The following is a 129406-nucleotide window of genomic DNA, read 5'->3' as shown; positions in this document are numbered from 1 at the left end:
TCCTGTCGCTGTTATCTTCCCATTCCCACCCTCCCTCCTTCTTCTGCCATATTCCCCTCCTCTAGACCCTGACAGATGAAGTCCTCTTCCCCTACCTTCTGACCACAGTCTATCAGATCTCTTCTGGACAGCCTGTACACCCTTCCTCGGTGTTGCCACAGAGTCTCTCCGCAAAGGGGCAGTGATCACATGGAGGGCACCAGAGCTGTTGTCAGAGGCAGTCCCCGCTCTTCTCCCACCTTCCCCACTTGGAGAATGAGCTGCTCCTTGCCTATATCTAAATGGGGGGGGGGGGGTCTAAGCTCTCTGCTTGCAATATCCTTGGTTGGTGCATCACACTCCACCTTTGCTGGTGGGAGTTCAAACTTGTACAACCACTTTGGAAATCAATCTGGTGTTTTCTCAGAAAACTGGGAATAGTGCCACCTCAAGACCCAGCTTTATCACTCCTGGGTGTATACCTGAAAGATGTTCCACCACACAACAAAGACATTAGCTCAACTATGTTCATAGCAGCCTAGAAACAACCTAGATGTTCCTCAAATGAACAACAGATAAAGAAACTGTGGTACGTTAACACAATGTTTTGATAGCTATTCAGCTATCAAAAACAAGGAAAACTTGAAATTTGCAGGTGAATGGACGGAACTAGAAAAGATCATCCTGAGTGAGTTTACCCAGACCAAGAAAGGCACACATGGTATATACTCGCTTATAAGTGGATATTAAACCAACATAGATGTCCACTGAGAGACTCTATCCAGAGGCTAAACGGGACAGATACTGGGACTCACAGCCTGACTCTGGGCGAAGCGCTGTATGGAAGAGTTTGGGGGGTGGAAGGACAGAGTTGGAGGGGTGCAGGGGGGGTGTCAGGAGCTCCACAAGAAAACTTTCAAAGCTGGTGGATCTAGACCGGGGGGGGGGGGGCTGCACAAACTGATGTATTAACATGAATTTTTTAAAGTTTGTGTCTTTCTTTTTAAAAATCAAGTATAAATATTCCAAAAAAAAACACCTGCAGGCCAAAGAAGACACAGTAGCCAATACAGAGTGGAATTCACTAATAGGCAATGAAAAATATCCCTCAGAATGATCATGTATAGTAAAATTGATCAAACTATAATGACAAAAAAAAGGATGGGCTATATTTGCTCCAAATGGAATAGTAATTTGGTATGCCTGGTCGTCAATCTCTGTGATGTTCCAAGTCCATGCTATTTCTAGCCTGTGGCTCCTCCAACCCTGATGACTTTGTCCTAGTGCTCATGACTGAAGCTCCCATTTCAGTTTATGGAAAAGGAAATCTGAACATGGAAGAGAGAGCTGATTAGCCTTGCCTGGTAAGTGACTTAGCTCTAACACTGGACACATTCAGAGAAGGTAGACCAACCCTGATTCTGTGATCCAGAGATCTGAAATTTTAAAAAAAAAAATATCTCTAATATCTCAGTACCTGGCAATACAGCCATCTTTTCCAGTACTCTTCTTATACCCACGTCATTTACTTACATGAGACATGAAAGCCTGTAAGCAACCTTCATCCTCTGTTCATAGAGGCCACAGGCAGTCTGGTACCCACTGCTTCCCACCTAGCAGTTCATCCCATCTTTCCTTCTTGTTACCCTTGTTACCATGGAGTTGCTCAGAATGTTATACTTAGTTCTGGTCAGTGGCCAGGGTAGTTGTCATAGCACATGCTCATAACGAAGACACCTTTTAAAGACTTGCCTGGAGAGGAAGAGGAGGAGGAGGAGAAGGAGGAGGAGTAAGTGGTGCTGCATCAGTGGTGTCTACCCAACACCCTACCAAGCAGAACCATCAGCATGCTAAGCCTGGCCCATATATGCTCCATGGGATGTGAAAAGAGAGGTGATAGGCTTCTCGCCTCTCTGCTCTTCCATCTGCCTCTCAGATTGTCACACCTCATCTCAGGACACTGCTGGGTTTCATTAGTTATGGGGAAAGCAAGCCAGAGGTTTGTTTAGGATTGTCCCTTTTCAATGTCACTCTCACAGGGTAATAGCCTGGAGTCAGCTCCCCGGTGAAATGCTAGAAAAGAGAAACCATAGTCTACTTTATGGCTTGTTTAACCATCTGCATCTTCCAGGCACACGTTCCGAGAGCCCCCTGCTCCTGGGTTATGACCTTTCGGAGTTTTGCAGCTGGTTCAAAGCTACTCTTCAGTGACAGTTTAAGAGCTGGGAGACATAGACACTAAAAAATAATAGCACACACAAAAATGTGTTCCTGCCCCCATCCCCGTGAAACACCTTACTGTTTTAACCATCTAGCCTTCAGCATGAATGTATGCGGTTGATGTGACGATAGAATTTATGTATGTTAGGCCCTCACCTCGTAGAAGTAAGAATATATAGTTGGATGCTTTCATGATGTTTCTGCTCATCATAATCCTTTGGGCATGTTCAGGTATTTTAGATTTACACGTGCAAAGTGTATGATGAAACAGATGTTCTATAAAGGGTTAAAGCTTAAAATGAGAGAGAAAGAAGTTAAGTTAAGAAATTATTGAAAAGTTATCTCACGTTCATTATTATGTTCCTGACTTACAAGACACTGCAAAGAACACAAACCTCTCAGAATTCTATATTATTTACCATTTTAATGTATAAGATAGATTAAGAGTGTACCTCTCACGTGTACAATCCAACTTCTGAACCTATGTTTTAAATAGAAGGAGCGATATACGTTTATATTTGAATCAAAGGGGTCATTGTGGGAAAAGAAGTGGAAAGATTGTAAAAAGCCAGGCAAACAGGAAGATTGTGGTGAAGTTGTCTCTCCTAGGAATGTTAGAAACTCTACCCAAAAGCCAACATGGCTGCCGAAACATGACCTTAACAAGAAGGACACCAATAGACATATTACTATAAATGGCAGGAAGCTAGGAGACCTCAACCTTAGACAAAGAACTATAGGCTCCTAAGAAATGCTGAGCATGGGAGAAACAATCTTCCCCAGAGATGAGCACACCAATTGGCTATCCAATACTGAAGGATCAGCCCAAAAAATGTACACACAAGTAATAGTATATGTCCAGTTTTTTTTTAAAGGTGTCATGGATGTGAAGAAGAGAAAGGACGGATACATGGGAGGGCTTGAAGGGAGGAAAGGAAGTGGGAAATGGTGTCAAAACATAACTTCAAAACCTTTAAAAAATATTTTTAAAAGTACATTATACTTATATGTAGTAATGAAAGCCACAATTTTGTACAATTAATATAAGCTATTAAAAAAAGAAATATTTAAGAGCCTTAGCTACTTAAAGCCTACTTTCTGTTAGTAGTATGGTTTAAATAATCAGAAGCACTCCCATTACAAAAGAGTAGTACTAGATCAATGTGGCATTATTTTAAATGTGGGGCCTGTAGGACACTTAGAAAGTCAGCGGTAATGAGAAATGAAGAAAGTAAAAACTCTAACTGTGACAGAGGACCTGAACCTCCACCCTCCGCTCTCCAGAACATGGAGTTTTGTTTTTGTTAAAAAAAAAAAACAATATTTATAATTTTATATGTAATTATAGAAAAATGTTTAAAGCATTACAAGGGGACAGAAAAAGTAAAACAAATAAAAAGCAAGCAAACAAATGTTTCATCATACATTTATAACACTGGTTAACAAATCCACTACATTTCTTTTGCTCTCTTATCTCCATCTTTTGTAAATCTTTAGCTCCTAGTCTTCTTGTCATTTTTCTACACCAGTGCTTTAGGCAGCTCAACGCAGAGCCAGATACTGTTAACCATATTACCTATATGCTACTCTTTCTTTTTACAATTTTTTGGTATTGCAAGAATGTGGGTTTCCAAGGAACTTCTTTTTTTATTAAATTTTTTATTTTTACATATACTTTTATATTATTACATGTATATACAATAAACTACCTATAGCAAGAAGAACCATGACACAATCAGGAAGTATATAAATGTTACATTCTTAGTGTTTTGGCTATTTGTATTTGGCAACCTTGAAGAAAACATCTTTCCTATCTTGAAGCATCTAAAATTCTGAATGTAAATCATTCTCCATCATATCCTGTCATTATCAACTTAAAACATCTATCTAGACCTAAAAACACCTTAACCCCTAAACAACCAAGCTTAATTGTAAAACTAGCTACCTGGTCTCCAACCCCATCAGAGACTTGAGAAGGAATAAACTTGATAACTTCCCAAATGAGATGACAAAGACAGTTGGCTAACTGAATAGTCACCTAAAACTCTCTAAACGTTGGAGCATCATCTTCAGCCTTCTATCTAATATATCTGACAGACATATTTGTGAGGCAGGAATTATTGAGGACTTACTTATCCTGTCTTGGCAGACAGAACATGGAATTTTAATGCCTATATAATGAAAACCAATAAGGACTTGAGCCAATAAAAAGCGAAAAGGTAGACTCCAATAATTAACTAATTAAACATACTATAGCAGTAAAATGAAGGTTTTTTTTTCTGCCTAGATTTTAGATAGAGAAAGACTGATGCTTCAGAAACCAGATATTTATCGGAATTTTGATGAAAATAAGTTAATATATAACGTGTCCTATGCTGAAATGCCATTGGAAGAGGCCAAAACTCAGTGGGGAAATAACCCATAATGAGCAAGAGGAGCAGAAACAGACTTGACAGATTATCCAGACATCTTGCTATAGACAGGACAGAAAAGTTCTGTTTAAATGACTGAAGATGCAAAAAGAAAGAGAACAGGTGTATGAATGAAAGCTTCATAATGTAAAGAGATGCTTGAAGGCATAATCTTCTTTTAAATTTATTTTTAATTAATTTATTCAGATTACATCTCAGTTGTTGTCCCCTTGCTTGTCTCCTCCCCTTCCTCCCCCCTCCCTCTTACACCCTATTCCCCTCCCCTAGGTCAGTGACAGAGGGGACCTCCTCCCCCACCATATGGTCCCAGCCTATCAAGTCTCACCTCGGTAGCCTTCTTATTCTTTATCTGAGTGCTACCAGGCCTCCCCACCAAGAGGAAGTGGTCAAATATGGGGCACCAGAGCTCATGTCCTGACATGAAGGCATAATCTTCATAGGTGGCTGAAACAGGTTAGGCATAGATTAGTAAAGACTGAGTTCTAGTGGCTGTGTGCAGCAGCCCACATCTGTAATCCCAGTACTCAGGGATGGAAGGGCAGGCGGAGTACTCTGAGTTCGAGGCCAGCCTGGTCTACAATCCAAGCCAAGGACAGCCAAGGCTACACAGAGTAGAAAAAAAAATTAGTGCAAAGAACAAATCCATTCAGATTTTAACTCAGAGGGCTACATAAATAAATAAATTTTTGTTTCTCATTTTCCCTGCGTAAGTAGAAAGTGTGTGTGTGTGTGTATGTGTGTGTGTGTGTGTGTGTGTTTGCATGCACACACATGTATGTGTACAAGTGTGTATGCAATTATCTACAATTAGAAAGCAAAATAAGTTCATCTTTCCGGAAAACAACTCAAAACACTGTTTTCAGATTTGCAGCTCTTTCTTGATCCAATGGCTGGGTGCTGAGCGCTGAGGAGTGTAGGTTTGTGCTGCTTACAGTTTATGGCTTTGCATTCAGCAACAAAAGTGCAGAAACCCTAGGAAGGCTTTGGAGCCATGGACAGTGAACCATGGATCTCAGGAATAGAGTCTCACCAAGACCTATCGTCTGGTTTCTATGGGACCCCTAGCTAGTTTGTCCCTCCTCCTTAGAACCATCTACTCTGGAGGGGTTCCTGTAAGTTTTACATGATGCCTAGCTTCTGTGGGGACACTCAAGGTACCCCATGGTATTTTATAGACCGAGTTTGATTTCCCCAGTGCACTAACTTCCCCCCCTCCTAGAATGTATGTCGTAGGGGGTCACTGGTGGCCATTCTCAGTGTTCCAAGTAGGAAGCCCTCCTGGTAGTCACCACTCATCTTTGCTTTGGCCAGGTTCTCACACTCATTCTGAATTTTTTTTTAAGATTTATTTATTTGTATATATAAACATTCTATTCCATGTATGCTTGCATGACAGAAAAGGGAGTCAGATTCCCAGATGGTTGTGAGCCACCATGTGGTTGCTGGGAATTGAACTCGCGACCTTTGGATGAGCAGCCAGTGCTCTTAACTGCTGAGCCATCTCTCCAGCCCCCTGAATTCTTATTCCAGGGCATGAGAGTCATGCATGAGCAGCCAGATACTTGCAAGAAAGAAGCTTACTGGGGGAAATGGGCTTTAGGCATAAATTCTGCCTGGACTAAGAAGCTCCAAACCCTGCCCTGGGTACCTAAGTGCCATATCTGCAGTACCAATGGTTGTCATGGGAGTTTCTTTGCTGTGCCCACTAGCCCTTCTCCAGCCTTAACTTTTAAAAATCTTCAACCAAGTAAAAACCAATCCTTGGTTTTTTTTCTTCAAGTTAAGCTGATGTCATCTCTAAACTTTCCCAATATTTAAATTTTTAAGCTGGCAGTGACTGTTTGTTAACTCATTCATTTCCCTGTAGTTTTATGGAGTTTGTACTGTTTTCTTTATCCATCTGTCTTCTATGCCTGCTATGATATTGATGTCACCCTGAGGTCACCTTGCTTCGTGCTCACATGCAGGCACCCCAAAAAAACTACACAGCTAAATATTTTCTCATGGATGTGTAAAACTTAAAATAGAAACAATAAGACACCTTGCTTGCTGTCATCTGTTTTACTTTGATGCTTCACTGGCCATGTGCTTATTAGAACACAAAGATTTCACTGGTGTCAACCAACCAAAGCCCATCCCTGAAAACCAGAGCCATTCCACACAGAGAGCAAACCGCACAGCTGTGCAGAGGAGAGGGCCGGGCTGTGGGGAAGGCAGCCAGGGTTTTCTATACAACCAGATCCTCATTGCCTCACCACCTGTGAGCACAGTAGGATTCCTCCTTTATAACATATGACCAGCAATCCCTACTCAGCCACGCCCCCCAAGGGCCTCATAAAAATAAACTAAGACAGCAGTACCTGACAAACTGTAAGGCACTCAGCAGTAAAGCGAGCTCCTGCGTGAATTTGCAGCGTGAGCACTACACAGCTGCTGGGAGTGACCTGTGCAGATGCACCAGGTCTTTCTCACCGCTGTATGCAGCAGACAGCTGCCAAGAGCAGGCCCCCACACCCCTATGCCTGGAGGTTTTCTCTGGCTGTTAGCTGATTGGGATCCTGCTCATGCACATGAAAGGATGGCAGTCATTTCTCCCTAGCCCGGGAGCAGCAAGGCTGTGACAGGGATAACGTGGCAGTGGGTGTCTCTCCAGAGCTGAGATACTCCTGAGACATGAACTGTGCTTTCGCAGACCTGCAGTGGCACAGCATGATGAGGTTCCCATGATCCTTTGTATGCCTTTTTTTTTTTTTAATCATTCCCTTCTGATATGGTTCCTACCCCTGCTTCCAGCAATCACTTCCCAAATCAACTTCTACTCTAATATTCTCATCCTGGAGTTGATTTCTGAAGAATCAAAATAAAGACACACATAAAAATAGTCTTTGTAGACGATAGAAGGCCGATTGCGCATGAAAGTTGTGTACTGGACAATTACTTCAGAATATATCCAATGCTTCTTTTTAAGTTATTTCTGAGTGAGTTTTTATTGTCTATGTATAGAGTACCTTTGTTTCTAATTAATTCATTATGTTGCTGGGCTGAGGGTCAGACTTGGCCTGCCTCCAGAGAAAGATAAAACACAAGCAATGGTACCCAGATGTATTTTTCTCAAAGCCTGTCCTGAAGATAGATAATGCTATTAGAAAGTAGAACCTACAATTAGTATATTTATCAGTAAAATACCCACTAGACTGTGATAAATTTGTGTGTTTGAAGGAAAAAGAGAAAATATGTTCAAGATGCATTTACTTAGCTGCCATTTTTTAAAAATGCTCTATTTTTCACTGAGCTCATTTCTATTGTAACAAGATATTAAAGCATGCTGAACTAGCCTTTTAGTTGAGGTTCATAAGAAACAATGACTTCTCATGTTTTGTGAATGCTTTAAATATGCAGTTTAATTTCCAGTAAAAATGAATATAAATATTATAAAGTGGATTATAAAGCTGCATTTATTGTTGCGTTTTACAATTGAATACAATTTGGTTTAAGCCTTTACCCATCCTCAGCCTCAAGACCTTCCTTCCTGCTACTCCCTCTACCTGGAGTATGTATCTCTGGCTATCTCATTTTCATTAGTAATAGAAAGATCTTCTATTACCTAAAATTGTGACTTCCACCATAGTAGCTACTTGGCATATGTGGCTGGTGAGCATGTCTGAAATGCAATATATGCCTTTGTCTGTATGTACAGAATATACTGTAGATTGGATTTTGAAGACAATGTGGCAAAGAACTAGTAAGATGCGGTTAGGTGTGTGTGTGTGTGTGTGTGTGTGTGTGTGTGTGTGTGTGTGTGTATGCATGTTTGTACATGGAGGACACAAATGTGTGGGTGTGGCTGTATACAGAACCAAGAAGTTGACACCTTCTTCTACGGCTCTCCACCCTATCTCTTGAAGTAAACCTTCCCCCTGAGCCCAGAGCTCACAGTTTCAGGCTAGCCCAGATAGCCAACTTGCTCACAGCAGAGCAAAAAAACACAGTTCACAAAGTAAATAGTCGACAGAATAAAGGTCTGAGTGGCCAAGGGCTGGTGTGACTCGACCTCTTTGGTGTGCTCAATGGGTTAATGAGCTTCCTTGCATGCTCCTGGAAAGACAGGGGACAGTCACACAAAAGAAGTTCAACTTGTTTCCTGGCCACTGGTGAGTTACAATTCATTATTGTCTTTATAATATCACATTAAAAGTGTAAAACTCTTGGTTACACCTGGTAAAGAGGCACACACCCACCCAACACATTTGCAGCTTGGCAGATTGTCCTGAGGAAGCTAATGGCTCAAAATCAAATCCAAAGGTGATCAAGCGGGATCAAAACCTCTCTCTAACTGACCTACCTAACCAGCAATGGTTACAACCATAAAGAAAGGAATGCTACTGCTTCAGGCGAAAAGAAGTCACCGCTACCTGCTGTCTTCTGTGTCCCATAATAGCCCTGAATAGTCAGCTTTGTCTTATGTAAGTGACATAATTTAGCTTCAAAGTTGACAACCCTCTTGAGTTGAATGGGAAAGTTCACACTCTGTTCCCTACTAGTACTATTAGATTTTCCAGTCTGAAGACAAAGACTTTGTCCAGACTAGCTCAAATCCTGCTTATGCTTTGCTCTAGGATTAGCTCTGCAGAATGAAAACAGTGTGGGCTGGCCATGGGCAGGGCTCTGTATGCTGTGTGATGAAGCCTACTTTCCCTGCTTGCTCTCTGCAAATCAAGATTTCTATCTTCAAAGAAGAGGAAAGCCATGTAGTTTCCAGTTTGTTTCTAAATATCTGAGGATCAAATTCTACCCTGGCCAATGACTTATCAAAAGGCTTTTAAATAATCTTAACCCCTTTGTGGTCTTAGTTCCTGACTTGGCTATTACTACTGAAAAATACCATGATTACAATTAAGAAAACAAAACAGGGTTTTACTTGTATGTATCGGCTATTGTAATTTTGGTTTCCCTAAAATGGAAATTACTTCAAAAGAAAATTTGTAAGCTTACTACCTATCATGGCTATAAAGAACAAGTCCTCTTTAGAGTGTTGATCAATTGATATTATACACCTGTAAATTATCATCCTGTCATTTTACTATTAGTGTCTGCATAATAAACATTCAGCTGCTTGGGAATGTCTACATGTTTTGGGTGTGAGAAGAGCATCATCAGTCAAAGCTGCTGTAAGCACGTACCACAGGCTAGGAGGTTTACAAATACAGGATTTTATTTCTCCAGCTCTGAAAGCTGGAAACTCAAGACCAGAGCAGCACTGCCGCCTAGATTGTCATAAAGACCCTGTTCCAGAGTGCAGACTGCCAACTTCTCATTATATTTTAAAGCGTAAAATGAAAGAAAGACAAAAATAAAGGATAATAAGGAAGAGGGAGAAGAATAGATAAAATAATAAGTTCTCTGTGCACCTCCTGTTCCCTATTTTTCAATGCTGGAAATGAACCCAGGGCACTGCAAGTGCGAGGTAAGCAAACTAAATCCTTATTCCTAGGTATCCCTTCTCCAAAGACACGAATCTTCAGAGATCTTCTCTCATGAGCTAATTGACACCAAAGTCCCTAGTTACCAATGGCATCACATGGAAGCGGGCACATAGAATGCCATATGAATGGAGAAGAGGGTACGTGCATATAGCTCACTCCTACATTGCAAACATTTGATAGGATAGATGCCTGCTTGACCAATTATAAATAAATACTTATTTACAAATTCCACATTATTGTTTTCCTATTTTTTATAGATGATTACTAGCTAAGAAACAGCAAGATCTACTGTACTTCAAACCTCCTTCCTTGGACCCTAATGAATCCATAACCACAAACCTAAACCTATCCTAATTTTAACCCCAATGCTACCCTAACACAAACCTAACCCTAACATTCATCCAACCCCAGCCCTAACCCGAATGCTAACCCTAACCGCAACAGTACACAATGTTTTGCACTTTCATGCATCCGGCCCCCCCAGCGAGTATAAAAGCCCTGGATCCCGCACTCATAAAACTGCTCTAGCGAGAGAGAAAAACAAACCTGTTTGTTTTGTCTCTTTACTTAACTCGAATGCCCCTTGGTGGGAAGGATCACTTTCCATCCTGTATGACAAGATGTCTCAGAAATGCCTCAGAAGGGGTGAATAGACGGCTCAGTGGTTACAAGTACTTGGTCCTCTAGCAGAGCCCCTTGGTAGTTCACTAGTCTGGAATCCCAGTTCTAGGGGATCCAATATTCTCATCTGGTCTCTGAGGGCACCAGGAATGCATATGTTACACATATTTACATGTGGGCAAAAACACTTATACATAAAAATAAAATAAAGCAAAATAAATCTTTAAAAATAATTTTTGAAGTAATGCTTCTGAAAATGACCAATGACTAATAAATGGGTTTTACAACTATATTCAAAACTGACCATGCATATATACCACTAGGACTCCAAACAGATTCTCAGGGAAGATGCTGTCTATTGGCGCTGGAGTCACCATGATCTCTGCGTTGTGTTCAGTTGTGGTTTTCTGTGACAATCTTCATTTGTTGTAATGAAAAGCGTCTTTGATGGTGGGTGATAGCTGCACTTATCTGTGGATATAAGGATAAGGTTTAGAGTGTAGCTAAGAATTACACTGGCCTAGCAGAGTGGTGCTAGCAGATTCTAAAATCCACAAACTCACTACCACTGGGGAGTTGGCTAGGTTTCCAGGACAAAGTATGATTTTCCTTCTGTTGAGTGAACTTTAAGCCGAACAGGCAGCTGTTGGCTACCCCCGACTGCCTCTTACTGCGCCTTTATGGATATCTTGGCATGCTGGTTAGAGTTGTGGGTCGTAAGTGTCCCAGATGTGTAGGACCGCTTCCCTCCCTTGGCAGATTGCTAGTGCTCTGTGATACTGTGGAAGCTAGGCTGAAGAAGGAGGCTTTCAGATTAGATCCAGCGCAAATCATCCAAGTCCCTTGTCTCTCATGTCATAGTACCCACTGTCTTCAGCAATAGGGACTTTCCTTCAGCTTCTGAGAGGAAACCAAGGACAACAGCAATATCTTATTTGGAGCAATATTATTTGGAGCACTTGGACTGCCCTGACTAACCACTCAAAAGGAGGTTCCCGTGCCTGGAACTAGGAGTTTTGTTAAGTGTATAGAGTTCCTGTCAGCCCCAGTAGCAACATAACTTCATTTAAAATATATAGATAGAAATAGATGTGCTATACATAATTTTATGCAAATATAAAATAATTTGATACTGTAAGGCTTTATCAAACAACCTTGGTGTTATTTGTCTGTCCTCCCTCCTTCCTCCCTCCCTTCCCAGGTGGTGCTCACTTCCTGTCTTTAGATACATCCCTGCCTCTATGGCTCAGGGAATATTATAGAAGAGTGGATAGAAAGACTGTAAAAGCTAGACTACCAGGAAGTCCGCTGTGAGACTCTATCCTAGAAACGGCTGCATAAATAACACCTGAACAATGACAATACCAATTGACATGCTAATTAAAGCAAATGGGGAGGAGTCTCACAGAGTCCCGCCCCTAGACAGAAGACTGCAGACAACTAAGGAGCATGGAAGGAGAGACAACCTCTCCCAGGAATGAGCTTCACTGTTGGTTAGCCAATACAAAGTGGTTAGCACTGGAACCATAACAAAGAAGGACTCTGTAGGTTGTATTTATCTTTTTGAGCATACAAATAGTATACAAAGAATACATATGTAAAAATAATCAAAGGAAAAGGCTATCAATTTGAGAGAGAGGTGGAAGGCTGGAGAGCATTGGCTAGAAGGAGCGTGGGAGGAGTTTGGAGGTGGGCAGGGAAAGGCAGAAGTAATGTAATTACATTTTAATTAGAAATATATTAAAAATAAGACCAGAAGACACACACAAATTATTGCTTGACATAAAATAAACTATTTTTTCAGTGAAGAACTGAACTGTAAGCCTTGGGGATTGGAGAGAGGAATACAGCAAATGTCTAACAGGCAGAGCCTACACTCAAGCAGTTGCTAGGCCTGGGCCAGGAGTCTGGGGTCTTAGACTTAATCTATCGTTGTACCTTAGTGTCAGGGATTCCGGCTCAACAAAGGTAGCCCGCGCTGGGGAGTCCCTGATTTGATATCATCGTTTCTGCGCTTTAATGGAAGCCCCATCCAATAGCGCTTAGAGTGACTCAGATTCCCCTAAGTCACAGCAATGAGGCTCAGTAAGCAGGTGGATATATATTGCTACAAGCTCAGTTCGTCTGAACTTTCCTTCTTAGAAAAGACTCTAAGTAAATGAACCGGCAAGATTCCTCTCAGGACACATTAATATGAGTTTATTTTCCCCAAACTTAAAAAAAATCTATTTTTTTAAATTATGGTTTTCCTTTTTTTTTTTTTTTTTTTTTTTTTTTTTAGTGCTAGGGAGAAAAGCCCAGGGTCTTGTGCATCCTAAGTAAGTACTTTATCGCTTAGCTATAGCCCAACCATGGCTTTTTGAGACATGTATGTAGCCTGGGCTGCCTCAAAGTTGGGGGTCATTCTGCCTCCACACCCTGTCATGTGAAGCTGTTTGTCTCTTAAGCCAGTAGTACCACTATACAGAATGCCTCTTCTACCACAATTAACCTTAAAGTCCTCCCTGGACTTGGTCGGTCTCAAGGCCACGTTAACAATCCTCCGCAACTCAAGAATTATTGCTGTCAACCTCTCGACCTCACTTTGAAACGATACTCTCTGAGGCTGCCTGGCTCTCACTGCACCTCTAAGGAAGCTGTGATGTGCCATATTTGAAGCTGGAGAAAAGCACCACTCATAACTAATTTAGGTTACTTTGAAACTATCATAACTTCATAGAGTAAAAAAAAAATAAATTAATTAAAGGAATAAAACTAAAAAACACCAATAAAGTGATCAAAGAAGGAAGGAAACATTTGAGGTGAATTTGTCCTAACGTAGATTCTGTTACTCAGGGCAGCTTTGTGCCCCAGTGAGGAGGAGGAGGAGCTAGGCTGAGGCTTCATTAGCCATAATGATAATTACATCCACTTTCAAAGAGGCTATTATCCCCAAGGCTTGAAGTGTGCTATAAACATTAATTAATGTAAGCTCTGGGTAGCCCAGTACCATTATGCCTTTTGTAAAGAAAGAGTAAACAGAAGTGAGCAGTGATCAAAAGTTAAGTGGTTTCCTAGGGCTCCTGCCCTGAGCCAGCATAGCTGAAAACAAAATCCAACCTGAATGACAACTCCAGTGGCCCTTGGTGGCACAGAAGGCCAGTGGCAGAGGCTGAGGAAGTGGAGGAATAGCTACATTTTTAACCAGACTTGGAAGTCATTTTACTTATTATATTTTACAGTAAGCAAACACTGCGACAGGACCGATAAGGTGGACCTCCTCTCACAGCAGACAACTAGTTTATCTTCCAGGATTTCTTTTTTAAAGCAAGACTTCTCAAACTTGAATATGCGCGTCCGTGTCACCTGGGAGTCTTGTTCACCTGTGGATTCTGAATTAGCACATTGGTGGTAAGGCGAGGGGCTTCACAGAACCCTGCTCCTGGCCAGACTGATGTTGCTGGTGAATGCCTTGTGTGACGGAGTCCGTGTTGCTTTTCTTTCTTGATGTGTTTTCTCTACCCAACCCTGTTCTATCTGACTTTTTCCAGTACCCTTGTGCTATACTTCCATTCCTCCTGGCCCTTCAAAATTTGTGTATCATATTTATAGAGGGGAGCAGGTCTTCAGAGCTCAGTTCTAAGAGTTTTGACCTTATTTGGACTTTAGAGACAGAGCGGCAAGCATACTGTGCCGCTACTATCAGGCTAGGATCTGGCTTACCTGCCCTTTGATCCCAGCATGGAGACTGCCAGTCCTTTGAGCAGCTCTGCCTTGGCTCTTCCTGCAAAACGCACAAGGGGAATTTCACTTCGTGATATTTATTATACAATATAAGTATTTTTAGTATTTCTCAGCCTTTCCTTAAAGAGGAAGGACTCAATTAAAAAGGGGAAGCATCAGAGTACACAAATGTGTATACTGTTGGAGCAATGAAAGAATATGATTAAGAAACAAGGCATAAGTTGCTTTTAAGCAATCTGAAGGCACAAAGATGGGAAAACATTTAATCAGTCAGTCATGGCTCTCTTTTTTTTCCTCCATGAAGATCAGCATCTGGACATTTCAAAACATTTGAGTAAAAGTTTCCAGTTTTTCACCATAAACAAATTAATTTACTGAGGGCAGGGTTATCTATAGCAAGTGCAGCAAGCTGTCCAAGATACAGAGTTGAATGGGGCTCAGAAAAACTAACGGTCTAGTTTATAATCACATACCTAGAGGGAAGAGCCTTCAGGTAAGACCCCAGTGAGGAGTGGGGAGAATCTTCATAAGACACACTGAGCCAAGAATTTCCCAAGCGAGGGGAAAATGGAGCCACAGGAGGTGGAGCCTGCTCTCACATGCCAGAACGATCCTTGGTTAGCCTGGCATTCTTACAAAGCATTCTTTGTACACTACACAAGAGAAGAGAAGAGGACCAGAGTGCTGAGGGAACCCTGGTCAGAGATGGCAACAACCTGGCTTGAAAGTCTGGCTCATGGGAACAGAACAGGGTGAATTCCAGTTCTGTCTGGAAGCAAAGAATGAACAGGGCTTGCTAGTGGATGGGGTTGTGTCAGGTGTAGCATTGCCACTTAAGTTTTACAAGGCATACTGTTAGCACAAATCTTTAAACATTGTCAATCCAATTTTTTTAAAAGACCAATAGAGCCCGATTAGTATAAAAATTTGTCAAATGCTGCTCATGTTACAAAAAGTAAAATGCACTAATGTTTATGTGCAAAAAATACAATAAGAAGAAGAAATACAACCAGACTTTTCACTGCGGATATTTGGAACTATCTCATCAATATGAGTTTAACATACTCTGAAAAACTTAAACATAAAAAAAAGGAATGAAGCAGTACAAAATTGTAGGTTGTCAATAAATTCTGAAGATATTTTCGCTTCCTGACCATAGCCTACCTACAGGTCTAATTCAGTCAGAGATTTGCCAACTAATATCTAGTAAGTGGCTTTATAAGGTCTGCAGAGAGAACACGCTGGTGAGCCATGGTTGGTGACATTATTGATGCCTGTGGTATCTGAGGTTGTCAATAAATTCTGAATATGTTCTCTCTTCCTGACCACAGCCTACCTATAGGTCTAATTCAGTCAGAGATGTGCCAACTAATATCCAGTAAGTGGCTTTATAAGGTCTGCAGAGAGAACACTCTGGTGAGACATGGTTGGTGACACTATTGATGTCTGTGGTATCTGAATGGCAACAGGTATCCTTTTTTAAAATTTTATTAATTGTTTTATTCATTTTACATCATGGTTGTAGCCCCCTCTCTCATATCGTCCCAGTTACACCCTCCCTCCTCCTCCCCTATTCCTCAGAAAAGGAGAGCTCCCCCTACCCACCCACTCCAGCTCATCAAGTTGCATCAGGACTGAGTTTGTCCTCTTCTCCTGTGGCCTGGCAAGGCAGTCCAGTCAAGGAGAAGTGATTGAAAAGCAGGCAACAGAGTCCATGTCAGAGATAGGTCCACTCCCCTTACTAGTGGACCCACATGAAGCCTGAGCTGCCCATCAGCTACATCTATGTAGAGGACCTAGATCCAATCCATGCATGGTCCTTGGTTGATGCTTCTGACTCCACAGGCCGCTCTGCGACCTGGTTAGTTGCCTCTGTTGGTCTTCTTGTGGAGCTCTTGTCACCTCTAGGTCCTTTTATCCTCCCCCCCTCTGATAGCCTCCTGTCTGCAAGCATAGCAGAGTATCATTAATAGTGTCCAATACTGACTCTCTTCCATTGGGTGGGGTGTGGGTTGGGCCAGGCATTGGTTGGACATTCCCTCAATCTCTGCTCTATCTGTTCTATCTTTATCCTTGCACATCTTGTCGGCAGGGTAAGTTTTGGATCTCTGGGTTGGTGTTCTCTTTTCTCCACTAGGAATCTTTTCTAGTTAGAGGGCGTCCTCTTCAATCCCCATTGTCCCTGCTAGTAGGAGTCCCAGCTATAGTCCCATTCATTTCCTCCCAGAGGCCTACTCTGACTTAGATTTTCAACTTGTCACAGAGATGTTCCTATGCACAGTTTCTCTTTTCTCTGGAGGCCTTCTGTCCTCCCACCCCCGCTCTCCCTAGGTCTGATCCCCACCATTATAGCTCTCTCTGCCCCCCTCCTATCTTGTTCCTTCTCTTCAACCACAGCCTCTGTCTATTCTATTTCTCCTTCTGAGTGAGATTAAAGCATCCTCCCTTGTGTCCTCCTTGTTACTTAGCTCCTTTCGGTCTGTGTACTGTAGTATGTTTATCCTACACTAAATGGCTAAAATCCACTTATAAGTGAACACATTCTACATGTGTCTTTCTGGGTCTGGGCTACCTCACTCAGGATGATCTTTTCTAGTTCCATCCATTTGCCTTTAAATTTCCTTGCTTTTAATAACTCAGTAGTATTCCATTGTGTAAATGTACCAGTTTCTTTATCCATTCTTCAGATGAGGGACATCTAGGTTGTTTCCAGATTCTGGCAATTGCAAATAAATCTGCCATGAACATAGTTGAACAGATGTCTTTCTTCCATGATGGAACATCTTTTGAGTATATGACCAGAAGTGGTATAGCTGGGTCCTAAGATAGAACTATTCCCAACTTACTGATTGATTTCCAAAATAGTTGTACAAATTTGCACTCCCACCAGCAATGAAGGAGTGCTTCCCTTTCTCCACATCCTTGCCAGTATGTGCTGTCACTTGAGTTTTTGATCTTAGCCATTCTGACTGATATAAAATGGAATCTCAGAGTACTTTTGATTTGCTTTTCCCTGATGACTAAGGATGTTGAGCATTTTTTAAGTGTTTCTCAGCCATGTGATATTCCTATGTTGAGAATTTTGTTTACCAGGGTGCCCTATTTTTTTTAATTAGGTTATTTTGTTTGTTGATGTTTAACATTTTTAGTTCTTTTTCTATTTTGAATATTAACCCTTTATTGGATGTAGGATTGGTGAAGATATTTTCCCAATCTGTAGACTGCCCTTTCATTCTACTGACCATGCCCTTTGCCTTACAGAAGCTTTTCAGTTTCAAGAGGTCCCATTTATTAATTACGTATCTTAGGGCCTGAGCACTTGGCATTCTGTTCAGGAAGTTGTCTCCTGTGCCAAGGAGTTCAAAGCTTTTCCCCACTTTCTCTTCTAATAGATTTAGTATATCTGGTGTTATGTTGAGGTCTTTGATCCACTTGGACTTGAGTTTTGTTAAGGATGATAATAAGTACATATCTATCTGCATTTTTCTACATGTTCAGTTAGATCAGCACCGTTCGTTGATGACGCTTTCTTTTTTCCATTGTATGGCTTTGTGTCCTTTGTCAAAAATCAAGTGTCCATAGGTGTTTGAGTTATTTCTGGGTCTTTGATTCAATTCTATTGATAAATCAGTCTATTTCTGTGCCAGTACCATGCAGTTTTTTATTACTATTGCTCTGTAGTATAGTTTGAAGTCAGGGTACCGCTATTCACAGACGATATAGTCTACATAAGTGACCCCCAAACTCCCACCAGAGAACTCCTACTGCCAATAAACACCTTCAGCAAAGTGGCTGTGTACAAAATCAACTCAAAAAAAATCAGTAGCCCTCCTGAATGCAAAAGACAAATGGGCTGAGAAAGAAACTAGGGAAACAACACCCTTCACAAGAGCATAAATAAATAAATAAATAAATAAATAAATAAATAAATAAAATATCTTGGTTTAACTCTATCCAAGCAAGTGAAAAACCTGTATGGAAAAAAAAACCTTCAAGTCTCTGAAGAAATTGAAGAAGATATCAGAAGATGGAAAGATCTTCCAAGTTTATGGATTGGTAGGATTAACACAGTAAAAATGGCCATTTTACCAAAAGTAATCTACAGATTCAAGTCAACAGGTATCCATAAACACAGTGTCAGGAGGCAGTGTGGAGCACTGCAACACTGTCTAGTGTCTACCTTACGTATACAACAGCTACCAAAATGTTCAAGGGCGCAGGCAAACGTAAAGGTAAAGCAATTAGGAACCATGAGTATTACCTTTGCCATTTGTGCAATTGCATAATTTTGTAATTCAATTCTGAATGATGAATGTGCAAACTTCCGGGGAATTTAACAGCTGGCTCTGAAAAGTCAGGACACCACTGCTATTTTACTGTAACACAGGACTGTGTTGACTAGAGTTCACTGGACTCCCTCAGTAAATGAAAAATTCAAGGACTTACCGTTGAATTCTGGAAAAGGTCTAGCTTCTCAGAATTTTCACTGAAATTGTATACACAGTAGCTAGGGGTGATACACTGGACATATGTATTGAATGTTACTTCCTTGGTTGGTTTCTGATTAGCATCTGAGTTAATGCACACAACACCCAAAAGAAACCACTATCACCCCCAACATGTTAGGTTACCAAGGTTGTCTGGATATTGATAATGCCAATTTGAACCCCCTCTCTAAAGTTGACAGATAAATTAAATTGTAGTAAAATCTCTTCTTTCATGTGCAACACAAATACCCATCTCACAGCTCATGGATGAAACTTTAGGATCATGCACAGATACTCGAAGAATTTACATTTTCAGCTGCCCCAGAGCACTTAAAGTAATCATCCACTTTAATCACATGTATCTTTATTGATAAAATGATTGCAATATGACAATGCAGTTATTTGATTCAGTTAATGTGGAAAATGGCTATAGTTTTAATTAGGAGCAATTTAGCATACATTTTTATGACTAGTGCCTATTTCTTTTTATGCCACAAGTTGAAGGGAATTAAGTTATAAAAATAGTTTATTTGCCTATAAAAGCCACAAGCTCTGCTAAATTGAAAACAAAGAAGGTAATTTGTGCTGTCAAAGCATCTTTTTAAACTCTGGATGAGGAATGGGGGTAGGGCTGGGTGATTCAGAGTAAGATATACAAAATCTATAAGGATAAGCTCACCTTTTGAAAAAAAATTTGACCCAATTCCTTAAACTCAATCAGAAGCTAGAAGTCTCCACAGGCTCAAAAGTGTGAAAGAAGCTGTCCCAGAGGCTCTCAGCAAACAGCATCTCAAACCTCTTCCTGAGAGACTTAAGAACACTTCAAGTCCTCTCCAAGTCCTCACCAATATAAGAACTTGATATTACTCAAAGTGCTCAAAGACAGACCTACGTGGTCCTCTGGGTGCTGCTTGCAGTTGGAGTTCCCTAGCTTTGTTTCAGGTGCTTTAACTCCAAGTCTAAAACCGCCTGATTGCTTTCACAACAGCATCCCCCAAGCTTTGATGGAAGGCACAAGGCTCTTGAGTTTAGTCTCAAAACATACTGAATTCTGCGGTCTACGGCAGCAGTTACAAAACTAGGCCAGATTCAAAGTAAGAGAAGTAGCCCAGGTGCCTTATGGGAAATGCTGCTGAAGGTACATTACAGACGTATAGAAGATGAGAAGGGAAAAAGTGATTGCTTTTACAGTCTACCATACTGGAGAACTGATAGTGTAAGTGTCAGTTAAGGGCTAAGCCTTTGAAAAGGATTTGGAGGTGTGGCCTTGTTGGAGGGGGCCAAGTCTTGTAAGAGGTAGCTAGGCCTTGTTGGAGGGGATGTGTCATCAAGGGTGAGCTTTGAGATTTCAAAAGCCCAACTGAGTCTCTCTCTCTCTCTCTCTCTCTCTCTCTCTCTCTCTCTCTCTCTCTCTCTCTCTCTTTCTTGCCTGTGGGTCAGAACACAGCTCTCAGCTATTTGCCTGCCTGCTGCCATGCTTCCCTCCGTGCCATGATGATAATGACTAAGCCACTACAACTACAGGCAAGCCCACAATTAAATGCTTTCTTTTATAACAGTTGCCCTGGTTGTGGTGTCTTTCATAGCATAAAACATTAAGATAGTAGTAATACAGAGTATTTACCACAGGATACATTTGTGATGATCCACAAACTGCCACCATCTTTGAAAACATAATGCAATTACTTGATTTTTAAATTCTTCCAAATGCTCCTGAAGATCAAATCCAGGATTTCAAACATACTAGCATTCTACCGCTAAGCTATATCTCAGCTCCACACTTATTTATTCATTATGTCATAAAATTTATTATTCTAAGAAATTTTACAAGATGAAGAATCCTACTGAGAATAATTTTTTAACCATAGTTCCTGGAACGTCTTTGGTTGTACTGGTGTTCGATTTTATATCTCATACAGCCAATGATACATTTGCTGCTTTGGTGTCCAAACAAGGAATAGTGTTCTAGTCATGACTCACCACGTGTTTATCATCCTTTGGAAGATCGATCATCACTCCACAGCATCAGACAGATTCTGTCCTTCATCTGGTTTACTAGACTGTTGAGACAGAGTTAATACAGTTTCAGGGGAGAAAATTCCATGTAATTCAAATTAGCATTTCATTTTGAAATGCATGAGCTCGTTGTATCATAAAGAGCTACAGGAGACTGACCAAACTCCATCTTCAACCATGCATCACAAGAGTATTTTTACCTTTATTTCTGCGGACTGAAGTCAAACTTGTTTGACTGATCTGGTGGACAACTCAACTGATTTTCACATATAGGTGCATCTGCACTCAGATCAACACATGAAATACACTGGGTACCCAGAAAATGTCATGTAGCCCACGCTAGTTATAGCCTTCTAATGAACTATTCTGATCTATCATTTCCCAATGTGCTATATCTTTTCTTGATTTCCCATAAACAGAATATACCAAATGTATTCTGATATATGATTTTTCCATTAAACACTATGTCTGTGAAAATTACACATACTGTTCCATGTAGCAGCCAACTGCTCATTCATTTACACTGACAATTGGTATTACACTGTGTGGATATATTGAAGTGTGTTTACCCATTCTAAAATTGATATATACATCTGGATTGCTCCCAGCTGTGCACTATTATGAAAAAAAATCTGCTATGGATATTCTGACATGTGTCTTTTTGTTCTTATAAGCACTCGTTTAGTTGGGCAAATTCTTCTTAATAGTATTTTAATGAAGTCAATTTTATGCATTAGTGTCCAAACATAGCAATTAACCAAAGTAATCTATTATAATCATATAAAAGAATATGCTGCCACCTTTAAAAACTTCTTTTATAAGGTTTTAATAACCATGTTTAACATTAATTCAGTCATGTCTTTAGACTTTAAAATATGGGCTCTGTACATTTCATGCATACACATAAATGTATGTGTTTAAGGTACAATATGCCCAACATACACATTGTCTTTCTGTAAGAGATCAGTATCGGTTAAGGACCTCCAAGACCAAGTTCTCAGCACAAAGGAGATGTATTTGCTCCAGAGGGAAAGAGGGCATGGCATGGAATGAGAGACAAAGACAGGAAATAGAGGACTAGGGAGGAGGGGAAAGGGGCATTCGTGTGGAGGACAAAGGCCTGCCTCTGGATAGAGAGGAGAAAGCATGGCTCATAGGCAAATGGCGGTTAATAAAGGTAAAATGGGAAACCTCATGTTAGAATGAGGTGTGTGTTTGATTTTAACTGAGCGTGCTAATTAGGTAAACCAAAGGGCCTTCTGATTACTAGACTTCAATACTTTGGTAGCTGGACCTTGGTAGTCAGCCTCAGGAGGAGGGATTGGCCAAATAGGGGAATAGATGCTGGTGGCTGGCTTTAGGAATGCAATCTAACAGTTTTTACCTAGACAGAGGGAATGAGGCAGAAGGGCAAGACCTGCCGGAGCCACATGCTCATCAAGTGAGCTAGTGTTCCTTCAGTTATCCTCCTAGGTATGGCGGTCCTATGTATGCAGAAAGTCTGTATCTCCTAAGTGTTCTTGTGGCTGAGCACTGCCTCTGAGGTCCAGTTTGAGCATCTTTCCATCTATTTTTGAAGCAAGCTCTTGGTTAATTAAGGCTTTGAGTTTGGAGGGTTGTTTGTTACAACTAATCTCTTCTTTGAGTACTACACATACATTTTTTCTTAAAATGTCTATGCTTTATATTATCATCATATACTGCACAGACAGAGACACACACACACATTCACACTCATAAATACGCAACACACATAAACACCGACATACATATACAAACACATACATACACACAAATGTATACCACCTACACACATACAAGTATGCACATATGTAATATGAAACTAGCTTATCTTTCAGTTTTTGTGAACAACTGAAACATCCCTTTAAAGTAGTTTAATAAAATATGTATTAGAAAGCCTCACTTTTTGGTTTGTCGCTAATTGCAGGTTTATAAAAACAAAAGCCAGCAAGTATTCATTGAGCTACACTTTCAGAACCAAGTTAGACAGTGGTAAATAAAGGGTAAAGTCTTAACCTTTAGGAACCACAACCACTCCACATTTCAAAGGTTTATTAACAACACTGATGGGAGTATTCCACCACAAGGCTATTTCTCATCTAACATTCCTCACCCTGCTTAGAGTTTACGAGAGCAAGAGTCTTCCGATTTCAGTTTAGACACATCTGGTCCACAAATGAGGCAGGCACCACAACCCTCCATCATTGTGAAATCCTCACCACAGCCTGGATGATGAGATCTTGTGTTTATTAGTAAAGATGTTAGAGCCAGTTGACTGCAATGCTCTTTTGAGTGGAGACATCTCATATGCGGCATCTTGGAGGTGTTACACCCTTCTTTCTTTGCAAAGGGACTGCTGGATTAAACCCAGTTCTAGCCAGGAGTAGCTTTGCTGCAGAGCTAGTCTGTCTTACCTGCAGCCTTTGAAAAGATTATTTCAACTGACTTGACTGTTAAAAAATTAGCATTCCCAGCTTGAGTTTTTTTTTTTACTTTATTTTTTCCTTCTTCTTATTTGACAGAGTCCTTCTTAATTTCCAAAAGGAATATTGAGATCTCTTCCTTTTAAAAAGAAATCACAAATGATTTTAAAATCCTTGAAGATAATCGGAATTAATAGCAACTTTCTCTTTTGTCTAAAATAAGTCTCACTTGCTTCCAAAAATAAACAAAGAGTTTAAGGCCGCTTTATTATTACTATTGATAATGACCTTTGATTAGAACCACCAAAATAACTGATTCATAGAGTTCATGCTGAGGACATTCAGCTTCTCCTATGGTCCAAGCCACTGCCCTGAAGGAGCCAGGACAAGGCTGACAAGCATCTTGGAAGAAAATGAAGCATATTCCCAGAAAAGTAGATGAACTGTGCTTCTTCTCTTTCCACATTCAAAAAAAATCAAAGTACCAATATATTCCTCGTCAACAGCTCTTCCCAATTTAGCCTCACAAAAATGACTCTGGTCCTCTGTAACTTGAGTCATATTCCCCGCAACAACTGGTCAAGTCAATGCCACAGAACCCACGTGATGTCTTCAGAGGAACACAGAATTAACTGAGTAGAAGTCCTCCCCCCCCCCCCAAAAAAAAAAAACCTGCACGATCTGAAATTGGTCCTGGAGAAGCAACCATGCAAGTGTGAAAACTGAAGGTCATGCTGCAAAATCAGCCACCCAGACTTCACGTTAACGGCACGAGCGGGAACTGTTCAAGACTAAAGCTGTGCAGAAATAAAACGGTGACAATGTAATGCAATCAGCACCTCTCACGTGACTTCTAAATGGAAAACTGTGACGGACGTGACACAAACTGCTAGAGAGCAAGTTTGTATTTGAAATTAAATGATAAAGTACTGAACTGAAAAGTCTTGAGTATGAGGATTGCGTTATGATGACGTAGATAGTCCCCTTGTTCTTGGAGGATACACACTGAAGAATCTGGAGGAAAACACTGGGATCGGTTCTCCATGTTAAACTAGCCCTGATACAACCAATATTTATTGAGCTTGATGTCTATTTAGGCTAGGCTCATCTGGGTGGTCGTCTGAGCTGGCTGGGCTTCCTTCTGTGTTTCTGATCAGATACAATGGCTCTGTTTCAGGAGATGGACTGTGTTTGTTCAGTAACAGGGGTGCAGAGGAGGCTGAGTCCTTGGTCACCCTAGCCATTGGTTATTCACATGGAAGAAGCAAACCACAGGAGAGGAGGGGCTAAGGTGTGAGGGAGATGGGGGAGAGGGAGGGAGGGAAGTAGGGAGGGAGGGAGGAACAGGGACAGGGACAGGGAGGGAGAGACAGAGAATTCCTGAAACCTAAGTGCAGAACTCACTCCTCATGCCACTAGTCATAATAAATCCCAAGGTCAGTGTGTGGTTAAGGATGATGCTCCCTGCCAAGCTGCTTCATAAAACACCTTGGTACAATGCGGGTAGGGGAGCTACAGGCAGAATGCAAGGGTACTCAGTCATGATTTTGCCATAGGTTTGAAATTCTCCAACCCCCCCCCCAAAATGTGATGGAGAATGGATGATAGGGAAAGAAGCCAGACACTGCAGACGAGACAAAATCACCTAGAAACATAAAAAGAGCATTAGCCTTCGTGATCCTGTTCAGATGCTGCCTCTGAGTCCCAGGACAATGCTGAGAGTATCTACTTATTCTCTAGGCCTCGTGTGTAAACTGGCATCTCCACTCTGAGATTAAATCCTCACTCAGTTGTTCGCTCTCTTCTGGGCATAGGCTTTTTCAGAAGTTTGAAAATGACTTGGCTGATGCATAACATTAGACCTAGTTATGCCATGTAATAAAGCAAAGGCAGTGAAATCACATAAGATGTTCAAGGGATAGCTACACCAAGAAGACAGTGGAGGAACAGGACCTGGTATATTTTAACGTTACACCAGAAATGTGACAAAAAAAGGAGACTCCCACTCAAGAAAGAATCATCTCAGACTTTGCAAGAACGCAGTCATGTTTGTCACCACTCTGCTCTGGCTTCCCAGAGTCCTGGCTTCTTCAGAGAAAAGCACCCATGATCTCTTGGGGTCCTGTATACTAAGGCCTTTGTGGGTGAAGCAGAGAGAGCCACGGGTGTGCCCCTGCTCCTTCCCCCTGGCCGCATCTTCACACACTGCATGTGTGGTGGAGTGCTGGGAACAGTGTCACCAGCGGTCCAGGTGTCCAGCAAACCCAGCAGCTGCCTTCATGGGAGGAGCCCCTGGGAGCGCCTCAGATGGCGTGATTTTCTCACTTCGGAGCACTTTGACCCCTTCTTGTTGGAGTTCAAAGGAGAGATGCCATGGAGCAATATTTCAGCTGTTTTGTTTGCGTTTCCCTGAGGGCTCTTGAGTTTACCCCTCAGGCTCATTTGAACTATGATTTCCAGGAGTTGTGTGGAAAGTGGCGTTCTTTGCTTAGATATTTTAAATACCCTCTACTGTGTGTATTTGGGAGAGAAGGAGGCAAGCAAGGCAGTGCCCTCGTGGGCAGAGCATGGCCTACTTTATCTAATAGAGCCACAGGACCACTACCTTTCTCACATGTGGGCATGGAAACTTCACAGCAGTCCTAGAGGGGACATCCTTAGCCTCGAGACTCTGAAAAAGTGTGGCCAGCAGATAGAGTCCATCTGAACTCCACTGTGAGGCAATGCCTTCAAGGCAACTAAGCCAACAGGCTGACACGCTAGTCTCCCAGAACAGCAGCAGTCAAACTAAGTCACGGGCCCCACGACCTGTGTGTTTTATTAAAACAGCCTCACCTGTTTGTTTGTGCACTTTTTATGGCTGCTTTCTCACTGAAATGGTGACGTTGTGTAGGTGGCACGGACCTTATGGGGGAGGGACAACCAAAGTGCTTGCAATGGAGTCCTCTAAAGAAAAAGTAAGCCATCTTCCTCCTTGAGGACCTTGACTTCTGCATCTATAAAAAAAACTCCAAAATATCAATGACTTAACACATCCAAAAGAATTTCCTTTTAAAGCACACAAGAGTTCCAGGGCATCCTTTAGCAAATGTGGGGTTGGGCAAAGTATCTGCTGCAGGACTCAGTCTGATGGGCAGAGCCATGCAACCAAGGACAAACGAAAAGAAGACGCCCCCCCCCCATCTGCAGGCCTTTAGAGCCTAGGTCTAAAAGGGGGACTCATGTCATTTCCAGGCATGGTCTATGGCCAGACCACAGTCACCCCAGTGTACCTAACTGCCAAGGACGTTAGGGAATGAAGTCAGTGCATGCTAAAGAAGAAGGGAAAGAGGTTGCAGAGAACAGATAACAACCTCCACTTATCACCCATCTACTCACGGGAAGACTAGTTTTAACTTCTCTGACCTGCTTTAAAGCCCATGTAAAATACGCACATTTGTAATTTTTGCTCAAGTAAGCACTTATGTTTCTAACTCGCGTTAAATATACGTGTGCACGTGAAATGCTATGGCGTCACAAGTTTGCCTTAAAAAGAATCTTAAGAAGTTTGTGAGAACTCAGTAGTACCTTCTTGTCCCCCAGTGGGTGCCTGGAACTGCAGACACTGCCAAAGAACACCTCCTATACTCTTTCCTATACACATGAAAGTTCAAATTCATAAAATTATAATTGAACAAGTATAACAATGTAGCATAATAACATTATATGAGTGAGTATAGTGTCTCAAAATATCTTGTTTTACCTTACTCGCCCTCTATAGTGAGCCATATGATACGGTGTCTATCCAGGATAATGAAAGCAGTTCAGAGGCAAAACTATTGTGACATAGTGTGAGGCTCCTTCTAGTATAACTCAACACAAACACTGGAATGCCCCGAGAGATGATCTGACAACCAAGAAGCCATCATGCTAGGGCAAGCTCAGCATCCCAAGTGGGCACATTGGACAAAAATATGATCTATCCCAATGAGTATGTGGTCAAACATTCAGAGATTTCATCATGCTGCTCAGAATCACCCACAATGACCATTCTTAAATATTTATTCCTGGAATTTACTGAATTTTACTAATTTTTAGACTACAGTTAACCTGGGGATTACTAAAACTACAGAAAATAAAGAATAAACAAGAGGAGCACTGTTGAGGTGACAGAAGTAGCTGTAACTTTTTTTGAAGTTTGATGAGGTTGTATAGGAATTTCTTATATTTTCTCTTTGTTTTGCATAGATTTATTAAATATACCTATTATACCAGTCTTAAAATTTAACATAAAAACATTACACTTTCTACCACAAAAGATCACAATGAAACCATGGTGTTGTCAGTGGTAACTATAGGCACTGTGGCTTAATTTCTTTCACTTTCTTCCAGTATTCTAGTCGATATGCATAGCTGCCATGTAAATGCAATTGATAATAAGTGCAAAAATCTATACAGTAAAGAGACAGAAGAGTTAACAGTATTAAGGCTCCGACAGCAACAGAAGAGAGTCCAATGAGAGATGATTTATTAAGTAGAGCCAAAATAGATACCAAACTTAGAATGTTCAACATCCTTAGACATCAAGGAAATGCAAACCAAAACTGCACTGAAACTTCAACTCACAATCGACCAGATTGGCTCTCAATAAGAAAACAAAGAAAAGCATATATTGATAAGGACATAGGAAAATATAAACTAGTCAAAAACTATAGAAATCAGTATGGAGGCTCTGCAAAAAATTAAATGAGAATTATCATATGATCCAATTATGACACTCCTGGGCATATATACCTAATGTGTGTATATACAGCTAAGTCAGCATACCATAAAGATAAGTGCATAGCCATGTTTATTGCTGCACTGTTAACAACAGCCAAAATATAGAACCCACCCAGCTACTCGTCAACAGGTGAATAGATTTAAAATGGAAATATATGTATGTTGCAATACATATGCATATATATCATATATAACAAATTTTATTCAACCACAAAGAATGAAGCCATACTATTGGTAGAAAACTAGATAAAACCCAGAGATTGTCATGTTAGGTCAAACAAGGCAGTTCTACAAAGATGCCTATTCCATTAAAGTAAGAGGAGTCCCATTAGGGATGTGGACAGATGTGCTGGTTAGCTTTTATCAAGGAGATGGAAACCAGGGTCATCTGGGAAGAGGGAACTTAGGTTGAGAAATAGCATTCATCAGATTGGCCTGTAGGCGAGCCTTTGGGGAATTTTCTTGATTAATGATTGCTATGAGATGGGACTGGTAGTGTGATGTGAGATGGGCCCAGCCCCCGGTGCAAGGTGCCATCCCTAGACAGGTAGGTTGCATAAGAAAGTAGGCTTCAGGAGTCATGGAGGGTAAGCCAGTAAGCAGCATGCCTCCATGGCCTCTGGTTCAATTGCCACACTGCGTTCCCATCCTGACAGAACGTGAGCTAGAAGGTGACATAAACCCTTCCCCTTCTTAAGATGATTTTGGTCATGTTGTTTATGTCAGCAATACGAACCCTGCCTGGGAGAGATACTGACCCCGGGAGTGAGGCCCTCCTCAAATGATCTCATTAAGAAAATTCCTCACAGCCACTTAGATCTCAGTAGGTTCTAGATGTAGTCAAGGTTGACGACCAAAATTTTCCATCAGAAGTTACAAATTCCCACTTGTTATCAGGCAGTGCCCATGCTTTTAACTGTTCACACCCTCCAAGCCTGGGGCTTGAGTTTTCATCCTACCATGAGGGCTTGGGTTTGATTCTTGATAACTTGAGCTTTATGGCTGGCTGTTGGGGAGAAGATCCTCCTCCAGGGCACACTTAGAAACTTTTAGACTGTTCATGTGCATCTGAAGATAGTTAATTTTTTATCGCAAGCTCGTTCTTTTCCTTTGTCACTTCATCCCTGGATGCTAGAAGCAACCAGCTAGCATCATTGTGTTCCTTGTTTTTTGGTTTTTTGTTTGTTTGTTTGTTTTACAAATTATCTAAAGCTTAACTCCTTGCTCTTTATAAGGGATTGAATTCATATCAAGTATGTTTATCTTGATAACTTCTTTAAATATGTGAGATCTTGTAGATTAAAAAAAAATAGAAAGGCTATTGTTTGATAATGATGCATTTGTGGCCATGTTAACAACGGCTCAGTTTACTGCCTAGTTTGTTGTTGTTGTTTGTTTGTTTTGTTTGTTTGTTTGTTTTGCCAACTTGACCCAAGTCAAGATCATCTGAGAAAAGGATCTTGTCATTTCAATTGAGAAAATGTCTCTATCAGATGAGCCTGTGGGTATGTCTCTGTGGACTTAATTGCCAATTGATATAGGAAGGGCCCAGGGACTGTGAGCAGTATCATCTCTGTGCAGGTGATCACATGATATGTAAGAAAGTAGCTGAGCAAACCAGAGGAAGCAAGCCAGCAAGGACCAGTCCTCCATGACTTCTGCCTCAGTTCCTGCCTTGAGTTCCTGTCCTGCCTGCCCTTCATTATATGCCATGAGCTGTAAGATGAAATAAACACTTTCTTCCCTAAGTTTCTTAAGTCATGGCGTTTATCACAGCAATACTAACCTAACTATGATAAAGGGGAAAGGTGGGAAGGAGGACAAAGGATAAGAAAGGGTCATAAACGGATTGAATATGATTAAAGTATATTATAAGCAGTGTGCATATGTCTCAGTGAAGTCCCTTACCTTGTGCAACTAATATACACTAATAAATAGCCATGAATATTACTCTGTATATGTGCTGTACTCAATCCTAGAAATATTAATGATGATCAGGCAGCTGTTCCTGTGAAGACTGTACATGTTTTGAGACATAATGATGGTTGTGAACATAATAAGATCATGTGTATTTGAATAAAAGGGTCTATTTCTCACTTGAAGAAAGGGCAGATAATTCTCATTCAATGGCTTGCTTCCGAACAACAATCTAAGTAAGGTCCCCTATCTCTTAGACCTGCCATAGTGAAAGGCAAGGCAGAGTACATGTTGATAATCACTCACGAGTCTTAGAACTGATACCACACTCCTACTTAGCTCCAAATGTAGCTGGAAATGTCTTCTAGCTGTGTGTTTAGGGGGAAAGAAATGTAGTGGGCTTGAGTGGGTTTCTAAAATGTCCTACCACAGGGAAGGCCTAAACCAGGTCTGCTGGGAATACAGACAGGGTAACAGACACATTCCACAGGAATATAGTAAGGTGAGTGACAGGGATATGAATACAGGGCCTCGGAGATTTTGAAGGATGTAGGATTGTTCCCAAACTTCCATCAGCTACTGGTACAATTTCAGAAATGTGCTTGAAACACAATTTGGTGATGCCTTATACACATGGCTCCCTTTTCATATAATGGATAAGACAGTGTTCGCTAAGCCTTCAAAAGCAGGCTGTTGCTGGTGGCTTTGCTCTGAGAATGTGACTGGTATGTGCTTACCAGAGTATAAATTCATCTGGAATTCGGATTGCCCAGATTGAAGAAACTTCAGTAGCATTCATTCATGCATTTGTTCAACATTTAATAAAGACATCTGACCCCAAACTCATTTTACAATTTTTACATTTTTACAAAGTCTTTGATCTTTAACTCTCCATTTATAATTTTATAAGAATGTACATTCCTTGCAAAAGTTTCTTTCCAGGTTTTTTTTTCTTTAGTCATTTTTCCTGAGGAGAAAAAAGTATATAACTTTTGGATGAGAGAAAATGCAGTTGAAGCTCACATGTGGAGAATGGGAGGGGGGGGTTGAAAAACGACAGAATACAGCATCCCCTCAGCCCTAATCTAGAACAGCCTGTCTTTGGCAATCGGAGTCATTTGTCGCCTGTCCACATCACCACCTGGAAAGTCCACACTACCTATGGCTACAGGATTTTAGTTTGCCATCTTAATTTATATATTCCACCTGTGTTGCTGCTGCTGCTGCCTGTGGCCCTTAAGTGATTCTAATTAGAAAACACACAGGGGAATCCTTATGGGATTCCAAAGCTGCTAGGATCCCCTTTGATCTCCCATCTGAAGCACCAAGGTTTATTGTTTCAATTTCTTCCCTCAGCGCTCCAGTTGACAATTATTGGTATTTCAGCGCCTGGAGACAGCAATGGGAAGCCAGGCAGCCTAACAGTTGAACGCAAGCCCTCTCTGCCCAGGAGGGGAAACCCACGTCTAAGGAAAAGGAAAAGATACCAGCCTGCACTTCATAAATAGCTGTCAATTTATTAATGAGCTGCTGGGTTTGGCTAGGTTTTTAAAGATATTTCCAGCGTTTCCAAAGCGGCAGGCAGTTAAGCGGATACAAACAGATGCAAACAGCATGCTGAACCACAGCTAGTTAGATTCTGTAACTTGCTATGGCGACCCAAAGAACGTTTGGAGTGGCGAAGGAATTCGTCTTGAAGTTCCCAAAGAAAAGATTTGAGATTTAAGACATGTCCTGTTTTTAGTGGTCGTAAAAAGAGGTAGGAAAAAAAGAAAGAAAAGAGTGGAGTGTCGGCAAGAAAGTTGTATTTATTTAAATTCATACACCTAAGGAGAATCTAAAGGATTTATCCAATAGAGTCCTGGGATCCAAATAAATGGAAATGTGTGACAAGAGCTGTGGGAACGCGTGCTCATGCTTGACTTGGGCTGGACTCACCAGGAGGGAAGGGCTGAGCTGGCGTTTGGGAGGTGGGGGGTGGAGGGGGGGAGGCGGAGGGAACACAGTATAAAAGTCTCCAGCCTAACAGAACGCCCGCCACTCAAGCCGCTTCAGGAAAGGAAGGCGGGAGCCAGAGCCACGCCAGGCCAGACGCAGTTCACTCTAGCGTCGGAGGCAAGGAACCCTCGCTCTCCTGGTCCATTGCCCAGCGGTTCTGCTTACTAGCAGCACCCACTGCAAGGCATGAGTCGCTCGCCCGGGCCAGAGGCTGCAACGCGGTCATGAGGCGGTGGCGCAGTTGCAGCGGCTGCGTTTCGGCAGCCCCCAAGTCCCCTCCAGGCGCAGCGCCCCCAGGATGAGCCCCCGGACTCGAACCTGCCAAGCTGAGAATCACCCAACACCCAGCTAACGTCCGAGCGCCTCCGCCGCGCACAACGCGTCCCTTGCAGCCTCCAACGAGACACCTGCGCGCGTTTAAGTAGAGCTGAATCCAACTCACACACCTTTCCGACACTCCGGGGGCGCCGTAGGTGCATGATCTGCCTTATTCGGTGATCAGCTATCTCAGAGCCCAGCAGCTAGTGTCAAGACACTTCCGGACTGACAGACACCGTGTCACTCCCCCCAAACTCGCCTGCTCAAGACCAGGGCACATAGTGGCGTCGTAGACACCTGGTTTGTCTGACCCCTCGTTCTCCAGCTCTGTTTTGCCCATAAACTTTTCTCAGGTGGCCTAGGCGCCCGGCTCACGCCCGCAGCCCCCAAGCATTAGTGGGAACAGAGCGCTAACCCTCCGCCACAGCGACTTCGGCAGCGCGCACTTAGCACAAGCGAGGAGGCGGACGCAGGCGCCGGCGGGGCGCCCCTAGTTATCCTCAAACGGTGACAACCTCGGTGACCCGGAGCCAGCCCATCCGGAGACTGGACCTGTAGGGCGACGAGGCTGAGGACCCTAAGGAGCTCGGAGCGAAGAAGGTGGTGGCCCTTAGGGTGAGTGGCCCGGGGCAGCGGGAGCCGGGTAGCCGAGAGTGGAGCTAACTCCCGGCGGCTGCTGAAGTTCTCCTCCTTCTCCTCCCCCGCCTCTTCCGCGCGCTCCTCTGGCGGCGGCTCCCGTTCCAGCTGCGGCACCGCGGCCACATCTGGGGCGCCCATGTGCGCTCGGGGGCTCGGCTGCGCCTGCCCCGCCGCCGCCCCCGCAGCTCCCTGCCCGCAGGGTGGACCCTGGCCGGGCCTGGGTCGCGGACCGTCCCGAGTCCCCATCGCCGCCTCGGGACAGCGCCTGGGATTGCTCGGCCACCGGCTTGGACGTCCCCAGCCCCGCGGTGGCTCCGCTGTGGTGTGGCGGCGGCGGTGGTGGCGGCTGCTCCTGTTCCCCCGGCCCCGCGCGTTCAGCCGAGCCCAGAACCAGCCCTGCGGGCCCGGGGAACGGGGCCCCGGCGGGGGCCGAGGCGGGAGCCGCGCAGACGAGCTCTGGGGCTCCGACTCCTCCTCCCCCGGCGCCGGCGCCGCCCGCCGCGCGGGGTCCTAAAGCCGTGCGACTCAAGAGGATGGTGCGCCTGGCAGCGGAACTGCTTCTGCTGCTGGGGCTGCTGCTGCTTACTCTGCACATCACGGTTCTGCGAGGATCCGGAGCCGCGGAGACGCCGGACGCAGCCGCGGGAAATGTCAGCGGGTCCCAGCTGCAGGTGAGTGCGCCGCCAGAGGGGGCGTGCGAGGTTGCGCGAAGCTGGGTAGCAGACAAGGTACTAAGCGTGCCTGGTACGTGCCAGGAGGCGGGTCCTCCGTTCCACCAAAGAGCGCTTTTGCCTAGGCAACCCTGCTTAGGCAGAAGTGCCTGTGGTTAGAGAGTGGATGGGTGGAAAGGTTTACAAGCAGGCCTGCTACCTGTGCTACCTAAAGCACTCCTCAGATCTGTCACAGTTTTGGCACCAGGAAGGGGTGTTAGGCTTGTTAGGGGATGTGCAGGCGGCTGCAGGATGCTTTTGCTTCTGGGTGCTGCCAGAGACTTAGAAAGGTGTCTGGAGGCAAGGAAGGATAGAGGTCTTCTAAATCTCCGAACTGTGTTTAGAAGAAAGAACTCTACTGGGTGTGCAAGCGGTGTCAGAGGTCAAGACATAATTTCTGGAGAATAGCCAAACACCCCACCCTTGCCTGAATAATTCCTCCCCCTTCTGGGCGGCTTTGCACCATGCAAAGAGCATAGTCAAGACACCTGTGGGGATCTGGTCTGAAGTTACTTTTAGGACTTTTAAACTTGTAGTAGAGACACTTTCCCAGTGACCACTCCCTTCAAAGGTCCCCTTAGGACCTTAGAATTATGTTGATCCATTTCAACTCCAAAACGGGGGAGAACTGAGGCCAAGGGACATATACTAGGCATTGAGATGCCAGATGAATTTTGCTGTCTGAGTAAAGGTTGCCTACATGGGCTTTTCTGCTACGACTTTGGAACACCCTTCTCATGGTTCTAGAGATTTGACCGGTATAAACCGGGAGAAATGAGCCGGGATTTTCTTCAGGACACAACCAGGATTCTCCGATCTGCAAAGAAATCAAGCCAGACCTACTAAAACTACTAAATTTGCAATATTGAGATTTTTTTACCTGCTAATGAAAAGAGCATTTATTTAAACACTTCTATATCAGATATTTACTATTCGTCTGTTTTAAACTGTGTGGCAGGGTTTAACCCATTTAATCTCATCATAAGCCTCATTACAAGACTATTAATCTCTCTGCCCTACAGATGGTCATACTGAGGCACAGAGAGATAAGAGACATGTTAAAATTTACATATTCCCACCTGTTGGTTAATTCTATCAAGGTTGCTCTCCGCCAGACTAAAGCAGTGTGACCATTACAAATGCAAACCAGGCCTGTAAGAATACATGCCTCAAACTTAAACATTCTTGGACCCTTCTAAAAACACTCCAACTTTGTAGGAGCCTCACATTACCCTTTGGGTAAACCTGTACAGCAACAGATATCTCCTCCCCCCCCCACCCCCCCCACCCCCGTGCCTAACTCTAAAGGAATAATCCTTAGTTTCTTCAAGACTTCTGGAAATCTTACTTTATATGTGATGCTTTCTTTCCTCGTGGACTCATGAAACGCTGTAAAAAGTGATGTTCTGTGGAAAAGTAAACTTGGCAGATTTCTTTACGAGGTGCTTGCTATCATTAGAATGATCTCTGGTTGGCCTTTTCCACCCTACGTTAATGAGAGAAGCAGCTGGTGGTGTTGGGTGAGGTTCTAGGAGGTCTTTCACTGAAGAACAGACCCCAAAAGGCAGAAGAAATGTGGGGTTTAGAAAGAGTTCTGCTGCTAGGACTATCTGGGGTCCTGAGTAGCTGCTAATCCAGTAGCTTTCCGTTTGTCTTGTTAGAGTGCTCAGTTATGGAGCATCCAAAGCCCTCACTGAACCAAGCCCAGTGATGACGTTAGCAGCTTAGTTTGTAATTCTACTCTTTTTGTAATTTCTTCTTATAAAAGTTTTATATTCTTCCTGACCAAAGTTATTTCTTGGGCTCAAAGCAGTATGCCTCAAATGGACAGAGCCAACAAAACCTGCAAAAGACATTTATCTGCCATCTGCCGGATGCAAAAGAATGCATTCGCTAGCAGCAGGTGTATTCGAAGGCAAAATTCTGACCACTGAATTCTTTCTGTTTTCTGGACAACTTTGAGCCCAACCTTAAATCCCGTCTAAGTTGTTTGGTTCTGTGACGTCCACGCTGCCACATTCCTTCTTAGTCCTCAGAAGCTCAGTGGACCCTCTTACAGCAGGAAGCAGGCACTGGTGAGTTTGCCTCAGCTGCACTGTGTTTGGAATCATTTAAAAAGAGCTGCCACACCTTTATTTAAGATCTAATGGCATGAATGGATCAAAGACATCCAATAAAAGTACTCCAAACAGCAACAACAAGAGCTAACGATTTGATTAAGTGCCTTTTGGTATGGCAAGCAACACTCCTACCACACCTTAACTTCTGTAGCCTCAAAGAAAAGTACGTCAGGAACTAGCTCTGTCGTCATCCCACTTTCAAGTGGAGAAACTGAGGTTAAGGAACACTCTAAAGCTGAAGAGCTAGGAGCTCCTTAACTTTTTAAATTTTCTTTTACAGTGTACAAAATGTATACCTTATATTTTGTATACTGTATTTCAAATGATAAATCCAAATTCCAAGTTCTTGGTAAACTCATAATACTGGCTGGAAAAGAAGAACAACTTAAAAAAAATTTTTTTATTATTAATTTATTCTTGTTACATCTCAGTGGTTATCCCATCCCTTGTATCCTCCCATTCTTCCCTCCCTCCCATTTTCCCCTTACTCCCCTCCCCTATGACTGTGCCTGAGGGGGACTTCCTCCCCCTGTATATGCTCATAGGATATCAAGTCTCTTCTTGGTAACCTGCTATCCTTCCTCTGAGTGCCACCAGGTCTCCCCCTCCAGGGGACATGGTCAAATATGAGGCACCAGAATACGTGTGAAAGTAATATCCCACTCTCCACTCAACTGTGAAGAATGAGAAGAACAACTTTTAAACGCTACCTTTTCAAATGCACGTGTATAGTCTTGCTATGCCAATACCAATACATACATGTCTATATAGGCATCTGTACTCGTATCTATATGCAAATTCACTTAGAATCATCAACAAGATTTCTTTGGTAGTTCCCAGGAATTTGTTTTGTTGTTTAGGAAATTGTTTTGTTGTTATTGTCGTTGTTTTGTTTTGTGACTGTTTCATTGCTGCAGGTATGCTGATATGAGGTGGCAATAAAGTGTTCTGAGCACATAACATCTCTCTGTTGGCTAGTGGATCAAAAAATAGCCAGTAATCCAGTAAGAAATTTTCTGTTGTTAACACTAGCTGTATAAAAATTCATGGAACTGTCAAGTTTATTGCTTTTTGGATGATATTTTATTTTATTTTATTTTATTGCGTAACTTTATCTTGTATTGTCAGATACTCTGATTAATTTTTTCATACGTCTTTAATTAAATGATAATGAGAAAACAATTACATATAATAAAAGCATCCTGGAAGACAGAACATTTCAAAATACATGCTCCATAGGCAATAACATTATGCTCAAAATAATGCTAGCTCCTTATAAAATGGAATTCTCATGTATCATCTGATAAATCTCATTCAAATTTAGAATTGCAATTTTATAATAAAACTTGACTTCATTAAAGCAGTGAGATTTAAACAAGCTTAATAACCTGCCAAATTGGTTATTTTTACAATAGCATAAAGGGAAGCCGAACTCTGAACTTCAGTGAAAAGATTTTGTTCTTGATCTGTCATCTTTACGAGCAAGCATTCTGTCTCTTTATTTGTCTGTTACCATCAATAAAACAGTGTAGCTTCGCGTACTCCCTGCTTTATCTGAGCCATATAGCACCAGAAGAAAAGCCACCATTGAGTGAGGCTCCTCACAGTGACTCCAAGGAATTGACAGTCATCTCCTTATCCTAGGTGAGTTCATTCTGAGACCTTGATGAAGGCCCGAAACCTCAGGTAGCACCGAACCCTGCAAACACTGTTTCTCCTCTGCCCACACACCTATGATAAAGAAAGCACAAAAGTTTTAAATAAAATAAAACAAGTATAATGATGTGCTATGAAAGATTTCATCACTTTGGCTGGTACAGCACGCCATTTAAAGCTTACAAGTTAGCTATTTCTCATACTTTCCAATAAGTATTTTTAGACTACATTTGATGGCTAATAACTAAAACCGAGGAACTGAACACATGCACGAGGAAGGACCAGTGTCCATTCAACAAATGAGGATGTGGGGAAGTGAGGAGGTTGAAGTAACTTGCCCAACGCTACACTGCTGGGGCGGGGGAAGGGCAGGGCAGGCTAGAAGGGTTCAAGCTCCCATTTCCATCTGTCAACAAGATTCCTCCAGCTTTGATTCAAGTTAGTAGGCATTGATGATTCTTGTTTCCCCACTCTCCAGTCAGGCAATTGCTCTTATCATTGGAACCTTTGTAAGTGATGGATAATAGTCCCACTTCCCTACTGCTGGATGGCAAACCACTCTGCAATTTAGTGGCTAAATGCAGCCACAGTTTTATTTGCTCACGACGTTGTAGGGCAGCCTTTAGCTCTGGGCTCAACTGAGTGGTTCTTCTGTTCAACTTTCCCTAAATTATGTATGTATTTAAGCCCTCTGTTGGTTTAATGTGGATGAGGTAGTGTAGTTACCTCATTCCTAAGTCTGGTGGTTGTTGCTAGTGGCTGTCCACCTGCTCTCTCCAGGTATCTTCTCACCTTCATCTCCACACGGTGAGCTCAGAGCAGCAAGCAAATGAAAGCAGGTGTAAGAGCCCCCCGTACCAAAGTTCACATCATGGGGTCGGCTTTAATGCTCAGGGATGGGAAGCAGGTTCTGGTTCTGCTCGGGGAGAGCCCCCCCCCCCAGTTATGTTACAAAGGCCTGGGTGAGGCTGAAGGAATTCTTGCAAAATACAATATTCATGTCTTGTTTCATGTGCTTTGTAATTGCCTTGGCCAGCTTGCTTCATTTCTGCTATGTAGCGGCTTCGTTTGGCTTTCTTAAATGTATTTAATTCCCAATCTCTGCCCTGATGACTTTTTGTTAAAGATTATAAAAAATCTTTAAAATAAGTTTTGTTCAACAGCAATACACTTTGACATTATTTATGAGTTTTAAATATGTAACATTTTTTGCCCAAGGGGATAACCAGTTAGTTGCCTTGTCAAACTTGCTAAATGTTCTGCTTTGTCATATACTGAGTTTTGCACATATAAAGCTGCTTCTTCACATATCTATTCATGTACAAACATTACCTTATTTTCTACAATATAGTTATGTAATATGTTTTAGTAGGGTAAATATCCTCTTTTAAGTTTGGGCCAGTGACATAACTCAGCAGGTACCAGCTCTAGCTACCAACTTGAGGATCTAAGGATATGAGTCAGCCTCAAGAACTCACATTTTAGAAGCAGAGAACCAACTCCCCATAAGTTCTCCTCTGACCTCCACAAGCACACTATGGTGTGGGAGTACACACACACTATACAGTCACATATTCACACACATACTACATGCACACATTACACACACACACACACACTATACATATTACACACACATACACACTTACACATTACACACACACATACACACTTACACATTACACACACACACATACACACTTACACATTACACACACACATACACACTATACACATTATACACACACACATACACACTATGCACATTACACACACACATACACACTATACACATTATACACACACACATGCACACACACACATACACACTATACACATTACACACACACACATACACACTGTACACATTACACACTATACACATTATACACACACACATACACACACACACATACACACTTACACATTACACACACATACACACTTACACATTACACACACACATACACACTTACACATTACACACACATACACACTATAGACATTACACACACACATACACACTATACACATTACACACACATACACACTATACACATTACACACACACACACACTATATACATTACACACACACATACACACTTACACATTACACACACACACATACACACTTACACATTACACACACACATACACACTTACACATTACACACACATACACACTTACACATTACACACACACATACACACTTACACATTACACACACATACACACTATAGACATTACACACACACATACACACTATACACATTACACACACATACACACTATACACATTACACACACACACACACTATATACATTACACACACACATACACACTTACACATTACACACACACATACACACTATACACATTATACACACATACACACTATACACATTACACACACACATACACACTATACACATTACACACACACACATACACACTATACACATTACACACACACACACACACACACACCACCGATCAACCAATCAGTATTAAAAACAATTCTTGAAATTTTATACTAAGTATAGCCCAGTGAACTTTAAGAGTTCTTTTGCTTTAAATTACTAAAACTTTACTGAGAATTATTTTAAATGTCTTACTACTTTAATTCTCCCAACTAGGACAGAAAAAAAATGGAGGTGAAAAAAATAGAAGTGTTTATTTCCTGAGAAAGGTTTTATGTTTCTTTGTTTTTCAAATTTAATTTTTAATTGAAGCTAATGTTTCCATACAATATATTCTGATCATGGTCTCTCCTCCCTCAACGACTCCAAGATCCCCAACCCCCCACCTACCCACGCAACTTTATGACTTCTTTCTCTCTCTGTCTAGAAAATGGGACATTTTTTCACATTTTTGTCTTATGGATTATTTTCTAGGTTTGAATGCTTTGGAGAATAGAATATTAGTTTTTGTTATGTTTGTGAATTTTGTTCTGGAATCTAGAAGAGCTACACTTAGCAATACTTGCTTACAAATGTGAGTTTTCCCTTAGTGTATATATGGAAGCTGGTATTACACTTTGGTAGTGGTATCTTCTTACACACTTATGGTAAGGATTCAATTTTCTTTCACTAGCACTTTAAGTAATAAAAACTGAATGTCAATTAAAATAATGTCAGAATGCTCTTAAAGTCCTCCTAAGTTTGCTATCTCTTTGATTAGATTATGAGACTGATGCTCTACCTACTGTGCTAACGAGTCTCCTTTCTCTTTCATTAGAATATCAATCTATTCTAATTATATAATATTTCTTTAGCTGGTTGTAGTAACTTACATGTCTGAGAAACTCATACATTCCCTCCTGAACTTTAGTTTTAATAGTATGAGGCTTATGCATAAGTATTTGTAACTGTTCCATGTTTGCTGTAGTGCATACTTGCATATATATATATATATATATATATATATATATATATATATATATATATATCAAAAAATGTTGTACATAAGACCTATGGTAGCAAGGTTATTAATTTAATATATAAGCCCTCTATACCTTGGCCTATCTGATGATTCCAGAAGCAAAATCACTATGGTCTTACACTGCCATTGTTCCTTTTTCTCTTCTTGTTACCGTAATTCTGTTCATTTTTAAGTTTACAATTCTATAATTCATAGTGTTAGGACATAAATGTCTTTGGGGAGCTATAGTCTTATTGAGGTGAAATTTCTCATTAATCTCTTTTATTGTCTGTACATTCAAAATTTTTTGTTTTTAATGTTGTTACTCTGCCTCCATTCTGGGTTTTTTTTTTTTTTTGGGTAGGGGGACATTCATTTGGGTATAGTTTTTAGGGGGAGCATTTATTTGGGTATAGTTTTCAGCCCTTAGATTCCTGCTTTTTCTGCTTTTACAATTTTAATATCTAACATTGGTGAGCTTTGCCTCAATTTTCTTTATTTATGAAATCAATGGATTGGCCACTCATAATTACTTCATGTTTGTTCTTCTCAGTTTTCTAATCATTTCTTTTAACCCCTGCCCCCACCACCAGCTTGACTGTATGACTTTTCACCCACCCCTCTACCCACACCCTGTGATCTTGACTGTATGACTTTTCGCCCAGCCACCACCCCCGCCATCTTGACTGTATGACTATGGCAAGAGAGCCAACCTCTCCTAATTAGTTCCTAGTCTTTTCAAGGACTCACAAAATGCTTTACAAGAGGTTGGAGCTTAACACAGCATTTAAATTTGTTTATTTTGCTCACTTGCCCTCAAATTAAGGAAGTTCTGTGTCCTATTTCTATTACTTTGAAAATCTCACTAACACGTTTTTGCTCATACCTTCCTATCAATGCTGAAAATCAGCCCATAATTGTAACCTACATTTCCCTGGGAAACAGGATTCTGACTCTCTTCCTACCTTGTCATCAGGTTGTCTCTAAATTTGTTTTTATTATATTTTCTGAACTTTTAGTGTTAGAATTTTCTTTTTATCCTTTTTCTCCTGCTTGTTGTACCTGGTGATCAGTTGTTACCAGTTTGTGTTCTCAAGAATTATTTGGATTTAACTGGGAGAGGTCTTTACTTCTTTATCTGCTGCTTCAGAGATCTCGTATTTTCATCTTTTATGTTGCTAAATACATTCTTAAAAATGTTTTTTAAAATAGCTCATCTGCTACAAAAATCTCCAAGAACTTACATTTCAGATGCCTTTATTTGATTCTTATATGGAATGCCAACTTGGCAGCTGGCTGAGTTATATGTTTACTCTCAGAATGTTGGAGATATTATTCACATTATTACACTATTTCATGTGTCCCAGAAAAAAATTAATAGGACTTAGCATTGGGCTTTTGAAATGTGCTCGGCAAGGGTTCTGCTCCTGTAATGAACCATGGTCCCCCTCAAGGATGAAACTGAAGCCTTTAAGGTTTTTCTTTAGTCATGATGTTCAAAAGTTTTACCAGATTTGCTTAGATTTGGGGATCATCTCTGAGTGCTTTTCAGCAAAAGGTGTGTACACCCTTTCCATGTGACGTCCCAAGCTTGAGCGTTCCTTCGAACATTTCTTTATTTATTCCCAGCACCCATGTGCTTCTGGGACTTGTATCCAAGTGCAAAGCTAAGACTGAGACTGCAAATCCCATCCTCAATGGCCCCCTTTCCTCCCGTGCTCGTGCAGCTGTTCTGAAAACTCGCTTTACATCCTGGCTGCATCTTCAGTGACTTCTCTAGCAGCTGCTCATACTTGAAGTGGCACAGGTGCCACATGGAAATGTCACATCCAGGCACTCTGAACCTCAGGACAAAAGGAAACAGTATTCACTTGGTCCTCCGGCTCACCCCAAACTCTGCAGCCTCCCCCCTTCATCTTAGTTCATCCACTCCACTTCCTTCCTCTTCTTTTTCCTCCCCCCCCTTTCTAACCTTTCCTTTCTGTCCAATTTGAAAAGACTTTTAAAATAATGTATGACTTACATAAGATAAAGTGGGCGAATCTCAAGAGTTCAGTTGCCTTGTTGATAGTTGTACGTGGCCATACAGCTGCCACCAGTGTTAGGATGCAGAGAATTCTCCATCACCCTAGAAGGCTTTCACATGACTGTAACTTTGTAGGCAATCACCCTTCTCCTGACGCCCACCACTGCAGATTAGCCTTGCCTCTCCAGTCCTCACGTGCACAGCATCATTCGTTTCTCTGTGTATCTGTTATCTTTTACTCAGTGTACTATTTTTGAGATTCTTTGAAAAATTATGTGTATTGCTAGACTTCCTTTCTTTAGTGTTGAGTGATAATCCAGTTACATGATTTTGTCTGTCCACTCCCCATCAAGGGGTGTTTGGAGAGTTTCCACATCTTTGTATAATGTAGGTAAGATCATGTTACCACCTTGTACAGTTCCTTTTGTGGACAAATGTGTTCATTTCTTGTGAGTAGACTTCTAGTAATTAAAGCTAAACTGTTCTTAATACTATTTAAAAAAATTTTTTTTTCTCAGGGACTAAGTTTTTTTAGAGACCGTTCCTGAAGTACCTCACTTTTGGCTGTTTATAAAACACTATAGTTTTATTTCTTTTAATTTTTTTAGAACAAAAAGCCCTATTGTTTATGCATGCTCTAAGTCATTTCCTTCAAGCCATGGTCTAAAAAAGTATATTGATCTTTGGGACTTGACATATATCCTGAAAATTGCTGTTAAAGAAGATTATATCTGGGGTATCAAACTTCCAAGTGAACCCCAAAACATCTTCTTCATGTCATTCAGATATTTTAATCCTCATCTTCTGAATACTCTTATTTTGTCATACCCTTAGGTTCCTAAGGCTATAATTTAATTCTATGTTCACTTTTTATCTCCCAAGTGTTTATAGGTGGGTGCCTGTGTCTCTTTTTTGATGATTATTATATAACAATCCTCTCTCTGCTCCAGTTTCGGTTGTCGGTTTCTCTAGCTTGTTTTCTTTGGGTTTGTTTTACAATATTTTAGTGCTTTCTTTGGTTCCTTTTCCCTCTCAGCTCCTAAGAGCATTCTTCTTCTGCGACCAACTCCTGGTCCAGCATTTTTTAACTTGCATTGGTGGTAATGAAGCCCCTTTCTTTAATGACAGTAAAGAATGTTTCTCTCTGGGTCTTAATCAAGATTCTCTAGAGAAGCAGAACTGATATAATGAGATATATATATAAGTATATCATTTTGATATATATATTTTATACTATCAGCTTTGTTAGATATCATTTGAGATAGGATTTATTATATATTTATATTCTATTATATTATGTAAAAATTATATATAATTATGTTAGATATTATAGATATGATAGATTAATAGATAGATAGATAGATAGTTCTACCTCAAATGATCCAAGTAACTACTCAGAGGTGTGCCCAGAAGCTTGGGTTTTTAGTCAGTCCCAGATGTAGTTGAGTTGACAACCAAGAACAGCCACCACAGTACCCTGCTCTTTTCCCCCATAACAGAGTATTCAGGGCTTAGGACAGTAGCATCTGATTAATCTTTTATTACATGCATGATCTTAAATAAATGATAAAGGAGTTTCTTGTTGGGGGAAAGAGTCTCATTTTGCATCGTCTAAATCCTTATATAAGAAGGTCAAACAAAGCTGTGGGCATGAAATATATAAAATTGTCTTGTGGGATGAAAATATGTCTCAGAAGTTAAGACCATTTGCAGCTCTTGCAGAGGACCTGAGTTTGCCTCCCAGCACCGACATAGTAGCTCACAGACATTTGTCAATTCAGTTTCAAGGGATCTGACACTCTTTTCTGGCCTCTATGGGCACCAGACCACCCACATAGTACACATGCATACATGCAGGCATAACACTCAGGTGCATGAAAGAAAACAAACAACTTATTGTCTTCTGTGCCTATCAGTCAAGAAGCAAGATCAAGTACTGTGGCAATCAGGCCAAAACATTAATGTCCAGGCTTCCTCTTAGTGCTGAGAACCACTGTCCATACTAGCTGCTTTCCTAATAATATGCTCTAATGCTCCATCTCTTCCCTTCGCTTCCCTTCCCTTCCCTTCCCTTCTAAGAATTCCTTGAGTCTTGTCTGGGAGGTATCTCAGGTTTGCTTTGGGAAGAATCAAAACATACTACACATCAAAATATTAGTCACTGGGGCAACTTCTTGTCAAGGTAGCAGTGGAGTAGAACTGAAAAGACAGAACACAGTTCCACAAGACACTTCTCTGTTGTCAGTAACAAAAATAAAGTTTTAAGCCTCAGAAAGGTCTGTGTTATGGGCATTGAAACTACTCAATTTCTCATATCTTCCCGCAGCTAGGAAAATTCAGAATAACAAAGATCACAATTAGGTAAAAACTACAACAAATTCCTGGTGCTTAGGGATATGGCTGGGCTCATTTTCCCTTGAGAAATTAACCCCTGTGGTCATTTACTGTTTTAAATGAGAGAATGAATGCCTATGAATGAAAACTCCTCAAAGCTCTGTGTCGTTATCATCTAATGCCTGCAAAGGCAGGGCAAGGTGCCCTGATAAAGAGCATCAACTCCCCAGAATAGACCAGCAGATGTCACTGAAAAGTTATTTCTATAAATTGAGCAGAAGTGAAAACAGTAAGTTAACAACTCCTTCTTCCTGTTGGCCTTGACCTTTGTCCATCTTAGTAAAGCAAATCATCGTGCATAAAGTGCTGTCTGTAACTAAAATCACTCTGTGCTTCCTGGCAGACACACTGAAGCAGGGCCCGTGAAACTGAACTTATGACTTCAAATTTGAGTTCTTGAGCTGCTGGGCTCATGATCTGTACCAATAAATCTCCAGATATTCAATGACAGACCTGGAAAAAAATAACATAGACATAGAAGGCAATAGACCAGGCCAGACACTATGTATCCATTTTCAAACAACAAGATATGACTAGGATGTACACAAACAATGCAGGAATCTGAAAACAATGCCATGCTCACTCCAAGCATTAACTTACTTCTACAGCATCCAAACAAAATACTCATGTCAATGAGAATAATTCATACACACACACACACACACACACACACACACACACACACACACACACACACGTAAATGGTTTTATTTACTCTGATGAGGGCATGAGATGAAAGCTGTACCCAAGATGTACAAGAGTTTCTTTCTCTATTCTAACTATTCCTAGTCCTAGGCCTGGAAGTTTCTAGCCTCCATACAATCTAATCTTTTGCAAACCTGAAGCTTGAAGGTTTCGGCTTCCAACATGCATCTGCTAACCTAGGTCTAGAATGTTTTAGGCCCTACGACTTACTGCTGAGTAAATTACTCTCTCCGGCTGGGTCAACTCAGCTGTTCTGGCCCAAATTCCTCTCCAAGCTGACTGATTCAATCTGGCTTCCCTATGCTTCTGACTGAATTGTTCTGCTTGGCCTCAAACTATCTCTGGCAATGCTCTAATCTTCTGGCTCCTTCTCATTCTTTGGCTCATTCTCTCTGCAGTCTGTCTCTGTAAAACTGTCCCAATAAAATGGCCTCACACACTACACAGTACTCCACTAATACTACTCTCCCTGCGCTGTTCTCTTGAATGGCTTCTCTTTCCTGTCCTATTCTCATCAGAGTTGGCATATCCTATCTCTGACTTACTCTGTCATATCTTTCTTTGATTCTTCACTTTGTGCCCCCAAGTAGACATCAGTTTCAAACATAGCTACTTCCTTTTATAAACTAATCTTACTTTCATTGAAATCAAAGGTATGTACCAAGGGTGTGTCTTTATTCCAGCCAGGTCATACTGTAAGCCAGGGCATGTCTGTCTTCCAGCCAGATCACATAGACCTAGAAGGTCTTTAGATGTGATCCCTTGCCAGAGCAGCCATGTTGCTGGATTAAAATTCCTCTATATATTCCCCCTTTCTGTTTAAACTAAAAACTGTATACAGTTAAACTATTACAACAGAAACAATTATCAATCTCACAAAAACGCAACAGCCTGGATGTCCTTACGATGGTCTGTTGATGTGATGATCCTTCATAACTGAAGTCCTGATCATCTTTCCATGAGCACCAAGGTTTTCCAGTCTGCTGGTCTGAACAATCTGTCCTTTTCACCCAGTTTGTTGAGCTGTCCCCATGTAGGGGGAACAGTTTTCTGCATTGCCTGTGTTGCTGTCTTTATGCAGCTCTTCCTTCCTTCAGTTGTGCCTTTCATGGGGATGTTTCTCTTTTCAGATCAGATCTTTCAATTTTTATGGAACCCATAGTCTTCCATCACCTGTGGAATTAATAGGCAAAATCTCTTCTCTAACATTCTCTGACTTATAGTCTGATGTTAAAACATCTTTAAAGTATACAGATTGATCTAATTCAGTAGTTTTTCTACAATCCAGTGTCTTTCCTGTTTCATTGGTATTCAAACGTTTGAAGTTAAGTCATTATTCCGTCTATTTCCGGGAAATTTTATTCCAGCATTTCATTTATCAATGTATAGTTATATCCTTATGAGTCCACACATTATCAAAGCTAGAATTTTTTTCTCTTTTAAACTAGATACTTAGGCACTCTCATTTAAACATATAAATAATCAAGTCACATTACATAAGATGTCAATATACTGTGTCAGTTAAAATAAGTATGCATCGTCTGAAATTAAAGGAATATTAATCTGAGTTCCTCGTTGCTGTAGTAGATCTCTTTCCCATAGGTTTATGGCTATATCTGCCACATAAAGCTTTAATCTTCCTATTTGGCCTTCTGGTCTCTCTCACACATTTAATTTGTCTTCCACTTTATTTTACTTGGAATAATGTTCCAATGCCTGCAAACTGTGTAGCTACCTTCTGAAGGGGCCAATGTGGAGTCCAAGAGTCTCTTGAGATTATAGTTATATCAGATCCTCTGTCCACCAAACTTTCAATTTCAATACCATTGAATATTAATATTGGTCTCCAGTTGTAGATAACAGTTTGCCAAAAAAAAAAAACAAACAAACAAACAAAAAAAAAACCCTGTCTTCCAGGATGTCTAAATCCTCCTGTTCTTTCTATTGGAGCTTCTTTGCCTTTGACATATGGAAGCAGTAATAGCTAAGCAATCCTACCTCCCACTTTAAGGCATATTATATATATATATATATATATATATATATATGCCATAATCTCAATCTCTCCCTTAAAGTCTTCATGTATAATTCTTGGATACACAATGAATTCTTGAGATGTTTGGCTACTTCTTCCTAAAACCATTCCTACTGTATTTGGGGGTACAAGTCCATGAACTGCAGTGGGTATTTTACAGCACTGAATCTTTGGTGAGATTTTTACTTATGGCTAAGTTTAGGGCAGTGCTTCCTTCTGTAGCCTGCAATACCTGCTTTAGTTTTCTTTAGTTGCACTGTGGATTGCTGACAGGATATACCTGGCTCCTGTCACTAGCTGCTTGGGTACGAGCAAACCCCCCTAGGGAGTTTCCCATATTTAAAGGATTATCTCATATTTTCCATATTTAAAGTATTATAGTTAAAGAAATTTCTCATCAGTTAGGTATTACCTAATATAGTTCTTGCTGATCTGCATTCATTACTCCAATGCCTGCCTTTACCACACCTACAAATCCCAGAAGCTGAGATCTTCTAGAGAAGTCTCTAGGAACACCTTGCCTTCAATCCTTTCCAAATGACCTCATCTCTCACAGCTAAAACAGCATACATTTTGATATGTAGGATTATTGACCATTGCTTGTCCAATTACATAGTCATTAGGGTCAATATCAGCCATAGTTCATCCATGGGTACTGATAGAGCTTCTAAAGGTCTAAGAACTTTTTTTTATTTAGCATTTGTATTTTTAAAGCTAAAATTTCAATTAATACCAATCTTGCATCTTGATCTGATATTGCCTTGCCTATAGCAGACATCAATCTATGTAAGAAATCAATAAAAATCTCTTTGAGGATTTGCATAATGCTTGCAAATGACATAGATCTTTTCTTTTGTTCCTCCATCTTATCCCAGACTCTTAAAGCTACTAATGTACATTGTGTAATAATAGAGTCATCAAATTTCACCTGATTTTTTAAATCAGCATATTGACCTTCACCTAAAATTCATCTCTCACTATATTAATGCCTTTAGACTTATTATGATTTTTGATAATTACAGCTTCTCATCATCACATTAACCACTGTAATTGAGAACCAGCTTCTAGTACAGCTGCTGTTAAACCTTTCTAGTCATGGGGCATAATCCTGTATTGGGTAACCCAGGTCTTTAACATCTGTCTCACATAGGGTGAGTATATTCTATAAGTTATTATTGATACCTTAAAGAGTTTAGAATCTTGTGTTTTAGCAGGATTCCAGACTAGTTGTTTATTTTATGCATCTTCACCGTTTTCTGATATCTGTTCCCAGGTAAATGGAAAAGCTACTGGTAGGCTCTTAAGGTATTTGAAATGGAGTTCAGGAAAAGTCTGAGTATATAATTAATATTGCCTTTTTGAGTGGCTTACTGTGATTCACTGTCACAGAGTCTCCTGTGGCTCTGGAATCTCCAAAATCTCTTTGAGTGTCCAGCCAAACTCAAAGAACTGATACTTCCTTCCCTCCATTTCATTAAGAGGTGTTGCTCTATGTTGGATGGGGTGTCTATCTTGATCTTCAATTTTATTAGGTGCCATAGGTTCACTATGAAGCACTTCCTGTCCTCTTCCTCTTGCTTGCTTTTTGTGTCTCAAGTCTTTGTAATACTATAACTAGTTTTTCTTGTTTTACAGTCATTTTTCAATCTTTTTTGAGAGGAAATATATAAAGATTGTAATTGAAAGTAGGAAAGTGTTTGTTTCAATGGTCACAATTGCAGTAAGTACTGTGATAGCTTTTTCAAAATAATGTTACTGTCCCAAGTCCTTCTCTTGCTCTTAATGGACCTGAAATTAAGTTTCCCATTTCCCATTTTAATGCTTTAAAAGTCTGTATATATAATTAAAATTGTCATTTCAGGTTGCTTATTGTGATTCACTATCTCAGAGGCTCCTGCAGCTCCAGTCTCTTGGGTCTCTTTGAGCATCCAGCTGAACACAAAGAATTGATGCTTTCTGTCATATTTCTTCTGTCCTCTGCTTTCTACAACATTGGTAGACTTTCACTGTCTCCAACCATGTTGGGTTTTCCTTCCATCCACATTGAGAGCTACATGTAAAAGTTGTTTTTATTTCCTCTGCCTTCTAGCTCTTTCAACTCAGCTGTTCTGTCTCAAAACTCCTCTCCAAGCTGACTGATTCAAACTGGCTTCTCTCTGCTTCTCACTGAATTGCTCTGCTTGGAAAAGACTGCCACTGAATGCCACGAGCTGAATTGTATAAACTCAATTCCATTCAAATAAACTTCACTAAACTGTACTGTACTCCCAAACTCTACTGTGCTGTCTCTACCAACTTCCCCTCTTCTCTCTCCCTGAACTGCACTTAAGCAGCCTTTCTTTCCTGTCTGCTCTTGTGAAAGTTGGGCATATTCTCTCTCTGACTCATTCTGCCAAATCTTTGTGTGATTCCTCATTTTGTTTGCCTTTCAATTAGACATCACTTCCAAAGATAGCTGCTTCTTTTTATAAGCTAACCTTACTTTAGTTGTTTTGGATAAAGGTGTGTACTAAGGATGTGTCCGTATTCCAGCCAGATCATACTGTTCTCTAGGGCATGTCTGCATTCCATGCAGGTCACACAGACCTAGAACGTCTTTAGATGTGACTCCTCACAAGAACATTCATGTTGCCGGATTAAACTTCCTACACACACACACACACACACACACACACACACACACACACACACTCCATGCTTTAGCACGAAGCTACCTTTTGGAGATGCTAATGAAAAGAAGGGAAGTAGTCATTTTATTGCTTTCTAAAATACAGCATTTGAGACATAACTGGTAAATGATAAACTGTATATATTTAACATCACCATTTTAACAATAGACACCTGTGATGACATCACCATCACGAAGGTAATAAACTTCCAGACATTTCTTTGTGCCCTTTTGTGATTGTCTTACCATCTGTAGGCACCCACTGACCTACCTTTTGTCACTGTAGATTCATTTCTTACTTCCTGAATTTTTAAAAGTATATTTATACATATGATATGGTTTCTTTGCTCTCAGAATGAATTTGACAATTACCCTTGTTTTGTTCATAAGAATTTTGTTCCTTTTATTGTCAATTAGTATTCCATTGAACGGCTCTGTCTAGAGTATGTTAATCCATTGGCTAACTGAGAAACATTTAAGTTGTTTCCTATTTGGGAATTATTAAAATGGAAATGTTATGAATATTTGTGTAGACATATGCTTTTGTTTCTGTTGGGTATATATTTAGGGAAAATTGTTGGATCATATGGATGTTGCATGTTTAACTTATTAAATCATGGCAATATTTTTAATGCACTTACATAATGTGCTTAGGATCCAAAGCATCCCTGTGGCACTATTTTAGAAACTCACAGAATTTGGAATTTGAATTCCAGGAAGATATTTTCTTCAATTAAAATATCAATATTTGATCACCAGTGTGTTGTGAGAATCTGAAGAAGAGGAGAAAACTCCTGTATTCATGGAAAGAGTTTTCCTTTCCTTTGAGAACAACCAAAGTACAAAATTCCATACAGCTCAGTTATCTGGGTGACATAGTGACAGGGGTGTGGTGGTCACTGTGGCATAAGAATGGGGAACAAACAGTGAGTGCTTGACTAGAAAACAGGTTAGAAATGGGGACAAGCTTCCTCTGTGCTACTGCTGTCCAATGCACCACCCTCATCGGCCTCTCAATTCCCAGCCTGACAGAAAATTAAAAAAAAAAAAAAAAAACCAGGGGAAAACTTTCTATCTCAATTGCATTGACCTAAAGTCCAGTATGGGCTGTGAGCTCAAAATGATTGGTTCCCATGAAGTTTTAAATGCCAAGAAACAGAAAGTGTAAGAATGGTGGAAAGACAGACAGTCCCAAAGACAGACTGAGAAAATATTAACGCAGGCTCATCGTCCGGCCAAGATGCATGTTAGAGCAGGATAGAGTGTGCCAGACTCATGCACGGTTCTTAGTGAAAGCAAGAAATCCCCTTTTACCCAGAAGGCGACCCGTCTATTGCCCAATTGTCCACAAAATGCAGTGACAGCCCAGAAGCAGCCCAGGATGACTTTGCAGCCCTTATGCCTAGAATGCTGTGGGCCAGCAGCACTAACATCCCTTTGTGTCCACCACAGAACTACTGAATCAGAACCTGCACTTTGACAAGGTCCCCAGCTTAATCACAGGCCAATCACAATTCGAGAAGCACTAGTCCAGGGGTGTGCTTCTGAACACCCAGAAAATACATAATATAGACTCTATATTATTCAACTACCCCTTAATAATATCACAGCTAGAGTTCAAACCTGGGCAACTTCCTCAACAAGTCCTGGCTCAGGTTCACATTTGGAGTCATCCACTTCTCCAGGCCTGAAGGCTTCCTCCTAAACCATTATCTTACAATGATAAATATGTACAGAAAGGGGCCAGAGAGAAGGCTCAGTGGTTAAGAGCACTGGCTGCTCTTCCAAAGGACCTAGGTTCCGTTCCCAGTACCCACATGGCAGCTCACAACTGTCTGTAACTCCAGTTCCAGGGGATCTGACACCCTCACACAGACACACATGCAGGCAGAACATCAATGTAAGTAAAAAATAATAAATCGTGTTTTTATATACAGAAAGGCAAAAATGGGCAGGTGTGTGCAACACAGTTTAGCCCTTTGCTTTAATTACACCTGTTAATACCACATCAACTAAATCAAGTCACAGGGTCCCACAGGATGGCCAAAGAGTGGCCAGTGCCTGTTCTGTTTCTCATTTAAGAGAACGCGCTAAGCAAAAGCATTTGCCTCTACTCCCATTCAGTAAACCTGAACAAAAACGGCTACACCGCTGGGAAGTTATAATGCTGTAATGCCTTTCATGTCACAGAGTAAAGTTTTAGCATATAGCTGTTAGTACTGAGAATTCTGTGACCTTGGGAAAATCACATCAAGACTCTGGACTTCATTTCTTCATCTAGAAACAGACTTTTGGTGGCGAGGTAGAGTTCTATCAATCTGTGAACTTCACTTTCAAAACCAGTGGAAGGATGGTGGTGCAAAAGCTATCCCTGTGGCACGCCCTGCTTCTAGGACTTGATGTGTGTTTCCTCCTGCGTTCCTCTGGTTTGCCAGTGAAAACTGTCCCCACTTTGCAGTTGAAGAAACTGATAATGGGCAATGCTACATCATCAAGATTTACCAGTCTGTCCTTATGAGCTCTTCCTGTGGAGGGAAATGCTCTGCAGACCTGATATCGTCCAGGCTGCCCCATGAGCTGCCTGCTGTCACACCAGGGCTGGCACTTCTGTTGTCTCCTCGGGGACAGGAAAGGAAGGAACAAGGAAGCTTCCCTTTCTGCCATGTGGAAATGAGGAATATAATTTCCAGTGAGCCCAGCCATCTTCCAAGGCTGTATAGTAAGACTCGGTGTAGATTTGGGGACAGAGTAAAAGGGAAGAGGAGTGTAAGGGTCAAAGGGCCCTTTTCCTGAGAAATTAAACATGAGGTAGACTGGAGTGGATCTGGAGCAGGTATTTCTTCTCACAGGTTGCTCTGTCAGCACAGAATTCTGCCCAGTGAGTGACATTTCTGAGTCAAGGTATACATGTCCATCTCTCCCTATCTCCCTTCATAGTAACTGCCCTTTCTGTGCTTAAAATGCTGTACTGCATGATGGGAATGGAGTCATGCCCGCAGATAGGTTATTCATCAGTCGTGGAGCTTTATAACTTCAGACTGAAACCACCTTCCCTGATCAAGAAGAGGCAACCCTTTCCTACCTTCCCTTCCTTCCTCCAACATAAAGCAAGAACCAGGGCGTGCCCGGAGATAGGCAGGTTATGAGCTCTGCGCACTTCTGGTCTACTTCTTAATGACTGTTACTACCCAGGAGGATTTCTTCTTGCGATGAGTCAGGTTTTATTTGTCTTCGGTGTACCACGAGTTCCTCTACTCAGCATCTTTTCGGGAGCAGGGGATCAGGAGGTTAGAATGCCTTCTCTACCCAACAGTGTTATGCTCCCTCTTGTAGTTTCAGTCTTACCTTCTTGATGTCCAATCAGTATGTGGGCCACTCTAAGTCCGGATCCTCTCTGCTGTGTCTTCTCTGTCTTTGACTTCCCTGTACCCCCCCCCAAAGAAGTTTGTCTTAATTTCGTTCTGTTTTCTTCTCAATGGGCAACGTCCTCTCATTTATTTGAGCACAAACTTTTGAATTCCATTACACATTAGCTGTTCTTCCTTAGTGACTCAGTTGTGAACTTGGAACCAATCTCATTCAAGTTTCCTACATAATTTATTCCCTTGGTGGTCGTCACAGCATTGAGCCCTGACTAACGTACAGTGGAAACATGACTTCTATTTTGCATTGCTGGAAATTAAGCCTAAGGCCATGCACACACTAGCAAGCACTCTACCAGAAATGGCACTCCCCCAAAACCCCTCCACCCTCTGAAAAATAAACAAAAAACGAAACAACTTCTAAGGGAATGTGTGACCACTGAAAACAACGTAAAACTACAACACTATCCCCCTGGAATAGTAAAAATAACCCTTGTAGGTACCAAATGTTGGTCATAATGTTGAGCAACCCAGTGGTCTAGTGGGAGTGTGGATTGACATAAACACTGTGGGAAATGGTTTATCCAAAGTAACTAACTGAAAATGAAATCGACATATACCACTGTGCCATCAGTTCCACCCTGGTGAAATACCCATAGTCAGTGCATGTAAAGACTGTGGAAAGACTAGTCATAACATTATTAAACTCACCCCAACCTCCAGCCACCCCAAATGTCATGAATAGTAGGATGGATAAGAAAGCAATAGAGTATATGCTTGGAATGAGCAAATAGCTACACCCAGGGTGTAGGTTTATTGGTATAGTGCCATGTGAAAGAAGCTAGTCACAAAACACTACCAGCTATCAGTTCTGTCCATATCAAGATCAGAACCATGGCAAATGAGTATATGGAGGTGGAAGGGAGGACAGAGGTTACCCTTGTGAAGAAAGCACCTAGAATAGCTGCTCCCTGTGGGTGCTGATTGTATTCTGTTGATCTGAATGAGGCAACACGGATGGCCTCTGTTCATGAATTTTACTGAACTGTGTATGCACAATATCACATGAATATCATACTCAGTTAAAAAAATACAACCAAGAAAAAAGCAAGCAGGGCAAACAGTGTAGAGCCTAGAGTCTCTGCACTCCTTGTTGCCTTTTGCCCTGCAAGCCGGCCTCCATATTTTAATGAATGTAGACTAGGTTGTGTGTTATAGGGGTGCTCCTCAGCCTTCGAGGCCCAGTGCTATTGTTAGGACATCAAAGACCAACTGCTGACTGAGATACTGTTCTTATGAAAAGAGTGACCAGCAAATTTACTGCTTAACTTCATACCCTTTAAATGAAGCTGGCCCCATGGTCCTCTTTGAAAGACCAATTGTGGATATATATCTTCTTTATAGGACATCGTGTACAATAAGAGAAGCAGTAACTTCAGATAATAAAAAAAAATACCTTTGAGGACGCTGTGAGATGGGCATTCCGTGTAATAAACATCACTGTGGTTACATACTCCCAAACCTCCTGAAGTTTGGCCATTGGCTCAAGAGACTTCCATCTGACATAGGGGCTCTTTTGAACTAATTGACTTGTTATATTTATGCCCCTACCCTTTCCCTAGGCTGTGCAAGACCTTGGGAATAAAACAGGCTTATCTACTCCAGAGGGCCAATACAGAAATTGGACAAAATGGCAAGTTTCTACCTGGTTACACATTAGCTTAATAGGAGCTGCCTTTTGGTAGATGGAACACGTATTGAGGATAGACCTCGGGGAGGGGAATAGGGTGAAAGTGGGAGGGAGGAACAGGAGGATATACAGTGATGGGATAACAATCTAAATGTAATCCGAATAAATTAATTTTAAAGATAAATTTAAATTTATAAAAAGGGTTGAGACAAAACTAAACTCCGGTGTCCATTATGTCATGTCTCCTGATAGGCATCTAGACATCACTCAGCCCTCATAACCCCAGTGGGAGAACTCTTGGTGTTACTTAGCAGTATTTTCAGATACTGGGACAGGATTAGAAAAGAATGGATTGGTTTTCACCTATTAAAAAGGAAAGATCGTTACAACTGTTTATGAAAGAAACGGACATACTATTTATAAAGGATGTACTTGGTTTACCGTGAGGTGTGAACCAAGTGATGGAGAAAGAGACATCTATAATCATAATCACCAGCCTGCTCCAAATTAAATAAAGCCAGAACGATCCTTTCAAGAGTGCTTACTTACTGCAGGAGCTTCCAGACCACAGCATGTGAAGCATTCTCTGTAGTAACCAAGTCTCTGAGAATGGTGGTGCCCTTGAGAAGTGGAAACTGAAGGATCCGTAGTGCCAGGACAGTTTTGGCTACGTGTATCCGAAGACAACCTGGGCTACAGGAGAATATATCTTAAAAGGGAAATAAATAAATAAATAAATAAATAAATAAATAAATAACCAATTAAATCACCAACTTCTGAACTCATCACTCCTGGAAAGGCTCTGTGCCCCATAACTGGCTCACTTGGTTGGAAACAGGCTGCTGTTTCTTCTCTCTTGGGTCGATTCAGGAAGATGCACACACCACTTGAAGTGATTGAGAGCCCCCTGCTGAGATGTTTGATGGAGACAAAGAACTCAGTTAAAAACATCTATGAAGTAAATATGCATAATAAGCATTTTTTTTTTCAAATCTCACGATCTTTGTTGAGCAGTAGGACCTCAAGGAAACATTATTCCAAACAGTGGGTGGCTCTGCCGAGGGTACCTGTGGAGGGTGGCTTTTCTGCTCCAGCTTCCTCCACACAAGCCCCCCCATCCCTGAAACTCATCCATTGCTTCTCTAGAGTCTGGGATAATCCAAAAATGAACATCAATTTTCTCGTCTCTAATTTTGCTCATGAGTAATGAGACAGGAAGACAAGAAGGAGAATGGGTTGGACCAGAGCCAGCTGATTTGATTCCATAATGATACTGGCCCCCAATAAGGATGTACTCGTGTGCTCTGGAGCTAAAAAAAGAACAGGGTTCCCACCTTCCTGATATGAGCAGAGGACAAACAAAGAGGATGGAGTCACAACTTCTAAAAGGTACCCTCTAATTACAAGGCCGCATCTTTTCTCTGGGCCTCTGTATGGTTGCTCCAAGATTGCTCAAACCATTAACTCAATTTACTTTACTTTAAGGGCTCCTGTATGTGTCTGTTGTTCCTTTGGGTTGGCGTTTTTCATGCCACTTAAAATGTGGTGTAAATAGAAATGCCATGGCAACCTGCCAGTATGGCGGAGCCTGCCCAGATGGGAAAAGTGTCTGTTGGCTACACAGGCTCCTTTAAAAGAAAAACTCAATACTCACAAAACCATAGGCATTCAGGCTAGAGTGACATCAGGAGGCCATCTGTAGCCCACCCCACATGAGATCTAAAGCAAAATTTTTCCTTGGTTATTTCATCATAAGGTGGATGCTGGTAGAAGAATTGCAGTGGATGTGTGGCCCTAGAAAGGTCTGATTTCTGGGCCTGTGTCTAAGTGAAATGCCTTTAAGTATATGTGGGTATGTGACAGGTACTTCTAGGCACTTGTGGCAGATGTGATAACAATTCTGCTCACTGGGTTGAATCAGGCCCGCATCTGGACCTACTACCACTCCCATAAGGCACCCTGCTTGGAAGACATATTGCAGATACTCACCCAATCTATGGATTTTTATCATTGCCAAGAAAGCCTAAAGTTGAAAATGAAGGGATTTTTTTCCAAACCTTAACACTTATGATGGCTCATCTTGGCTGTCAGCTTGACTGGATTAAGAAATACCTAGGTGGTCAAGTGGACCAGGAATTGAGACTAAACTGCTGTAGTGGGCAGATTCAAAGAGTTGTGAGATCATAGGAACCAGGAGATGAGAATGTCCTAAGGAGACAGACAGGTCTCGTAACCTTCCAATGCTGCTGTGACAATGAAGAGGAAGAGAGAAAAATGTGTGTGCAACTTGGTAACACCCTGGTTGCTACTGAGGGGGCGGGGTTGAGGGACATTAAAAAAAAGGACTTGTAGTGTTTTACTAGATAAAGAAATTGTAGGGCGAAGGTGGAGATTAAAAACATAGGTTAGACTTGGAAAAATTTTACCCTGAAGGAAGGATATGAATATGGGGTCATATGAGATTAATAATTCACTTAAGATGAGAAATGCCAGGCCATTTGGATGCTGGTGAGAAAGATCCATCAGAATGCAAGCTTTGCATTGTAATGACAACAGAGCAGGGGATGCATTCTCCATGAACGTGAAAGTTTGAGTATGAGAAATGGCTTCTACTTTTACTTTTAGAGCTGGTCATCGATATGAGCAGGAAATTCTATTCTACGTAGCTGTTGAAAAGGTGAGTTGTACAGGTGGCAGTGCGAGAGCTGCAAACCAATGGCTCCTATGTCATCTGGAAAACTGTAGGTGAAAGCAAGCAGCTCAAGAAAGAGGTGTGGAGAATGATGTGAAATGGCTTATCTGTGACCCTTCTAGGGTGAGTTTGTGGCAGGGGGGACATTTTGGGGTGGTAATAAGCACGCCTTTGTTTGAGGTTTGAAGATATGGATCAAAATTAAAGTACATTTGCCAAGTTGGATGGGTTTTCTTTTATTTCATTTATTCTCTCATCTGCGTGGCTCATGACACAAAAAAAGTTAGATTTTTAAGTTTATCCAAAATGTGGGGTGTTTCCCCTAGTCTCGTGAATCAGAGGGAGAGAGGGGGTGAAAAGGAGAGCTAAAAGGAGTCAGCATAAATGTTTATTGTAGAGGGCTTGTACTGAACACAAAGGAAATTGGGAGTGAGAAAGCGCTGAAAGGTAGTGAGTTGCTGGCAGTTTCCTTGAAAGGGTAAGACCTTGGAAGGGAAGGTGGACTCCCTTCTCAGATTTTCATAGAATGCATTTTCTATGCTCTTGGCGGATGGACAAGGGAGTGTTCGTCTTCATCTCCCCCCCACCCCCCACCCCCCTACCCCCGTGAGAGCTTCTGACTCATCTGCCACCTAGAGAGACAATGCAAACAATGGGCCTTGCTATGGTCTCATACATCACTGCAAACAAGAACATGACAGAAGCAACTTGAAGAGTGAAAACGTTATTTTGGCCCATGGTTTTAGGAGCTACACACGATAGCTAAGAGGCTGGGTCAGCTGTGTGAGGCACAGCAGCAGCAGAAGCAGCAGCAACTCTGTCTGCTAGTTGAGACAATGACTCATATCTTGGTGAATCAGGAAGCCGAAAGCTGGAAGTAGAACCAAAAGTAGATAGTTCTCAGTGATCACATGTGTGGGCTCCACCCCAAGTGCTGAAGCTTCCTCGACCTCTCAAAACAGCACCACCTGCTGGAGAACAAGTGTTCAAGCACATCATCCTGTGAGGGACATTTGAGATTCAAATGACAACATTCTCTTTCCCCCAAGACAAGATAAACCCAGAAAAACAAACACTTTGCCTCAATCATGGATAAATACAAAGGCACTTTCAGAGACTAAATTAAAAGTCTTGAATAACAGGAGACTTGATTCAGAACACCTTGTTTCTCACCAATTTGCTGTAGGCAGAGGAACTCTTGGCCACTATGGTGAGCACCATTCTCCATGGGTGTCAGGCTGCAGTGTGACTGTTGTGTGTAACATCGTCATGAAGATGCCTGATGGTTACTTGCTTGGACATTGTCTGAAGGTCCTGCAGGTTACATGGCAATACTGTTCTGCAGCTGTGCTTTGTTTTGTTCTATTTCTCACAGTAAGACCATTGAAAAGAACTTAATTATAAGCAGCACAGTGAACACAAAAACATGCTAAATACATTTAGCATGGGGACTTATTATAATTCACAGACATGGTATTGACTTTGCTGCTCATTTCCATAGCTCAAACATAAATAAGGAGATAATGTGACTTTGTTTTTTTGTTTTCTCAAAATCTTTCATCTTGGTTTTTTTGTTAGCTATCATTCATGCATTTTGGTACTGCTAATGCATTTGTAGTATGACCTATTTTGTATAAAAATGTTATTTCCACTTCCTCAGTACTGAAGAAACTTAAGTTATTTATGCAAAGTTATACTTGAGGAAGATGTGTCAAAAGAAAAGAGGTATATTTCTCTTTTTTTTTTTTTTTTTTTTTTTTTTTGGATTAAGAAGCCTCTGCCTTGCCTTGTATATGTGGTGATAATTTTCCTGCCATTATCCACTGAACTGTGGCCCTGAACAATTTGATACTGAAGACCAAATCTTTCTTTAATCAGTTCCAGGAAACTGTGAGATAAAGAAATGGCAAAGAGATCACTTTGTGTGAAAAGTCACTGAAAACAATAACACCTACAACAATGGTTCTCAACTATAGGTTGTAACCTCTTTGGCAAACCCATATCTCAAAAAATTTTTATATTATTATTCATAACAGTAACAACAAAATCATTTATGGTTGGAGGTCATTACAACATGAGGAATTGTATTAAAGGGTCGGAGCATTAGACAGACTGAGAACCGCTGGCCTGGAAGAAAGAGAGCGTGCAGCTTTGGGCCTTGGATCTCAAAGAGCATTTGTCCCATGCTCTCCCCCTCATCTCCTACATTAAATATCTTATGCAGGTTACAGACTCCTACTGCTGTGTAACAAATTGCCCCAAATTTAGAAGATTAAGAGGATCCACATTTATTATCCCAGCATTTCCTCGTGTCAGGAAGTCATTCCTCACGAGCTACAATTAAGGCATCAGACGGGACTATAATCTTCTTGGACAAGCTTCAGACCTGTTTAACGGGGACACTGACAGAATTCTGTTTCCCACAGGTCTTTTTTACTAGAGAGCGAGCCCTCACTTCCTTTACCACGTGGCCCCCCTAGAGTGAGGTTCACAAGAAGAGAGCGGGTTTGTTTCACTTTCAGAGCGAGGACATGAAGAGCCCAAAAGATAATGTGAGACAAAAACCATGTGTTTTGTAATTTCATCTAAGTGATGCCCCTATTACTTGTGTCTGTGTCACATTCTGCTTCTTAAAAGCAGGTTATTTGCTTCATCCCACAACCAAAGAGAAGGTATCATACAAGCATATGCATCCTAGGGATTGTGGACACTGAAGGACACTTCAAAAGTTGCCTGCAAAGTGTCCCAGACCACCAAGTGCCTATATGGTGCTTATTCCTGTTCACCCAGACAGTGACGGTTCCCTGCACTCCCACGTCTGACCTGGTTCCTTACTTTTCCAGATTTCCTCACTTTATTTATGGTTTCTGTCCTTTCACCCCCATTCAAAGCACAGTACTCCAGTTTCTTATTCTAAATTATTGTTCTTCCTTGCACAAGAACATTTGATGGCTCCCTATTTCTTGGCTTAGTACAAGTATTAAGAATGTCTCTACTTGGGATTAACCTCATTTCCTACCCTTTGTCTCAATAGGCTACAGGCAACCAAGTCAGAGTCTACGTGTTCTTTCCCCTCGGCTCATGCTGTTTTCTTAGTTTCTTTCTTTCTCCTCCCCAATTGTGAAAATGCTACACACATCACAGAAGAATTTCTCTGCAATGCTGGGGTGGCAGTGGTCTCATTTCTGAGACCTCTTGCATTGCATGTCCATTAAACAATTACTATATTCTTGTTCCCACGTAACTACGAAACCAGGATATAAATAATGATAATGATAATGATAATATTAACCCATATAACTAGGATATAAGTAATCCTGTCCCATACTCTGCGTGAAAATTAGAGGAAGGGCCTTAGGGGCCACAGTAGTAGCTTCCACCTCTCTCATCACCTGTGATGTGCTGGCAGCCCCTTATACCAAGAGACTGATAAAGTCTAGGATGTCGAGGACTGCTTTCCAAAATGCCTTTCACACAGTTAGGAAGACTGACTCCATGTTAGCTTCATGTCATACATAATAAAACAGAGATGGAAACAGTTTGCCTGCTTGTCTGAGAGCAAACCATAGACCCTGATTTGGAAATTCTCAATCATTCATTTTATTTTGTTTTTCCTTTTACATGTAAAACCATCTGACTGCGCTTCCAGAGGACAGGGGTTCAAATCCCAGGATCTACATGGCAGCTCATAACTCTCTGTAACTCTAAGATCTGACACTCTCACATAGACATACATGTAAGCAAAACACCAATGCACATTAAATAAGGGTACATTTAAAAACAGGCTTAAAAACGTAAAGCATTCTTAGTAACAAAGGAATAAGACATATTTTTAAAGTAAAAATAACTTCATGGGCAGGAGGAAGACTCAGACCTGCAGCTTCTTGTTCATCTGCGTATTAACTTTTTTAAGTTAACCAAAACAGCAATGTCAGGAAATATTGTGGGTTTTTTTTTTTTTTGAGTGTCAGTGTGTCTCCTGCCGTCTGGGCTCACTTGCCACATGCAGTGATATTAGCATGTAGCCATATCTGCACATTTAGGAGGGCTCTAGTGACCCAGGACAAACGGACACTGTAGTTAGAAATATAGGAATGTCTGTCAGCAAAGTGGTGTGTGTGTGTGTGTGTGTGTGTGTGTGTGTGTGTGTGTGTGTGTGTGTGTGTGTGTTATAAAGAGAACTGACAAGCAAAGGATAATTACTTCTCGAAAGCCATTGTCCAGACCTCTCCAATATTATGAATTCAGAATGACTCTCAGCCAAGTCCTGTTTGCACCTGGGAACGATGAGCGGTATTGAAAGCTTCATACAGGAGAAGAAACTCGACCAGGACAGGAAGTGACTTACAGCCGGCCGGCTCAGATGTATTGACACAAGGTAGTGAAGTAGGAAATTATGGTTTTCAAAGAGAAGTCGGGTCTTAGTTTCCCTTTTATCTCAGTGTGCTGTGTGTGTCCTTGACTCAGATCCCATAACCACAGTGCAAACGTGACACTCATGCAACAGGAGCGGCTGGAATCCCCAGCTTTTGTGGGTCTCACACACAGGAAAGTCAGACTTCATTTATGACTTGTTCATCGGGTGTCAGTACTGTGGTTTCCAAATGCTCTTGGAAGCTGGTTTTCCAAGTTCCAGGTGGGCTCTGGGCCATGGCAGCAGCCCGAAGTGCTGAAGGCATTAGCTTGAGCCAGCAACTTTCTTGGAGACTGAGGCTGCAGCAACCTGTTTTGCATTAGTGCATTTCTTTGTGCGTGAGCTATGAAAATCCTCCATTCCCTAGCATTTCTTCGTGTGCCACTCCATTCGTGGCATGTCTTGCTATTTCTGCATGACCTGGATATCCAACAATAAGTCATTGTTCCAAAAGCCAGAGGATTGAATGGGCAATGAGTAAGAACCATTTCCAAAGGAATGTGACCAACTGGAAAAAAATCTGATAACATTTGCACAGGTTGATAGATCATGAACTTCACCTCCTGAGCCAGTCCCCATAATACCAATTGCTACAGTTTTCTCATGTGCCCTTGCTGGGGTTTGCTGAATTTATTTTTCCACCTCCTTCCCACTTCATCCCAGTTTCAGTATTAGGCTAAGAATCTGAAATATTCTGAAAAGGCAACACATAGTCAACTGTTCTCTCCCTCTCTCTCTCTCTCTCTCTCTCTCTCTCTCTCTCTCTCTCTTTCTCTCTCTCAATCTCTCTCTCTCTCTCTCTCTCTCTCTCTCTCTCTCTCTCTCTCCCTTCTATCATTAATCAAGCCTCATAACGTGCCTTATGTGCATGTATGTTCACCCACCCCACCCCCAAATGATGACTTTTTGCCCATTTCCTAGATACCACTATTTGCCTGATCTGCCACTTAGAAGGGAGGGAAACAGTAAAATAAATATATTTTATCTTCAAAACTTAGCAGTGATTTTGAATTAATCTAAAGATTCAAATGTAAAAGTATATGACAAGAAGCAGTTTGTCAACAGGAGAACAGCTGGTAGGGCTATTTCTTAAGCTTATGTAGGAGAAAAGGCTACTTCTGTTTGGGTGAGATTGGCCCAACTATTTGGGCTAAAGTCTGGCCCCAAATGCATGTGGTCAGCCCAGGAACCCTGAAAAGAATCTGGCTTTGTTTTAATCCAAATATTAGTCATTGCTGGGTAGATTTTTTTAAGAATTGTTTTTGAAAAAGATAAAATAAGGACACAAAAACCTGGAATAAAAGCCAATTGGCACAAAGAGAATAGTGACCCACTCTCCTCATCACTGAGGGATAAAAAAACAGGTGTCCATGTGCCTGCCCTAATCACAGATGAACCTAGGTTTGGAGGCTCTTGTGGCCAATGGAAGCCCAGCACCTCCTGATCCACCTCCTGACTGCTGCTGCCAGATATGAAGCAACAGGAGGTCATCTGGAGCCCCTTTCTGCCCTGAACAGAGAGACACAGTGGGACCACACGGGGTCCACTCTTTTCCCACAAAGTAGTGATGTGTTCCAGGCAAAAACCCAATTTGGCCCAAAGGAAACATTTACAACCAAATTATACACCTCAGAAAATAAATGAGCTTTCATTTTGGAAGGAAACCCTGCCGGGCTCTTTATTATTTGTACCACAATCATAAAGTTGGTTTTAATCTCTGCAGTGGAATGCCATTGGGTTGGCCAAGTGGCAGGCTTGGTGGTTGGAGTGGGGACCAGTTCACCCTGCAGAAAACACAGTGGGAAGTAAAGGGAATTATTTCCCCTGAAATGTTCTCAGGACCCCTTGGATTTTCTTGATGGAGTGGGGAGGGAGAATCTTTTTCTGGCACCATTCATTGAAACTTCAAAGTTGGTTCCTTTCCTTTTCTTCCGTTCAAAATTTACAGAGACCTTCTGGGGGAAAAAAATGTGTCCTTTATAAATGAATGAAAATCCAGGAGTAGACCCAAGAAAGTCTATAATGGATTTCTCCCATGGCTCACAGGAAAATGGGATACTGGAGCTGCAGGAAACCAAGGGCAAGGCTGGGAAGTGTGCTTCCTTTTTCCCTTAACAAAGAAATTTGGAGATTTAAACCTGTTAAGTGTCAGCTCCCAGAATATGTGTCATGGGAGGGCCATGGTGTAGAGAAAGTGGCCAGGGGTCTACGGGCTTCTGGTATAACCTGAGTTTTCCATGTTTTAAACCACTATCAGGTAAGGGATGCTGAAGTTAAGTAAAAAGGGGGGATCTTTAATACCTTCAAGGATGGGACCAATACTTTGGATTAAGAATGCCTCTCATAGACCTGAGCACTGTCTGACCTTACAGGGGACTTCTCACTTTTTCTGAAGACACTGAGATGGAGCCTGTGTGGGCATACGGAGGTGTAGAAAGCAGAGTGCTGCAGGAGCTGGTGGTGGGTAGCGCAGTCCACGGCAAGGCTTTGGCTCATGGGTCAAGCAGTTAAGAAAGCCAGCTAACAACCCTTGCTTGTTCTTAAATTCTACTGGTCTTGAATGTCCTGGACACCCTGATTTAAACAGCGTTGGGTTGACCTGGACTATGAGACCTATGCTATCCTTCAGGCCTCTGCATCCTCTAATACCAGCGAGGGAAAGGACCATGTTTGTCTTGCCCCCCCCCCCCCCCGTGAGTGCCCAGCCCTTGAGTCATTAGCTACCAGTAAGTAAATGAGTAAAAGAAAAAGAGTGCCATAGCTCATCTGCCCAAACACCATCAAAACAAATCCCAGCTAATTAGATGATTTCAGCTTGTCACAACGATCTAGAGTGGTTGAATGTAGAGTGTAGCTTAAGTTTGGGGTCTTCTTTGTCCCACTGCTATCTTCTCGTTGCCTCTCCTGAATTACAACCTCCCCAAGAACGAAACTTTAAAACCTCTTCTAGCCTGTACCAAGAAGAGACTTGATACCCTATGAGCATATACAGGGGGAGGAGGTCCCCCTCAGGAACAGTCATAGGGGAAGGGAATAAGGGGAAAATGGGAGGGAGGGAGGAATGGGAGGATACAAGGGATGGGATAACAATTGAAATGTAATATGAATAAATTAATAAAATATTTTTTTAAAAAAAACTCTTCTTGCCTGTGTTTTATATTCATGCCCTGGCAATTTTTTAACCTATGACTGCTGATTGCTTTATATTTTCCATGAGTGAGGAATTTAAGCTCATCTCCTTTTGGGATTTCCTTATCCCTTCCAAAAATTCAGAGGTGGATCGACTCAGTCGCTCTTCGCCAGTGAAACCCTGGGAGCGTCTGTCACTTGTCCCCTTGGTCTGACATGGAGGGCTTCCATTTCCCAGTGCCTGCCTTCATTCTATCTCACCCGCCTTCCACAGACACCAGATTCTGGCAGCGGATAAGTCAGCTTTTATTATAAAAATGTTTATGGAGACTGTCAGTTCTTAACCTTAAAGCTGAACCGTGCTGTTTGTATTTTTCTAAGTGATGGAGAGTGTGAAGGACTGATGAAAATGGAGCGTGAAGAGATCAAACATGCGTCTTGGAATCTTTGTTCAAGACCTGGAACAGGAGAAATTCCACTTGCGGGGGTAGGCGGTGGGGGGGCAGTCGAATTCCAGGGGAAAGGATCCTCTGTGACTGAGCTCAAAGCCTGAGATCATGACCTGATGTGAGAGAAAGTGACCTGCGGGGACTAAGGGGACCAGCGTGGGATGTGCAGGGTTAGAGTCATATGATGTTCTTTAAAACAAACAAATTTATAGAAGAAGAAAAAAAGAGCTAGAAATATATTTCTTTTGGTCAGAGAACAAATGAATTCACTTGCAACATCCTATCTTCTGAACTTCCCAAGTCTGCTTTCAGATGTTGGGAGTTTGAAAGAAACCATTCATAAGTGCGTGTGACATGCTGCGTTGCATAACTTTTTGTTTACTGTGGGACTTTTTCTGTGGACCAGTGGAGAGGCGGAGCATTTGAAGCTGAGAGTTCAGCTCTTCATAACTGAATACCTAGGACACTGGTAAAGCATGGACCTGGGTCTATCTAAAAGGCCAGCCTTTGTATCTACAGACTTGGGGAATAAGTAGAAGAGTCCGAGCTGGGACCAGCAAAGGCTGCTTTCACAGGATGAGTTAAAAATCTGCTAAAGGAGAATGAGACTACAGTTGGCATGCAAGTATTCTAGTTGGGGTCTATGCAATCAGTTTGGCAAGAGTATTTTCTAGGGTTTGTTCTTGGTAGAATTTGCCCTTATCTATGGAGCCTCTTTATGTCTTTCTTCTGTGTCCTACCAGCTATATTTCCATTTTTGTCATGTCCTAATGAATTGGTTTTCCTTCTTAGGCTGTCTGAGGCCCCAGGACCCTTGTAGGTCTCATGTGACTTGTTACCTCTGAGCTAGGAATAGCTTTCCAGTAACCACATGAAGGCATGCCTGTTCTTTTCCAGGACCTTGGGTTTATGTAAAGAACGATGCATGGGGTGGGGAAGGGGAGGCATTAGTTGGAGCCCCTTTGCTGCCTTGTATGGAGTACATCCTACCTAAGCCAGCCCAGAAAAGCCAAGTTATGTTGACAGTAGGAAAAAGCCCTCCATCTTTGCAGACTGTGATCTTTTGCTTTGGGGGGTGGTCCTTATTGTTTGGGGGATCCTTCAGCAGTGAGAAGCACTTCTAAGAATCTTACTGTGGCTGGGCTTAATGGCTTGTGTTCACTCATCAACTATTTGATTCTATTTTCTCAAGACAAAGCACTCCAACAAGCTAAGAGGCCTTTCTATTCTAACAGCACCATCCCTTTGCTATTCTGCTTCCTGGAAGAACAATGTCTCAGCTGGTCCATGGCCACCTGTTCCTTCTCCTGAAGCAAGCATAGTTCATTAGGTATGAATCTGCAGTAGGATTACCAGAAATCTCAAGGGACAGTAGCTGTAAGCCCCAGCCTCTGGGACTCTCCTCTCACAGGGGCCTGAGAGTAAGCATCCTAACACATTCCCAGGTAACGCTGATGCTGCTTTTGAAACAGCTGGGTTGAAGTGATGACTTGGAGTTGTGAGTTTTTCTAGGAGATTAAGAAAACCGTGGCCAAAGATGGAAAGATGGCTCAGAGGTTAAGAGCACTGGCTGCTCTTTCAAAGGTCCAGAGTTCAATTCCCAGGAACCACATGGTGGTTCACAACCATCTATAAGGAGATCTGGAGTTCTCTTCTGTCATGGAGGTGTACATGCAGGCAAAACACTGTATATATAATAATAAATAAATCTTTTTTAAAAAGAAAGGAAGGAAGGAAGGAAGGACATGGACCTGGTAGCGTATGGCTGTAATTCCAGGATTCCAGCAGCTGAGGGAGGAACAAGGACAAGGAATTCAACATAAGCCTGGGCTATACAGCAAGACACTGTATCAAGCAGGGAAGGCAGGTGACTATGCTGCTGTACCTGGACTTGAGGTCATCACAAAAGACAGAGACAACCAGGAACTGGGTCAAAAAGACTATGTCCTGTCTCTGTAAGGGTTCCTCATCTTCCTACATTTCTGTTCCATAGATAACAGGATGAGTCGACCAGGCTCACTCCTACCAGGCTTCAAGACATGGTCTGTTCATTCCTTCCGTCCTTAATCCCTCCATCCATCTCTCTGTCTATTCAATAGTCATTTTATTCATGTGGAGGGCCTACTATATTTCAGGCTCTTGATCTTGTGCAAAATATATAAAGTTATTAAAAACAAATCTAATATGTCCTTTAAGTAATGGGTGTTCTGATGGGGGTTATCACAAATAGGACACAAAACACTGGCTTATAGTAAAAATATATTCAGAGGAAGCAAGCAGAAAGAATAAGGGGAATTACTGAGGGGTTGAGAGGGCCACTGATTATAAAAGGTGACGTTGCTAAAATTTCTTCCCAGCAGGGAGACATAGGCAACGCCTACCCCTTCTTCTAAGATACCAATGACAAACCAAGGCGTAATTCCACCAATGTTCACTGGGGGGGAAGTAATGAGTTTATTGGTTCCTTCTAGAGCATGGGTGAGGGGTTCCCTGTAGGTGTGTGGCCTCAACAAACAGTACCTAGAAAGTCTTCACTCAACAAAAATGAGGGTTTCTCCATGCTTTGCAGATAAAGCCCCTGCTCTCTTAGTCTCTGCTGACCTATACATTGTAGCCCTTCCCTGAGACCATATGCAATTGAAGCAGTTGTATATACCAGGTGATAGAAAGAAGCTGGCTACTCAGGTGTGGGTCTTATGACCTTCCAACTAAGCATAAGTGACTGTAAGCAGCCAACAAGCCTAGCTGGGATAATCCATTTACAAAAGAACTCAGCTGGACTCCCCAAGATGGAGCTTGCTTGGCTTAGAAGATAGTGATACACAAGGCAATCAATGGGGAAATCTGTTCACTCAGAAAGTGACATTTAAAGAGCAGGAAGTGCGGTCTGGACCAGGAAGATAGCAGAGAAGTTGGGACATGGTTAAAACGTTCTTTCTGTTGTCCGTGAATATGAACGGGCTTGAAGAAGTTACCATGGCTAATTGAACTCACCCTTTGCACAGTTCAATTTGTCTTCCAATCACTATGTGTGTCTTTTTGGCTACAGATGATACAAAAGTGCAAAGAAGCTCTAAGAATGCAAATAAATGCAACAAAGGAAGCAAGTATAAGGTACAGCAGTAATGCAGAAAAAGAAGGATTCATCTGGCAGCAAACTGAGAAAGATGTCCCAGAGAAGGAAATACCTGAGCAGGGTCCTTAAAAACATATAGCAAAAAAAGCAAAAAAGAAGAAGAAGAAGAAGGAGGAGGAGGAGGAGGAGGAGGAGGAGGAGGAGAAGAAGAAGAAGAAAGAAAGAAAGAAAAGAAAGTTTAAAACAAAACAAACAAACAAAAAAACACATAGCAAGTGTGGCACGAAGGCATCTACCAGCATCTAAGCCTCCATATGAGTCACAAAAGGTGTAATAATGCCCCTTCCTTTGATTTGAACCTCAACCCTCATTTGTCCCTTTGACAGACTCCTTCCTGCTCTGTATACATTATACAGTGCAAATGGCAGCCCAAATGAAACCTCAGAGGGTCACCTCTACCCTGCACACCAAGCTTTGAGATCCCGTTCATCCCACCAGCTAGACGTGTGTTTATCCATTATAGAGTGAAGTTAGGATTTTAGAAACTATTATTACATTTATTATGGAAAAGGCTATCAATTCTTGGCATAGAGGTCATGGGTATTAATTATTAAAAGATTTTTTCTAATTTTAATTAATTTATTTTTATTCACTGACAGATTCATATATACATATGCATATATGTATATATATATATGTGTGTGTGTGTATATGTATATATATATATATATGTGTGTGTGTGTGTATATGTATATATATATATATATATGTGTGTGTGTGTATATGTATATATATATATATATATGTGTGTGTGTGTATATGTATATATATATATATATGTGTGTGTGTGTGTATATGTATATATATATATATATATGTGTGTGTGTGTGTATATGTATATATATATATATATATGTGTGTGTGTGTGTATATGTATATATATATATGTGTGTGTGTGTATATGCATATATGTATATATATATATGTGTGTGTGTGTATATGTATATATATATATATATGTGTGTGTGTGTGTATATGTATATATATATATATATATGTGTGTGTGTCTATATGTGTATATATATGTATATATATATATAATTTAGTCCATCTTGACCCTATTACCCTGTCTCATTTCTCCTCCTTCTTTTGAATCTCTCCTTCCCAAGTCCTCCTCCTATTTTCGTGTGTGTGTGTGTGTGTGTGTGTGTGTGTGTGTGTGTGTGTGTGTTCCACTAAATTTAAGTAGGATTTTATGTTCCTGCATGAGCAGTAGGTTGTTTACTAGACCACACGCAAATTATCAATGATTACACCCCCAAAAGAAACTATAAAAATTCCTCCCCCAGCCACCACTAACTACTGATAGTACATCTAGCAGAGAGATGGGACCTCGTGAGCCCTTTTCTGTCTCCGTGATAAAATGTTGAATGACCCAATCTTGGGCATGTTGGGCATGTAAGCACAGATGGAGTGAATTTGAGAGTCCACCCACCATATCCAAAAGAACACTGTTTGATGGGGAAATCCTCCCCAACTTCTAGTTCTAACCCTCCTCCCACACCATTTCTGGAATGTTCCTGAGGCTTGATAGGCAGTGTGATTGTATATGTGCTATTTAGGACCAAACACCCTACAGTCACTTAATCTCTGCACTTTGAGGATTTGTGAGTCTTTGTATTCACTACTGTCCAGTGGGGCAGTGGGGCGGGGCAGGCTTTGGATGAGGGCCTGAGGGCTGCACGGATCTATAAGTATAAAGATAAGCAGTTTGATACTAGGTCCACTTAGCAAAATACTAGCAGTAGCAGTTTGTTCTAACAGGTTTTTGACACAGCTCCCTTCTCATGCCCTCTGTCAATGCTTTCATCTGCAAGCAGCTGGGCAAACTTAACACGGTTGAAGCCCTTTCTGACCCTTGATGAGATGAGCAAATTTAATTGGACATTAGACTTACTTCCATTTCTCTTATGTACAAAGGACGGGATAATTATTATACCCATTTTATGGGGAGCTTTGAGAGGCAATTGATTAGAATAATGCATAAACATGTTAGGACAAAGGTGGTGTAGAGAAAATTTTTTAAGGGAGGAGGTAGACATTTGGTTGGCTGGTACAAGGAAGAAAGTAGCTAAGCCCTAACAGAAAATCACTAACCAGAAAGAGCCAGTTTAAAAGCACCTGGAAGACAAATGAGAGTGAGGAATTAGGAGAAGAAAAGTAAATTTCTCCTCAAACTGCTACCCATCTTACAGGTGAGCTCCAAGAAAATAATGTTTCTAATGTGAAACCACTGAGTTATTACTTATTATTTGTGCAGTGCTGAAGCTCCACCCCTTCGGGCCTTGCACATGCCAGGCAAGTGCTTCTAGTGGTCACATCCCTAGTAGCCGCTTTTCTGTTTTCAAATAATGTATTTCCCTGTATTCTTTCTTATTCAGAAAACAAACAAACAAGAAGAGGAACTTAGCTTTTCTTTAGGAAGTGTATTTGACCTTGCCAGGTGCCACTTCTTTTTGATTCCTTTCCTGGCTTTGTTTGTTTGTTTTTGTGGTCTCTGTAGTTATATACATCCTGGACATAAGTAACTCTCACAGAGAGAAAGCACAAATCATACGTGTTGTGCCCAATGAACACATCTATGAATCCTTCTCCTGGATCTAGGAGCAGAATATAGCTGGACTCCATGAGCCTCCCAAGGGCTTCCCTTCTCTTCACTAGCTCCCCAAGGCTGCAACAATACTGACTTCTAAGGCTATTGGTTAGCTTTGCCTGCTTTTGAACTTTATATAAATAGAATCCTAAGTCATATGGTCTTTTGTACTTGACTTCCTTTGTTCTCTATGATGTTTGTGAAATTTGTCTGTTATTAGATGTGGTTATAATTTGTTCGTTCTCATTGCTATATAGTTATTAATTCTATATTTTAGGCATATATTTATACCTTCAACTACTGGTGGCCAATTGGCCCCTGTCACTTTTACAATTCGGCCCATATGTTTGGCAGATCTGAATTAAAATGTGATGGCCCCACCTGCTTATATCCATATTTGGGACTCATTGGCTCATCTGTCCCCTGGAGTAGCTCTCTTCATGTCTGCATGAAGTACTATGTGACATTTTGTTTCTGTCTCTTTTTGTGTGGGTTAGACACCATCTGTTTTGTTTCCGTCTCCTTATATCTTCTGCTTTTGTTGACCAGATCCAATTTTCCCTATGAAGTTGTCAGATTGCACAAATCAGACAACACTGAGCTATATTGGGATCTACATAACAGTTTCTCTAAGAAAGAGGGGGGCCAGGATTTCCCCAGTACCAAACAAAATGGGGCACCGAGTTAAGGATTTACTCATAGTGTGCTACACTAGGATAATCTCCTTAGTGCTGTTACTCTGGGTGTGGGAGAATTCTAATTCAGAACAGCTATAGAATCTCTTACTCAAGACAACACCTCCAGAGGAAACATTAGAACAACATAGTCCTGTGAAAGATATAAGGGCTTTGGGGCCTGTTTCCTAGCAAGAGGCCTCTTAGCCTTTCATTTATAGAATTGGAGTTCTCACACTTAACTCAAATGAAAGAATAATTAACACATTAATCAACACATGTTTGAGTAATGCGCTATCTACCAATTCCCAGTATTCTCCAGGCTCCCATTTTTCTCTCTAGATAAATTTCACATCTTTCTTTGCTCAAATTTATGCCTAGACATATGTTGTACAAGCAGTGAATCAACTAAGCATTACACCAGCCTCTTGCTCTGGCTTCAGGGTGGCTTTGAGCAATGTTGAACATAACAGGCATAAGGAGAGAGTATTTAATAATCTTTGTATATCCACCTCCACCTACACACACATAGGTCTCTATTTTCCTACCGCACCAGTAGCTTCTCCATTTATTTACATCTTCAGGTCTTTTGTATAAAATCTTCATGGTTTTATTTACCAAGAGATAATTGATGGTTTCTGGCCACTTTGCCAAGAAACGTATAAGCTGTTCTTTTATTGAACTCTCTTAAGCTTAACAGTACCACCAGTTTTCTGCTCATTTAGATTGATGTATCCTAATATGGTAATGTTGATACCTGTGTGATGGTTCATCTTAATTCCAACATGTTTGGATTAAAAAAAAAAACTAAATTAATAACACACACCTCCAAGTGTTTCTTGGAAACCAATAGATCATGGGAGCTCTGACCTAATGAGTGGGTTGACTAATCCCTTGATGGATTCATTGTATGATATAATTATTGGGGTGTCAGGAATGTAGGGGGTGGGGCCAAGTTGCATAAAGTAGGTTACTGGGGATGTATCATTGGGGAGGGTCTATCTTCTGATACCTCCTTGCATCCCCTTTTTCTATTTCCTGGATGTCATAATGTGAACTGACCTGCTTTAATATTCCTTTTCCACCATGATAGACCAAGACTTTTCAAACAGCCACCTGATAGCCACTAAAGAATGTGCATTTCTCTTTCCTGAACCTCAGCTGACTGAAGGAGTTCTGATGTGAGATTTATCTTATGAGAAAATAAAGCCAGGAAATTCTTCATGTCTCTGGGATCAGAAGGGAAATATATATATGGGGACAGGGGGGTTAAAAGTAAGTTTTGCCATGGTGGCCCATGCCTTTAATCCCAACCCTCAGGAGGCAGAGGCAGGAGGATTGCTGTGAGTTCAAGGCCAGCCTGGTCTAAGCAGCGAGTCCAGGACAGCCAAGGCTAAAGAGAGAAACCCTGTCTCAACAAAGCCAAAAAAGAAAAAAAATAGAAGAAAAAGAAAAGAGAAGAGAAGAAAGAAAGAAGTAAGCTTTGCACCTGGTGGCAGGCCTTCTGCCTTTTGAGAAGACATAACAAGGGAAGTCTTTTTCACAGGCCATGGCTCTCCATTCTTATTTCAGCTTGATAGTGCCTTAGGCCTGCATCCAGACATGTCTGATGAGATTAAAGTGCATAGTAAACGAAGGAGTCATCAGCTAGTCCTCCTAGTACTCAGGAGGCAGAGACAGGGAGATCGCTTTGAGTTCTAGGCTGGCCTGCTGTACATAGTAAGTGTCAGGCCAGACAGGGAAGAATCACCTTATGTTAACTTGTGACGAGTCTGGATAATTTCCCTTCATTCCATTGAAAATATTCCACCCTTCACGATTCCCTGCATTTTTAGTGTATAATCATTATTTTAATTCCCCCCCCCCCTCAGAATTTCTTAAAGACAAAAAAAAAATCTGTCCATATACAATTTGCATATAATTAAAGACCTGATTTTTAGGGTGAGCATCTGAAAGATTTAACTAATTAATGAGAAAACTAAGTTAATACCAGTTCCTAACATTTGAAGAATAGATTATAAAAAATGGGAAAATAAGTACATATTTAGATGTGAACAAATTTGATTAATAAACTAGACATCCACAGAGCCATAAGCCTTGCGTCTTACAGCTGAACTAAAACCATTTGAATTTCTACAGGATGAAGCTCTCTAAATAAGCACATAACATTTAATCGATAATACCTCAAAGATACATCTTTCCAGAGAATTGAATAATCCCAGGCAAGCATGTTATATCATGCCTCAGGAATAACCAATAAAGTTGCTCTCCCCCTTTGCTCCACTTCTAAGCTGATCTGAACTGTCATGGTCCAGCACAGTTCCTGGTATATGATAGAGACAGAAGAAGTGTTTGGTGGGAGAATTCACAAATCTAGCAAACACCCTGGATGACCCAACCTCTTGTTACAAACCCACAGCTGAATCACCTGCAGGAGCCAGACTGTTTCCCTGGAGAAGAAGAAAACAGAAATGGAGTGAGGTCCATCTGGGTAGGCAGGTAGGAGGGGGAAGAAGTCCCGGTGGCCTACAGCTTTGTCCTCACCTCGGACCACATTTGGGCTATGGCAGCTCTATAATTAGACCATGCTCCCTTGGCAAGGCTCTCTAGGAAGTGAGCGTCAGTGGTTTCTGGTGCCCACAGGGCTACACAGATGCATTGTAACAGTGCAAGGAAACACTGTCAAGACTCAGCTGACTCTGAAGGCCTGGCTGGGGAGCTGTTAACAAAGCAGTACATACATATGAGGGAACCTTTCCATTGTTTTCACCAACCTTGAGTCAACATGAGAACGGAGATGGTGTTCTAGTCACTAAAGGTAGGCAGCATCTGATTTGACGAATTTAGAGCCATTGGGTTTTTATTTTGTCATGGATTTGATGCTTTGGGCATTTTCAATAGGCTTTTTAAAAAAAAAACACACACATTGCATCAGATAAGAGCATGTACTACTGTTGTAAAGGACCTGAGTTCAGTTCCTAGCACCTATATATAACTCCATCACCAAGAGGCTCCAATGCCTGTGGCATTCACAGGCACCTGCACATATGTACACTACACACACACACACACACACACACACACACACACACACACACACACACAATTTTAAAATAATATACTTTTTAGATGTTTAAAACCACATTGCATTGATATGCCAGACTGAATAGACTGAGAGCTCTTCTGAAATTCTCATCTTACTCCACAAAACCATTATACAGAGAGAGAGAGAGAGAGAGAGAGAGAGAGAGAGAGAGAGAGAGAGAGAGAGAGAGAACAAACAGCTAAGGTCTTATATCCATTAGCTTTTGCTATATAACACTCTACCCTGAATTTGGTAACTTAAAACCGTAAACGCATATTATTCTTCATGATTCTCTTAAATCTCAGCTGGGATGGCTCACCTGGTCTTTCATGGGCCTCAATCTCAAGCTGAGGCTTGTCGCTTGGCAAACTGATTGGCATGGAACATATGGCCCCAGCCCTATGTGTCTCTAATGCAGCAAGCAGGTCCTGGCTTCTTAGCATACTCCAAAGAGCAGCTGACACAGGCAGTAGTAAAGCACCCGTGGTGTGAGCTCTATGCTCGTTGTTCCTTTGTCCATCGTAAAGAGCACAGCCAAGCTCACAGTGAGGCAGGAGCATTGTCAAGCTTAAAGATTATACACCGCGCACACCTGCTTGTGGCAGGGTCAGCGAGAAAGGAAGATGTAGACATCTCGACCGCCATTCTACCACAGTGCAAACCACAGAAGTGTACCCAGACTTACAGGAAGGCACAGTCAGACCTGGGGTGCAGGCTTCATCCTGAATCTAGCACTAGCCACAGTACCACAGGCTCCTTTCTAAAATTTCAAGGGTAGGATCACATTCCCTTTAAAATCTATTCATAGGCACATGGGATAGAGAGATTTCTAGAAGGTAAAAGTATTGACTTTAAGTGTTGAGAAGACTCCGCTATCTTGATTGGTACAGGCAACCAAGCAGGGCCAGCCCAGCCTCAGGCCTCGGCCTCTGAGCAAGCATTCTGTGTGATCTGGCTTGCCTTCTGGGATCCCCCTTTCGAAAGCAGAATCCCAGCTCTGGCCTGGGTCTTTGTGCCCTCCATTCCATAGGGGGGATACTGAATCAGTGCCAGAGCTTCCTTGGCCCTACGGGATACCTCCTCCTGCTTAAAGCGGGACTTGGATAGTTGGTGCCCGGTGTCCTAGTTTACTTTGCTACTGCTGTGGTAAACACCAAGACCAAAAACAACATGGTGAGGAAAGAGTTTCTTACACCTTATACTTGACAGTCCATCATGACAGCCTGGATATGAGCTCAAGGCTGGAGCCTGGAGGCAGGAACTGAAGCAGAGACCTTGGTGGCTTAGTGGCTTGCTTTCCCTGGCTTGCTCGGTTATCTTTCTCACACATCTCACACCCACCTGCCCAGGGATGGTACCGCCTACACCTCCTACAAGAAAGTGTCTGCACAGATATTCCCACAAGCCAATATGTGCCAGCCGGGCAACTCCCCAACTGGAATTCCCTTTCCTGGGTGACTCTAGTTTCTGTCAATCACTAACCAGAACATGGACACACTTATTAGTGCTTCCTCAAGCTGGGTCCTGGAAAGTGAGTATAGGTCAGCAGTTCTCAACCTGATGGTCACAACCCTTTTGGGGTTGCCTAGCCCCATCAGAGAGCACAGATATTTACATTATGGCTCATAACAATAGCAAAATTACAGTTATGAAGTAGCAAAAAAATTAATTTTATGATATGGATGAGGCTCCTCCACAACATGAGGAACTGTACTTTAAAAGTCACAGCATTAGAGTGGTTGAGAACCACTGGCCTAGCTAATCACTCTGTTTTCTTTTTTCTTAAATTTTTTTTTGAAAATTTCATACACAAATACTATATTTCCACTTCTCCATCGCCCCCCTCCAACTTTTCCAGTGTCCTCCTCCTGTCAACCTCATGGCCTCCTCTCCTCTTCTTCCTTTGTCATTATGGAGAGAGAGAGAGAGAGAGAGAGAGAGAGAGAGAGAGAGAGAGAGAGAGAGAGAGAACCTGCCAAATCCATTTACTGTTATTCACGTGTGCATGTGTTTGGTACTGACCTCTTAAGACTGGATAACCTATCAGTAAGCTCATCCCCAAAGAAGGCAGATTCTCCATCTCTCAGCAGCCATTGATTGCTCTTTATCCAGGGGCGCATCTTGTGAGATTTCTCCTGTCTGTGTTGGCCTGTCAAGTGGTGTTGTCCTTCTGCACATCTTGTTTAGGCAACCATGTTGTTGAGATATCCCGCTTCCACTAGATACTGCCACATCCAGACACTGTCTAGCAGCAAGCATCCTGGTCCTCTGGCTTTTGCAATCTTTTCACCCCTTCTTCTGCAATTTTCTCTAAAGTGGGTGTGGCCAAAATGCAGAGAATCATTCTATCTTCGCTCCTAGCAATAAAGAAAGCACAACTTAAAACATCACCAATAATCCGTACTCCATAACATTTATTCAGAGTGCAACTTCCAGGGGATGCAGAGCTCCAGTGTGACCAAAGAAGAGTGAGTGGAGCCCCCTGGTGGCCAGCCACAGCCCTTAGCAAATTAGGTCTGGCCTCAAATTTGAATACCCAAGGGCACAGCCTCATGAGAGCTAGCTTTATTATCTGACCGGTCTATGTTTGTCTACCTAACCCTAAGGAGGACTCTAGAAAATACAAAAGTTTTCACCTTATAGTTTCATTAATGTTTAATATCATGGGAAAAGATTCTTTTTGGAAAACTGGCTTTCCATCCTTGTAAGCATGTCTTGTACGTTAATCTTAGAGTTGAAAGGGTGGTTTCAGCTCATTTTTTAACTAACAGAACATAAAAGAAGTGGGTCCGGGAAAAATTACCTCTCTGTTTTCAGTGCCAGCAATGGAGAAAACACAACTTGAAAACGCCGCTAATAATCTACACAGTTTTAAGATCAAAGCAACACAGAAGGATTGGAGATAAATCATCAACATGCTGGCTTCCATTTTACCAGCTGGCCCAGAAGCATTAGAAAAGATGCAGAGTTGGGCAGCCCCTCCTCCAGGAGCCAACGCGAATTCACCATCCTTCATCTCTTGTAAAGCATCGCCTGAGACTCTAAGTGAGGTCACTCCCATGCCCTAAAGTAAACATCCTCCTGATACGTTCTGCCACCACAAGCGGAGATTCCTCAGCTATTAGTCAGACTGCACAGAAGGTTCTGTCGGTTCCCAGCCAGGACCGTGACATTCCTGCCTTCTTGAAACATGATGTGACTGTGTCATCAACTCCCAGGGTTGTCTTCGGGGTCCCCTAACAGACTGAAGCATGTGTCTGATGGTCTTTCCTCTGCCGGGACAGTTCCTAAAGAGTTGTTGCTTTTTTTTTTTTTTTTTTTTTGATGCTTGGTTTAAATTAGAGGTATGGATTTTAAAGCAACCCTTTTAAATGAAGTAACTATTTACTTCCTTCCTGCTGTTTGCACGGAATTGGTCATCATCACTCTCACGCACCACAAGAACAGAGGGCAGTCGACCTTCATACCCACACAGCCTCATGGGATGGGGTCTCCCTGGTAGATTTTTGAGTGCCTCTTTGCGGTGCCCAATGCTGTCACTCCTAGAACGCCCATCTCCGTCCCCATCTTCCTGAGCACTAAGAACAAGTGTGTCCCCAGAGTAACAGATTCTGGGGTCCAAAAGTCATTTTCTTTATCCCCCAGCTCTTCTCTCCCAAGGAGTACTTGCTCTTCATTCATGTGTGAAGATAATTAGTGTGTCCTTTATTCTTTTATCTGCCCCAAATGGAGAACTGTTGCTCTTCCCTTTGGAACCCCACCAGTGGCATTCTTGAACTTATTTTTAGATGTGTGGAAGTTTTCCAGACAAAATTGATGCCCCTCACAGATAAAAATAAATAAATAAATAAATAAATAAATAAATAAATACGCCCAGTACGATTTTCCTTGGTACAAGGAAACAGAGTGTTTTAATATGGAAGAAGTGTAGCCATATGCCTGGGTGCAGTATGGCTTCTTTTAATCTGGAAAAAGGAAACAAGCATTGTTGATAATAATATGCAGATGTCCGGCTGCAAATTAGGACATCTTGCTAATTAGCTATATTGTTAGTGTGTTTTCAGGAGAGAGACTACAGTGACGTTAATTGTAATCTCTGTTGTTCGTTGTTCAAAGCCTATGAGACCAAATGCATTTCTAATAATATCTCCTTTAATATCTTCAATAGAAGATTCTTAGATTCTTTTCCCCCCCTAGAATCCCACATTAAAGCCACATTAGGAGTAATGAGGTCTACAGCCTGAGCCTAATTAAAACAAAATCTGACAAGACATAGCAATCATTATCATTAACGAGTACTTATTTGGTGCCCCCCCACCCCCTTAGCAGTTGGCATTGGAGGATGGGGCTCAGAGATTGTAGATACAGCCTTTTTTGCCCCCAGAAATTTGTCATGCAATCTGACTCTGAGAAGTCGGCCTGATCATTTTAATCTGGGAATAGTTTCTGCAGCCGTAAATAGAAAAAGCACTAAAACTTTCCTAGCCAGCCAGTTGCTTACTAGTGTGTGCCTCTCCTGGAGGCTCAGGGAGGGCCCACAGCAGCAGTGTTCTTCACGCAGCAGCCCTTGGCTGATGCTTGCGGAATGGAGCAGATGCTATTTGCAGTCGGGGATAACAATGCTTAGGTCATTTTTCCAAAAAGCTGGATCCACTGCCCTTTTCCTCAGCCTGATCCTTCCTACTATAATTATCTTTCCTTCTAGATGCTCATCATCTCAATCTGTCCTACGGTATAATTGCCCAAAGAACCTTATTCTTTCTCTCTTGGATTCCTGGATACCAAATGACCAACTGGGACACTCTGGCCTCTCTGACCACTGTGGCCATTGATGTGGTTGTGGAAGTCCACCTTGGCCACAAGGAAATCATAGCAAGCAGCCTGAGCCACACAGTATCAGAATGCCGTGCCTGAACAGCCTTGGCCTTGGACCTATGATACCCCCAGCATAAAGGGACACAATAAAAATTGTCTCAGAAAATAGGCTAGTTCATCTCAGGGTAGCTGTCCCACAGGTCAGCAGGACCGGGTTATGACAGCAAAGGGAGATAGAAGAAACAGGAGGTTGAGGAATTCCAATCAGCCTCCAACTGGTCTACAGAATGCCACCAGAGAAGTGGCACCTAGTGGAAAAGTCACAAGACAAGCTGGTATTTACAGTAATCCTCCTGTGCTATAATGGGGGCCACAGAGGGGACCCTTCCTGCTCTGGAACTCTTTGGTGTTATATGGCAGGCTCTGGCCACGCAGCACTTCCATCTTCCTGGCTCACTCTCCTCCCACGTTCCTATTCTCTTCACCTGTTTCACTCTTACTTCCTTTTGATCTCAGTTCACAAGTCCACCCCCCCCTTCAGAGCTTGACCGTTGCTACTTCAAATAATGACCGTTCTTTTCCTGGCAGTATTCTTTATAGGTACCATTATGTGCTCATGCATTTTCAGACTCAGTGTGTACCAGCCATGTAGTTTTACACTTGTTATCTGTTGTTTTTGTTTTTGTTTTTGATGCCCAAATTGTATAATCTCACTGGGAGTCCCCAAGTCAGCTCCTGGTTTTTTGTTTTTCAAGAGAACCCCATTAGGCACTGGAAATGTCCTTGCTATCTGTCACAGCAAAATATTCCAAGCTCATGTGCACTCTCTATGGCCAAGCTCTTAGCTCAGCCATTTGTCCAAAGAGAGGTTTATTTAAATTTTAAAAAAAAAACCCTAGAACATTATTAAGAACACTCTAGTACAAATTAAAGGAGATACTGTATACAAGAAGCAAAATTTGAGAAATATAATGTGTAAATATAGAAACAATGAGGATTCAGTAAATACATATAGAGAATTGCAGATTTGGAATGGGGTGTCATGAGAGGGTTCAGGGTTCTCTATAACTGGCTGGTGTAAAGCTCTCTGCCATCTTAATGCTCTGCCAATAATTCTGCCATCTAAGGTTTGAGTTCAATCACAGTGATCGGAAACTCAACACAGTTAATTAATTAAATAGGTTTTTACTATTTAGAATAGCATATTCTAACCATGGTTTCCCCTCCATTTGATTATTTTATCTTATTTATTATTAGTATTTTATTTTATTAGTATATAACATTTGTGTATTCTTACAAAATTCAGTATGATAATTTGAAATATGTATGAAGTATGTGATAAACTCCAGATAACTAGTTTCAAACATTTGTTACTTATATATCTGTGTTTTAGGAATCTTTGAACTCTTCTAGTTATTTTGAAACATATGACAAGTTGTTGAAGACTATTGTTCCCCTCCTGTACTATAAAACAACAGACCGAGTTTGTCACCTCAGCTGTATTTATGTACCCATTATCCAACCTCCCCTTGTACTCACTCCCTAGCCTCCCCAGTCTCTGCAAACTAGTACATACATGACTTCATTGAGATTAATCATTTTTAAGTTCTACAAATGAGCAACAACAGGCAGCGTTTGTCATGCTGTGCTTAGCTAATTTTAGTTAACACAGTTCCGTACTCCATCAATATTACTATAAATGACAGGTGACAAGCCAACTGCATGGTCCTGGCATAAAAGCTGACACATAAACCAATAAAGCAGAGCATCTAACTCTTAAATAATTGTCACATCTCTACAAATACAGTAGATCTTACTGAAGGGAGCAGTGCTGCTGGTACTGCTACTATAGCATTATTGTGCTGGCTATTTCCATATCAACTTGACACAAGCTAGAGTTATGAAAGAAGAGAGAGCATCAACTGAAAAAAATGCCTCCATAAAATCCAGCTCTAGGGCTGGGTATGGTCTCTCAGGCCTTTAATGCCAGCACTTACTTGAGAAATAGCTAGGCAAAATCTCTGTGAGTTTCAGGCCAGCCTGGTCTACAAAGTAAGATCCTGGGCAGCCAGGGCTGTCACCCGGAGAAACCCTGTCTCAAAACAAAACAAAAATCCAGCAATAGGGCATTTTTAAAATAAACCCTTGCATTCCCAAGTTGCTTTGGTCGTGGTGTTTCATCACAGCAACAGTAACCCTAATTAGGACAAATATCAATGATAGTGACAATGATAATGGAAAGACATTGAGGGAGTCAGCAGTTGAGGACTGATGTGATGAGACCAACAGTGCTATCAGTTTTTTATATAGGCAAAAGTGGAAGAGAGAAGGGCACGTGGTATATTGAATCTGCTTCCTTGTTAGCAGTTCAAGCCCTCACCTCTGCTTAACCCTAACTGGACAGTCTGTGTCACCTGATCACCACTCAGCTGAATAAAGTTTGGGAAATATAGTTCTATGCAGCTATCTCCTCACCTGAAGCAAAAACCAAATAAGAAAAAGATAGGAAGGATCATTGAGTAGACAATTGCAATGTCAACTACAGTATTGCTATCCATAGCAAAACACTAACCTGTAAGAGCGTGATGTTTTTATAGCATCCTCTTTTAAATCTGAATACTTGTAGGATAATGAAGGGGTTCCTATGCACAAAGATGGGATGGATGAAGGTACAGCTAGCTAATTTGGCCCATCTGATCACCTTCCTCAATGTCGGTAGTCCCGTTTTCATATTCAGTGGGAGTAACAGCTCTACCATTAGGACCACAGAGGGAGCATGGCTACTGAGGCTGTGCTACAGCATTGCTAATGGAGGTCACAGATTAAAGACAGACTGTGGAGAAAGGAACATGTTCTCATACCAAGCAGGCAAGCCCTTTGTGTCACTTGCTGATAAAAACGCATCCTATGGCATTTCAGAAGGAACGCAGGTTTCTTGTCTTAAATTCCTGAACATCTCGAAGCTACCATCTCCAGAAAATAGTGTTTGCTTGTCTAAGTAAAACATTGTTTTTCACCTGTCCTGTGACTCTTTACCTGATTATAGTAATTTAAGTGAGGCATCCAATGAGCAAGTGTGATGAAAGCCAGAGTCTTGTTATCAACTAGACTCTGCAAGGAATATATGACCCATGTTCCTTTAAGAAATTATGAAGAAAGGCCTTTGCCTGCACTGTTAGTGGATATCTATCATCTTTCTGTCCCAGATCATCAAAATAATGGGTACCCTCATATTTTTTTATTGATGGAGTAAAACTCTATTTAACCTTAGAGGGACAATTCTTAAATTATCTTCCCCTATCCCAAGGTTTCCAGTTTTTGAACAGCTTGGAACATAGTACACTAGGATGTCAAGGTAACTACATTCAGAAGAGGTGCAAACGTAATTCAGATACGCAGGAATTGTGTATAGCATTTCATTATTAATTCTCATCTTTCAAATACTTTACAAACGTTGAGCCAGTATCTGTGGGCCAGGGTGGCTGAGGAATGGTGGAGCAATGCCACAGTTTTGTGCAAGACTCAATGCAAAACATACTTGAACCCCAGTCTTCAAACTCTTCCCAGCAGAAGTACTTGTGGCCTGGATTGCTCAGCCAATGGTCCTAACTTTGCCCTTCTCTTTTATTGTGTAGATACAGCCCAACTCATGACCATCCTACTGGAAAAGTATAGGACTGTGATTATCTGCTGCTGTGCTTTGTATAGAGGGGCACTGAGCCATAGAAAGTTGAAGGAGTTTGTTTGGGTTGAAGCAAAGCCAGGAATCACTCTATGGCAGCGAATTCAAGAGTCAGAAGGGGGAAAATCAATTAAATTCAGTCCTTTTCTTTCAAACATCTAAGCCAATGTTAACTAGCCACATATGTACATTTCCAAGCTCTTCAGAAACACAAAATTTAGTAGTAAAAAGAATGTTTTGTTGCGTGTGTGTGTGGGTATGGATGTGTGCATGCACGTGCGTGCATATCGCAGTGCTGGGAATTGAACCTAGGACCTTAAGCATGCTAGGAAAATGCTCTACCACTGAGCTACACCACCAGCACAAAGAGCTTTGCTTTTCATCTAGTTAAGAACATGTTTAGTTGATATAATAAAGCTGGGGCCTGAATTATAAAAATCTTTAAAACTTTTGGAAAACAAATACCAAGCCCCTTATGTGCTTAGGTGCCTCAGTCCTCAACAAGAAATTCTCCAGGAGAATCCAACTGTACTTCTAACACTATCAGGGAGAACCCAACTGTACTCCCAAAAACACCATCAGGGACGTGTTGGGGATAGACGTCCAGTGATAAAAGCAGAGAAACAACTATATTCAGGTACTTTTTGTGGTGGTTGCATCAGAGAGATCTTATTAGAAATCTCTGTTTTCATCTCTTCTCTTCTTTTCCTACCTCCCTTCCTCTTTCTTCCTCTCCCTCTCCCTTCTCTATTGCTCTTTCTCGCCATCCCCCCCCTCAACTCAACCAAACAATAATACATTTAGAGTTCATTGTATTGAGCAATGCCTCAGAAGACTAGGCCAACTACAGCCATGCCAGGAAACAGAAACCATGGCAAAGAGGTGACTGGGAAAGATAACAAAGACACTGGCTAGCCCACATCTCTCGAGTAAAAGGGAAAGGCAAGTCAAAACATGAAAGCAGCCTCTCACTTCACACTTCAGAGATGACAGTTACGCTCCCCAAGTTCCTCTTTGCCACTTCAAACACTGACAAAGGTGGTTTGTGTGTGTTTCAGTCTTGGGATGCTCTTGACCTTGAGTACTCGGAGTCAAGAGTGTTTTGATTCTAGACAGAACTGTTTGGCTGGGTCCACAGCACTGCCGTGGGGGCAGGGAGAGTGTGTGGCGACAGTGTGCTGGAACATAACTCCCAAACCTCAAAACATGCCCAACCATAACAACGGCATTAACTACTGACCCAGAGGCTGGGGAAATTCTAGCTCCACTTCTCCTTCCACCAGTAAACATAAAAACACTATCCCTGAAGGGTCAGAGAATGCCTTCACTAAGTGGTCCAGAGAGAGTGAGAGAACAGAGACAGTTACATTTAAAAAGTTTCCCCAGGGTTAAGTAAATTGAGATATTTTTACTAGGTAAGAAAGACGTTTGACTCACAACTTTAAGAATAAGAACAAGTACATTTCAGAGTTCACTTTTTGTCACTTTTTTTCTCTAGCTCTTCATCCTCCTCTCATGTGGCTTTTCAATTCTTGTCACTACTCAACACACAGGCTTCCTGATTTTATGTTCCTGAAAGTAGCTGTTAGTCCCTCCTCTGTAAGTATGATCTTATTTTCTCTTTGCCATTCCTCTAGATCACGTCAAGGCTTCTCCTTTCCTTGCTCGGATATTATCTCCCATGTCGCATCCTCAGAGATGTTCTCTCGGCCTCCCTGGATAATGTTTCCTCCATCAGCTTGTCTTTCTTTTACTCTTAGTAATCAGTAGGCTCTTGTCTCACTTCTCTATGAACTTTTTGCTTGTTACACATAGGTGTGTATTCCAAAAGAGGACACACCACATGACTACCTCACTTATTAGTATATCTCCTGCCTAGGATGTGGGTGAAATTTATGTATTAGAGAGATGAATAGAAAGATATAAATGAAATGGATATATGTATGAATAAATGGTCAGATGAATAGAGAATAAGTGGATGAACAGAAAGTAATAGGTAGATGAATAGAAGAACAAATAAGAGATACAGCAGGTGAATAGAGAGATGCAATCAATAGTTTGACTTAACATTTTATCCGGTTTATTCATGTGTTTTCCTCCATGGCTCACACAACAGAAAGCAAACTGCACATTAAGATTATAATTAAAGCCATAGTGGTTAACCAGTTGAGGCTGTGAGAAATAAGCATAAGTTAGTTCCAGGTTTAAATGAGTACCACTTTTCCTTCAAAATACCTTTGATGTGCTTTGGGGCTTAGTAAATAGTTTGTAACTCCTGCTGGCCACCGTGGCACATGCCTACATGCCTGTAATGGCAGAGGTAGACAGATCTCTGTGCGTTCAAGGCAGAGAGCTCACAGGGAAACCCTGTCTCATGAAACAAACAAAAAAAAAAGTTCATAAATCCCAAGAAAATTCCTAAGTGGTAAACTGGGAGATATTTCTTGCCTTGGCCTTTTAAAAATGGAGAAACTAAACCATGTGCTAGGAAACTGAAACCATGTACTACGGGAATACTATGCTGGCTAGGATGATTTGGATGAAATCTGAATGAGAATGTTCCCTATCGACTTATACATTTGAGTGTTTAATCATCAGTTGGTAGACCCTTTAAGGAAAGATTAGGAGGCATGGTCTTGTTGGTGTAGGCGTGGCCTTGTAAGAGGCGGGTCCCTGGGAGTGGGCTTCAAGGCTTTAAAAGCCCATGCTAGCCTCAGTGTCTCTCTCTTTCTCTGCCTGGAGCATGTGATTAGCATGTAAAAAAAAAAAAATCTCAGCTGCTGCTACAGCACCATATTTGTCTGCTTCCCACCACGATGGTGATGGACTAACCCTCTGAAACTATAATCAAGCCCCCCAGTTAAATGCTTTATTTTATAAAAGTTGCCTTGGTCATGGTGTCTCTTCCCAGCAATAGGACAGTGACTAAGCTGCTGGCTTAACTCCAGCCACTGAAATGAATTGATCTTGTCCCTTAATTTAATGGACACTTAAGAGTGACACCTTTTGAGTATTTGTTCATTACTCTTCTGTTTGTTTGTCTGTTTTAGAGTAACCTCAACCTGGAGGGTGACTCCACATCAGAAACCGGCTTTCCTTTGTCCAAAGAAGACCCAGAGGAGCACCAGGTTGTCCACCAACCCTACCCCAGACAGCGATTCCCTCAAGACACTGGGCATCCTTCGCTGCAAAGAGATGGCCCCAGATCCTTTCTCCTTGACCTACCAAACTTTCCAGATCTCTCCAAGGCAGATATCAATGGACAGAATCCAAATATTCAGGTAATTGTCAGCAGCTAGCAACAGAAAGAAAACAGTTCATCTTTTGTTTCCCACCCTGATTCTAATTAGCCTTGCAACCTTCCCCCCTCGTCCTTCTCAATCCCTCTCTGACTTCTGCTGAGGGCTGTATTAGTCCCATAAAGACAGTGTTGCAAAACCCTTGATTTTTGAGACACTGGGGTATAAAAACAATGCACCCTGAAATGGATGAAATGTTGTAGCTCTAGGAAAAGGCTAGCATGGCTTGTGGCCAGACCAGGTAACCCACGTTCTGTCTTCAAAGCATTCAAGAAGGTTCTCCCCTGAAGTGCCTTGCTAGCTTCCCTTCAACACCAGAAATTCCTTCAGGAGAGGACAACTTCCTAAAGAATAAATGACTAAGAAACAAATAAAAAGGAAGGTGAAAATGGAACTTTCTAGAAGAGAGGTCAATATATTTTATTAATATGGGATTTTAATGAAGCCACGGAAATGGGACACCAGGAAGGGATTATTGGACTCAGAAATAATAGCAGTCATCCACACTACAAGGGAAATGTGGCTTTGGTCTGCCCCTCCAAGCATCCTCAGGGAAGAGAAGCCATGCCATTCTCCCAGCAGCAGCTGTTCATGGGGTCACTATGTGGTTCATCAAGGCTACATGACTAGTAAACTGAAGTTACAGTGCTCAGCTCCAGTGTTTCCAACTCCTAGGAATACCCACCCACCAACCTGTGTTTCAAGGACAAACTCCTGATGGTGAATATGGCTTGTCCATTCTCTTTCTTCCTGAAGATGGTTCTCATGACCATCCAGAAAGGCCCTGGGCAACCTCACTCCTGTCTTGATGTGCCTGTACCCACATGTCTATGCTCTGCTCTGATCTCTTTCATGTGTGTAAGGACAGCTTTTTCATATTTTATCCTCACATCAAATTCCTATTTGCTTGTGCAGCAGCAGAAACTGCCTCAACTTGGACTCAGAGCATTCTGAATTAGGTGGTTCGCTCCCATCCCCAAAGATGGTATCATGTGTGAGGTAGTGCTCTCGCCTCAAAGGTCCTTAGACCATGGCCAATCTTAATCCCCATGGCTAGCATTTAATCCCAGAGGCAGGAACTCAGGGAGGGTCTTTATGCTGCTGCCTGAACTGACGCCTTGGTGAACCACATAGCGACCCCCTGAACAGTTGCTGCTGGGAGAGTGGTATGGCTTCACCTTCATGAGACTACTTGGAGGAGCAGAACCAAAATCACATTTCTCTTGTAATGTGGATGGATACTAACATTTTTGAATCCAATAATCCCTTACCTGTTCCAAGGAACATTTCTGATAAGTGTTACATAGTCTAATGATTTATTGGAAAAGCAGGCCTTTTGCTCTCAATGGAATTGGACACATGGCTATGAAAGAGCAGTGGCCCTACCTGGGGGAGGGACAAACTGGCAGAGTAAGGACAGGTGGCTCCATGCCACTGCTCGACACTGCTCACTATTGTATCTTTATCTATGCAAATTTTTCACTTTTTATAGATTCTATGCTTCCTAGGCTCAGTGGCCCTCACCTCAAAGGTCCTTAGGCCAATCTTAATCCCAGTGGCCAGCATTTAATCCCTGAGGGAGGGAGACAGGGAGGGTCTTCATGCTGCTGCCTGAACTACTGGAGAAGTGGATTCGAGAACTGCTCATGTAAAGCTAGGAAATCCAGGAGAATGCTGGATTTAGGAGAAAGGGACGCTGTGGGCTTTTAAGCTGGCCCCGTACCATTGTACACCAGTAAGAAGTTGAGCTTGGAGCCAAACTGCTTGTGTCCCTTTACTTTCTCCATCAGCCTGAGAATGCTCAATCCCTATCCGGGCACCGCTGGGACCTTTGATATACACCACCTGAGTGTTAAGGAGGGACAGTGTGGTGCAAAGGCTTTGAGGGTTGCAGGCTAAACCTGGGGAAAGCTGAGCCCACTCCTGACCACATGACGAATCGGTGCAGGCATTAAGTAAAGCAGCCAAGAAAACTAAGGTGTCCTCATGATAAACTGACCTGTTTTCTAGGTTGAAAGTAAGGGACCCTTTCAGACAGTTCCACCTGGGAGAGGAGCTAACCTGTGTGGGGAGAGCTAGGCAGAGGCTTCAGGGAAGGCAGCAGAGAATGGGGCGGGGTAAGCAAAGTCCCCGCCCACCCCGAGCCAAGGCACCTCACACCCCAGGGTTCTCTCTGCAAAGCGCCTTGGACTTTGACAGAATCCTCTTCAGCCATCACAGAAGTGTGGCTATGGATGAGAATCACCCGCCTTTGCGCCACTGAGGCTCTCCGCACCTGGCTCCTGTGGACTCGGAACGAGTCAAAGTCCCAGGCAAAGCTTCTTTTCACTTGCTTCTCTGCTGGTCCAGCGCCAGAGCTAGGGTATCTCCAAGCAGTACTTCTGAAAGGAAGTTTTGCTGGCCATGGTGAGAGGAGGACAGCCATTCCTAGGAAGTCTCTGTGCTTTTCTAGACACCAGAGACCACAACAGCTGTCAAGAGCACAGGTTTTCTTTTCTTTTTTCCTTTTTTAATGAAATACGCTTTAAATTTATTGGTTTGATGCTTGTAGAAAATCTTTCTTTAAATAATTTATTCGTATTACATCCAGATTGTTATCCCTTCACTTGTATCTTCCTGTTCCCCCTCCCTCCTTCCCTCTTTCACCCTATTCCCTTTGCCTGGGCATGTGACAGAAGGGGACCTCCTCCTCTACCATATGATCACAGCCTATCAGGTCTCATCCAGATAACCTGCTTCCCCTACCTCTGAGTGCCTCCAGGCTTCCCCACCAAGGGGAAGTGGTCAAATAGGGGGCACCCGAGTTCATGTCAGAGGCAGTCTCCCCTCTCCACACAACTGTGAAGAATGTGCTGTCCATTTGCTAGATCTGAATAGGGGGTCTAGGTTTACTGCATGCATTGTGCTTGGTTGGTAAGGTAGATTGTGAAGGGTCCCCCCCCCCCCGGGTCCAGATCCACCAGCCACGATGGTCTTCTTGTAGGGTTCCAGGACCCTGTGGGTCCTTCCATCTCCCCACTCTCCCATACCTCTCTCACCTGGAGTCCCAAAAGCAAGTCCCAGCATCTGTCCCAATCCTCTGCTGAGGGAAGACTCTCAGAGGAGATCCATGTTGGGCTAGTGTCCAATTATAAGTGAATATATACCATGTGTATCTTTCTGGGTCTGGGTTAACTCACACAGGATGATCGTTTCTAGTTCCATCCATTTGCCTGCAAATGTCAAGATTTCCTTGTTTTTAATAGCTGAGTAGTATTCCATAGTATAAATGTACCATAGTTTCTTTATCCATTCTTCTACTGAGGGACATTTAGGCTGTTCCAGGTTCTGGCTATTATGAATAAGGCTGCTATGAACATGGTTGAGCATATGTCCTTGTTGTGTGCTGGAGTGTCTTCTGGGTATATTCCAAGGAATGGAATAGCTGGGTCTTGAGGTAGCCCTATTCTCAATTTTCTGAGAAAGCACCAAATTGATTTCCAAAGTGGTTGTACTAGTTTGCATTCTCACCTGCAATGAAGCAATGTACCCCTTTCTCCACGTCCTCGCCAGCATGTGCTGTCACTTGAGTTTTTTATCTTATCCATTCTGATGGCTGTAAGATGGAATCTGAGTTGTTTTACATTTCTCTGATGACTAAGGATGTTGAGCATTTCTTTAAATGTTTCTTAGCCATTTGATATTCCTCTGCTGATAATTCTCTGTTTAGCTCTAAACCCCATTTCTAATTGAGTTATTTGGTTTGGTGGTTTTTAATTTCTTGAGTTCTTTATATATTTTGGATATTAGCCCTTTATCAGATGTAGGGTTGGTAAAGATCCTTTCCCAGTCTGTAGGCTGTCGCTTTGCTCTGTTGACAGTGTCTTCTGCCTTACAGAAGCTTCTCAGCCTCATGTGGTCCCATTTATTAACTGTTGACCCTAAGGCCTGGGCTGTTGGATTTCTGTTCAGAAAGTTGTCTCCTCTGCCAGTGAGTTCAAGGCTCTTCCCCACTTTTTCTTCTAACGGACTTAGTATCTCTGGTTTTATGTTGAGATCTTTAATCCACTTGGACTTGAGTTTTGGAACACAGGTTTTCTATGACTTCAAATATCAGTTATTGGCAGATGGATTTGAGACAATACAACTCCAACATAGAGATGTTGAGTCCAGGCACCCTGCTGCCCACTGTCCAATCCTGTTATTCCATCTGTCTTCCACAGACTGTGCAGAAGAGTCAAACACAGCCAGGGCTTTATTGATCTGTTGGTTTCTTTACCCTAAGAAGAACTGAGCTCCATTTGTGGAGTTTGTTTCTAGAAGGCCACACAAGGTTAGTGTGAGTCAGTCAGAAAGATATTCAAACAAAGGCAGCTACTGCCTCCACGTACCCCAGACTTGTCTGTCTCTCTCTCTCTCTCTCTCTCTCTCTCTCTCTCTCTCTCTCTCTCTCTCTCTCTCTCTCACTCTCCATCTCTCTTTCTGTCTCTGTCTGTTTGTCTCTGTCTCTGTCTCTGTGTCTGTCTGTCTGTCTGTCTGTCTGTCTGTCTGTCTGTCTCTCTCTCTCTCTCTCTCTCTCTCTCTCACTCTCTCTCTCTCTGTGTGTGTGTGTGTGTGTGTGTGTGTGTGTGTGTGTGTAACTGTTCATATACACAGCTTTAGCCTATACAGTCTCATGCACCACTACACTTGAGTACACCAGTTCCCTGGTGGTCCTTTAGAACACAAGGTGCTTCTCAAAGGGGAGTGGATAATGGTTTCCTGGTTGGCAGCCCTCATCTGAGCCTTAGAGCGCTATTCTTTTGTTGAAAGCCACTGGTTCAACCTAGCTCATCCAGCCAAGCACAAAGCCCTGCTGCTTCCCATGGTTCCCTGTGCATTTCTCCTGGCTAATGGCCTGAATCTAGGTGAGGGTGTCAGTGGGTAGGCAGGCATGTGCTGCCAGGGCCTCTGGCCTCCTGTGCTCTCAGCCTAGCAACCTGCCACTTACTCCCATCTGTTAGCCTCAGCTGGAGCCCAGGCGCCTAGCAGGAATCGCTAGCTTTACCCCTGACCCCTCTGCAACTCCAAGCTCTAGGAATGTGCCCAAAGCTCCAGAGCTGGATCCTGGCCCTCCTTTGAAAAGAAAAAGACTGTCCCTCTCCAAAATGACATTCCTGAGCATCTTCAAAGGGCCATGTGCCCTGGGCCCCTCGACTTTTAGGGTAGAAAATTCTCATAAAAGGCCAGCATTTGCTTCTGTGGAGCGTTTTTTACATTGAAAGTCAGGCAGCCTCTGCTCCCTTTGAATTAAATTCCATGTTAGCACTGCCTTCTGCCTGTGGGATTGGCAGGAGAAAACAGTATTATCTCTGCATATTCATCTGGATATAACATATCTAAAGACAGAAATGACCTCACATTCCTAAGCTGCATCTCCATGTTAGATTTCAAACAACATAAGAAACTAGATTCTGCTTTTTAAAAAAAATCATTCAGGAAAGAGTTAATCCCCTGGGACAGCTTAGACTTGAACCTTAGTGGCCTGGGCTGAGTTTTTGTTTTTTGGTTGATGGTCAGATAATAAAGACAAAAATTCCAAGATACACTCATTATTAGACTTGCTACATCAATTCATTGCTAGAGTAGCTATTTGCAGTCAAGTATTTCTCTTTTCTGAATCAAATCTGAGGTCGGTGTCCACTTCAGCCAATATAATTCTGTCTTTGCTTCCACTGAGAGATACTTAGACACAGCGATCCACAGACCTTTCTTTTCTACACAGACTTATTTGCATGGCCCTAGGCCTCTTGGGGTGCTACAAGATCGACTCAGAGGGATTGGTCAAGGTTTTACATGCATCTACTTCTGATTTTCCCTCCTGTGTATCTAAAACTTTTGAAATGGCCAGTCTGGCTGGACAGGAGCCAGGAAATGACCAGGCCATGAATAAGAAGCCATGGGCCAATGAGGGCCAACCTGTATTCTCATGGGCTTATACTGTCATCATGAACCATGGAGTCAGACTGAACCAGCTTTGGAATCCAGCACCACCACTCAGTCTGCTAGGCTTGGGTCCTGTAGCCCCTGGCTGGTTTTTCAATCTCTCTCTACCTCTGTTTTCCTGTCTATAAACCTGGTGTGGTAATTCCCATGTCCTCTGATCTCTCGGGATTGAGATCATATCATCTATATAAAGAGCTTGACATAGGATACGCTTTCTAGAACTGATATGACTACGGAAGACGATGCAGATGAGGATGACAGAAAAACCTCTGTGAAGAAAATTAGGCCAGAAGATGGCTCCGTGGGTAAAGGCTCTTACGTCATACTTCTGGCTACCTTACTCAATCCCCAGAACCCACGTAAATATGGAAGGAGAGGACTGACTCCCCAAAGTTGTTCACTGACTTCCACACACCAATTATAACAAGCACATACAAACACACACACACACACACACACACACATACACACACACACACACACACACACACACATATACGCATGCATGTTCACACACAAACATAAATAACTTTTGAAAAGATTATTTGAGAGTCAGCAGATTTATGTGGAAGCTATCTCTATGCCTCCTTTGCCATTTACCTTGGAAAGCTGATTTCCCTAAGCCAAGTCTGTGCCTGAAACCTGAGTCTAAACTTTGTAGAACAGACAATAATGTCTGGGCAAGCACGCTGCTACAAATCCCAGTGCGCTAACCGCAATTATGTAGGGAATACCACAGTTTCTTTGGAGCATTGTCAGGTCTGACACAAGAGGATTGAATATCTTCCTGGTCTATTTTGTGTTCTTCCTGCTGAAGTTGTCAAGGAAGAAGGGCGGCAGAGACCTTTGCCGTAGATACAGTCCTGGATGTTCTGCCCTCTTGAGGGAATCCTTTTTCTGGCTGGGAAATTCTAACATCCATCCACCCAGCTCACAAAGCTCAGAGGAACAGCAAGAGCAAACACTGTCCTGGGCTCGCTGTGGCCACACCGCTTACATACCCTCGGTGGCCACGGCTTCTGAACAGTCAGACTGAGGACTGCCTTAGTCTTGCCGCAGGAAATGTTTTGCAGAGCTAGAGTAAAGAGTCTCTTTCACTGTGTGTACTAAGGTACTTCAAGGACCTGTAATAGAACTAGAAAGAGAGCAGAGACCTGGGGTCTTGATCAGCTTCAAGTTTGCTGTGCTCACTCCTTACCTTCAGTGCAGCCACGTTTAGTGCTCAGGGTATCAATCCAAAGGCTTCCCTGGCTTGAAGTACCCAAGTAAAATAAGGGAAACAAAAAACAAACCCCAGCCACTGGAGAAGGCACTTGCCATGCTCCCTGCGTCTTTTTTAATTGGGCGCCTATAAAATTCCAGGTTCAAGATTAGATTTCTTCTTCTGATACCAGTATGAGGTTCCCTTCCACGTGGCTGGCTGTGGGGAAGGGTGGGCCCGAAGATTTGTTTATGTTTTGTTTTGTTTTGTAACTCATTTGGGGGCAATGGCTAGAAATTAAAGAGAAGACAGAAACCTCGAAGCGGTTGAGATTTAGTCACTGATATAGTTTTTGGAGTAAATTCCAATTTTGCTGCCCACTGCCTCACCAGGCAAGGACTCTATTTTGGTTGGATCTGAGCAGCAATTCAGGAGGGAAAAGGAAATCGTATTGACGGTAATAGCTTGAAACATGAAATTGTTTTTATTCCCAGCTTGGAGAAATTGCAGGGCACATTTTGTTTAAGCAATCCCTTTGACTCCAGTCTGAATACAGATGGAGCGCCCAAACTGGTGGGCATGTCCTCTCTTATCTCCTACTCGGAGACTGATTTCATTACCATAATTGCCTGCTTGCCTGGCTCCCCTGTCTCTTGGCAGCCTCTCTCCTCCAAGACCCTTAACATCCTTGCAGACAATGGTTGCAGCTCAGTGGTTCTATCTGTAGGAAGTGGGGGATGGGGCTTCAAAGGAAAACAACCATGCATTCAAGGACCCTGCCTTGCCCCTCCTTCCATGGTAGTTCTGCGTGTGCCACCCAGGGGTGTGCTCTTTACTCACTTGTCCTTCCAAGCTCCCATGAGGGACCTGGCAGTCAGTATCCCCTAGCAACTGTCCATCCCACCAAACAACAACGATAGACCACATGTATTGTATTTCTTTTCTTCTCCTAGTTTTAAAAATCGTAGCTGAATTACATGCAACCTTCATAATTGTAAGTATACAAGGGATGCTCACAAATTAAGGCAGTAGTGGCAGCATGGGCTAAAGCTCATGGCAGCTTTCTATGCATCCTCCTGCAGGGGAGATAGATGCAGTTAGCCTGATACATTCTCAGCATAGTGTAGGATCTGAGGTCACCCTCTGGACCATATCTAGATCTCTTGGCAGCTTCTTCAAGTGTCAGACGGAGGACGATTCAAACAACCCCGCCCCACCCCCATCTCCACCCCCACCCCCCCACCCCCACGCCAAGCTGTTTATCTAAAGGACCGGCACACCCCAGTGCAATTTGGCAGACTATCTCGGCAACTCCTCAGATGTCGGGTCAGGGCAAAACTGGGATCGCATCTGCCCAGTACATCTTGCGCTGATTACTTGGAGTGCGTGTTTCTGATTCATTTGTATCTAACTCTTCCAGGACGTGTTGCAAGAGCTATGTGATGGCCAGAGGAACCCAATGAGTCTTTTATTAGTTTTTAAACAAGTTTTCTTCTGTGCTGATTGTCTCTCAGAGCCAAGAAGCTATGTTCTTCCAGACCTGTGACAGATTTCAAAAGTAGGCTTTCGTTAATCCAAAGAACAAGTTCTAACCATAGCTCAAGGACTATGTGCTTTGACCCTGCTCATGGGGCTGAACAATGGGAGGAGTGAAATACCATAGCTGGAAAAGCCTTGTCCTGCGGACCTTGCACTCACATCTATGCAAGGCCGAGAGCATCTTAGCCTGACCCTAGTATCTGAGCATCTCTGCTTCCTCAGTCCCTGGGGGTCAGCTATGTTTGAAAAGCAGGGTGACAGAGTTAGTAAGAACAAGGGCTCTGGACCCATATTCTCCTCATCTGCTCCTTCTTAGCCATGTGACTTGGCCACACCTTAACATCTCTGTGCCAGTTCCCCTAATCTATGAAAGGCTGTCTCACATAGCAAGCACCATAACACTCAATGGCTTGGAGCAGTGACCATTGGGTGGCCCGTGGTCCTCTAGGGCAGGAATTGTGGCAGAACTCACCAAGAGAGCTCATTCACGTCCCATGTGGTATCACTAGAGGTGACCAAATGTCCATAATGGTTTCAGTCATGAGCACTTAGCTCCATCTTTCTTCCACATAGTCTTTCTCTTTATCTGGTCTGTCTTTATGGGGTGATCAAGGCAGAGTTTCCTTACATAGCTACAAGAACATTCCAAGAAAAAGAAAATGGAAACTGCAGTGCAATTTATGGAAGCTGCAGTAGAGTTTCTGGAAGTTGCAGTACACTTTTTTTTTCCACATGCGTATGTATATGTGATACATGTGCCACTGTATACACAAATCCAAATACATGTGGGTGCACGTATGTGTACTGGTATACATATGTGCAGAGCCTGGAAGTTACTGTTGGGGTTTTCCTCAATCATTTCTACTTTTTGCTAACATTAGTCCTAATTGGAAACTGATATTACATTGAGGCAGAGTCTCTCTCTCTCTTGAACCCAGAGTTCTCCAACTTAATTAATCAAGCTAGCCAGTTTGTTTTGGGGGAATGCCCTGTCTCTGCCTCCCCAGAGCTGTGACTGCAAGCAGGCAACCATGTCCCCCTAGCAGTTGTGTGGGTGCTCAGGATTTGACGTCCAGTCCTCACACTTACTCAACAGTCAATTTTACCCACCCACCGAGCATCTCCCTAGCCCTCCCTGAGTCACCTCCCCTAACTGGACACTGTCACTTTTTTCCATTCATCTGGACCAAGTGAGTCATGAGGCCAGCCCAGATGGCAGTAAGTGAAAATGGACTCCACCTGTTAGTGGAAAGTGTGTGTGGCACATGGGCAGGGGTGCAGATTATGCAGACTTGATAAACTCAGCTGGACAGAGCATTTAGAGAAGTGCCTGGTATGCCACCTGTTCAGGAAGTTATGCTTTGACAGGGTTCCTTCGGTGAAAGGCTTCTCAATAATTTCATCACCAATAAACCAAGAACCTAGTCATGCCTGGCTTCGTGCCTATCTGAAGCCACACTCCTTCAAGTTATGAAGCTTGTGTGGGCTATTCCTGGATGCCTCACAGTCTCTGTCGCCATGTAACTGCAGCTTTCTTTCACAAGGGATGCAGCCATCCTTCCTTCATCTCTCTCAGACCATCTTCCCAGCTCGAGGCTGCCAGTTTCTCATTGATCTGGCCTGTTCTGAACTCCTCAGGTCACCATCGAGGTGGTTGACGGTCCTGACTCGGAAGCAGAGAAAGATCAACACCCGGAGAACAAGCCCAGCTGGTCAGTCCCGGCTCCTGACTGGCGGGCCTGGTGGCAGAGGTCCTTGTCCTTGGCCAGGACAAACAGCGGGGACCAGGACTACAAATATGACAGTACCTCAGACGACAGCAACTTCCTCAGCGTTCCTAGAGGATGGGATCGCCCAGCCCCAGGCCACCGGACTTTTGAAACCAAAGAGCGGCCAGACTATGGTGAGTTTACTGTCTAGTGATGTAAAATTGATGGGGAGAGTAAATGAGATGGTAAGGCCTCTCAGAGGTGGGACCAAGCAGAACGCAGTTTACAGTTTGTGGCTTTCAGTCTTCTATGAGACATCCCTCATAAAGGCCGTGTTCACAAAAGCCCCATGGAGCTACCCACAGCCACATCTTTTTGGAAACAGTATAATTTTAAAATTATACTTAAGAGATATTTTTAGGGTCTTTGGGGTTCTTTCTGTCTTGTCTTTTCCAAATTTTAATTTTATTTCTAATGACAAATAAATCATTAGGTCACCTTCCCTATTTTTTTTTTTAAGCTGTGAAAAATCTGTGCTAACGACCAATTTAATAAAAGAGATGTGTGCGGCTGCTGCCTGGTGGCAGGCATGTGGGACATCAGCAGTAGAGTGGCCCTTGGGAATCCACGTGAACAACTTGTGTCACAGGTTGTCAAAGCAAGCTTCCCCCCTCCTCAGTAAATGTTACACCCGTGAGTCGAGAAGGCTAGGTTCCTATTTGGGGAACAAGAGAGAGATAAGGTAACAGGAAACTTCTGACCTCGATGACTTAAAATAATAAAAGTTCTTGCCTCACTTCACTTGCGATGAGAGTCAAGGTGATGGGACCTCAGAACCTCCCTGCCCCTCTCCTTCTTCCTTCAGATGAATATTTTCAGAGTTACAAATGCCCTGTTGGTATGGTCTCGTGGTCTCCCTCTCAGCAGACCAATGAATGAGCCGTACATAACGAGGGGTGTAGGGGTTTTGATGAGAATTCTCCCCGTAAGTCTCAGACATCTGAATACTTGGTCCCCGCTTGGTAACTCTCTGGGAAGAATTAGGAGATGTGGCCTGATTGAAGGAGGTATGTCACTGGGGATGGACTTGAGGTTACCAACGCCACCACCCTCCCGTGTGCTCTTTCTGTCTCCTGTTTGTGAGGTCTCAGTTGCTGCCCCAGCCACCTGCTCTCTGCTACTCCACTTATCGACTCTAGTCCCTTCCATAGTGGGCTCTATCCCTCTAGAACCATCAGCCCCAAACAAACTCTTACTTCTTTAAGCAGCCTTGGTCATGGTGTCTCATCACAGCAATAATAATAATTTTTTTAATAATTTTTAAAAAGTGCCAGATACAAGGATGATGCACAGCATTTCAGACAGAGATCCAAGCAAGTACACTTCTATGCACAGCAGTTTTCCATTCTCTAAACTGCCCACAGTGAAGTTGGCTGGACACTGATTATTGGTACCTTCATTAGGATTCAATTCTTTGAAATTATCTACATTGCTATGGTCTAATTTTAACAGAATAATTCACAGTGATTTTTTTATTTTTTATTTTTATTATTTTATTTTATTTTATTTTATTTTATTTTATTTGCCATTGAGTTTTCTTTGTAATGTTAGTTATGGCTGTACTAGTTAATGCCTTTGGTCAGAAGCAATGTTGCTGAAATGACAGAAGAGAGAACAGGATTTGGTGGGACAGATAGTCCTCAGATATAATTCCAGCTGTGCTGAGTCTGAACTGCATGAACATCCTTAAGTATCACGTTTTTGATAAGCCTCCGTTTCCTTACCCATAAAAGGAGTATAGTTCTTCCTGCCATAGACTTATCCTGGGAGTTAAAGGACCATCCGGCATTAATGGTGCTGACTTTTCAATGACCAGGTCCAGGCAAGTTCCAGTCAGTTCAGTGGCCCCTACAGTAGTCCACAAAGCTCTTCTGTCCTGACACTATAAAAGGAAGAGCTTACCATCCCAAATAGCATCTTTGAACATCAGCTCTCAGCTCATTGCAATGCAGAGCACTGTCTTCCTTCCTTGAGCCCTTTGATGTCACTGGGGCTGTCAACATGCCACAGAAATAGTCTGAGGAACAGTTTGTTCTTGTTGTCATTGTTGTCTTTGCAATTATTGTAGCTGAGACTCCACTTCTGCTCCAAGCCACACTCCCTCCCAGTCGAGCTGACATGCGGTGTCCTCACTTGTGTCTCTAGCATCATAAATTAGGTTTCCCTTCTGTTGCCTATACTGCGACTTCTTCCATCTGGCATGAAAGCAGAGAGGATTTCTCTCCAGAAAGACGGGTTCCAGCCATAAATCCTTATTCTGCCCTTTGACCTCATGAAATAGGAATCTCCCTGAAGGTATTTTCTGGATGCTTATCTGGCTCAGTGTGTGATAGAAGTTCTGGCCAGTGAAAGTTTTCCTAGGAGATTGCCCCCCCCACCCCCAACAGAAATGACTTATCGTGTGGCTAATTTGTTAGCAGTTACAGATATGAAGGAAGCCACCTACTGGTAGAATAAATTAAGTCCTTGATGGCTGCTTGTAGATAAGACATTTTAGGATAGATTTTCATGAAACATTTCTAACAGATTTTAAAGGAAGCTGCTCCATGCAATCCTTGCATTTTGGAAATGTAGGAAGGAAGATGATGAGCCTGAGGCCAGCCCAGGGCACACAGTAAGCTAACGTCTCAACAACAATCACACAACAACAAGGAAGCTACCACCACCCCAATACAGCAGCTTCAAAGAACACAGGAAGCCCCCCCCCCAGGAGTCTGCAGGCTGGCGGGTGTTCGTCCAGACTGGGATAGGCTGGCTTGGCTGGAGCGGGATGGTCTCCAGTGACCTCAGTAGCAATGATAGGCCTGGGCTAGACAATTTGCAGTGCTGGGATGGCCAGATCCTCTCTCCTCCTGCTCCTTCATTCCCTTGGGCTCTTTACATGGTAGTGGAATAGTCCCCTTGTGCTAAAAAAGACAAGTCTACATGCTTAGACATTCTACAAGCCTTTGATTGCATCCTGTTTGCCACCCTCCCATTGACTGAAGCAAACCACACAGCCAGAAGAAACATAAAAAAGGTATAACCAAGGGAGTGGACGTGGAGAAAGGGTTTATGGGCATCGTTTCTTATATGCTCTGATGCAGCATCAGCATTTAGTCATTGTGTGGTGTAGTTTTTATCAAACCGACCCAAGCTAGAGTACACTTGGAAAATGGGCATTTCCTGATTTATGACTGATGTGAGAGGGTTCATTGTTCGTGGTGGTCCTGGAACGATTAAGGAGGCAAGCTGAGCTAGGCATTGGTGCAAGCCAGTAAGCAGCTCTCCTCCTGGTCTCTGCTTCAGTTCCTGCCCCCAGGTTCCTGCCTTGAGCTCCTGCCCTGAATTTCCTTGGCAATGGATTACAAACTGTGAGTCATAAGATGAAATAAAGCATTTTCTCTCTCGAGTTTATTTTTGCCAGTGTTTTTCACAGCAATAAAAAGAAGCCAGTGCAGTCTTTTAAATCCAGAAAACCAAACTGAGAAGTCCAGCTTATGCAAAAATTCAAATATGGGCATCATAGTGAGCTAAGACCTCGAGCCAACTGATATTGCCCCACATGAGTTCTCACCCTTACTGAATAGATGTTTTAAGTGGATAATGACAAGATATGGTAGATATTGATTTACATTCAGAATTTTAGACTCACCAAGATAGGAAAGATGTTTTCTTCAAGGTTGCCAAATACAAATAGACAAAACACTATGAATGTAACATATATATAATTCCTGATTGTTTCTTGGTCCTTCTTGCTGTAGGTAGTTTATTGTATATATGTGTAATAATATAAATGTATATGTATAAAAATTGTAAAAATAAATAAAAAATAAACTAATAATTAAAAAAAAAAGAAAATGAAAGGCTGCAGGAGACTTCTGGAGATCTGAGGCCCTTTGCTTTTATAAAGTCAAGCAGCACAATGCTTGGCCCCACTGGATTTTATCCTATGCTGCTATTCCCTTCACACGTGTCATATACGACTTAATGCTTGTTTTTCAACTTTACCCTCTTTTTTTTTTTTTTTTTTTTTTTTTTTTGGTGTGAAAGTATGAGAAGCATTACCTGTGCCTCTTGTTGCTCCCTTTAACAACATCAGGCCCTGTCTGTGTGTGCAGAATAAAATGCAGTGTATGCACATGTAATATAATTCACGGCACATAGATGGCCTCACTGACAAACACACAGTCATACGACTGTTCTAGGCATGTCTGTAATGTTCTGGGAAGGAGCAGTGACTGTTCCATCTTAGACCTTTCTCCTCTGGAAGCAACTTGTCTGTCCTGCCCTGCTGGGTAAATGCCCCAAGGAGACAACAGAGAGGCCCACACTGGAAAACGATGCTCAGTTCCCTAACCTAAAACATAAACTTCAGACATCTGGGTGCCTGTGTGGTTGGGAAACCGTCTCTTAGAAGAAATCAAAGTATAGAAAATTATCTTGATAAAAGGAGATCAATATGAGTGATGCTTCTGATGGCAGGTATGGTGTGGCATAAAGAGCTTCCCGTTCTGTTAGGCAAGAGGCGATCACGATGTCATGTACACACACACACACACACATACACACACACACACACACACACAAACAAACACAGACACACACAGGCACACACATACACACACAGAGACACAGACACACATGTACACATACATACACACACATACACAACACACACACAACATACACACACAGACACAACACACACACACACACACACACACACACACACACACACACACACACATTTTGAGAAGGCCCAGAAGCCTTGTGATAGCCCAGGGTGCCTTCAGAGTGAGCACTGTATAACAGCAGCCTTGGCGCCTGGCACAGGACTCAAGATTTAGGTGGAACTCTGTGGAGGACATTCCTGCTGGGCCTATGTAATATCAACCACCACAACCTATCCTGAGTGAAGGGTATCCCATCCCTTCAAGGCACATGACTACAGCTCCATGCTTGGCACTCACAGAGGCCCCGAGGCTATTGGAAGCTGTGCATGAGCCAGGAGAAATGATTATGGCATGATGTTACTGGAGAAGAGTCATGTTTTAGAGAGCAAGGGCATGACGCGACAGCCCAAGCTTCCTTTCTGTTAACCTGACAGCCCTAGACAAGCCCTCACCCACCCACTCTAGGGCTTTTGTTAGTATTTACTTCTGAGAAGGGAGTGTTAATCTTCATTATGCACCTGCCTTCCAGCCCTCCTAGTGTGATCTACTTTTCTTTTCCATGTCATTTATAACTTCTAACATACTATATAACTTACTATTTTTTACTTATTGTTCATTCCATCATGGTAAGGAGCCCTGAAAACTATTCTTAACAACATATCCTACACACCTAGTGTTATGTTTGACATATAGTGAGAGTTCAACTAATATTCATTGGCTAGATATTGAATAATGACTTGAAAGGCTATTCTTATATTTACTATTAATATATTGGTTATCTATAGCTGTGTAACAAGTCATCCTATACTTGGCACCTGAGAAAAATAGCACCCATTATTTCTCATGATTTAGTGGCCCGGGAAGTCCAGAAATCATGCAAGCATGCAATTATTCCAGGCATGTCTGCAAAGTTCTGGAGAGAGCAGTAACTCTTCTGTCTCAGACCTTTCTCCTTCTGGAAGCAACTTTGTCTGTCCAGCCCTGCTGGGTCAATGCCCCCAAAGAGACAGTTCTACTCTTGATTGCTTCAGCTACATTCAGTTTCTACAGAGAGGGATTGGGAACCTCCTTTACACTATCAAGCATCTTTGTCGTCTTCCATGTGGCTCCATTCTTGGTGGTAGCACATCAATCTTGAACTTGATCAGCCTGAACTTTTTTTATGGTGATTGGACTTAGCAGAGCAAACTAGACTGGAAACCAACAGGGACCATAACATCAAAGTGAGACCAGATTCTGTATAGAATTCTCCTCTCTTTTTCTCTCCTCTCCTCTCCTCTCCTCCCCTACTCTCCTCTTTTTCTTCCTCTTTCTCCCTATTCCCTCCCTCCCTCCCTCTCTCCCCTTTCCCTCTCTCTCCCTCCCTCTTCCCCCTTCTCCCATATCCCCCAACAGGAAGGGAAGGGTGTTCCAAGGGTAAGGTTCTAGTCAAGCACCGATGAATACAGTGCCACAGCCATCTCAGCCTTCACAACTCTGAGCTCTATAGTGAACCTACAGCATTGAGCCTCTGAGCTCCGGCTGCATCCAGCCCCTTCAAGACTAAGAATAATGGCAGTGGAAGATGCACAGCCAGCAACTTGCCCAGGAGACTTGGGAACTCTTCAGATGGGGATGATGACCGTCTCCCTGGCTCCCTTCCAGATTCCACAGACGGTGAGGGTGACTGGAGTCTCTGGTCTGTCTGCAGCGCCACCTGTGGAAATGGCAACCAGAAACGGACTCGCTCTTGTGGCTATGCATGCATTGCAACAGAATCCAGGACCTGTGACCGTCCCAACTGCCCAGGTAATTGGAGGGCTGTGGCTCCAAGTTCAAGGGAAAGATTGGGTTTTTTGTTTTGTTTTTTTGCTTGTTTGTTTGTTTTTGTTTTTGTTTTTGTTTTTCATTTATAGTTTAAAACTTGGAGAAAGTATCTGAAAGATAACCGTTTCCTCAGAAATCTTTTGACCAAAATGGGACAACTAGAGATAGCTGATAGCATTGGTGGATGAAAAGATGAATTTCCTGCATCTTAAGCACAATTTCAGTGGCTCTGACTAAAGGGCAGTGCCATATTGTACTCATTTAACTTGAAGGAGAGACTCTGGTCAATGTGGTCCTTAGATGTGCGATAATGTGAAAATAGATACTCGTGCCTGGTAAGGAAGACTGCATGAATGGATTCTCACTCTCAGGAAAACTGTGGTGTTAGCCCTGTCAGTAAGACCTGCCTCCCAAGGCTTCCCAGGGAACAAACTGGGGCAACTTAGCCTTTAATTGTTGCCTTACAGTGTAGAATCAGTGTCTTGAATGGTAAATTAATTGCTAGCTTGGTGAGGAAACATGTTGGGACTAAACAATACTTGTGACTGTGGCTGTCAAAGTTAACATGCTTTGTCAAAATGTAGCCTGTGGCTTATTTGTTAGACCTACGTTGTTAGAGGGATCAAACAGAAGGACGCAGAGGAGAAGCAGAAGCAACTAGGACCAGGAGTGGACCACAGAGATTGAACTCTGTGCCTCCTGGTCCTTTACACAAAGCTTATCAACTCCTGGCCTATGGTTTTACTGTGTTCCCAATTGCCAGGTAGAATATCAGCCTACAATGGTATCTTGGGCCCTTTCAAGAAACCACACATTTCAAATGGCTTCACCTAAAAGAAATTTCAGAGACAGAAAATCTGATCCCCAACCCCAGACTTCATTTTTCTGCTCCTAGACATTCTAGTCTCAAACCAGAGACATTTGGACCAAAACAAAAGTTGAAGCATAAAAGGATTTCTGGAGGGAGGGAGGGAAGGGGGAAGGAGGGAGGGAGGGGCAACTGGAGTGAGGTGTATGCTGGCAAAGGGCATGCAAAGAAAATGGGGTTGAAATGTAAGAGGTGGTGGCTCTGGCTCCCTGTCAGCCCTGCAGACATTTTGCCTCTCCTCCCAGTCTTCCCTATGGTCACTGCAGTGAGCTGAGGTGGAAGTCTGGCAAGTGGGTTTTAGATGGGTAGGAACAAAGCAGTAAATAATAACATGAGTAGGAGGAAGCGACATCCAGAAAGAATGCAAAGAAGAGAAGGAGAATATGAAGACAAGGATTCATATTGAGCTGAAGAAAGAGAAGATTGCCTAGGGGTGTGGGTGTTTGTCTAACCATATGTGAGGCCCTGGATTAGAGTCAGAGCAAGAAGCAAAAGAAAGAGGAAAGAAGGAGAGAAAATGAAAGCAAAGGGGTACGGGAGAGGAGGCAAAGGAGAGGGGAGGGGAGGAGGCAGAAGAGAGGAGTGGGAGGAAGATAAAGATTAAAGAGTTGAAGAAAAACAGGAAAAAAAGATGGTAATAAACAAAGAGAATGGGAGTTCTTTGAGTAATTAAGTACCAATCAAACTTCCGTGAGTTTTAGGTGTGTTGTTTCATTTAATTCTCAAAACTGCCCACCCCATGAACAGAAGTTTATTGTTGTATTTGCTTGGCATTTGCGCCAGCAGCAAATGATAATTATGGAACTTGAATCCATGCTGCGTGATTCCAGAGTACCCTGACTGGTATACTCTTTTGTCTTCACCATGAAGAAAGGTTGTAGGGGGGCATCCCTGCATTTTTGTCAGAGCCAGAATATAGAGGCAAAGTGGTAGATATGGATTTCTTTGCAGGAAAAGGCTCTTTTCTGCTGCTATTTTGCATGTTTCCTCCTTGGGTACCAGGACCACTAAGAACAATGCAGCCAGCACCCCTGCCCATCCATTTTCTTCTCATCTGCCCTAGCCCACTTCAGTCTTTCCAGCCTTTCTGCTTTAGGAGTCCTTTTGGATAGAAATGATTACTTTTAGCAGGGTCTCCTTTCTTATTTGGTCTGTTGAATCTCTGATTTTTGTTGAAAACATCTGGAGTAGACAAGGTCTTGTGGGTTTGGTAATGATCATATTATAAAATGTCCCCTTGGGGGGCTGGAGAGATGGCACCAACTGCCCCTTCAGTTCCCAGTATGTATGTCAAGCAGTTCACAACCAACCGAAGCACCAGCTCCAGGGGATCTGATGCCCTCTTCTGGCCTTCTGAGGCACCAGAACACACATACCACACACATACACACACACACACAAAAATAAATATTTCTTACAACCACGTCCCCAGGTCAACCCTTAAGAGACCTAACAAAATCAGAGCAGTCTCTTAGAGGATATCAGTCATGCTCAACAGTGAACCCAGGGTTCCCCAGCAAAGGTACTGCCTGCCTCCACTCTTTCCTTTTTCTCCTGACTTAGCTTGCACAAAACTCCCATATGTATAGGAGCTGAGTTGGTTGTGGTAATTCTAAGGGAACACAGAGATTTGAAGCAAAGTAGGATCAGTTCCTTAGAGTAAGTAATGGGTTTCTCTGCACATCCTTTCTGATGCATCAATAGGAATAACACTAGACAACTGACGAAGCAGAAAACATGAGTTTCTACTTCCCTGTCTGGGTAAGGCTCTCTCCACATTTCACTCCTGTAACTCAAGCGACTCTGCAGGGAAGAGGTGTCTCTTAGTTCTCCTGAATTTAGAGAAGTGAACACTGAGGCACACAAAGATGAAATGTCCTACCCAGGTTGGCACAGCTAATAATGATTAACCCCAGACAGCCGGCCATTAAAAAGAAGGAATTAGGGCACTCTGGCTGCCTCCGATTTAGTCTGTCACTCACCAGACAGCTACCCTGCACCACTACCCACCCCTGATCTCTAAGGCAAAGGGCTGAGTCCGTGGGACTCACGCAGACACATTTGGATCTGATTTCGCGCTGTGAATATTATCTGGGGTCTTACTATGTTTTATGCACGGCTACCTGCTTTTTACTATTTCCTCTGTTGGCAAGTTTCTACCCCCGTGGGTAGTAATGAATACAAAAAGGCTTTGTTCAGGTGTATTTGTTTTGTATTTGGGGGGAGAGGGAGGGGGCAGTGGTGAATTTTTCCATATAACTGCGGAAAATGAGCTCTTGTCTGTGTTTAGGAATTGAAGACACTTTCAGGACAGCAGCCACCGAAGTGAGTCTGCTTGCGGGAAACGAGGAGTTTAACGCCACCAAGCTGTTTGAAGTTGGTAAGAGGATTTTTGTTTTCCTTCTTTAAATCCAAATATTGATTCAGTGCTTTGGAGTTTCATTTTGCTTCTTGCAGAGCCATCCTTGGACCTGTGAAAATGTTTCATTTTTCCCTTTGAGATCGGGTGCTCCCAACACATTTCTTGCCCACTGAATATACAGAGAAGGAGCTGCCTCATCCCTCCGACACTAAACAGACTGAGCCTAGGATAGCTTTGTGAACAACTCGTAGAGCCTCCTAAGTGAGACACCGGTTAAAGCCCACCCTCCCCCTAGCACAAAAGAAGCCCTCTACCCAGTGAGCTCTGTCCTCATCCAGCATCCAGTAAGAGAAAGTCTCCAGCAGAGGAAAGGAAAGGGATGAAAGTTTTCTCAATATTATACACTTCCTTTCATTGCAAGAATTTTCCATTAAAAAAAAAAAAACCGTCTGCGTGAGTAGGTGTGCATGTGCCTGTGGCTCAGAAGCAACAGCCTAAATGAGCACAGCAGAAGGTACCCGCTCAGGTGCAAGCTAGCTTTTCAACCCAGCTTCATTTACTTCTCCAAATACCATGCTGTGCTGTAAGAGAATAAGACGCCTTCTGTCAGGCTTCTTTTATCCCCTAAGACTCTTTTGTAAATTCAAATGTGCCCTGCCTCCTCAGACGAAATGGAGCAGGCCTTTTAGTTTCCTAGCCCAACTGTTTCGAGATATAATTTTCTCTCTTTCTCAAGGAACTATAGGAGTCAATCAAGGATCTAAGTAGAATAGTCTAGAAAACAAAGAAAGACTGGGGGAAAAATGGTGCCAGCACTCTGATGAAAAGAAGCAATAAACAGTATCAGCATCAATATCGGGGCCATGGGGAGTGAGGCTCACCTCCCCACCCCCAGCTCAGGTACTCCCACAGTGGCAGCTGAGAGGACAGTCGGTTTTCTCCCAATGTGTGGCCTTTCCTACATAGAGCATGCCACAGTGAAGGCCGCGTAGCCAAGAACACTTGAATGACACAAACTGGTCTTGACGGGAGAAGCACCAGAGTCAGATGGTTAGGAAGGAGGGTAGATCTGGGGAAAGTGAGGGTTGTGAATATGATAAGAACATATTGTACGAAATTCTCAAAGAACTAAGAATATCTTTTCTGAAAGACAAGGGCCAGCCATGCCTTAACAACCATGAGGTGAACATCATCCCATTACTACGAGGTGGACTAATTTTTCAAGGCAGGTCCCAGGTCCTGAGTTAGCTAAAATATACGTCGATTTGCACAATGCTTATTAATAATTTATTCTTAAAACAAACCCATTCAAATATGCCTGTAAGCCAAACTTAGGACAGTTTAGAAATTCTGTGTTACTGGGACCTCACCTCACATACAAAATGAAATCACATTTATTTAGCAAGAGCCTGCAAACAGTTCTCTGGATTTCTTTTTTAAGCTGACTTTAAAAGGTGTGAGTTTTGCATGAAATGTAAGGATCGAAGACATGGTCTGTGAGGGACAGAGAACTCCTGTTTCCTTCATATAACATTTCACAGGCAAGTACCCTTTACCGTTTTGTATGGGACAAGGCATATGGCCACATCCAAGGCATGGCTAAGGGTCCCAGAACTGGGTAGAGACCTGTTTCAGCCAGAATCCAGGCCAAAATGAATTGAATTACATAGGCGCTTGACACGTACTTGGTGAGGGACAATTTGTAAAACTATAAGCAGAGTTTATTTAAACGAAGAAGGGAAACCCAGTACTGGCAACAGTGGAGAACTCTGACCATTCTTGATCTGATGGGAACTGAGTAGGAACAGCAAGCACAGCACACAGGGAGAGCCACCTGCCTAAGTGCCAGCTCCCCAAAGGATATGGACAACGTGCACTGAGAGGAACCAACAAAGCCTTCTAGCCTTACCTTCTTCCCTCTATGTGGTCCGTTGATGGGTCCTCCCATTGGGCAATCAAAACAGAAATCAGGATTGTAAAGCTTCTTGATAGTCAAGATGTATCAGGACAAGAGCATCATGGAATGAAGAAACAGAAGGGCAAACAGAAAATAACGTAAGCAGATGAGAAACACTGGGTTGCCAAAATGGTCAAGTTACTTAAGCTAGTACTGTCTTGGGTTTTCTTGTCTATAAAATAGCATGAGATAGTAGTGCACCCCAAATAATGACTGCAGAGTTCAGAGAGTTAATTGTCTGCCAAATTCAAGCATGCCCATCACACTGAATATCCTGTTTGAGTATGTTTTGAAAAATGAAAACAAGTCAATGAATATCCTATAGGCACATGAATTACAGTAGTCTCCCACCTTTGAAAATATAACGTCATTATCTAGAGTCTCCTAAAGGTTGTTTCTGAAGGCCCTGCCCCTCCAAGAAGAGCCAGTGACTTCCCAGGTACTTCCAGAAAGGAACTATCCCACTCTGAGTGGACATGCAGGCAAGAGGACACAGCTGAGAAATCCTAGAACTCAGAGAAAAGACAAGCCACTGTATGTGCCAACTGGCCTTACCCAAGACAGTGTACCATTCCTGTCACATTCTCTGCCACTGATACCCCATCCCAAGTTCATCAGAAAAGTCCTATTTTCATGCCAGCTTCACAATTAGACATCAGAAACGCGGCTGTTGAAGTGTCTTGTCCATGGACATAAAGCTGGTAAGAAGTTGGGCTTTACTCCCAGCCAGATAAAAATGAGAACCTACCCTCACAGCTGCGCTCTGCGGTCTCATGAGAAACGTCCTATCTCCCACTTCCCCATCTAAGTGATGAGAGACGTGGGCCCCTTCCCAGCTGACCCTGTGTCCTGATCCCATGCATAAGCATATTAGCCTCCCAGGTTTCTGACTCAAACCTGGATCATTTCTCCTGCCTTACTCATAACCACAGGCTTTGCAGCCACTGAAGTCTAACAACTCTGGATGTTCTGAATCCAACCTGCAGTTACCAAGTGTATTTTCCCCATCCTGTTCCCATTGATAAACTATACTGACTTCAGCACTGGGTCAATTTTCTTGCTACATAGCTCAACTGATACATATTTCACTGTGTTCGGTAGCTCCCTGGGGCCCTCTGAACAAGCCTAAAGCGAATAAGATCTCCATTGCCTGACAACAACCTCGCTCTTTTGTAGCTTCTACTCCAGAGAGAAAGATAGTGTCCTCAGCCCCAGTCATCCTCACTCATGTGTTCTCCCCTCCACCCTCTCCTGTGTGTATTTGCCCATGTGTGTACACGTAGAGGCCAAAGGTCAATACCAGATGTTCTCCATTTTAACTTTTTTCTTAAAGATTTATTTATTTATTATGTATACAATATTCTGCCTGCAGCCAGAAGAGGGCACCAGATCTCATTATAAATGGTTGTGAGCCACCATGTGGGTGCTGGGAATTGAACTCATGACCTTTGGAAGAGCAGTCAGTGCTCTTAACCTCTGAGCCATCTCTCCAGCCCCATCTTAACTTTTTAAGACAACCCCCCCACCACTGTATCGGGAGCTTGCTGTTACAACTAGACTGGCTGGCCCTCATGACCTACATGTTTCTACCCCCACCTCACGCCCCCAGTGCTGGGGTAACAAACATGTTCCTCTGCACCCAGCTTTTTCATCAGCTCTGGGGATCTGAACTCATGTCCTCATGCTTGGCAGCAAGCCTTTTATGCGCTAACCCATCTCTCTAGTCCCCCTTCAGAGTTTTCACTGTTCAAGATTGGTTTGTACCATTAGTGCTTAGCTGCAGGCCCTCCCCCTGCCTCCTCCCACCTCTGCTACTGAAGGTTGGTTCAGTCTGGGTTCTGCAAGTAGCTCATACCAGATGGGAGCAAACGTACAAGGTGACAGTGTGACACCTGAGGAAGGAGAAAAAAGAACATCAAACAACTCAGGCCTGTCCAACAGAGAATGCTTAGCCAAGGGGATCCAGGGTAGAAACCAGACAGCAGTGTTTGCTCCAGAGTCAGTATGACCTGGATGATGGGAGGTGGTCCGCAACGTACGCAAGAGCAGACTTTCTTCTAGACGCTCTGAAGAGGAGGTCCAGCTACCACCAGCCCTACCACAGCTCATCACCAGCATGTGTGACATGCACCCAAAACTATCGCTGACTTCCCCTATTAGAAATAATATCTCATTTCAGTTTTGAAATGTTTTGTTTTTGTTAGAAAAGAGAGCCAAGTATTGTGTGGTACATGCCTGTCATCCTAGCATTCAGAGGCAGAAGCGAGTCCCGGGCCATCCTGGGACACACCATGAGACTGTCTCAAACAAACAACAGAAGAATGTCTAGGTTTAGGCAAACAGGGTTTTCTTTTATGGAGAAGTCAATAAAGCCAGAAAGAAGCTGGTGGTGGGTGCATGCATCATTCAGCTTTCTGTCACTGAAAAGAAAAGGACTTGAAAGAAAAAAACAACTAAAAAGGAAGAAAGATTTATTTTGGCCTCTAGTTTCAGTGTATGGTATTTGGCCTGTTGCCTTTGGGCCTGTGCAAAGCAGAACATCACACAGAGCAGGTGATGAGGACAAGGAGGAGGCTGTTCGCCTCATGGAAATCAGGAAAAAAGAGAGAGAGAGAAGGAAAGGGACACTGTAGTCCCAAGATGGATGCCTTTGGATGGTGTGTAGTGTTATCGCCAATATGTTCTACTACCTCCCAGTAGTGCCACAGGCTGGGGACCAAGTCATCAATATTGGCTTATTGATGGACATTTAAGACCCAAACTCTAACAGTGGGAAATGGGATGGAAGTGTGGCAAGGTGAACTTGTAGATCCAAAGCTGTTCTACCAACCTCCTTTCAGAAGGGATGCTGATGGAGAAGCTGTGTGCCAGCTCAGCAGAGCGAAGGCCAAAGTCTGGGGCCTTGAACAAAGGGGAGAGAGAGAGAGAGAGAGAGAGAGAGAGAGAGAGAGAGAGAGAGAGAGAGAGAGAGAGAGAGAGAATTAGTAAAGTTTGGTTAGGATAGATTCTGTTCTGACCCTTCAGTGTGGGCAAGCATGAGCAAAAGAAAGGAAGGTCTGTGCCTGGGCTTTTCATTCATAAAGTAGATAGAGCGTCCACATGTGTCATCTAAGTCTGATGTGAAAAGGGCAGAAGGTAATGATGGGAAGGGGACACACATTCGTAACATTGCTGTTTTCCAGGACAAGGTTCTCTGAAGCACAGGTGTCGGGCCTACTCATATGGTCAGCCATCTTTTACTTTCTCTTTTGAGATAATGTCTCACTAAGTTGCCCAGGCTGGCCTTGAACTCATTCTTTGTATCAGGCTAGCCTTGGACTTGTTCCCTATATCAGTTTTGCCTTAAGCTTATTCTGTAGACCAAGCAGGGCTTGAATGTGTGATCCTCCTGCCTCAGCCCCAGCTAAAAATGCTCAAGCCTGATCCGCGATGAAGTTGTTAAGTAAAGTATGACATTGTCATTGTTGGGAACCATAAGAAGGGCTTTCTGACTCCCTAGGGCACCGTGACACTATCTTTTTGTTCCTTGTACCTGTTTGGTCCCTACCTTGTATCAAGTTCCCTCCCTTTTGGCTACTATATCCCCAGTCCATGTCTTTTGGCATCTTAAGTCTCAACCCAAACAACCACAGGATCATGAGAACTCCTGTGAGTGATCAGGCAGGCTCTAGGCTGACCTGGGAACCTCATGTCCTGTTCATGTAGAGTGTCGCTGTTCACCTACACCCTGGCAAGTTGTTCCCAAGGGGCAATACAAAAACAACATATGTATCAAATTTCAGTTCTTAAAAAAAAAAAAGCCAGGAATGCACAATTAGAATTTATATCCATATCTGGGCATTGTGACAAACGCCTTTAATCCCAACACTCAGGAGGCAGAGGCAAGTGGCTCTCTATGAGTTCGAGGCCAGCCTGGTCTACAAAGTGAGTTTTAGGACAGTCAGGGCTACACAGAAAAACCCTTTCTCAAAACAACAAACAAAATATTTAAAAAAAAAAGAATTGAAATCCATAAATTATTTTTATTTAAAACAGATTTAAATTTAAATATTTGATCATATACTCCCCTTCCTCCAAGTGCCTTCCAGACTGTCTCTCCCCTTCCTACCCACCCAACTTTAAGTTCTTCTCAAAAACCAAATACAACAAAACCTCCAAAACCACGAAAACAAGTTGAAAACACACCCAAAAGAGAAAAAATAAAAAACAAAACCACCAAACTGTAACCAAATAAAAGGAATATTTGAACAAAATATAATTGGAATCCATAAATTCTTAATTATTTGCAACTAGTCAGGTTTTTCTTATGCTTTAAAAACCAAACATGTCATGTCTGGGTCCTGAGTCGCAGCCTCACCACTTGGAAGCATCTTAGCCTGTGCATTTGGATGTAGTGATAATCAAGGTCCAGTGGTTGGGAGATGAATTGTGTTTTAAACAAGTCAGTGAGTGGAAGAAGTAAAATAAACTTAACTCTACAAATGGTCCTTTGAGGCCTTTCTATCATATTACCATTTACTTAGGAAATTCAATACAGCTCTCTGAATTAGCTAATTTTGTTAGGATATATAATTAGGCTTTGGTTATCTGTTATGATATTCTGCTTCTTGTTCTGTGTTTGAGGATTTTATTAAGGAGTTGGTTGAGATCTGGTTTGGTTTGGACATTTTTGAAAGATGCTCTAAATTTAGAGATATAACATATGTTTCTACATAAGATTCTAAAAGGTGTATCAAATGCACTGACAGTCAAATATATGCTATAGAATATTGGTAGCCGTTCTATCAGTGAATTTTTTTTTTTTTTTTTTTTTGCTACTCTATGTTTGAAAATTCCTCATAGTATAAAGCGAGGAGTTGGGAAACTGTCTTATAAACAAAGTTGCCAAGTTAAGAGGATATGAGAGTGGTCCGCGTCTGGTGGTTATGGGTGCCTGTGGAGTCTCTGGTGCCTAGGGAGAATAATGTTGACTTTAGTCCTCCCAGAAAGTTTAGCATGTTCTGAGAACGATTTTCTTGGTCTTTTTTTAGACATGGATAGCTGTGAGCGATGGATGAGCTGCAAAAGCGAGTTCTTAAAGAAATACATGCACAAAGTGATCAATGACCTACCTAGCTGCCCCTGCTCCTACCCTACTGAGGTGGCCTACAGCACGGCCAACATCTTTGACCGCATCAAGCGCAAGGACTTCCGATGGAAGGATGCTAGTGGGCCAAAAGAGAAACTGGAGATCTACAAGCCTACTGCCCGCTACTGCATCCGCTCTATGCTGTCCCTGGAGAGTACCACGCTGGCTGCCCAGCACTGTTGCTATGGCGACAACATGCAGCTCATCACCAGGGGCAAAGGGGCAGGCACACCCAATCTCATCAGCACCGAGTTCTCTGCTGAGCTCCACTACAAAGTGGACGTCCTGCCCTGGATCATCTGCAAGGGGGACTGGAGCAGGTACAATGAGGCCCGGCCTCCCAATAATGGACAGAAGTGCACAGAGAGCCCTTCTGATGAGGATTACATTAAACAGTTCCAAGAAGCCAGGGAGTACTAAAGCACCGCTGGTTTGGAAACCCAAATGCACTGCACTGATCTGCCAACTGTCACCCAGTTCTTTTTATCCACATTTTTGTATATTTGTATAGTCCACATGAGTATTTTTATAAGTACACTAGGGGTATGTGCCAGGTCTGGGGGACTGCTATGTCAAGTGCCTGTAAACCGTGTGGGAAGTCCTCCTAGTGTCTGTGTGGGCAGGAAGAGGAACCTGGACGCGATAGTGGGTGGGATTCAATTCCCACATCCATCCAGCGCACGGGAGCACAGAGGCTGGGGTTGTAAACATTATAAGCAGTTTTTATATATAACTTATTTAATACGAATGTGACTTGCGTGTAACCTTTTCTCTGGAGTTGTCCTTGTAAAAATTATTTAATCACTTCTGAGCGAGTTCAGAAAGCAAAGGACTTAGGGGAATGAAGAGAAAAGGAATTTTGCAGTGGAAATGCACCAAAGCAATAAACACCCACCTTACCCCAGGTGTTCTTTAGTCGTGGGGCGTCTGCTGGAGTCACAGATTCCAACGGTTTCTTGTCTTAAGCAAGGGTGGGCAGGAAGTGAGTGTTTGGAGTCGAATCTAAGACATGGTTTTAAATGGCTTTAAAATAAACGGCCAGTGTAATTCTACTAAGGAGCCCCAGCAGTGGTGCCTCTGCCCAGTCCTACCAGGCTCAGAGGACTGTGGGGAGTTCAGGCATGAAGCCAGGAGCGGCACTTTGCAAAGAAAAAGCAAAACAAGTTGGGAAATAATACGGGCCTCGTTTTGTCTATTGTATTTTAATTTAACAACTTTTCTCCACCAATATATTCCCAGTAAATAAGTATGAAAAGGGGTGAGGGGAGCCAAAGTCTGGGAAATCCTAATTTTTTTATGTTTAAAAAAACTGCATTATTTTTGTAAAGTATTTATTGAGTCATTGGCTATTGTGCACTGTGCAGTTCTAAGACGGTCCACTTTTGTGGGGGTAGAACTTGAGGACAGATAAAGAGTTGGTTCTTATGCATTTTTTTTTACTTGCAAAACTCCAGGATAAAAAGATATATAATAAAATCATAATAAAATGTGTTACTGAATCCTTGATTTATGATACAAGTAGTGTAACAACTCCAAGTGAAGCAAGGTTTTCATGAGGAGAAAGTGTCAACCCAGGTGGGAATAAAAGATTCACAAACTCAACAGTGGCCAGGCCAAGTCATCGCGTCTTCGGCATCAAGAGCAGCTCCCCAGCCCCCAAGTAGCTCAAGTCAGTAGGCACACATATTCTTCTGTCCTCACCCAGAAGTAAGAAAATCGAACTAAAGCAAAGACTTAAGATGAGCAAAGCTACTTCCAGACAAAATAAAGACATACAAGGAATAAGTAGAACTGCTTCCAATGCAAGTTATTGTTTTTCCGGATGAGAGAGCGCAAAGGTCAGAAAGTATAAACCATGTTCACCATGTCCTTTTTGAAATGCTGGTTTGGTATTCTTATACCCTGGTGATTTTGATATTCTTGACCACACACTCAAGTTCTCCTGGTGAAAGTATGGTCTTACAGAAAAGCTCTTCCTAGTTCTGTATACATTAGAATGAATTGTTTACTCAAATATTACTCACCCAGATTAGTTACACTTAGGTTCTGCGTCTAGAAACAGAATGGTAAGTCTGGTTCAGGGCTGGAGAGATGGTTCAGTAGCAGTAAAGAGAACTCAGCTGCTCTTACAAAGGACCCGAGTTCATTTCCTAGCGCGCACATGATGGCTCACACCTATTTATAACGTTTCTAGGGTTCTGGCACCCTCTTCTGGCTTCTGTAGGCACCAGGCGTGAGTGGTACATGTGCATCCATGAAGACACTGACATGGACCCATAAAAATAAATGGCTCTTTTTTAAAAGGTCTTGTTCACATCTGAAGGAATGCTAAATGAAGCAGAAGAGAGAATTTAACAGTCTATGTATCAGAGGAGAGGGTTTGGTGTGTAATACCTACAGGGAAAAAAAAATCTTCAAATAGAGCATCTGTTTGAAATAAAATGTATAGCCTTTGAACTGATCAACTTCTTGTCAGGACACACGCACTAGTAGGAACCGAAGATCAGGTACGTGGGAAGTTCAGCTGAGTAGCAAGAAGGGATAAGAATGGCCTGATGGGCGTCCTGAGGTAAGTTCTAGGTTGTGGGGAAATCCTCCTGGAGATCAGGAACGCACCTGAAGTTTCCAGGAGAGGAGTGGTGTTGCAGGGTATTTGACCCCAGTGTGATCCCTGAGATTGTGAACTGTAAAAGCCTGCCTTTGGTCCCGCTGTGATTCTGAGATTGTGAACTGTAAAAGAATGGGAGCTTTTTTCTGGTAATTTAAATTGATTTTTTTTAATTGTTTCTTTTACTTTGTTTTTGGTTCTTTGGGTTTGTTGTTGTTGTTTGTTTTGGTTTTGGTTATTTTGAGACACGGTTTCTCTGTATAATAGCCCTGGCGGTCCTGAACTGGCTTTGTAGACCAGGCTGGCCTCAGACTCACAGAGATCCACCTGCCTCTGCCTCCCAAGTGCTGGGATTAAAGGTATGCGCCACCATGCCCAACTGTTTCTTTTATTTTGTTGAGATGATATGATTACATCATTTTACCCTTCCCTTTCCTCCCCCTCCATATCTCTCTTTGTTCTCTTCTTGTTCATTGATTATTGATTGGCTGTGTGTGTGTGTGTGTGTGTGTGTGTGTGTGTGTGTGTGTGTGTGTGTTCCTAAATATATAAGTACAACCTGCTCAATCTGTTTTCAGGGCTGACCATTTGGTACTGAATAATCCATTCATGTGCTCTTCCCTGGGGAAAATGATTTCTCCTACTCTGAGCATTCCTTAGTTGCCTGTGGTTTTGTGTTGTGGTTGTCATTGTTGTTGCTATTTTTGTTGTTGTTGTTGTTGTTGTTGTTGTTGTTGTTGTTAATAAGGTTAAGGCCTCTTTGGGCTTCTCCTGTCCACTTTGGCATATCTGTCGCTGTTGTCCCTAGTCAGTTCATGGTCAGGCAGTCATACTGGGGAGACTTTGTGGGCGTAGCTTCTGACACTCCGTGGAGAGACAGTCTTAGAGCTCCCTGAGCCTGTGCTTCTTCTCGTCTTTCCTACCCCTGTTTGATCCACCATGATCCCTGAGCTTTAGGTGCAAGGTGTTTTGTAGATGTATCCACTGGGTCTGGGCTCCATAACCCGGCATTTGGATTGGTTGTGGGTTTTCTGTAACAGTCTCCATATGTTACAAAGAGAAGTTTTCCTGGTGAGGGTGAGGACTACACTTATCTGTTGGAATAAGGACAAATATTTAGAATGTAGTCATGGCTTCTGCTGGGATAGTAAAGTGACAGTTGCAGGTTCTCCTCCGAAACCTATGACCTCAGTAGCCTTCGTGGGGTAGTTGACTAGTTTTCCAATAACCAGGCATGACTTGCCTCTTGCTGAGTGCGTCTTGAGTCCAGTTATAGCAAAGTACACATGCACTGCCCTGCCATGCTGGTCATTGCTGTGGTTTATAGGCATCATAGGTGGATAAGACTGGTTGTTTCCTCTTTTGGAGGAGTGAATGGTGCCTCCTGGTACCATTAAAGCTAGGCCTCAGTGAGTAGCTTTCAGGCCAGTACCAGCTCAGGAACATCTAGCCCGTATGTCTGAAGTGCATGGTGTCTTCAGCAGTGGGGACTTACTGCCTACTTTTGGTTGTAAACAAGAGTAATAGTGATAGGCTGTGATGTTTTTGGAGTCTCTTGGACAACCCTGACCAACAACCCAAAGGAGAGCTTCTCTCACTTTATGTTGATTTTCTTTTTAGATGGTCTCTGACTCTTGAAGGGAGAATTGTCAGCCCAGTTGGGAAGTTTTCATTTAAACTCAATATATATATTTATTTACCAACTTAAGTAAATGATAGGTATTTTTAGGCAGACAGTTTGTAGTATGGTTCCTTATGAATTTTTCAAACATCTTTCCTATTATTTTGTCCTCCTTACTTTTTCTATTTTTATCTCCCCCCCCCCATTTAATTAGTCTCCCACTTTCCCGTTTCTCTCATCAGATTACTTATTCCCTGATATTCCCCTCTCCATTGATCCCCACTCCTAACCCCAGCAACGGTTCCTTTTCACTTCCTCCTAGCTTCTGCAATTACTCCAAGATATGTACTCACATCTCAAGACTTGGAGCTAGGAGCCTCAGATAAGAGAGATTATGTGACCTTTGTCTTTCTGGGCCTAGGTTACTTCATTAAGTATGATATTTTCTAGTTCTATCAATTTACCTGTAAAGTTCACATTTTTATTCTTCTTTATAGATTAATATTATTCCATAGTGGTATATGTCACCACGTTTTCATTGTCTATTCATCAGTTGAAGTACATTTAGGTTGTTTCAATTTCCTAGCTATTATAAACAGAGTAGCAATGAACATGTCTGAGTAAGACACGTAGAGTAGGGTGTCCAGTCCTTCGAGTACATGCCAAGGAATGGTATAGCTGTGTCACACATTAGATTTGAAAACCTTTTTGAGAATTGTCCACACTGATTTCCATATTAGCTGGACTACTTTGCAATTCCAGCAACAGTGAGTGAGGTTTTTCCCTTTCCTCACATTCCCTACAGCATTTGCTGTAGGCTGTTTTGTTGGTCTTTGCCACTCTGATTGGGGTAAGATGAGATCGCAAAGTTGTTTTGATTTGAACTTTCTTAATTACTAGGGATAAAGAACATTTTTTGAAATATTTCTTAGCCGGGTTTTTCTTCTTTAGATAAGCCTCTGATCAAAAAGGCCCACTTTTTGAATGGGTCATTTGGTAGGTTCTCTTTATAAGCCTTTGTTTTTTGAGTTTTTAATATATATTCTGAATATTAAACCTCCGTAATATGTTTAGCTAGTAAATATTTTCTCCCATTCTTTGGGTTTCCTCTTCACCCAGTTGACTAACTTTCTTTGGCTGTGAAGAAGCTTTTTACTTCTATGAAGCCCTGCTTATCGGTCTTTTTACCTAAGTTCTGGGGCAAATTGCATCTCATTCAGAACATCTTTTACTTCGCCTGCACCATGCATGGCATTGACTCTGTTTTCTTCAAACAGCCTCAGTGTTTTGACTCTCACATTTAGGTCTTGATTCCCTTTGAATTAGCTTTTGCATGCATGATAAATATGGATTTAACTTTGCTCTTCTGCATGTGGACACGCAGTTTTCCCAGCACTATTTGTTGAAGATGTTTCCTTTTATCCATCATTTGCTTTTGGCATCTTTGTCAAATATTAAATGGCTGAATCTCTAGTAAATACAGAAACTCATGGAGAAGAAAGAACTTATTATTGAGTGATGAATGAGTCAAGGAAGAAACCAGAAAAGTAATACAAATTTTCCTGGAACTAAATGAAAATACAATAAAACCTTTAAAATACAATGAAAGCTGTCCTATAAGAAAAATATATACCTCTAACTGCCTATCTTACAAAAAATCCTAAAGAGGACAAATAAATGACTTAATGATACAACTCAAAAATTTGTAAAAACAAGAATAAATCAACTATAAATCAAATTGACATTAAAAAATAATAAAAGTAAGAGCAGAAATCGGTGAAATAGAAACAAAGAAAACAACACAAATAATGAATCTAAGACCTGGTTCTTTGAAAAGATAAAAATTTGACATATCTTTGGCCCAAATAACCAAAAGAAATTTAAAAAGACACAAATTAATAAAACAAGAAATGAACAGGGAAAAATTACAACAGAAATGAAGAAATTTAGAATGTTATAGGGAATGTTTTAAAAACCTGTACTTTGGTTGGTTCTCTTTTATGTTGGAAAGCCTAAAAGAAATGGGTGAACTTCTATATTCCTCCGAACTACCAAAATTAAAGCAAGAAGAAGCCAATAACCTAAAGATACCTGTAACAAATGAAATTGAAACAATAACAAAAAGCTATCCAACTAAAAAACATCCAACTAAAAAAGGCCAGATAATCTCAGCAGAATTCAACTTAACTTTCTTTTTTATTTATCTTTTTACAACTTTTATTCAATATTTTACATATACATTTTTATTATTACAAATATATACAATAAACTACCTACAGCAAGAAGAACCACGAAACAATCAGGAATATATAAATGTTACATTCATAATGTTTTGGCTATTTCTACTTGGCAGCCTTGAAAAAACATCTTTCCTTTCTTGGTGAGTCTAAAACTCTGAATGTAAATTGTATTGCATCATTATCAACTTAAAATGCTATCTAGACCTAAAAACACCTTAACCCCTAAACAACTAAGCTTCATTGTAAAACTAAACTATCTGGTCTTCAACCCCTTCAGAGATTTGAGAAGGAATAAAAATAATTACCTGAGTATAGGGAGTGCAGGTTAGTAGTTCCCAAAATGAGAAAATGACAGAGACAGTTTGATGCTTGAACAGTCACCCAAAACTCTCTATAATATTGGAGTGTCATCTTCAACCTTCTGGCCCAATATAGCTGACAGACATATTTGTGAGGTAGGAACTATTGAGGACTTGCTTACTCTGTCTTGGCAGTGTTTGGCCATCGACTCTGCCTGTATCCAAGCTTGCCCATTTTTAGGCAGAATTCTGTAAAATATCTACAACCAATTCTTCTTAAACTATTCAAAATAATAGAAACAAGAACTCCCAAACTCTTTCTATGAAGCCAGTATCATTCTAATACCAAAACCAAGTAAACACACACACACACACACACACACACACACACACACACACACACACAAAGAAATCTATAGGGCAATATCCTTGATGAACATAGGTTTAAGCATGATCAGTAAAATAGTTGCAAACAGAATACAGACATACATCAAAAAGATTATCCACCATGACCAAGTGGGCTTTATCCCAGGGATGGTTCAGCATACAAAACCCAATCAATGTAAAAAAAACACATAAATGGACTTAAAGAAAAAAAAAATCACATCATCATCATCTCAGTAGATACAGCAAAAGCTTTTCACAAAATCCATCAAACCTTCATGATAAAAGTCCTAGGGAATGCAGAGCTAGAAGGAATGTAATTCAACATAATAAAAGTTAAATGTATGGGAAACCCACGGGCGACATCATCAAAAGGAGAAAAACCTGACGCAATCCTACTAAAGTCCAGAATGAGACGAGGCTGCCCACTGCCCACCCCCTCCCTTTCAGTGTTGCACTGGAAATGCTAAGGCAAGAAAAAGGAATTGAAGGAGTGGGAATCCTCCTTTTTTTTTCAAAGGGTATCTGAAGGAGGGACAAGTGATGTGTTGCCAGTAAGAAAATGAGCTGGGAAACAAATTAGTTTTTTCTAAAATTTCAGGCATATAGTGATCAGAAAGAGACAGTGATGTTTCCTGGAGTCATAGCCAAAGCGTTTCATTAAGGATTTACCACACAATAGAGAACATAATTCTTCACAGTTCAGTGAGAATAACTGGTCAGTACATTTTCCCATGAGCTATTTCCCTTTTACTATAAGATCTTGCTTACCTCACGAATTATGAATAAGAGAGGTTGGGTAGTCTCTTAGTATATTGAGACTGTTATCTTCTACATATCCCTGGGATTGACCCGTGCCTCTGGAAATTCGCTGAACTATTAAACAACAATCTATTGCTCACTGTCAAATTGAGCTAATTTTTGGACCCAAAGCCCAAAGGACCAATGAAAATTTCCCCCCCCCCCCGGGTTATTTGATAGACAGAATGACCTTCCCCAAGCTCAGATCAAGGCCCTAAGCAGCCCATGTACAACCACAGGCAGTTACTTTCCCAGGCAAGAGAGGAGGATGGCAGAGTGTTGTGGTTAATTTATAAGTAGGGACTAATAAATGTTTATTATTAGCCCTATAATTCTGCTGTCAATCAATGAAATATAGATACCTGTTATACTTCAAAATAGCCTCAGCTCACCTGGGGCAGGGCCGATATTAATCCCCTAAACTACCTCCCATACTGGGGCAGGTATCCCATACCCTGCCCCAATCCCATGCCATCTGCTTCCAATAATTTCTGTGGAGCTACCTTCCATCCTTAATCCCAAATAACTTGCTAATATTCTTCATCTAGGCCAAGTCTTCCATCCACGCCAGCCATGTGCTTCTCCTCCACCTAACCCATGGCCCTTCCTTCTCTCTTTCTCTGCTCTCTCCCAAAAGCCTGGGAATCTTAGCCACTCCTATCCCATTTGCCCTGCCTGAGTACCTTGGCTTTTTTATTGGTCAAACAGCAACAAGGTATAAGGCAAGGTTACAAGCATTTTGGGGTACATGAATCTGCTCATGTGGATAGCAACCAGACCAACCTCCAACAGCAGGGCCTCATCTGCGATCTGTAAGCTTCACCCATTTTTGGCATCTCTGAATGCTTGGCTCCTCTGCCTGTCCTTGGAAAGAGCCTTTTTTGTGGTCATCCATCATGGCTCTTGAGGGCCACACCTGGATGATAGCAGCAGAAGCAGGCATACTCAGGGCTTTCTTGTGGCAGCATCTGGGAAGGGTGCAGTGGAGGTGCAAGTTCATTGCTTTCTCTTCTGCTCCATGTTCTAGCATCCGCCATGGTTACATTCTCAAAGCGTCTCTAGCTTTTGATTTCTATAGCTAAGAGGGCAGGGCTTCCCAGTCCTGAGATCCGTGATCAAAGCGTAGTGACGACAGCAATTTGCTCATAGCTTTGCAGGCACTTACCTGGAGTTTTCAGAGAAGGAAATAAGTTCTGTGAGGTTAGCTTCTATGCTAATATCTTTCTGCTTGGAAAACAGCTGTTAGTCGAAGGCAGCTCTGTAGTCACTGAGCCTGTATCCTTTATTCCGTTTCTGCTCAACTTCTAACTCTTGACAAGATCTTCTCTGTGGCTTATTCTGACTTTGTTCAAGACGTGGCCTCATCCATGCTTTCTGTTCAGTTCTCACAGGTTCCTGAAAGGATTTTTCTAATTCCATAGCTGAGGTTTTGCCCCTGTGAAGTAGCAGAACTCAGCATTTCAAGATGAGAGCCTGCTCCAAGAATAAGAACAGAGATGGTCGGGAATCGTAGTACCAATTTCAGTCTTCTTTCTTTCCCTGTTACTGTGATTTAAAAAAAAAAAAAAACCACTCTGACAAAAGTGACAAAAGGAAGGACTGATATTGGCTCACAGTCTAAGGGGCACAGTCCATGATGGTGGGAATTTGCAGCACTGGTGATTGAAGCAGCTGCTCATGTCACGTTCACAGTTGAAAAACTGAGAGGGATGAATGCATCCTGCTACTTAGCTCCTTTTTTCTACTTACACACTTCTGGATCCCAGGCAGGGAGTGATGTCACCAAGAGTGGGTGGATCTTCCCACCTGTACTAAAGCAATCAAGACAGGTCTATCCAGAGGCCCATCTCTCACATGATTCTATATGTCAGGATGACAACATTAATTATCGTAAAGCGTGAAAAGCAGAGAGGATATTTGTGTGGCTTTTAGTAAGTTGGGCTTCAAAACACTGGACATTATACCTACACTCCACAGCTTTGTTTCTCCAGCGATGTTCAAAAAACAAGTAAGTTAGGAGCCTAGGAGAAAAAAATAGTCTATGGCAGTGGTTCTCAACTTTCTTAATGCTGCCAGCCTTTAATACAATTCCTCATGTCATGGTGACTCCAACTATAAAATGTTATCATTGCTACTTCATAATTTTGCTACTGTTGTAAATTGCAATATAAATATCTGATATGTGATCCTTTTGCAAGGGTTGTTCGATCCCCAAAGGATCACAACCCACAGGATGAAAATTACTGTTCTATGGGGACTCCCAGGGAATCTCTGCATGGGCTAAATGGGCAGAAGGGTCTCTGCTCAGACACAGAGTTGGCAAGAGGGCAAGACGATTCCCCCATCCCTCCACCGTCTCCTATATTGTATTACCGTGTTCACCTCTGCCTCAGTTTCCTGATCTGTGGATAGGGAAGAACCAACTGACCTGCCTACATGCTGAAGGTATGTGCGATGTCCCAAATAGCCCCCTTGGCACTCTCCTTGTCTGTTTATGCCAACAATTCCCGTCTGGAAGCTCTGGTGTGTCCTTACCTGGTGTTTCTCTCCCGTCACTGCTCTATCTGAGCATGCTAGAGCTCCAAGGAGTGAGCATAGTGCTTGTGAGCACTGAACATCACACTGACAGATGCACAAGGCCACCCTTCAAGTTGGGCTACGGTGAAGCATATTTTTTGCATTCCTCGAGCCCCCATTGATTCCTCGTCACTCATGGTATTAATTTGCTTGGTAACACGCAGCTTGTAGGCTTCCTGCCCTTTTTTCTTCTCTTCCCTACTTCCCCACTGGTAATTGCTGGGATAATCTCTCAAATGTGCGACTTTCTCAGATCCTTCTTGTGGGATCCTACACCAAGACCTCCTTTTATGCTTTAACATTTATTGAGGTCGTTTAAATGTAAATTTATTATTATTGTCATCATGCAACACGAAGGATGAGATTTTTGTCATTGATGGCAGATCTACAAAAAAGTCAAATCAATGTCATCTTGCCCACCTGTGGTGCTTATTACTAGATTCAACAACTAGGAAATTACACTGTCAAATACATCTATAAATTTTTAAACCTGTCCCTTGCTTTCCAGATTAATTTCCTTACTGACTGTGTATAGACCAGAACAGTCCCAAGGACCACACTTACACAGAGCTCAAAACAACTAAAAACAAACAAGCAAAAACAAAAAACAAAAATATCAGAACACTCATGAGCATCAATTCTGTTGTGACTCACAGAACTTCTCAGGAAGTAGGCTGTGGAGAGGTCGGGGAGAACTCCCTCCGTCATCCATTTACAATTTCCAATGGAAAAATGTGTGGGTTGTCACCATGATGCCTGCACAATTTCAGGTAAATTAAAGGCTTGCCTCGGTAATTACTGGGTGGGTATATACACAAACATATACCCATGCGTACAGGTCTCACATACAGTAGTATAAATTAAGACAGAAAGTTTAAGGTCAGATGCTTCTCTGAGACGCAGAATTGGTTTACTGTATAGGATTAGAAGAAGGGGGAACATTTTCTAGGATCAGAAGGTAAGAGTTTTCTGGAACAAATTCATAGGACAAATTCATAGAAACATTTTTATTGAACCCCACCAGAAAAACAAAGCTTAGACACAGATAATTTTGTTAGATCTCTGTGCAGAGATTTGGAAAGCCAAAATACAAAGACCCATGCCCTTGCATGTAATGGCAAAAATAACATCATCCTTAACCAATTTAGTGGCAGGGAACTGGCGAGGAACTGGGTTGAGACACAGCTGCAATAGCAAAGCTGGGTATGAATTTTATGACTTTGTTAATTTTCTATCTGTTCTGGGAGTAATAAATGTACCCTCATAGATATTCATGATTTCCCTCAAAAATTAAAAAAAAAGTTTAAAAACCCCTTTTAAATGGCACAGAAAAGCCTTTCATTCTTGAGGCATGTAATTCATGGATGATTTTCAAAATGTCATGTTTGAATTGGGAAAGTAACATTTCTTGAATTAATCAGCCAATTGCTTCAAGAATATGACTCAAAGGATATAAAAATTTCAAGCCTGACTTTTTAAAGGCATTTTTTCCCTATGCAGTGAGTTTATTTTTCACAAAGGTCATGGCTAAATCCTGAGTTTATTTGCCATGGACGAGAACCATCTAGATGAAGTGTGCCTTTCATTCCTTAGCAAGAGGGAGTCAGCAATCCCTAGTAGGCCCTGCTTCAAGGTTTTATTCTGCCCGATAGGCACCTTCACACTGTGCAGGTCTTTTCTCCTCTAGAGCCTCCTGTACCTGAATTTTCTAGTATTTAAAGGGTTTATTATTGATGTTTTATTTTTAAATTTCTTTTTTAATTTGTAAGTTATTTATTAACATTTTAATGAATTATTTGAAAACGTCATACAAATGTATTTTCATTATATTTAAACCTCCTCCCATTTCTGCAAGATCCTCTCTCACTCCCTACCCTTCACCAATTGTGTGTCCTTCTGTTTGTTTATTTATTTATTTATTTAAATGACTAGTCAACTACAATTTGTGCTGCCTATAAATAACTGAGTGTGGAGCCACCCATTGGAGCACAGTCAACTTACTATAAGCCACACACTCAAAGAAAAGTGACTCTCCCTACCCAGAAGATATCGGGTGTCCATAGCACCTTGGCTGGAAACTGGACCGTGTGGGTCCCTTTCCACTCCATGCTGGAATGTTTGGTGATTTCATCTTGTTCAGGCCTCACACAGGCGACCCCTGCTGCCATGGGTCTGTGATTGCAGCAGGGCTCTCATCGGCAGAAGACGCTTTTCTCTGGTCCTCCCTGGCTTCTAGATCTTAGCATCTGTTCCCTGCATCTACACTTCTTCCACAAGGCTTTGGGGATGGAGTCTGATGTAGATATAGTGTCCTTTGTGTCTGAATGCTCCGTCAGCACTTACTCTCTATTCTTCCACCACTTGTCAGCTTCCCCATTAGCCACTGTCCATAGCACAAGGAAACTTCTCTGATTAAGTCTCAAAGCCGCACTACTCTATGGGTAGAGAGGGAATTTGATACTGTGCCCATTTAGCAGCGTAAGAGTAGAAGGCTCACCCACTGGGACCTATGAGTGCCCCAACCATTTTTTTTTTTTGCAGGGAGGGGGCAAGATTTACTGTACCAAGAATGTGTTTCCTCTTGTGGAACCAACCTTAAGTGCAATCAAGAAGCAGTTGATTTCCCCATCACACTTGTTCCACTGTTGGACCCATGAACATCTCTTTCCCCAGTGGTCATTACTGAAGTTCACAGGCTCACAGCTGGGTAAGTTTGCTGATAGCTCCCCACCCCCACTCCAAGAAGCCTTCATAGCACTTTCCAGAATTATAAAGAGCTGACCAACATGGAAGTATTGATCAGGTACTTACTTAGTCACAATGATGAGAAAGTTAACCTAGTGCTTTTCCAAGTGGTGCTACTGTAAACACTCCAGTGTCTATCACTGGGTTCTCATGTATGCTAGCTTCTATTCTGAATGGGAATAAGATGTCACTGGTTGTGGTATTTTGAATGGCCCCCACAGGCAGGCAGGCAGACAGCAGACAGGCAGGCAGACAGCAGACAGGCAGACAAGCAGGCAGCAGGCAGCAGGCAGCAGGCAGAAGACAGGCAGGCAGACAGCTGACAGAAGACAGGCAGGCAGCAGGTAGGCAGACAGGAAGACAGCAGACAGGCAGGCAGACAGCAGACAGCAGACAGGCAGGCAGGCAGAAGATAAGTACGCAGACAGAAGACAGGCAGGCAGGCAGCAGACAGGCAGGCAGGCAGAAGACAGGCAGGCAGAAGACAAGTACGCAGGCAGAAGACAGGCAGGCAGGCAGCAGACAGCCAGGCAGGCAGAAGACAGGCAGGCAGGCAGCAGACAGGCAGGCAGGCAGCAGACAGGCAGGCAGGCAAGCGTTGGAGCAGCAGCTAAAAGTTTATCTCTCTATCCACAAACAGGAAACAGAAAGATATAATTTGAAACGACACAACTGTTTTGAATCTTCAAAATCTGGTCCCAGTGACACTGTGCCTCAAGCAAGTCCATGCCTATTAATCTTCTCCCAAACAGCCACTGATTAGGGACGAAGCATTCAAACACTCCAGACTTATGGAGGGCATCTTATACAAACCACATAGATGAGACAGATGAATTATTTTAGACAAGTTATGATACAACTCACAATGAGGAAATGGAGATGAGCATGCTTATGTCTAAAATGAAACCATAATTAATAACCATTCAGAGCAGAACACGTGAGTCTCAGAAAGGTCCACTGGTGAATTTCTGGACACTCAGAGAAATTCTTGTATGTCTCTACCAAATCTTTCAGAATCCAGAAGAATGAGGACATTTGCTACTCTGTGTGTTTGGGTTAGAAGTACGCAGGCTCAGAAGCCCATGT

At 42.3% G+C, this 129406-nt stretch overlaps 1 protein-coding gene across 1 annotated transcript; it reads left to right on the top strand.

Moving 5' to 3' along the window:
* The first annotated feature begins 33547 nt into the window (after positions 1-33547).
* Positions 33548-116536, top strand: ISM1 (isthmin 1). Its single transcript, XM_084777117.1, has 6 exons — positions 33548-33709; positions 87548-87778; positions 98139-98403; positions 104569-104712; positions 107889-107978; positions 114948-116536. The coding sequence occupies exons 1-6, from the start codon at positions 33572-33574 to the stop codon at positions 115463-115465; spliced, it is 1386 nt and encodes a 461-aa protein (XP_084633243.1). The 5' UTR covers positions 33548-33571; the 3' UTR covers positions 115466-116536.
* Positions 116537-129406: the final 12870 nt, after the last annotated feature.

This window comes from Acomys minous, assembly GCF_964271855.1.
Source record: "Acomys minous genome assembly, chromosome: 3".
Lineage (NCBI taxonomy): Eukaryota > Metazoa > Chordata > Mammalia > Rodentia > Muridae > Acomys > Acomys minous.
The sequence above is the reverse complement of the archived record's forward strand: the minus strand, read 5'-3'. Positions and strand labels throughout refer to the sequence as shown.

Coding starts and splice junctions, on each gene's coding strand:
- ISM1 (XM_084777117.1), top strand. CDS start 33,572: ATGGTGCGCCTGGCAGCGGAACTGCTTCTGCTGCTGGGGCTGCTGCTG. Junction 87,779..98,138: donor GACAGAATCCAAATATTCAG/GTAATTGTCAGC, acceptor TGAACTCCTCAG/GTCACCATCGAGGTGGTTGA. Junction 98,404..104,568: donor CAAAGAGCGGCCAGACTATG/GTGAGTTTACTG, acceptor GCTCCCTTCCAG/ATTCCACAGACGGTGAGGGT.